General features: G+C 43.2%; 4 protein-coding genes across 5 annotated transcripts; all 4 read left to right on the plus strand.

The window, feature by feature from the left end:
* Positions 1-8,104: 8,104 nt before the first annotated feature.
* nphp1 (nephronophthisis 1) lies at positions 8,105-35,356 on the plus strand. 2 transcript variants are annotated; one of them, XM_056292044.1, is made up of 20 exons: positions 8,105-8,227; positions 9,088-9,155; positions 16,072-16,132; positions 16,452-16,585; positions 16,919-17,084; positions 18,961-19,062; positions 19,770-19,912; positions 20,495-20,540; positions 20,776-20,863; positions 21,165-21,259; positions 21,573-21,701; positions 25,575-25,649; positions 26,290-26,400; positions 26,844-26,926; positions 27,161-27,237; positions 29,829-29,922; positions 30,038-30,150; positions 31,065-31,138; positions 33,995-34,039; positions 34,386-35,356. In XM_056292044.1, exons 1-20 carry the CDS (start codon positions 8,162-8,164, stop codon positions 34,662-34,664), a joined length of 2,049 nt encoding a protein of 682 aa, XP_056148019.1. In that variant the 5' UTR covers positions 8,105-8,161; the 3' UTR covers positions 34,665-35,356. The 2 variants fall into 2 exon arrangements, with proteins under 2 accessions (XP_056148019.1, XP_056148020.1); XM_056292045.1 differs by lacking the exons at positions 33,995-34,039; positions 34,386-35,356 and adding an exon at positions 32,700-32,815.
* A 4,515-nt stretch (positions 35,357-39,871) lies between these two features.
* On the plus strand, positions 39,872-45,583 carry zgc:65997 (uncharacterized protein LOC794398 homolog). Its single transcript, XM_056292281.1, has 4 exons — positions 39,872-40,201; positions 40,825-41,002; positions 42,152-42,246; positions 44,067-45,583. Exons 1-4 carry the CDS (start codon positions 39,875-39,877, stop codon positions 44,256-44,258), a joined length of 792 nt encoding a protein of 263 aa, XP_056148256.1. The 5' UTR covers positions 39,872-39,874; the 3' UTR covers positions 44,259-45,583.
* Positions 45,584-48,086: 2,503 nt separating this feature from the next.
* pank1a (pantothenate kinase 1a) lies at positions 48,087-82,911 on the plus strand. Its single transcript, XM_056292163.1, has 8 exons — positions 48,087-48,367; positions 67,863-68,009; positions 68,314-68,519; positions 72,990-73,243; positions 76,948-77,124; positions 80,147-80,270; positions 81,663-81,788; positions 82,790-82,911. Exons 1-8 carry the CDS (start codon positions 48,109-48,111, stop codon positions 82,847-82,849), a joined length of 1,353 nt encoding a protein of 450 aa, XP_056148138.1. The 5' UTR covers positions 48,087-48,108; the 3' UTR covers positions 82,850-82,911.
* A 10,251-nt stretch (positions 82,912-93,162) lies between these two features.
* Positions 93,163-110,204, plus strand: LOC130122520 (monocarboxylate transporter 12-B-like). Its single transcript, XM_056291450.1, has 8 exons — positions 93,163-93,287; positions 99,494-99,597; positions 101,029-101,172; positions 104,957-105,052; positions 105,660-105,813; positions 106,046-106,888; positions 108,513-108,772; positions 109,643-110,204. The coding sequence occupies exons 1-8, from the start codon at positions 93,163-93,165 to the stop codon at positions 109,816-109,818; spliced, it is 1,902 nt and encodes a 633-aa protein (XP_056147425.1). The 3' UTR covers positions 109,819-110,204.
* Positions 110,205-111,965: the final 1,761 nt, after the last annotated feature.

A 111,965-nucleotide genomic window follows, 5' to 3' on the forward strand; every position in this document is an offset into this window, starting at 1 on the left:
TTCACCTGAGCAGCCACTCGACCCCTGAATATGAGTGTAGCGTCTGTGGACCCTTTGCTTTTAATTTTGTTTCTTCTACTAAGCCAAATGCTCATTTGTGCCCGACCTATCAGGAAATTAACCAAGGTGACACATCTGCACTGTGCTGCCTAGGACCAAAGACAAACAGGCTGTCTTCGAAAACCTCTCCTAAACCTCTGAGCCACCGCTGCAGTACAGAGAAAAGAGGACTCAATATGGGACAGCTGAGCCATAAGTGCTGCGGAGTTTCTTCATCATTACAGAAAGAACAGCGACTCCCTGCTCTAGGATCTAATATGTGCCACATGTCTGTTCATAGCCACAGGCCCATGTACCCCCCTCCACTGTAGATCCGCGGTGTGTCTCTCTATGGGGGGTTTGTACAGGGACCTCCAGTTGCCTTTGGGAGATGAACCTGGTGTCAACACACTCAACCACCTCGACTCCTGCACACGGGCTAGTGATGTCCTGTTGAGAACCTTTACAGTGACTGCATACAAGGCCTTCTTCAGTGTTCTTGAGAAGTCCTGTAGTTCTGGTGATTTAAAAGACAGAAGGGCCCCATTGACTTCCTCCTTCTCCTCCACTGCAGCACGGATGGACAAAGATGGAAAAACAGGCCGCATAACTGGCTGATCCTCTCCACTTTCTGCTCCTAGTGCTTCTCTGGAGAAACCAGGAAGTGCACTGATCACTTCCTCCAACAGCCTCTCCATTGAAGAGATTTAAAACCAGCCTCTTGGCTCAAAATGTCAGCCATTTTCCACTATCCTCCTGATCTGAGACACTATCTTAGTAAGTCCAGCTCTTGTGAGGGATCTCCGTACACTGATGGAGCTGAGCCTCCTGCAGTGTATCAGCAGGTTATAGAACAGTGGTCCTCCCCTACAAGTGGTTCCTGCCATAGAAGTGGTTCCTGCCATAGATCTGGGAGTAGTCTCTCTTGGTGTTTAAGACTGTTCCCCCAAGCTCAGAGGTCAGCCTAATCAGAAGGTGTCATGGTGAACTGCATGCCAGCTAGTTCCAGAAGGAACAAGTGCTTGTCATAATTCAGGGTCATAATCCTATGAAGCACTGAAGATTTGGTTAGGATGGAGCATGAATGTATGAGACTATGCCCTTTAGTTGCTGCTTTTCACCAAGCTGCTAAGCTTCACATGTTGCCTGTTTGATGATCTTAAATAACATCATAGCAAAACGTAGAACTGCTCGTTGCTCTCATAAGACAACAACCCTGCCACTGAGGATGCAAAAGCCAGTGTATGGGGAGGGTTGCATCAGGAAAACCTTTGCCAAATCAAATATGCGGATCACAAATCAGATTTGCATACTGGAGATAACCGCAGACAACAGCGACACAGTATTTCAATAAGAAAAAAATTCATGTGTGCACTATTTTTTAGTATACAACATCAGCTATGATTAGACAATTATAGCTAGGGAATACTTCTCCACAGAGAACAGTACCATTACTCGATTTGGTTTGCTTAACAATGTGTGAAGAGATAGTCAAGTGGTCACAGGTGTGTTTGTCAGGTATCGAACAACTCCTTAACACAACCTCTCTGAGCCAATGATCGACAGTCAGGTGAAGTTCAGATGAAGCTGCTGGTTGCTTTAGGTCCCGACAGCCCAGTTCCCTCCTTTATGGATATATTTGCTCCAGGCCACTCTATCTGTCTTGTTCCTTGTCTATTACCCACACTCCTGAACTTTTGGATCAGCGTGGTTCCCCAAGCTCGAGTCAAAAACACGAGAGCTATTGCAAAGCTCGTACTCAAAATTTTCCCCTCCTCGTACAGATGTGAGTCATTGTTCCCTTAAATGAACTCTATCAAGAACCAGGAAAGAAACAGATTGTCCTGTGCAAATCTTGGTCGTTGCCTCAGGCTTGCCACAACAGAATACAGGCCCGACATCAGAAGGATTGCCTCATCCCGTCGCTCTCACTTCTCTCCGTGAATGAACATCAATTTATTTTTGTCCATTTGTCCAGAATTAAATGGTTGAGTTTGGACTTGTTTTGTTTCATGAGCGCATTTTTTTTCTTGTGTGACCGTCAACACAGGCTTTAAGAATCCAAGGCCTAAATTACTACTACTACTACTACTACTACTACTCCTACTACTACTACTACTACTAATGATAATGCACATAATGCACATAAAAAAAATCTGGAGCAATAGGAAAAAAAGAGAGGATATTTTGGCCCTTGGCTTGGCATGCATGACATGATTTGGCCCTTGGGGAAAACTAATTGGGGAACCCTGACCTATACCAACCCAAAACAGTCCCATTACTCATGAGGAGTCGATTGACTGTTCCCTCCTAAACTGATATTTCAACCTCCATCAACCCATGGCTAACGTTGCTGACCATGTTAAAATTTTATTTATTTATTATTCCCCCCCTCCCTCCCTTGTTCTCCCCAGTTGTATCTGACCACTTACCCCACTCTTCCGAGCTGTCCCGGTTGTTGCTCCACCCCCTCTGCCGATCCAGGGAGGGCTACAGACTGCCACATGCCTCCTCAGATACATGTGGAGTCGCCAGCTGCTTCTTTTCACCTGACAGTGAGGAGTTTCACCTGGGGGATGTAGCGCGTGGGAGGATCACGCTATTCCCCCCAGTTCTCCCTCCCCCCCGAACAGGCGCCCTGACTTGACCAGAGGAGGCGCTAGTGCAACGACCAGGACACATACCCACATCCGGCTTCCCACCCGCGGACACGGCCAATTGTGTCTGTAGGGACACCCAACCAAGCCGGAGGTAATACGGGGTTCGAACTGGTGATCCCCATGTTGATAAGCAATGGAATAGAACGCCACACCACCCGGACGCCCAACCATGTTAAATTTTTAAAAAAAAAGGAAAAGGAAGTAGACATGTGGTGGAAAACAGTGGGGTTACCCAGATCTTTTTAATGCTCCATCTATTCTGTTATAAGTTTTTCCCTCCTAAGGTAACAAACACCTAAATTGTAGTTGTCAGAGAAAATACCATCGTCCCACCACTCCTACCTAAATGACAGAACTAGGTTCCTCCTTTCTAAGTTCCTTTTATACCTGTCTATAAAAAGCCCACCTCAGAATAATCATTAACCTTAAACACCCCTCCATTACTTATTAACTCTACTCCACACGAGTGCACACACACATACACAAACACACACACATATATGCATGTATGTGCACACAAACACGTACACACATAGGAGGGCAGAGGAATGTTTATGTATGACTGATACTGAACTCAGTGGGGGGGGGCAGTGGAGCAAGGAGGGAGGGGCAGAGAGAGAGAGAGAGAAAGAGATAACAGAAAAAGGAGTGGAGAGAAAAGAAAGTGAGATAGAAAGAAAAGAGAATTACGTTAAAACAGAGCAATGCAACGGATCAACGCGCCTTACAGTCCTCTCTGAAGTGTGCGTAGTCTCAGACCAACAGTGGTGTGTTCAGGGTTAGTGATAGTCCTGATGCTGAATTTATATCGACTGGTGTGAAAGGAACTAACGGTGGGCGAGAGAAGAACATCTGTGAGCCGATTAATACAAATTAAGAATGACATCAAGAAAGATGGGGGGGGGGAGTAGAGATTGGGTGGGCGAACCAAAAGAAGAGTTGCCACACTGTGTTCAAATCCGTGTTCATGTTACACTTCTCTGGCTTGAGAACATGTATACAGATAAGTATTCCTGTTAAACAGGATAAAAAGAAATAATTAGGCAATGCAGTGTTTCCAGTCCTGGGGGGGGGGGGACAAAAGCACCACACTGCCACCTCCTGGCAAGGCCGAAACCTTACCAGTCCCTGTATTACAGCAAAGGGAGTGCTCACAGTGGAATAAGAAGCATATTATTAATATAATAATGATATAACCAAAGAAAATAAATAAACAACATAACAACATACATTTCATGTGACCACACATATTGTGGGCGTCACATGCTCCCTGACAAAAAGAAATTGACTCCAGACATTTCCAAACTTCAAAACCCTCTACATTTTCTGAACACTAAAAGGTAAGTCTAAGGTAAGTATAAGGGCGTGTGTGTGTGTGTGTGTATGTGTGTGTATGTGTGTGTATGTATGTGTGTCTCAGCAGTAAACGGGGTAAATGGGCATGTTTGGGTGTGGGTGTATACCTATGTGTGTATGATTATCTGTATAAAATGGTGCTGCATATTGCATAGGTGAGGTATGGGATATGGTAGCACCTGGAGCGCTGTGTGGTAAGTCACTGGGTATGTCTGCATCTCCCAGAGTGGCATTGATGGTGGTACATAGGCGCCCACTGCATTGCAGGCTGTTTGGTAAGAGGGCTGGCCTAATGAATTGTATATCAGCATCCTGGTAGGCCTTCTTTCACGAGTGGATCTCCGAGCTTGTGGTTGACTAGCACAGTCATCATCAGGCTGCTCATTGATTGTTTGAGGGGCTACTGGCTCATCCTCTTGCTGCAGCACATCTTCCTGCTCACACTCCGTAGGTATTTGGTCTCCAGGTATATGTGTCCTTCTTCCATCCATTCCTCCTCATTTGTGCTGTGTCGAGTTTCTCTGTCCTCTGTTACAGGCATGCCTCCTCTTCTTTCATTGACATATATACTTCTTCTCGGTTCTCTTTCAGGTATGTGTGTCCTGGTTGGTTCAGATCTTTCAGTGGTTGTTGTTTGATGGGAGACCCTCTGAGGCTCTCGTACAGGCTGTGGTACTGTACTCTCCAGTCCTCTCCTTACTGGTATTCTCAGCCAGTATGTTGGTTCATCATCCGATGAGTCACTGCTTGGGTTCCATTCACTCTCTTTCCTTGTGTTTGGTTGACTGTTCCTTGTTCTCTGTCGGGGCTGTGGTTCTCTGGATGGAGCAGGTAGGTGTCTGGGTAAGTTCCTCTTTCTTCCAGATGTGGATGTCAGTGACTGTCGGGGTAAGTCGACTGGTAGTTCATTGACCAGGTGGAGCAGGTTGTGGTGTAGTGTTCGTACTCTGTGCCCGTCTGTTTCTGAGGCCACTTTGTAGACTGGTCCATCAGCAATCCGCTCCTTCACCACATGAACTTTGTTTTCCCAGTAGAATCTTAGCTTCCCTGGCCCTCCTCTCTCACTCAGATTACGCACTAGGACAAGGTCACCTGGTTCAAGCACAACACCCTTTGTGTGCTGGCCATAGTAGCTCTTTCCAAGAGCACTTGACCGTTGACTGTTCTCAGAGGCGAGTCTGTAAGCTTCCTTCATTCTTGAGGCCCACTTTTCTGTATAGCCTCTTGGAGAAGTGGTTTCCTCTTCAGTGGCCAATCCGAAGATCATGTCCACAGTCAGACGTGGGTGACGGCTGTACATTAGATAGAAGGGCGAGGACCCAGTTGCTTCATGCCTGGTACAGTTATAGGCGTGGATGACTTGTGGTAGGTGCTCTTTCCACCTTTCCTTTTCCTTCTCCTCCAGAGTCCTGAGCATTTGCAGCAGAGTCCAGTTGAATCTCTCAGCAGGATTTCCCTGGGGGTGGTAAGGGGTAGTCCTTGAGTGACCCACTCCACTCAACTGTTGCAGAGTTTTGAAGAGCTCATTCTCAAATTCTCTTCCTTGATCCCGGACGAGCCCCCACAAATCTGTTACACTTCTCTGGCTTGAGAACATGTATACAGATAAGTATTCCTGTTAAACAGGATAAAAAGAAATAATTAGGCAATGCAGTGTTTTCTGGTTCAGTGTTCCTCAGCATTGTAAGGAAATCGCGAAGGTCCGTCAGTCCTTGGGGGGGGGGGCAAAAGCACCACACTGCCACCTCCTGGCAAGGCTGAAACCTTACCAGTCCCTGTATTACAGCAAAGGGAGTATTATTGCCATAATGGCTCACAGTGGAATAAGAAGCATATTATTAATATAATAATGATATAACCAAAGAAAATAAATAAACAACATAACAACATACATTACATGTGACCACACATATTGTGGGCGTCACATTCACCCACCAAATCCTTGTGGCTTTAATGCACTAAACAGTGTCAGCGGTGTGCTGGTGATTGCAAAAGGTCATATGTAGGGAATAAATTGTCCATTAAGGTCCTTACAAATAATTCAACTGTGTTTGACAGACAACCAATTTATCACAAATAAACTTTCTCACTTCTTTTCCCTACAGCTCTACAGCTCACAAAGCTAAACGATTAACAAATATTACACATCACATCGAGCATATTACAGGTAGTCTTATTATATCAAATGTGCCATGATTAAATTCCCCATGGTATGATAATTCATTTGAATTATATTGATAACGATAATGAAAATGACAGCTTTAGTTTGAGTGTCCATTGACCCCTAGTGGCTGGTGTCCCTGTGTGCAGATGCTCACCAACCCAATACTAGATTTGGGCCTGCCTGTGAAAGTTTGCCATTTGTGTTTTTGTATTTTTGCAGCATGCCCACAATGCTTTCTATGGGCTGCTGGGAATGGCTCACGTGTGGGGGCAGAGTTGTATGTTCCCAGTTGATTCATGTCGGGGGATTGTCTTCATAAAACAAAATTGGTAAATTCTACAGTGAACGTATAGTGTTATTATAGTGGCAGTTGCTCACCCCTAAGTGAATCACCGATTTAAGGAAATAGCTTACCTTCCTTTTAATTTACCATAGTATCGATGAGTGAGCAAATTGACAAGACCATAGCCCTAGATCAGTGGTTCTCAACCTTCTTTGGGCTAGCACCCCCCCTCCACCATCCATTATCCAGGTCCCTTACCGCCTCTCCCCCCGTCAATTAAAATTTAGGCTAATTGTCTTCTCTGAATATTAATGTTGATTATTATTCTGTCAAATATGGATTCAGGCCAAGTCAGTCATATTCAGTGGATATGTTTTTAATTTATCTTATTATAACACCAAATCGTTAGATAGCCAGGACATACAAACCTTTTCGCATATTCGTTCCAATGTTGCTTTGTAATTAGCACCATTTTTATATAGTTGTTCCAAAAATTCCTCGTCCATATATCCAATTGTGTGTTGGCCCTGTGATGGCCTGGCGGCCTGTCCAGCGTGTCTCCCCACCTCCTGCCCAATGACTGCTAGGATAGGCTCTAGCATCCCCGTGAACCTGAGAGCAGGATAAGCAATTTGGATAATGGATGGATTATTATACTGTGTTATATTATTTAAAAAATGCAAGACAGAATATGTGAAGGAGAGGGAGGACAGCGGAATGGTGAGAATGCAAGGAGTAGAGGTGACGAAGATAAATGAGTTTAAATGCTTGGGCTCAGTTATTCAAAGTAACGAGGAGTGCGGAGGAGAGGTGAAGAAGAGATTGCAGGCAGGGTTGAGTGGGTGGAGAAGAATGTCGGGAGTGATTTACAACAGAAGAGTACCAGCAAGAGTGAAAGGGAATGTTTACAAGATTGTCGTGAGACCAGCTATATTTTTTGGTTTGGAGACAGTGGCACTGACAAAAAAGACAGGAGGCAGAGTTGAAGATGATAAGATTTTCAATGGAGTGATGAAGAAGGACAAGATTAGGAACGAATATATTAGAGGGACAGCTCAGGTTAGACGGTTTGGAGACAAAGCAAGAGAGGCAAAATTGAGATGGCTTGGAACTGTGTGGAGGAGAGATGCTGGGTATATTGGAAGGAGGATGCTGAAGATGGAGCTGCCAGGGAAGAGGAAAAGAGGAAGGCCAAAGAGGAGGTTTGTGAGGGAGGACATGCAGGCGGCTGGCGTGACAGAGGAAGATGCAGAAGACAGGTAGAGATGGAAACGGATGAGCTACTGTGGCGACCCCTAACGGGAGTAGCCGGTAGTAGTAGTAGTAGTAGTAGTAGTAGTAGTAGATCTAGTAGTGACTGCATTCCCAAAGGGTCAATGTTAAACTGACTTTTTGTGTTTTACTTTTTATCCTAAAATTCTCTATATGTGTAGCATTTTCTTTTTGTGTGATTTAGGAGTAGATGTAGATAAAAGTGGGCGTGAAACCAACGACGGGTGGCAGCAATAACTTTACTCTAAACATATGTGTGCTACATTTGTTCCGAGGAAGAAGAAGAAACAGGAAGTGGGTGCCTAGCGACCAGTTGTGGCGTCTGTCTGCCGTCATGTAAGCTAACTGTTTAGCTGAACGACTACAAGTAAAATAACGCCTGTGTAAATGCCTCCCAAAAGAAAGGGTCCTTTACAACTTGTGCAAAGAGAGACGGACGATATCAAAAGACAGGTTTGTTATTCAAATAGACGCGTTTGGGGCGTTATCTGTAGTGTAGTTAATCAAATTTAACGCTAGCAAAGGTAGCGGTTTAACGTTAGTGTAATGAGTGTTTGCGAAAATCTAGCTAACTTGGCGTAAAAACATATTTTACAGAACCACTTAAAAAGCAGTTAGCGTTAGGTTAGCTAGTTTCGTTACATTTGATGTGTTAACCAGTAGGGTAACTCGCTAACCTGATGTTATTTTCTTAAAATCCATTCTCAATAACCCAAACCCACTCCCCCCAAATTTTACGTTATGAAATCAGATGCTATATTTATGTGGAAGTCTGTAAAGACCACCGTAAAGACGCAGGCAAATGCTAAATATTTAAATGGTCAGCTCAGAAATGTCTATGTTTTATAATTAATTGCACAAAACTAAAACAAATTATTTTTAGTAAAGCAGGTTATGCAACTCAATTGAAAAGCCAAAACGAGTGGATGGTGTAAATTTCAAAGATAAGAGGATAAATATTTAGGAAGGAAATGAACTCTTGTACACACCGCTCTCGGTTTTCTAGGTTTTTATTCTTTATAACATTTAAGGATGTTATACTTTAATGTGTCCCTGACATATTTCTGCTCATCTCTTAGCAGGCATGGGCTGCACACCATCAAAAGACTCAGCCAAAGCATTTCAATTATGTATTAAGAAATGAATGGTTTTTGTGATGGACCAAAGAAAGCGTTTTTCATAATTTCTTTTAGGCATTTGAACTAAATCTTTGTATATGCATTCTTGATGAGAGTTTAAATGAAACTTACAATGGAGCCAAGTTGTCAATAGACCTCTAATATACTGTCATACCTTTCACTATCTTACAACAGGTGGACAGTCTGCTGAAGGATGTACAGAGTAGTAAAGGGATCATACGCACAGATGAGATATGCCAGAGGTAACCTGCCTCCATAACCCTTATTACAGTGTGTCCTAAATTATATGTTCAGATGTCTTTGTGAGTGTGTGCGTGTGCGTGTGCGTGTGAAAGAGAGACAGAGAGACAAGAGTGTGCCTGTGTCTAAGGTTTTTTTTTCTTTCTCGTTCTCCCTCCAAAAATGTGTTCTTATTCTGGTAGTTTCTTTTAAGAGTTGTCACTACCAATCCATCCATCCATCCATTATCCGAACTGCTTATGCTGCTCTCAGAGTTGCGGGGATGCTGGAGCCTATCCTAGCAGCCATTGGGTGGCAGGTGGGGAGACACCCTGGACAGGCCACCAAGCCATCACACAGGGCCGACATACACACACACACACACACACACACACACACACACACACACACACACACACACACACACACACACACACACACACACACACACACACACACACATACCTAGGGACAATTTAGTATGGCCGATTCACCTGACCTGCATGTCTTTGGACTGTCGAAGGAAAACGGAGCCCCCAGAGGAAACCCATGCAGACACGGAGAGAACATGCAAACTCCACACAGAGGACGACCCGGGATGACCCCTAAGGTTGGGCTACCCCGGGGCTTAAACCCAGGACCTTCTCACTGTGAGGCGACCATGCTAACCACTGCGCAACCGTCCCGCTCCACTACCAATCTGTAGAGCTATATTAATTAGTTCCTCTATTTCTTTTCCTCCAGTCAACATAACGTCTTTTTTTTAATTTTTATTTTTTTAAAGATTCTTGTTCACCCTTTGCCGGTGTGTCCAGTTGCAATGAGTGTAAATCTTCTTACGGGTTCATCTCCTTGCACCCTGAACCTGTGAGCATATACAGAAAGTATTCAATCTGCCGGTCTCATTCACGGAACTAATTTCTCCTCCCGAGATGTTCCAGAATAAAGTACCCACTGTATTTCTCCCTTTCACTGAGGTTCAAACAGCATTCACTCTACCGGCCTCATTCAGAAAACAATTTTCTCCTTCAGGGGTGTTCAGGATGAAGTGCCCTTTGTCTTCCTACTCTGTTCTTTACTACTAATTATTTCCTACTTCTCTATTATGTAATATATAATATCCTATTATAGGATATTATTTATCCTATAATATCGTTAATTAAATGCAGTAAGCTTAAAAGGAAGCTAAAGTCTCAGAGTTCTTATGGATTTATGTGACAGTCTGTTTGCACTCATGTATTCCTTTTTTTTCTATCCCAATAACTGTTAAAAGTGTAGTGCTTCTTCTCATCCACACTGAATCTGACTAACCTGTGCACAATAAAACAGAATAGACAGATTGCTGACACGGGATTCAAGTCATGGCTTCCGTTCTTTCAAATATACTACAGGTGATTTAAAAAGAGTACACTACCGTTCAAAAGTTTGGGATCACCCAAACAATTTCGTGTTTTCCATGAAAAGTCACACTTATTCACCACCATATGTTGTGAAATGAATAGAAAATAGAGTCAAGACATTGACAAGGTTAGAAATAATGATTTGTATTTGAAATAAGATTTTTTTTACATCAAACTTTGCTTTCGTCAAAGAATCCTCCATTTGCAGCAATTACAGCATTGCAGACCTTTGGCATTCTAGCTGTTAATTTGTTGAGGTAATCTGGAGAAATTGCACCCCACGCTTCCAGAAGCAGCTCCCACAAGTTGGATTGGTTGGATGGGCACTTCTTTGAGCAGATTGAGTTTCTGGAGCATCACATTTGTGGGGTCAATTAAACGCTCAAAATGGCCAGAAAAAGAGAACTTTCATCTGAAACTCGACAGTCTATTCTTGTTCTTAGAAATGAAGGCTATTCCATGCGAGAAATTGCTAAGAAATTGAAGATTTCCTACACCGGTGTGTACTACTCCCTTCAGAGGACAGCACAAACAGGCTCTAACAGGTACTATTTAATGAAGATGCCAGTTGGGGACCTGTGAGGCGTCTGTTTCTCAAACTAGAGACTCTAATGTACTTATCTTCTTGCTCAGTTGTGCAACGCGGCCTCCCACTTCTTTTTCTACTCTGGTTAGAGCCTGTTTGTGCTGTCCTCTGAAGGGAGTAGTACACACCGGTGTAGGAAATCTTCAATTTCTTAGCAATTTCTCGCATGGAATAGCCTTCATTTCTAAGAACAAGAATAGACTGTCGAGTTTCAGATGAAAGTTCTCTTTTTCTGGCCATTTTGAGTGTTTAATTGACCCCACAAATGTGATGCTCCAGAAACTCAATCTGCTCAAAGAAGTGCCCATCCAACCAATCCAACTTGTGGGAGCTGCTTCTGGAAGCGTGGGGTGCAATTTCTCCAGATTACCTCAACAAATTAACAGCTAGAATGCCAAAGGTCTGCAATGCTGTAATTGCTGCAAATGGAGGATTCTTTGACGAAAGCAAAGTTTGATGTAAAAAAAATCTTGTTTCAAATACAAATCATTATTTCTAACCTTGTCAATGTCTTGACTCTATTTTCTATTCATTTCACAACATATGGTGGTGAATAAGTGTGACTTTTCATGGAAAACACAAAATTGTTTGGGTGATCCCAAACTTTTGAACGGTAGTGTATATGGCATATAAATTGAGGGTGAGCCCAGAGTGTTATATCCAAAAAAGAAAAGTAATACATTTAGATTAAGGAACTTTGCTATGCATTATCTGAACCGCTTATCCTGCTCTCAGGGTTGTGGGGATGCTGGAGCCTATCCCAGCAGTCATTGGGCAGCAGGCGGGGAGAGTCAAGTCACTTCGTTTTTCAATTCAAATCCAAATACTGCATTGCGTTAAAAATAGGCACAAAATAAAATAAAATCAGATTAATACAAATCAAAACCAGTCAGGAGGGAACAAAAACTAAAATTCAAATAAATATTTTCAGTTTTGTCCATCACTGCAACAACTGCAGGCAGGCCCACACAGGCTATGCACTTCCAGCACCATGGAAAGCACCTGGCTGAAACACAAGAATAGCACCTTATTAAAATCTAACACCACACCGGAGGCCCACAATATTCTATTCTATATTCTAAACAAAGTTCATCTTACGTTAGACGTTCTTCTTGACTTTATAGTTTTTGTTTGAGTGTGCGGCTTCCAATAAGGCCTTGTCCTTGACTGCATAGGTATAGAACTCCTGACAACTGTATCCAAAGTTTTCTTGACTTGAATTTCACACTTGATAAGCTCCATAGTGGACCGGTTTCGTTGGTCGGTCCACGCTGCCGTCATGAGAGAAAACACTCTCTCTACAGATGCATTAGTAATGGGATTGCTGAAGAGAAAGGAAACAACAACAGTCATATTTGGTGTCTTTGTGCCTTGAAGCAAGGTTGACCACCTCTCCACAACAGGAGCTCTTCTCGCCACAATTTCCTGCTGGTGTGGTAAAGTCACACAGTATTCTTCATACAGTTCATCCATGTCCAGTTTCCCCCCTTATCTGAAGGACCTCCACCGCATCACAGTGATGGGAGAATGTGAACTTGCTCTTCAGTGCCAAGCTTGCAACATTCTTCTGGTAGACATTGTCTGAGAAGTCATACCACTTTTCAAAGTAGTTGAGTGCAGTCTTGTAGAAACTGGAAAGATCATGTTTGATTGCTGCTGCCTTTTGGTCTGGAAACTGTTGGAGGATAGCACTCTCCATTCCAAAGATGGAATCCATCTGTCATTATTGGAGCTTTGTCTTGAGAGTGAACATAAGCTTATATCACTCATAGACCCTTTCTCTACAACAGCAGCACAACATCATGAAAGATATTCAGCACATTATTGAGGATGGACAGGTAGATGTGTAGCTCAAGGGGTTGCCCCTCACCATCCTGATCCTTATTAAATAGCTGCCACAGCGACTTTGGGCACTGATCCTCTGCCAGTGACAAGAAATAGCTCTTGATAGCTGTCCAGCTGTCATGTAGCCTCTTGACAGCAAGCCATAAACTTAACCATCTTGTGGGTATGTGTCTCAGTACAACCTGATAATCTTTTTTTTTTTTCTAAATTTATTTCTGATTTTTCCCTTTTTTCTTCCAATTTAGTGGCCAATTGATCCCTATTTTAATTCAAACACCCACCCTCGTATTGCATGCGTTCGCCAACTGCATCTCTCCGGCCGGCAGTCTCGAAGGAAAGCGCCTCCCCACTTTCGTGACAAGGCGAATCCAAGCCGAACCACTGTTTTTCCGACACACACAGAGACGCATTCACATGACGAACACAAGCCGACTCCGCCCCCCTCCCGAAGACAGCGTTGCCAATGATTGCTGCTTCATCGAGTCCGGCCATAGTCGGATCTGACGAGACCGGGGCGCGAACCCCAGTCCCCAGTGGGCAACTGCATCGACACCAAGCCGATGCTTAGACCGCCAACCTGATAATCTTCCAAAAATGTGAACACTGCTTTCAATTTTACTGTACGTTTTGAGGATGCTGAAAAGTGACTTGAGTATTTTGTTAACTATGGACTCGATGTCAATGTCCAACCTGTCTCCAGCATGTTTTGCACAGTTGTGCACTATGTGGGCCATACAGTTTGCCTTTATGATGCCACTGTTGTCTGCTTTTAGCTTCTGGAAAACAGAATTTCTTTTGATGTAATGTACACTCGCATTATCATTATCAGCAGTGTATGCTGAAATCATACTGAAATGCTGAAATCATTAACTTGTTCTTAATCATGTCCAGTCGCAGGTCATTTTCTTTTAACTTGTTCGTAATCTGGCAGTGTATGTTAGCAGATGACTCATCGCTATCCTCATAAAAGTCAAGGATCTTGCTTTTCAAACCCAAGTCTGGTATCCAGTATCTAACAGACAGTGGAAAAAGTTTTGTAGTGCCATGATTAGAAGCATATGAAGCCACTGAAAAAATGGCATGTGTGTGTTTTTGTCACTTTGGAGTTGAACCATTGGTCTTTTTAATTCTCTCCAACAAGTCTCCACAGAGGCAGGTGCAAGCACATCTGTAACTATGGATGCTGCTTTTGTACGACCACATGACATTTTTTTTTGCGATGTCTGAGTCGGGAAAAATGACCAGTGCTAGCTTACTACCCCAGTCTGCTGACCTGTATGAGTGGGAGTGCTGTACAGTGTGGTAAATGCTAGTTATTTCAGCTACTGTTACTTTATCTGTCTGGTAATCATCTTTGGGTTTCAGTAGGAATGAGTCCATAGATTGGCACATCTCTTTTTGAGCCACTTGTTTCTTGTGAGATTCACATGTCCCGTGTCGCTTCACGTCGTATTCCCCTCCGTGTGAAACTGAAAAATAACTCGGGCAAATTTTGCAAAAGACTCTCTGGGACTCGCCTGGCTCTGGCTTCAACAAGTCATAAGTTGTTTCCCAGTCTTTGTTGTAGCTGCATTTCCTTTTCTTGGTGTTACTGTCCAACATATTCCACCTAAATCTGCAGTAATTTTGTGGTGATTCGCCATTTTCCCCATTGGGTGTAGCCTGTGGCAGCAAAGACAGTGACAGGTTAACCTTCACTTGACCCACGCGTGCCAAGTTTGATTGACATCAAACACAGCCCTGTGATGACAGCCTTCCTGCTTTCTTTACAGTCATAGGATAAAAGCCAGATTTTAAAAAAACGTCTGTCCTGCAGTGGTTTGACTTTTGAAAACTATAGCCAATCAAAATACAGGACATCGTCTCAATATGTGGGACACGGGATAAAAATGCTGTGCGGTCCCACATAAAGTGGGACACCTCGTCAACCTAGTCACGGCGCCTGTAGAGATGATGGTGATCCCCTCTACATGTCTGTGATATGCTTTTTGTCCATCTTAGTAATTGACTTTGCGCCATTATATTTTAGCGTTATACACTATTTTGAGTGAGTTATAGTAATTATAGCTTATGTAGTTCATACAGAGTGAGTTAATTAGTGTTACATTATGCTATTAGTTTGATAAAGGTATTTTCCATACTGCCTCCAGACTTGCCTTCCCCCTCTCCTTCTCCTTCGCCCAACAGTAGCATGGTTTCCACCGGCACCTTGCTGGACAACAGTACCAGTGACAGTCATTGGTAACCCGGGCCTCGACCGATCCAGTATGGAAATCTGATTTATGAGCCGCATATTTGATTTGGCAAAGGTTTTATGCCGGATGCACTTCCTGATGCAAACCTCCCTGTTTATCTGGGCTCGGGGCTGGCACTAAGAATGCACTGACTTGTGCATCCTCAGTGGCTGGGTTGGTTACAGTAATATGGTGATATAACTTAAATGTTGTCATTCCCTGGTCTTAAAGCCTAAAGTCATACACATTTCTGAACTTATCAGACTGGTCTAGCTGAGTGAAATGAATGATGAATTCCTCTACCTGCTTGATCATCACATCTACATTACTAATGATCATTTCTCAACATTTTCTCTTATGTAAATATCTTACAATGGCACCAGTAGTCATGGCCAAATTAATGTCATATTATCAATGTCGAGGTATTCTGTCAAATATATCTTGATATTTGATTTTGGCAGTATTGCCCTACCCTAATTATCAAGTCTTTACTGTTCTGCATTAATTGTAGTAATCATGCAGTGATCATTGCAGTTATCAGATTGTGGGAATAGCATAATTTGACATTTAGATATAAGTATTTAAAGGGTAGTTAACATTCTGATTTATGATCTTTCATTCAGAAGCAAAATTAATCTATGAAATTTAACATCAATAGTTCTTAAATACCACATTAAAAATTGTTATTTTCCGATTAGAACATTTTTGTGATCACACAGCCATATCGCCCAGCGATATACTATACATGTCATTCATTATGTGTAGCTATGTCTGGTTCGTAAAAATGTGTAGCTGTTGTTCTGGTCAGTTTTCTTGGATGCTTTTATGTAGTATATGCATGAGACAGCTCTTCTAAAACTCAGTTTTCAAACAGGTGCCAGGACGTGCAGACTTCTGTTCAGAAAGCAATGGGAACACTTCAGAAGCTGACCAAGGTCTGGACTATATTTTCAGCTAACTTCTAAACTAAGCTTAGACCCTAAATAAGGAGTTTTCAGTCACTAATCCTCAAAAACCACTCTGTACTCAATAACAACTTTTTATGGCTTCTGACTAACAGTGTCCTCTGTGAAATATAAGAAATTATTCTATTCTGTTCTATTCTATTCTGTTTTCCTCTCGTGTTGTATTGTGGTATGATATAAAATGCACTGCACTGTAATGAATGATTAAATGACTTTTGATTGAACTATGTGATTTAAATCCAAATCGGTTGTGTAAATAACTGAAATCCTCTTCCCTTCTTGCCGACAGGCTGATGAGCCAGCTCCAGTGGGTAACTATGACCAGAGAAAACAGGAAGAGGAGAGACGTCTGCAGGGCCTCATGGAGAAACTGAACATCCTTTCTCTGGAGCTTTCACCACCAGGACCAAGTAGTGCAGCAGGGTTAGTACTGTGTCTTTGGTTTAGTTTTAGTTAAGTTTAGTTGTATTCTTGGCGTTATGCTTGGGGAACAGTTGAAATGCACCTAAAGCGATTGGCCTACTTTAATTTGTCCGAGAATGTTGGAGGCAGTAAAGATGACAAAGTCTGCTGCCTGCTAAGCACCATGGTGATATAAAATAAGGAGTATCAAAAGATTTATATCTGTTATCAGCCAGTAAGCTGGGGCCTTTAGCCTTCAGTTTTTTCCTAACAGGTATCACTAGAAGTTGGAACATTTACTTTGGCTAGAGTTTGGTTTGCTTTTGTTTTCACTTGGTCTGTTTTGATCCACAGGGAAAGTAAGAAAGAGGAAGAGAGTGAGGATGAGGATGATGAAGATGACGACAGCGTTGATGAAGACGATAAAAAAAGCTTGAAGCCATCTTCTCAGTCAGACCCTCGCATCTACACAATCCTCAGTGACTTCAGGGGAGAACAAGAAGGAGATCTCTCTGTCAAGGTCAACTACCTCCCCTCTGAAATGGCATTTACTTGCCTATGGTGACAAATGTTTGGTGTTCATGACTGAGCCTTACTGAGGTTTTTCTGTGAGCAATAAATAGCTCAGACTTTCGAGCCAACAATCCCTTAGCCTGTTGCTTTTGAGACCAGAAGGTGGACTTTGATGGGCATTGGCTCTAAATTCAAGCTTACTTATCCATATCGTAAGTGCTTCTGTAGTCACTCAGTTTATTGATTACTGTTGAGTGGGACTTTTACAGGAAAAATATATGTGCATAGTGTTTTACATCTTCAACATTGGAGTCAAATGCTGAAGAGTAAAGCAGGTAGCTGTGAGTTTGAAGAGAAAGCGGTTGTGGCTATTTAGAAGATATAACCAAACTTGAACAAGACCTTTTTTGATGGTCAATCACTGCTGCTATTACCGCATATCACTGTGAGTAATAAAATACATTGATCAAAAAAGGTGATATTCAGAATTAGATTTAAAGAGCAACTAAACCCTAAACCACTTTTGTGAGTTTGCAAAACTCACAAAAGTCAGTGAAACATAACTTATTTTGGCTTTGGGAACATGCTGTTAGAGCTTATGGGTTCACAAAAACAATACTGTTCAGGAACAGATGTGTGAGTGTCTTTTATAATCCAGAAATTAGTGATGACTGTCAAGGGAGTTGAATACTTTTGCAAGGGACTGTAGCTGTGATCTGTGTAGCAAGGAGCAGTGGGCTGCTGCCTTCATGCTGCACCAGGGGACCAACTCCAGTTGTTTTCCCATTGCCTTGGTCAGGGGCACAGACCGGAGTATACACTCTAACATGCATGTTTCTTTTGATGGTGGGGGAAACTGGAGCACCTGGAGAAAACTCACCACAGACACGGGGAGAACATCCAAACTCCACACAGAAGATGACCTGGGATGACCTCCCAAGGTTGGAAAACCCTGAGGTTTGAACCCAGGACCTTCTTGCTGTGAGGCGCAGCGCTAACCGCTGGGCCACTGTGCTGCCCCTAGATGGTTAATGGTAGATGGTTTTTAACATTTATGATAGCAAACTTACCAAAGTGGCATAGGGTTCAGTTGCTCTTTAAGTTATAGAAGTTAATGGATTTTTTTCATTAATATAAAGTTATTACATACTGAACAGAACTAGACAAAATTTGGAGTAGAGGGTGTCTGGGTAGCGTAGCAGTCTATTCCTTTGCCTACCAACACGGGGATCACTGGTTCGAATCCCCGTGTTACCTCTGGCTTGGTCGGGCCAGAGGTAAGACACAATTGGCTGTGTCTGTGGGTGGGAAGCTGCATGTGGGTATGTGTCCTGGTCGTTGCACTAGCGCCTTCTCTGGTCAGTCCGGGTGCCTGTTCGTCGGGAAGGGGGAACCTGGGGGGAATAGCGCAATCCTCAAATGCGCTACTTCCCCCAAGCGAAATTCCTCACTGTCAGGTGAAAAGAAGCGGCTGGCAACTGCACATGTATCGGAGGAGACGTGGTAGTCTGCAGCCCTCCCCAGATTGGTAGAGGGGGTGGAGCAGCGACCGGGACAGCTCAGAAGAGTGGGGTAATTGGCCAAGTGCAATTGGGGAGAAAAACGGGGGGAAATTTTTTTTTTGAAGTAGAACAGTATTCTGCAAATCAAACATTGTAATACTGACGTAGAATTGATGTACAGTACATCCTTTTGACTGGCAAATGTCTACTGTTAGCTTTCTATTTAGAGCTTTCAATCATAAACAGAGCTCTAATTCGTATTTTGCTTCTCTGAAATATCAAGGGTTCCAAACTTATAAACAGTAAATCTTTGTTTTGGTGATGGACAAGTCTGATGTTACACTGTAATAATGCAGTTTCTTCCTCTTCTGTCTGCCTCAGAAGGGGGAGGTACTGAGGATTATCCAGAAGACGGCAGATGGATGGTGGCTGGTGCAAGACACTAAAGGCAACAGAGGAGTGGTCCCCAAAACATACCTGAAGGTACGATTGCCCCATGTATTGTTATACTGGCTTATCAGTGTGTCTGCATGAACATGCATCCTCTTCTCTTAGTTCATTTAGAGCCTCAGTCCAACATGGCATAATTACCATTCATGAGAGGTTCAACATAGAAAACAATGATAAATAACCCAAAAAATAGAATCACTGTATAATTCTGACAGCATTCGAGTAAATTTCACAATAATAAAGACAGCGGTAAAATGAAATACTTAATGGAATTTTAATAATTTGTTTGTGTGAAATGTCATGATGGATTTCAGTTAACGTGAATTATAACAAGGTTTAATGAATATCAAATTGATTTTTTTCTAGGTTTTTAAAAGTTTTGGAATTACACAAAATGCCTGGAAAATTCAGAGAGGGTATTGTTTAACCAGTCCTTGAGACACCCGACCACATGCTTCAAGCAGTTTCACACCTTGTTGTGAAGAATAATATCTCAGCAACAGAGCACACAACATAGATATAAGGTCTAAATGACAGTCACAATGTCCAATCCCTATTAGCTTGTATTGTACTCAGTGCTGGCCAAAATCCTACAGTTCTTTCAATAAGTTAAGGTCTGGGGAAATAAGCGAGTTTTCAAATATTAAATGGATGGGATCGAATTTCTTTCCCCTAAATGTCTAATGTCTAAATGTAACGTCCAAGTTAGAATGGCTTCTAACTGCACCAACACACTTTAGGCTGGTTCCAGATTGGAGGGTAAAGACGATAGTGGTGACGATGACAAAAAGGACAGTGATGAAGATGACGATGAGGAAGAGGAGTCGGAGGATGATGAGGAAGAGGAGGATGAAGGACTGACAGGGGCTCAGGAGAAACAGAGGTGAGGTTCCCTTTTTTTAACTACTAGGTAGGGAACTCAGAAAAACCAGTCACTCATTCAGCGGTGCTACATTCCATTCATCTGGGATTCTGGGAAGTAGAAGTAGTCGCTCCAACCCTCAGGTTCAATGCCTCCAGTTCAATCAGAAATGTAAAACAAAAAAGGACCATGGATGCCTGCAAGAAAGTGATATTGTTTATGCTGCCCTGGAAAATAAACCACACAAAATATAAGAGTATATTTTATATAGACTATACAGGTGAATCCAGGTTAAAGCTCTGATCCCTCATCAACTCACTTAAGTCATGTTTTTGATACTCTCAGGTGGGCTGTTTTTCAAACCTGGCCACACCTTCTGTAAACTTGTAGCTCTTCATTGCCAAGTAAAATTAACTGTGTTGTCACTAATTTTGTCAGACTTTAAACTGCTAGCTGTAGCGACACCAAACACACTGTAAAAGACTTTCTTAACATGCTGTGTAACACTCCACAATAGGAGGAAACTGATCCTGATGTATAAAATGGAGTAGCTCTCCCTTTAATGTACGACCCCACCAACCCCCTCCCTTCTCCTCACTGCAGGTCCTCTCATTCCAACTGGTCAATTGTCAGAAAGGCTCTCACAGAGGTAAGACTCCATTTAGAAATACACTATGAATAGATTTTAGTACACTGTTTAGCCAGTGTGTATTTTAGTGTGTTAAAATGGACTGTTAGATAGGTACTATATGTGCTGGTTACTGTCTGCAATAAGTTAGTGTCTTTTGTGGCCCTGGAGGCTTGTGTTTAGTAGCAGTAAAGGCTTTTTTTTTATTAGGTTGTGTTTGTGCGTGTGTGTGTGTGTGTGTGTGTGTCTTTGGCAGATGGATGCAACTGATGTGCTTTCTGCGATGGGGGCTATCCCTTCAGGATTCAGACCATCAACTCTCAATAAACTCCTGATGGAAGAAGGTGGACACACAAACACACAAACACACACACAAACAAAACATGATGAGGAATGCAGTTTGAGACACTTGTCTTCACAGACCTTGTGCAGAGAGTAACATTGATTAAAATGGTAGGGTTTCTCTTGTGAGAGATGTACGACCAAAATATGTTTCCTTTGTAGACCAGGGGCTATGGCGTCATCCTTGTTCCTAAACAGAAATTGTGAATCCTCCAGAATGACAAGCTCTGTTTTTGACCTTAGATTTTTGTATTTCTTTTCCCTGTGGGGAAGAGTAATTTATCTGTCCATATCTCTCGTAAGGGCTGACCTTCAAAGGAAGTCACTACATTCAGCCTGAGCTCAGCCAATCACAACTGTCCTTCAAAGACCTCTTCCTGGATCCAGACACTGGCAGGGTTAGACTTTGTGTGTGTGATTAAATAATCTATGTGCATATTAAGGCATTTCATTTCAGTTTCAATATTGATGGTAGGGAAGGTGAATAATTTTGTACATAAGAAGGAGGTGTAAGTCCTCCATTTTAAAATTAAAAACATCAATTTCTTCATAAATGTACTTTTTTTTTTTTTTTGCTTGAAGGAAGAAAAACATTTTGATGTATTAGAATTTGGAGGTGAAAGAGGAAATGTGAAAAAGGGGTGTATATATTCTGAAGGCACTGTTTATGTTACTGACTCTTGTCATTTGTCTCTTCTCTCTATGGTGTAGGTGCGTGCTCGGCAGGTTAGGACTAGTGTGTGTTTCACTCTGTGGAGCTGCAGAATGATTTCTACTCCCGGGGTCGGTGTTCAGGTTCTAAGCAGACACATCCGCCTCTGTGCTTTTGACGGAACCAAGGTGGGGTTATCTCCTGTCTGCCCCCAGGTTACCACAGTATTTTCATCACATTACAGCTTTTTTAAAGTTCCTCTTCCCTGGAGCTGCCAGGGAAGAGGAGAAGAGGAAGGCCAAAGAGGAGGTTTATGGATGTGGTGAGGGAGGACATGCAGGTGGCTGGTGTGACAGAGGAAGATACAGAAGACAGGAAGAAAAGGAACGGATGATCTGTTGTGGCGACCCCTAACGGGAGCAGGCAAAAGTAGTAGTACTAGTAGACATCTTTTTTAAAGTTTATAATAATCAACTAGAAAGTCACAGGTTCTAAATCCATTGACTTGCTGCAAAAATCCAGTGAAATACTCTTTATATACACTACCGTTCAAAAGTTTGGGATCACCCAAACAATTTTGTGTTTTCCATGAAAAGTCACACTTATTCACCACCATATGTTGTGAAATGAATAGAAAATAGAGTCAAGACATTGACAAGGTTAGAAATAATGATTTGTATTTGAAATAAGATTTTTTTTACATCAAACTTTGCTTTCGTCAAAGAATCCTCCATTTGCAGCAATTACAGCATTGCAGACCTTTGGCATACTAGCTGTTAATTTGTTGAGGTAATCTGGAGAAATTGCACCCCACGCTTCCAGAAGCAGCTCCCACAAGTTGGATTGGTTGGATGGGCACTTCTTTGAGCAGATTGAGTTTCTGGAGCATCACATTTGTGGGGTCAATTAAACGCTCAAAATGGCCAGAAAAAGAGAACTTTCATCTGAAACTCGACAGTCTATTCTTGTTCTTAGAAATGAAGGCTATTCCATGCGAGAAATTGCTAAGAAATTGAAGATTTCCTACACCGGTGTGTACTACTCCCTTCAGAGGACAGCACAAACAGGCTCTAACAGGTACTATTTAATGAAGATGCCAGTTGGGGACCTGTGAGGCGTCTGTTTCTCAAACTAGAGACTCTAATGTACTTATCTTCTTGCTCAGTTGTGCAACGCGGCCTCCCACTTCTTTTTCTACTCTGGTTAGAGCCTGTTTGTGCTGTCCTCTGAAGGGAGTAGTACACACCGGTGTAGGAAATCTTCAATTTCTTAGCAATTTCTCGCATGGAATAGCCTTCATTTCTAAGAACAAGAATAGACTGTCGAGTTTCAGATGAAAGTTCTCTTTTTCTGGCCATTTTGAGCGTTTAATTGACCCCACAAATGTGATGCTCCAGAAACTCAATCTGCTCAAAGAAGTGCCCATCCAACCAATCCAACTTGTGGGAGCTGCTTCTGGAAGCGTGGGGTGCAATTTCTCCAGATTACCTCAACAAATTAACAGCTAGAATGCCAAAGGTCTGCAATGCTGTAATTGCTGCAAATGGAGGATTCTTTGACGAAAGCAAAGTTTGATGTAAAAAAAATCTTATTTCAAATACAAATCATTATTTCTAACCTTGTCAATGTCTTGACTCTATTTTCTATTCATTTCACAACATATGGTGGTGAATAAGTGTGACTTCTCATGGAAAACACAAAATTGTTTGGGTGATCCCAAACTTTTGAACGGTAGTGTATATATATATATATATATATATATATATATATATATATATATATATATATACGCTGTATGTACAAAAGTATTGGGGCACACCTCTTAACCATTGAATTTAGGTGTTTCATTCAGAACCATTGCCACAGGTGTATAAAATCAAGCAGCTAGCCATGCAGTCTGCATTTACAAACATCTGTGAAAGAACGGGTCATTCTGAAGAGCTCAGTGAATTCAAGCGTGGTACTGTCATAGAATGCCACCTTTGCAATAAGTCAGTTCGTGAAATTTCTTCCCTGCTAGATATCCCACGGTCAACTATAAGTGGTATTATTGAAAAGACGAAGCGTTTGGGAACCACAGCAACTCAGCCACTAAGTGGCAGACCACGTAAAGTCACACAGCAGGGTCAACGAGTGCTGAGGTGTATAGTGCGTAAAAGTCACCAACACTCTGTTGACTCAATAACTGCAGAGATCTAAACCTCTGGCATTAACATCAGCACAAAAGCTGTGCGTCGGGAGCTTCATGGAATGGGTTTCCATGGCCGAGCAGCTGCATGCAAGCCTTACATCACCAAGCATAATGCCAAGCGCCGGATGGAGTGGTGTAAAGCATGCTGTCAGTGGACTCTGGAGCAGTGGAAATGTGTTCTGTGGAGTGACGAATCACGCTTCTCTCTCTAGCAATCTGATGGATGAGTCTAGGTTTGGTGGATGCCAGGAGAATGCTACCTGCCTGACTGCATTGTGCCAACTGTAAAGTTTGGTGGAGGAGGGATAATGTTATGGGGTTGTTCTTCAGGGGTTGGGCTAGGCCCCTTAGTTCCAGTGCAGGGAAATCTTAATCTTTCAGCATACCAAGACATTTTGGACAATTCTATGCTTCCAACTTTGTGGGAACAGTTTGGGGAGGGCTCTTTTCTGTTCCAGCATGACTGTGCCCCAGTACACAAAGCAAGGTCCATTAAGACATGGTTGGGTGAGTTTGGTGTGGAAGAACTTGACGGGCCCACACAGAACCATGACCTCAACCCCATCGAACACCTTTGGGATGAACTAGAACAGAGATTGTGAGCCAGGTCTTTTCGTCCAACATCAGTGCCTGACCACAAAAATGCTCTTCTGGATGAATGGGCAAAAATTCCCATAGACACACTCCAAAATCTTGTGGAAAGCCTTCCCAGAAGAGTGGAAGCTGTTATAGCTCAAAGGGGGGGACCAACTCTATATTAATGCCTATGAATTTAGAATGGGATGTCATAAAAGCTCCTGTAGGTGTAATGGCCAGGTGTCCCAATACTTTTGTACATATAGTGTGTGTATATGTGTGTGTATGTGTGTGTGTATATATATAATACTCTTCCCTACTTCAGCAAATGCTGTTGTTTAAGAAAGAGGATGCATTTTCAGTTAATCTTTAGTTTTTAAATCCTGGTTGGGAGCCAAAGATGGGCTGCTGGAAGATTCAGCTGTACTCATGTCAAATATGTTTGGTGCAATTTAAAAAAAACTCTGGTGTGATTGCCCGTTTAGTGCGGTTCATTTGGGCTGTTGTGAATTATGTCATTTGCACTCTGATGTTGACCAATTAACTCCCAAGACCACCTGAAAGGTGGTTCTTGGTCCACTTCTAAGTAAACTGAGGTGGGGTTTATTTATGGTGTGAAAGCAGAATGGCTTGCTCTGCTTTTTTTGGCACATGGAAGCCTGTATTTCTTAATTGGTAGAAAAAAACTGATTCTTTCTCAGTTACTTTAACCACTGACCCCCAGTTAATGGTTCAAGACTGCACTGTTCAGCAAAAGTGATGGATCGATACTCACTATTGGCCAATATTTAAAGCTTTTTACTTGGAATCAGTATTGACAGTGAAAAAGTGATATTAGTACATACCTAGTCTCTAATCTATTATCAGATATTTTAGTCCAGTTTTTTGCAGTAGTGCCGTCTTTTTTTAAGCTATTATCTAAGATGTTTCCCTTCGCTTACACATCTTCCTGACTTCTAATTTAGGCTGGATTAAATGCTGAAGGCCAATAGTTTTCTTGCTCAGAAATATTTATCTAGACATGACAATGGTCTCATTTTGAAAACCTGCCTATCACAGCTTGTGTTTGTTCATAATTAATTTATTGGTTTGTGTGAAAAAGTAAAGGCAAAGTCATTAAAAAACATTGATGTAAGAATATTTAAACGATTACTAAGGTGTAGGTCAGTTAAAAAAAACACAGTTGGTTACAAGTAGTTTGAAGTAGTTAGCATGGTAGGTGTTGTCTATGTCTATGTGATTGTATCCTACATTAAGGTTATTATGAACTGAATTTGCTCTTTTTTTTTTTTAGGTACTAAGTAACATCCACACAGTCAGAGCAACCTACAATGCCAGGAACCCCAAGACCTGGAACTTTTCTCCCAGGGTATGTAGATGCTCACACAGTTGAGCTACTTTACCAGTGATTCCACTGAATTAATAGTTTATGCATTAACCCCTTATGATTTCACCGCTGTGCTCCTGAGACCTGAGATGTCTGTTTTTTACACTACACACCTTTGATTGACAAGGTGACTGAAAGTCAGAAATTATGAAGGAACAAAAAATGTATACACAGCGCGCACACACACACACACACACACACGTGTATGTGCCACCCTGCCTCAGTGAGTGAGTTTACCTGAAATATCAAGTGACTTTACACAAAAATTCAGACTACTCGGTTTGAGACAGAAACTGCATTGCTATACATTTTAGGTCTAGGATTTCCAGAGCAAAGTGAATACATTCTTAATTTTTCTCATCATTCTCAATACACACATTAGAACATTAGAACTCACATTTCTTATAAAAATATATCAAGAAGAAAAATGTATTAAGAACTCACATTTCCTATAAAGATGTATTAAATATTTTGATTATTATTGATATTATTTCTATCTATCTATCTATCTATCTATCTATCTATCTATCTATCTATCTATCTATCTATCTATCTATCTATCTATCTATCTATCTATCTATCTATCTATCTATCTATCTATCTGTCTGTGTATGTGTTCTAGATGACAGGTATTCTGCCTATCCTACTAGATGGAGAATGTTTCCTGCGCTACAGTTCAGACTCTGCTGACCTTGGCATTCTTTTTGAACTGGGAGTTACCTTCATACGCAACGTAAGACACACACACACACACACACACACACACACACCAGCACGCACACACACACACACACTCATACATACGGCATCAGACAAATATATGCACATACACAAACAAAACATACACACACACACAAATGTGCAGGTGCACACAGACACATTCACAAATGCGAACACACATATTACAGAGTACATACACACTTTCAACTGAATAAAGAAATCATCAACAGGTACACTCACATTTGCTCAAAGGTAAATTAACTTCTGTCAGGTTGGTCTGTTTACTGTGTTGATGTGACATTTAAGTTGAAACTAACCTTTAATAGTGACAGAGATCATCTTGACTAACTAATTTTCAGATTCAGTGTAATGAACCCAGGTCTCTTTTGTTGAGGTGTCTCTGGCTCCTCCCACTGTTCCCAAATGGATGTTGGTGATTTGTTGTATTTGCTCCAGTCTACAGGAGAGAGAGGAGACCTGAGTTGTGGCTGGGCCTTTCTCAAACTCACTGATGACGATGGGGCTCCACTCACTGCTAAGTATAAATACACACAATAACATGCTTAAATTCATACACAGACAAATACACACAATTGCGCACGCACACACACACACACCAACTCAACACACAAACACACACACACACACACACACACACACACATCAGACATAGGTAAACACGCACACTTTCCTATACATATGCATGTTACTCACATACAAATTAATATGATCTATTTCATGTGTGTATTTCTTTATATTTGTGTGTATGACAGAACCTATGAACTTCCTGTGAATAGCGGTACTCCCTTTGAGAAAGACATAGCAATGGAAGTCTCAGCCACAAAAGCAGGTATGGACCAATCAGAGTTCGTGATCTTCTGCCATCTAATCAATATAAGACAAACTTAACAATCTCTGCAGGTAAAGTTCAGTTGTACAACAGCAAGCAGATTCAAAAGCAGTGCAACAATACAGACCTGATTTAGTTCAGCCATGTAGTTGCCCACATGGGAAATGTGGCTTCCAGCATGACCTAACAATATGTACAACCAGCTCAAATGACCATACACTCTAATAAAACACAACAAAGGTATTTAGTGTTAAAAACAACAAGATTGAATATGGAACGGAAACAAATGGAGTTCCTAATGGTAATTATGCAAAAACGCATAGTAGTAAAAGGACTCAGTACAGAGTTTTAAAGTATATTTACTGCACATGTGAGTAATGAGTAGCCCGTAGGTGCCTGAAGCTTCATCCAGAGGGAAGAGGCAAACATTTCCTAAAAAAGAAAAAACGATTTCATCAGAGTTAAAGTCCTTAAGATCATTGTTTTTGATGAAGTTATTGTTGATTCTAGTAATTACAGTGGTGTTTGAGCACTTTAAATTTCAGACATTTGTTTAAAATGAGAGATGGGGCAGGGTGCAAGCACAAACACAAGCTGAGTTTCTTAGCATCCTGCCCTTTATAACAAGAAGCTATGTGCCAAATTGAAGGATATCTGGCTAGCATTCCCTAAAGGTCTTCAAACTGGCCCACAGATATCCTGAACTATTTCCTGAAGTGAACTTGGTAGACCTTCAGTTCTTGGGTGAGACAGTGAAATTCACTATACTCACTCCCGTCCTCCACCAATTGAGTGATTGTTTATGTGGGGACAAACGATGCAGCTTGTCAGTAGTATAATCTCTTTGAACAATTCCAATCTGGCTTTCACCCCAAACGTAGCACAGAAACAGCCTTGGTTAAGATCACCAACGACCTCCTTCATGCAGCTGACTGCGGTCTACTCTCTATCCTCATTCTCCTTGACCTCAGCGCTGCCTACTATATCCCATCAGCCTCTTGTGGATCATCTAGCTAGCATTGGTTGGGGGCACTGTGTGTCAGTGGTTTACTTTGTACCTTACAGACAGGGCACATTTTATACAAATTCAGAATTACCAGTCAGAAAGTTTCATAGTTCCTCATGGAGTTTCACAGGGTTCAGTGTTGGGGCCACTCCTGTTAATTATTTACCTCCTTCCTCTTGGCAACATCTTCTGGCACTATGGTATCCATTTCCACTGTTAAGCTGATGATACACAGCTTTATGTGTCCACTAAGCCCATTTCCACTCTCCCCTCCAGTACCCTCACTGCGTGTCTCCACAATTTACAGATATGGATGACAAACAATTATCTGAAATTCAATATTAGTAAAACTGAGCTACTCCTCATTGGTGCTAAATCTACACTCTCAAAAACTAATATTTGCTTAGTCCCCATTGCTGGAGTCATCATACTTGTCGCCACACAGGCTTTTCCAGTCATAGAAACAATGTCTCCTGGACTGCCTTTTTCCATCTGCGAAACATCGCCAGACTACACCCTGCTTTAACACAACACTCCATGGACGTATAAGTCAATGCTTTGGTCACATCATACATTGACTACTGCAGTGTGATCCTGGCAGGCATCCCCAACAAACTTATTCACTGACGTCAACTCATCTTGACTTGAACTCTGAAGCACAGATCATTACACATTCAAAGTTCACTGAACATGTCTCTCCCCTGCTGATTTGATTACATTGGCTTACTGTGTCACAGCAGATTAACTTTAAAATTTTATTATTAACATTCAAAGCTCTTCATAATCTATCCCCTGCTTATCTCACAGACCTCCTTCAGACTTACACTCCATCTCGCTCCCTGTGGTCTTCACCAGCAGGTGTATTGGCACTACTGGCCATTAACCTCAGCACAATGGGTGCCAGGGCTTTCTCCTATGCTGCACCCAAATTCTGGAACTCCATTCCCCATCACATCTGCATACTGGACTCCATTACAGAATTCAAACTGCTCTTAAACCCTACCTTTTTAAACTAGCTTGCTCACTTTAACAGCTTTAACTGCATCATGTTCATCTGAATTTATCGCCTTGCTGATGTATGTTCTGTTGCATATTGTATGTTTTATTGTTCATTGTACTCATGTTGTTTACTGCTTTGTGGTTTATTGTATTTAATGTAAGGTGACCTTAAGTTTCATGAAAGGCACCATTAAATAAATAAAATGCATTACTCCCCTCTCCTTTCTAAAGCAGGGTTTACTCAATAACTTCTCTTTCTGTTTTCTAAAAGGAAAAAGGAGACCTCACGGTCACTTCTGATTGAACTTGGCACCTCCACTTCAGATCAGTGTGAAGAAAAAACAAAATAGAACACATAAAAATAAATTATTTTGTATTGCACTCGATGTGCAATGGCCTTTAACTCTCGATTCGTTTCAATAGATTATTTACAAAGGCTTTCCGTTTATAATCAGCATTACCAGGAAAGATCTGGTGACTGGCAACCCCAGACATTGAATTTTCCTGCTGTTTCGAGTTAACTTAGATGGTCTCGGGTAATTTCAATCCTCTTTGGATCTCCCCTCTTCTCCTCTTCTGGCTCCAGGTGGAGTTTTCCATCAGATTCTTAAGGCCAGGAGACAGCCCAAGCTTATCATTAAGCTGAAATCAGCCAACAGTCGAACCAGAACCCAGCTCAGGTGACCCAGCCATGGAAATGGCAACACTAGTGTGTGTGTGTGGGTGTGTGTGTGTGTGAGTGAGTGAGAGAGTGTATTGAATGTATTCTCTAATTAACAGTATGTGTTCTCTCAGTCTCCTCCCAGATACTTTGCTGTTCTGTTTGAGTTGTGTTCACCTTCTGGCGCTGCACAGACAACTGCTGGCGGACACTCTGCTGATGGACAGACCTACCATGCAGAACACAGGTCTCTCTCACACACATGCCATCGACAGGGTATAGTGAATGCTGTAAGAGACAGAAATCACATTGAATAAAAATGGCTCACAAGTGTGATACATAAAAAGAATACAACTAAAACTAAGAACAAAAGAAAAATAATTCACAATAAAACAGGAAGAAATATTATGATAAACAATAAAACGGGTAAGTGATATTTCAAACAAGGCTAAGTTAAAACCTAGAACATGGCTGGACTGCAACTACATTTATTAAACAAGTTTTTGCACAACTACGTTTAAGAAGTGGCTGTTTTGACATTGACTTGGTTCCTTGAACAGTTGATGACGTAATAGAAAACGTCGTGTTGATTCACTCTGAAAGAGCAATGGCCAATGGGGAAACTCCAACTCAGCCGTTTGACCAATGGTGAAACTCCCATCACTCACTCAGGCACTCACTCACAGACAACTGCATGTGTGTAGTAGGGCTGGTCCCGCTGTTGTGGTACAGGTCTCATCCAGGGAATGGTCATGCAGACCTGTACCCTTTAAGACATAAGGCACTCTCTAACCGTATTACACACACATAGTATACACACACAAACAAAGGGCATGTTGTGAATGTTTTTTTTTTTTCTCAGCAGCCATTGTGATAAACAAAATCTACCCGTCTTGGTGATAATTTTTTCTGCCAGTTGGTTTTTTAGAATCAGTCTAAAACCACAGATGATAGTGGATTTCCTGCTAACTCGGCTGGTAGAGAGGCCTAACCAATCAACGATATCATGAGGTGGAATGTGACTGATGGCCTCTATCATGTCATTGTCAGTTGCTGAAAATTACAATTTGAACATAAGTTGTTTTTTGGAGGGGAAAACATGCATTGACATGCTTTTGCAATTCTCTTCCTTCTTTCTCTCCCGCCCTCTCTCACACACAGATCTGATGTGCAGTCCAGTGCTGTCTACTTTCCCTATGCTGTTAGACCAGCCAGACCTAATGGATGCTCTCAGGGTCAGTGGCTGATGAGACACTTTTGTATTATATTATATTATCCATCCATCCATTATCCGAACCGCTTATCCTGCTCTCAGGGTCGCAGAGAAGCTGGAGCATATCCCAGCAGTCATTGGGCGGCAGGCGGGGAGACACCCTGGACAGGCCGCCAGGCCATCACACACACACACACTCACACACATTCATACTTAGGGGCAATTTAGCATGGCCGATTCACCTGACCTACATGTCTTTGAACTGTGCGAGGAAACCGGAGCCCCCGCAGGAAACCCACGCAGACACGGGGAGAACATGCAAACTCCTCACAGAGGATGACCCAGGACAACCCCCCCAAGGTTGGACTACCCCGGGGCTCGAACCCAGAACCTTCTTGCTGTGAGGCGACTGCGCTAACCACTGCGCCACAGTGCCGCCATATATTATATTATATTATATTATATTATATTATATTATATTATATTATATTATATTATATTATATTATATTATATTATATTAGGGTGACATGGTGGCGTAGCGGTTAGTGCAGTCACCCCAGAGCAAGAAGGTCCTGGGTTCAAGCCCCGGGGTAGTCCAACCTTGGGGGTCATTCCGGGTCATCCTCTGTGGAGTTTGCATGTTCTCCCCATGTCTGCCTGGGTTTCTTCCAGGTGCTCCGGTCTCCTTCCACAGTCCAAAAACATGCAGGTCAGGTGAATTGGCCATACTAAATTGTCCTTAGCTGTGAATGTGTGTGTGTGTGTGTGTGTGTGTGATGGCCTGGCGGCCGGTCCAGGGTGTCTCTCTCTGCTTGCCGCCAATGACTGCTGGGATAGGCTCCAGCATCCCCGCAACCCTGAGAGCAGGATAAGCGGTTTGGATAATGGATGGATGAATGGATATTATATTATGTTATACTACACAGGCAAGCAATCTGATTTGTTATTTCCCATAAAGCATGGCTTGCTGCACTTTATCAATTGCTGTGCCAATTCTTATGGTAACCAGGGAGATCATTTGTCATTTGTTTTCATATTTTTTCACTCTCATGTGTATGTCTGCTACTTCAAGAAAAACTTTTTAGGCAGTGCACAAGTTGATAAACATTGTATAAAAGAAGCGCTTAATTTGTAAATCAGGAGGTCCCGGAACACAGAGGGTGCTGTTCTGGCGGCTCAGAGGGAGAGAGAAATTCACGGAACGCATCAAAAAATCCCCAGTGGACTGGAGCACATTGGACAACGGGCTAGCTTTCAAAACTAAACAAATATTTTAATCACAAACAAAGCATTGTTTATTTGCATTTATTAATTTGAGCATTGACAGTAATCACTCAAAATTAGTGGGGGGGGTAGAAACTGCTGTTTACAGTTTGCAGCATTCTCTCTCTCTCTATCTCTCTGCTGTTGACTGTCCCTTCACTTTCCTGTCATTTCCCTTAAGTCTGTGGACTTCTACAAAGGGGAAAATGGAATTATGACCAAAAGTTCTGTTTACAACCACGAAAAGCAAGCAGGCTAAGAAACTGAACTAAGTGACATGTTCTGTCTCTCTCTCTGTCAATCTCTGCTCCGTTTCAGTACTGTCGACTGCGTCATTATCGCCACCCTGTTGATCCACTGAAACATCGTTGACCTGCTTAGTGTCTGACGTAGGGTCTGACTTAGGGTCTGACTAACCTACTAGTTTGAAGAAATTCAACAAATTTGATTGTCTTTTTTTTACCCCCTTTTTCTCCCCAATTGTATCCGGCCAATTACCCCACTCTTCCGAGCCATCCCAGTCGCTGCTACACCCCCTCTGCCAATCCGGGGAGGGCTGCAGACTACCACATGCCTCCTCCGATACATGTGGACTCACCAGCTGCTTCTCTTCACCTGACAGTGAGGAGTTTCGCCAGGGGGACGTAGCGTGTGGGAGGATCATGCTATTCCCCCCAGTTCCCCCTCCTCCCCGAACAGGTGCCCCGACTGACCAGAGGAGGCACTAGCGCAGCGACCAGGACACATACCCACGTCTGGCTTCCCACCCGCAGACACGGCCAGTTGTGTCTGTAGGGATGCCCGACCAAGCCGGAGGTAACACGGGCATTCGAACCAGTGATCCCCGTGTTGGTAGGCAATGGAATAGACCACTATGCTACCCAGATGCCAAATTTAATTGTCTTTTTGACATTTTACCAGTTTCCTCCTTGTTGCTGAGGGTATCCTAATTCAAATCGCAGTAACATTGGCTCACGTGATGTACACAAAGCTCACACGCTTCAGGCGTCACTCTGACGCCTGAAGCGTGTGATGTCTCTCTCTCTTCTGCGTCTTTTTTTATATTAGATTTGAAATGCATCCAAAATAGGCAAATAAGCGATTGACGAGTCACTTCAATGAGAAATAAAGAACGTTAAATATTACACGAAATTTATTTACAGATTATGATAGTGACAAAGAAGGTGCTGGATCCAATCATATAGGTGCCGGTCCCACTCTGGGAGGTCCTGTATCCTGTTCTGGCAGGATCCAGCACATATAAAGGCCATGATACTCTTTCTTCTGCAGGATTATGGGTAATTTGATGATGCCTTCCTTCACCATTATGTCCCAACTCAAAGTACAGAACACATCTTAAGTTATACATGTCATAATGCATTGTCTTCTGTTGTGTTGTATTGTATTGTATTTGCTATGTTGTATTTTGTTGCATTGAGTTGCCTTTATTTTTTTGTATTATTTTGCGCTGTGGTGAATTGTATGGAGTTGTGTTGTGCTGCACTTAGTGTGTTAGTATTCGTCAGACATTATAGCTGCTTTGCTGTGTGGATGACGTTTTGACTGTTATTCAGATTCTTTGATTATTCTGTTTGTTGGCTGTTTCTCTTCAGACTGTCTGGCTGAATGCTGAGAACAACATGAGCAGAGTACAGAAGGTCAGAAAGTGTTTGTGTGTTTGAACGTGTTTGTGGGTGTGTGTCTATGTGTGAAAAAGAGATACCGTATCTGCATTTCAAAGAGAGATAATGTATGTAGAGACAGAGAATATATGTGTGAGTGTGCGAGAGAGTGTTGGGAATGGACTGCATGAGAGTCAGCGCGTGTGTTTTTGGGTATGTGTGTGTGTGTGTGTGTGTGTGTGTGTGTGTGTGTGTGTGTGTGTGTGTGGGTGTGTGAGTGTGTGTGTTTATAGGATTATAAATGCAGGTAGCGTTCCCAGTCTCGTCAGGCCACTGTTTTCGTGTGTAAATTCTTTATCCCTTCCTCGCTCTTCTTCTACAGAAAGACCTACCTTATCTGAAACAGCAATTCATCAGTGTGTACATGTCCTCTGTCTACTACCTCCTGCACTCCCCGGCATTGCCATGCCACCGCTGGGCAGACCCACCTTCTGAAGAGCAGCGGGCAAGGGTCATCTATGCCACAGTGGAATCTCTTAGACACACCCAGCAGACCACCGGCCAGTCTGGAAGCCTGCAGGTCTTTGTCGACCCCACGCTTCAGCACCAGGCCTTTGATGTTGAGGAATTGACCTATGACCTTCTGCGTGTGGTGCGATAGAAACAAGATCGGAGTTTTAACAGCAAATAACATAATTTCAGTCACTGGATAATGACTAGTGCACCTCAGCTGTCACTAATCACCAACCCCATCAGGGTTGTTTCTGATGGGACATAGCCACACCAGGCTCTCTGTCACCGGATGACAAACAAACCACACCCCACTGCCACAATAAGTCAAACTTTTGTCATTTATTATTACTTGATTTGCCTCCACCAAGGATACCTTTAAAATTTTGGAGAAAAAAAAATCTTCAAAATGAAAGCCTGGCTAATCTTTTGAAAAATGAGATCTGTTAACATAGCAAAACATTTCCAGAACCTTCTTTGAATTAATATGATCAACAAAAGCTATTAGCTGTTGCTTCCTTGTAAAGAAGAATCCACATTTTATAACATTTCACATTAAAAGCCACACCGGTGCTGCTGGTGGCAGTGACAAGCATTTTACTTCAAATGGCTAGAACTCACATACACACACACACACACACACCGACACACATTGAAACAAGTAGAGGACTGAATATGTAGTATATAATATGTGTATGACTGAGTGACAAACTGTCATCGTTTTGAATATAAAAATAATATAAAGACACGTTTTGCAGTTCATAGTGACCTTATCGGCAGATTCCATTCTGTTATTTATTGCCAAATGTTTTTAGCAGAATTTTTCAATAAATTGGTTTTATAACTCTGGGTAATGGGTTGGAATTTAATTGGAGTTGGGGTGTGACAATACAAACGTTTAGGAAGACCTCTGAATGGAACAACTTTGTATTCGCTTTTGCTTTGCTGGAACTTATTTTTATGTTACAAGAGTGACCCCCCCCCCACCACCTCCCTCAAGTGAGGTGCTTTGACCTCTGCTTTACCTTCTATATTCCCCCCCTCTCTCTCTCTCTGTCTCTCTCTCTGTCTCTCTCTACCCAGCTGTGCTTCATCTACACTACCGTTCAAAAGTTTGGGATCACCCAAACAATTTTGTGTTTTCCATGAAAAGTCACACTTATTCACCACCATATGTTGTGAAATGAATAGAAAATAGAGTCAAGACATTGACAAGGTTAGAAATAATGATTTGTATTTGAAATAAGATTTTTTTTACATCAAACTTTGCTTTCGTCAAAGAATCCTCCATTTGCAGCAATTACAGCATTGCAGACCTTTGGCATTCTAGCTGCTAATTTGTTGAGGTAATCTGGAGAAATTGCACCCCACGCTTCCAGAAGCAGCTCCCACAAGTTGGATTGGTTGGATGGGCACTTCTTTGAGCAGATTGAGTTTCTGGAGCATCACATTTGTGGGGTCAATTAAACGCTCAAAATGGCCAGAAAAAGAGAACTTTCATCTGAAACTCGACAGTCTATTCTTGTTCTTAGAAATGAAGGCTATTCCATGCGAGAAATTGCTAAGAAATTGAAGATTTCCTACACCGGTGTGTACTACTCCCTTCAGAGGACAGCACAAACAGGCTCTAACCAGAGTAGAAAAAGAAGTGGGAGGCCGCGTTGCACAACTGAGCAAGAAGATAAGTACATTAGAGTCTCTAGTTTGAGAAACAGACGCCTCACAGGTCCCCAACTGGCATCTTCATTAAATAGTACCCGCAAAACACCAGTGTCAACATCTACAGTGAAGAGGCGGCTGCGGGATTCTGGGCTTCAGGGCAGAGTGGCAAAGAAAAAGCCATATCTGAGACTGACCAATAAAAGAAAAAGATTAGGATGGGCAAAAGAACACAGACATTGGACAGAGGAAGACTGGAAAAAAGTGTTGTGGACGGATGAATCCAAGTTTGAGGTGTTTGGATCACAAAGAAGAACGTTTGTGAGACGCAGAACAAATGAAAAGATGCTGGAAGAATGCCTGACGCCATCTGTTAAGCATGGTGGAGGTAATGTGATGGTCTGGGGTTGCTTTGGTGCTGGTAAGGTGGGAGATTTGTACAGGGTAAAAGGGATTCTGAATAAGGAAGGCTATCACTCCATTTTGCAACGCCATGCCATACCCAGTGGACAGCGCTTGATTGGAGCCAATTTCATCCTACAACAGGACAATGACCCTAAACACACCTCCAACTTGTGCAAGAACTATTTAGAGCAGAAGCAGGCAGCTGGTATTCTATCGGTAATGGAGTGGCCAGCGCAGTCACCAGATCTGAACCCCATTGAGCTGTTGTGGGAGCAGCTTGACCGTATGGTACGCAAGAAGTGCCCATCCAACCAATCCAACTTGTGGGAGCTGCTTCTGGAAGCGTGGGGTGCAATTTCTCCAGATTACCTCAACAAATTAACAGCTAGAATGCCAAAGGTCTGCAATGCTGTAATTGCTGCAAATGGAGGATTCTTTGACGAAAGCAAAGTTTGATGTAAAAAAAATCTTATTTCAAATACAAATCATTATTTCTAACCTTGTCAATGTCTTGACTCTATTTTCTATTCATTTCACAACATATGGTGGTGAATAAGTGTGACTTTTCATGGAAAACACAAAATTGTTTGGGTGATCCCAAACTTTTGAACGGTAGTGTACATCCCCACAGATACATGAAAAATACAGAAATAGAAATATCTTCTCTCTCTCCCGCACTCTCTCTCTCTCTCTCTCTCTCTCTCTCTCTCTCTCTCTCTCTCTCTCTCTCTCTCTCTCTCTCTCTCTCTCTCTCTCTCTCTCTCTCTCTCTCTCTCTCTCTCTCTCTCTCTCTCTCTCTCTCTCTCTCTCTCTGCCCGGCTGTGCTTTATCTAAATCCCCACACAAACATGAAAAATACAGAAATATTTTCTGTGTGTGTGTGTGTGTGTGTGTGTGTGTAAGAGTAACAAAGTATCACTCAAGTGTTCAGGATTAGTTGGTCTGACATCAGCTTAATACTGTGTAGAAAGGTATTAAAGGAAATTAAGCAGCAAGAGCGTAGAGCAGGTTTTTAAGGTGGGTTGAGAAGAAGGTATGCACTCTGATTACAAACTAGATGTTACCTTAAGAGAAAAAAAACTTAAAAAGAAGAGATTTAACACATTGTGGAGCAGTTCAGCAAGTATTTGCCCTCTGTGACATTTTTAGCATTTTGCACCTGTCACACCTCCAAATTTTAATGTAGTCAACTAAGTTTTCCTCCCTTAACATACTATTCAACAAATTCATGCAGCAAAATAAGATATTTTTACTCAGAAACATGTGTTATTACAAATGAAAGACTTCCCCCTGGGTCTTCTCAGGTTTGTGCAGGTAGATTTCTGCCCGTTCCTTCATGCAAATTTGTTCCAACCTTGGAGAGTGGTTTTCAATGGGATTTAAGCCGGGGCGTTGGCTAGGCCATCCCAGAATATTAACTGTATTTTAAGCTATTCCTTAGTACTTTTTGCTGTGTGCAGCGTTCTGCTGGAACATGAATCACCCTAAACAGATCTCTTGCTCACTGAAACTGGTTCCTCTAGCATCCATCATGTCCATTATAGCAACAAGCTGTCCAGCCGGTCTCTCCTGCTGAAAGGAGAACCCATAGCATCACGTTACCACCATCACGCCTGATGGAAGGGATGATGATGATGTTACCTGGACCTAATTTGGTTAACGCTACAATGATCAGACCGGAGCTTATCTTTAGTCTCAGCAGACCACAAAATCTTCCTCCAGAAGGTCTCACATTTTGTCACGTGGCTTTTAGCCCAACATGACTTGTTGGCTTTTCTCAGAAGTCACTTCCTTCAAGCCAATTTCCCAAAAAGGCAGAATCTGTGAAGAATGGAAGAAAATGCTGATCTGTAGACATTTGCTCATTTCAGCCAGTTGGCTTTGCAGCTTTGTATTGTAGCTAGTCTCTGGGCCAATTCTCTGGAACTTGCCCGTGTTTTCTTTTCTTTTCTTTTTTTTCCTGGTTGCTCAGTTTGGCTGGGTGGCCTGATCTTGGTAGTGTCTGCCTTATCTTTTCCACTTTGTTACAATGGACTTTACAGTTGCTCCTAGTAAGGTTCATGGCTTTGCCAATCTCTTCATAGCCCTCTCCTGCTTGTTGCCTCCCAACAACTTCATGTAGAAGTTCATGGACATTTCCTTAGTTTTGATAAGGGCAGGACTGATCGGCTGTTTCAGTTACGAGACATCACAATATATTTATTATATGATCATGCACAGTATTGTGAAATGTATTTTCTCTGGTGAGTAGATTTTGTTTTATCATGTATATGTCAGTGATTTTCAAGGTAAGGTCCGGAGACCTGCAGGAGGAGTCCACAAGCAAAGTGAGGGATGACGTGTTTTCATTGTTAATTCATTTAAATAAAACGTGGAACAATAATGGAACCGAATGATAGTCTGTCCTGATCAGAGGTTTCATTTATTCAGAGGTTTTGACCCCTATTGCATGTATGTCCATCCTGGAAGAGTCAAGTCAATTTTATTTCTATAGCCCAATATCACAAATTTGCCTCAAGGTATTTACAGCAACGCAACATCCTGTCCCTAGACCCTCGCATCGGATAAGAACAACTCCCTAAAAAAAAACCCAACACTTTAACAGGGAGAAAAAATAAGAAGAAACCTCAGGGAGAGCAACAGAGGAGAGATCTCTCCCAAGATGGACAACGTGCAATGGATGTTGTGTTTACACAATTTACAGAATACAACATTGAAAGAGGATAACAGAACCATAATGGAATTGTAAAAATTAAAAAGAATATGATGAGCAGGATGCCAAGCAGTGTCCAGACGCCCCAACAGAACAGCCCAGGGCCCAAGACACGCAACCAGCATCACCATGTTAAAAAATAAAGAAAATTCGTCACACATCTTCTGTCGCTTTTTCCTCATTCAAGTCGTGGGTCCAAGGATAGGGAGTGTAGTACTGAATGTAAAGGACTGCCTTGTGATTTTGAGCTACACAAATAAACTTCGACTTCTTTTGCTTTGCTGCTATCGCTACATCAGTAGTATGCAAAACAGAACATTCATCAATCAACATAATTCAAACAACAAATATACTGTCACTGACAGTGTTTCAAACAAAATCACAATCTGACATCGCCCTGTGTGTGGTTGTTTTGCAGGGATGCATGTCTCTGGGTTGTTTTGTCACGTGAGAAGCAGAACCACGTGTTTGGGCGAAGTTGTGTAAGTGTTCTTCCCGGCGGCCTGTAGGGGGCACTGTGTGCCGGTTGTGTGACATGATATAAGCCGGCGACCGACGTCCGCTCCTCTCGTCATTTGGCCGCCATGGCCGCTTCCATCGCGCTGATACAAGGAGCGAGCAGAGGACTCGGACTTGAGTTCTGCAGACACATCCTGAGGAGCAGGACACCCGCCGCTGTTATAGCGACGTGTCGAGACCCGGACGGCGCGGCCGGGCTGCTCGACTTGGCCGCCCGACACGCCGGACGGCTGATGGTCCTCAAACTGGACGTGAACAGAGAGGAGGAGGTTCGGGGAGCGGCAGCGCAGGTGAAGGAGAAATTCGGCAAAGTGGATCTGATGATCAACTCCTCTGCCATGCTTCACCCCTCCGGCAAGGGGGAGACCAGCCTGAGAGACGTCTCTGCGGAGGTGAGCGGAGGACAAACTGGGGGGGGGGGGGGGTGTCCAGAGGAGTTGACTTCCCATTCGGGCCAAGGGGTACGCTTTACGCTTTTCTGTCCCGCTGGCTTGGATGTTAACAATTACTAAGAGCCTCAAACACTCGGTCGACTTAACACGCGGATCTCCAATCAAGCCAAAATGCAGGAAAATTGGAGAAATGACTTGGTAATTTGTTGAAGGCACATGTATGTGAGGCGAAGTGAAGAGGGAGAACATTCATTTCTCTCATTCACATTCATTTCTCCAATTTCTTTGGTTATCTTGTCCTGGCGTCATCCTGCCTACTTTCCCCCCTTATCTTTATATTCATTCAGTCATTCATTCACTTACATGGGGCAAATGCTAGTTGGTCCCCAGACAAAAGCAATATGCAGCCAACTGGTACAAGTTCTCCGAGTAATGTCTTCAGTCTTCACTGCTGTAAAATACAGTCCATCATGATCCAGATGCCCGCTGGATCACGATGGACGTCTTAGCCCCAGGGCCCCGTGGATTTCCTACCATGCTTGTACACCTATGAAACTAACCAGATATTTTCCAAATCTGATGTTTTCCAATTGGTAATCAATGTGCTTCTTTTCCCATCGCAGGGTTTAATTTCCACCTTCACCACCAACACCGTGGGGCCCCTAGTGATGGCCAAGTACTTTGCCCCCCTCCTTCAGCAAGGTGGGGGGGCGTTTGGCCAGCAGCCCCCAGAGAAAGCCAAGCAGCACAGTGGGGTTATTGTCAGCATTACAGCTAAGGTGGGCTCCATCGGAGACAATGGTAAGATAAGTGGAATATGTACCTTCAGATAGGAGTTAAAGACCAATAAATCAAAATTATGGTGGAATGTTTTGTTTTATTATTCACCGGGTACATTTGCACCTGTAAGTTATTTGACTTGGTGGTATGTTTAAGTATAAAAACACAAAGTGTGAAGTTCTAAAAGTGGAAAAGCTATCCGTGTGAAGAATATTTAGAAAAACATCAAATAATGGGAGAGTCTCTATGTCTAGGAGTATACAAGTGGGCAAGGGAGTAAAACTCCTTAACTCTGCATTTTCTCCTGTTTGACTATTCTTTTGCTCATCAGCCAGATGACTGTAATTGATAATTAAGTCTATTTCATGTGCCATGTTAGCAAGTAGCAAACCATCCCAAAAAATCTTTGTATGAATGTTTCATGTTTTCTTAAATCGATTGTCAGCAGTTACTTAAGAAGGCTAACAACCCATTTTTACAACATGTGGCATTGCACATGAACCCTCTCCTGCTCAATGCTACAGATTTAATAATCTCTATGCAAATTGGCCATCCCATTAAAATAAAAATTCCCTGCATCAACAATGACAAATAATAAAGATGCCACAAAAATGTTGAAGACAAAGAACCAAATATTCAGTAGTTAATGAAAATCAAGTGGGAAGAAGTGTTTGTCTAACAAGGGAGACACTGCCCCAAACCAAAGGGTCCAAATACGTCTCCTCCTTAGCCAGCAGGAGTCTCGTTTGGCTGTTGCAACTTCATCCATCCATTATCCGAACCGCTTATCCTGCTCTCAGGGTCACGGGGATGCTCGAGCCTATCCCAGCAGTCGTTGGGCAGCAGGCATGAAGATACCCTGGACAGGCCGCCAGATCATCACACACACACACACACACACGCCATAGGTCTCAAGACTCACGTACTGAAACCCCATCTCTCGGTCTCACGCATGGGTTTCGAAATCTGACGCATTCCATCCAGAACTTGTTAGCTGCACACATAGCAAGGGAAAAGCTCTATAAACATGTTAATGAAACAGTTACTTTAGTTCTTTAGTTTAGCTTAAATCCCAACAATTAAACTTACATTTGGGTAAACTATTATTTTAATGACAGTTTGTATATTGCACTTCTTTTCCTATCTGATATTCTCTCGCTCTCTCTCTAGCTCTTGGTGGTTGGTACAGTTACAGAATGTCCAAAGCAGCTCTCAACATGGCCACCAGGAACCTGTCTATTGAACTGGGACGCAGTCGGCCCAAGGTATTTTTTTAATTTGTTGTTGATGTTTTTAAAAGTTGATAATGTCTGTTCTCAATAAATAAATAAAAACGTTCTTCAGGTTAGGAGAACTCCAACCAAGCCTTTTTAAAGAACCTGAAAGTTTCTAAATTGTTGAGTTTAGTTATAGTGTATATAGGCCAGAAAGAGCTGCATTGTGTCTTTGTAGATTTAGAGAAAGCATACGACAGGTTGCCGAGAGAGGAGGTTTGGTATTGTATGAGAAAGTTGGGAGTTACAGAGAAGTATGTAGGAGTGGTGCAGGATATGTATGAGGGAAGTGTGACAATGGTGAGGTGTGCGGTTGGAATGACAGATGGGTTCAAGGTGGAGGTGGGATTACATCAAGGATCGGCTCTGAGCCCTTTCTTGTTTGCAATGGAGATGGACAGGTTGACGGACAAGATCAGGCAGGCGTCTCCATAGACGATGATGTTCGCGGATGACATTGTGATTTGTAGCAAGAGTAAGGTGCAGGTTGAGGAGAGCCTGGAGAGGTGGAGGTATGCACTGGAGAGAAGAGGAATGAGAGTCAGTAGGAGCAAGACAGAATACCTATGCGTGAATGAGAGGGAGGACAGTGGAATGGTCAGGATGCAAGGAGTGGAGGTGACGAAGGCATACGAGTTTAAATACTTGGGGTCAGCTGTCCAAAGTAAAGGGGAGTGCAGTAGAGAGGTGATGAAGAGAGTGCAGGCAGGGTGGAGTGGGTGGAGAAGAGTGTCAGGAGTGATTTGCGACAGACGGGTACCAGCAAGAGTTAAAGGGAAGGTTTACAAGATGGTTATGAGACCAGCTATGTTATATGGTTTGGAGACAGTGGCACTGACGAAAAGACAGGAGGCGGAGCTGGAGGTGGCAGAGTTGAAGATGCAAAGATTTTCACTGGGAGTAACGAAGAAGGACAGGATTAGGAACGATTATATTGGAGGGACCGCTCAAATTGGAAAGTTTGGAGACAAAGCAAGAGAGGCAAGATTGAGATGGCTTGGACATGTGTGGAGGAGAGATGCTGGGTATATTGAGAGAAGGATGCTGAATATTGAGCTGCCAGGAAAGAGGAAAAGAGGAAGGCCAAAGAAGAGGTTTATGGATGTGGTGAGGGAAGACATGCAGGTGGCTGGTGTGACAGAGGAAGATGAAGAGCACAGGAACAAATGGAAATGGTGTTCCGCTGTGGCGACCCCTAACGGGAGCAGCTGAAAGTAGCAGTAGTTATAGTGTATATAAATGTACAGTTACAAACATGCCGGCAAAGAAACATAGATTTTGGCCAAGTTTAAATTGAAGAAAAAGAAAAAAATGAACATACAAGGTAAGAGATGATCTTTGGTGTTCTTCAGGACATTGTTCATGTGCTCTTCTCTTGGAAGTGACATTCTCTTGTTTACACTTGAATTGAAAATCTGTTATAGTAGTAAGTTTGCTAAGATTTCAGCTCATGATTTGAAATTTTCTAGTTGGAATCCCAGGAAATCTGAGGATCACAAGGATGTGATCAAGAAGCAGGTTTTGTACCTTTTAAAAGCTTAAAATATAAAAGGTGCTTCTGAGCAAGGTGCTGGAGTCTTGCCCTTTCTAGCGCAGCTGCTGGGTTTAATGTGGCGTAGTGGAAATCTTCCAGGTGATTTGCTGCAACCCTCCCCTGTTACCCCCCCCCCCCGACAGCAATGGGAGGATGTATTGTAAGTCCATTTGAATATGATCTTTGACCTTGAGTCCTCTTGAAAGGTCAAACTCAAGATTCAACTATAACAGCAGATAGCCAGTTAATTCCATCAACTTTCTTTTAATTTTCCTAGGTGGTGTGTGTGTCCCTACACCCGGGCACGGTGAATACTGACCTCTCCCGCCCCTACCACAAGAATGTGCCAAAGGACAAGCTCTTTAGTACTGAACACTCAGTCACCTGTCTGATGAGGATCATAGACACACTCAACATGGACAAGACCGGCAAAGCTTACAACTGGGATGGGACTGAATTGCCTTGGTAGAATTAATAGACAAATCAACAAATGGATGAATTCCCAGTGGAGACACAGACTCAGCGAATGGACATTTAAACACACACAAATGACATTTACATGTTATTACCTCCATTGGTTGTAAGTAGATGGACAGTCGGACAGATCTGCCACCTCATCAACTAAGCTCAAATAATTTTGAATATCTGCTGCTTCTCTATAAAGCCATTTTAACATTGGCAGAAGATGTAATGCCTTCATCTATCTCTGTCAATTTGCAACAATCAGCAGGAAATGCTCCCTTTTTATTTGTTACAGGATTGCTTTTTGTAAACAATAGTTTGAGGGTTTTTTTCCCCCTACAACATCTGTGGAAGAAGATGTAGTTTACCTGGGAGAGTTAAATGTTTGGGAATCTATCAATGCAAGAACTGAAACCCTGAAACAGGCTTCTCAACATAGCATATCTGGTGAACAAGCGGACACCATTTTCTAGGTCTGTTCCCTTCTGTTTCTAATTATCAGGGATGGTTCTCAGGAGGCATCTTTCTTTAAATGTTCTTTGCCTACCAGATAAGATGTTTTTGTCTTTGGGAATAACTTGCTAAAGGAATCCAAAATTAGACCTTTTTAAACTGTTTTTTTCCACCCAGAGAAGGCTTTGTGAACACCATTGAATTTTTCAGCTAAACCTCCTCCAGGTTTAGACTTCTTCACAGGGGAATTGCCTTTTTGGACCACAGTCTCCTACTGCTGACCCTGATCAGCTCCATGAGAGTAGCTGAATGTTAAATGTCTTGCTCAGAAAACACTGAAGTATTTTGAAGAAGAGAGAATGAGGTTGTTATTTCTCAATCCAGACTTTGGAGAACAGGGAGTAGAACCGGCAACCTTCTGGTCACAACCTTGTTTCTCTGGCAACTGTTGTTCTTTCTGAATTTGCAGTGTGGTGTGATATAAAAATTAATTTATCTGTGGATAATGTTAAAACTCTTTTTATTAAGTGGAGAATATTGATTACCGCCTTATCAACTGCCTTAATTATCAGTTTCTCACAGTTTGGTGATCAAAAATCACCGACTTCCTCATGGAAACGCTGAATCAATAAGTTGTCTGAGACTGTCGTCACAAATGTTTGTCCTTTCAAAAACCAGCTGTGTTTAGGAGGGAATGACTGTGCATGATTTATTAGAGAGAAGTCTTACAAATAGATTGGTGTCACACGAATGACTTCTTTGACAAACCAGTTTGTTTTTATTTTTGCAGGGATCAATAAATGTATTCGACGGATCCCCTATTGTTATCTGTCCAAGATGTCTTGGTAAACTCCATAGCCTATAATAAATAAATAATGCACCAGGTTTAATCGGTTGGCCTGAATTGTCGGGGGAGGGGGGGCTAAAATAATTTAAAATGCACATTTTCATCATTTAGAAGCCCAGAACTGTATTAGCAGTATGCTACCAGGAGGTGGCGGTGAGGTCACTCCGCAGATCCTCTTCACTTTGGCAACGTCGAGGAACGACTTGGTCGTCACAAATTTAAAGACAGTTTGAAAATCACAAACAACATTCTCTTGCCTCGGGACTACATTTCATTAGTATTGATTGGATCTATCCATTCGGTCTATGCTGTCAGTGTCATTTATTACAGGGGACGGTGACTGGAATTTCTTGTTCGGCACTGCGGCCAAGTGAGTCATCATTTGCGTAAACCCTGGTCAAGCCGGCTGCCACTTGGATTTTGAATGCTTGTCTATTTGCACTGTTACGGTACCGGTGCTTGGAGCGGCCAAAAAGTAAACTCAAACAGTATTTCCTCGCATTACTTTTATTTAACACGTTTACTGAACTATTCAATGGATCCCTGTTCAGGACGACCCTGTAGTTATTTTACTGTACAGTTTTTTGAGGAAATTAAAGAGAAAGTCTGCTCAAATAACATTAATATTTGTCTCCTGTTTCAACTGTCATAACAAAAACTCCTTTAGAGGTTTGCTGAAATTTTCGATGGAGTCCTGTTCAGGACGACCCAGACTATAACCACGTGGAATTTGGAGTTATTTTATTTTGCAGGTTTGGAGAAAATTACACATTAACACACCTGTACCTCGAAATGACTTCCTTTCTGAAATTGGAGGTGCTGGGAAAATTGACTCCAAATTCTGACAATGACTAAAATGGATAACCCTTACTACACACATTCCATAATCAGGCATTTTTGCTGTATCATTTCTGTATCAAAATTTCAAAGTTTAATTCCCACAATTTTACACTTGACGTTGACATAAAAGGCTTGATTTTGGTAGTTAGTGTTATCCTGAATACAACCATTATCAGTCATTGTCAGAATTTATGGCCCAATGGGATTTTACAGCACCTCCAGTATCATCTAATCTCCATCTAAACTTTCAGCAAACCCCCTAAAGAAAAAAGAAAAAAAGACCGAGCAAATATAAGGAAATTATAATTCTAATAATGTAATTTGAGCTGACTTTCCCTTCAATTTTTCTCATAAACTGTAAAGCAAAAATAACTCCAAATTCCAGGTGTCTATATTGTGGGCCACCCTGAACAGGATTCCATTGAAATGTTCAGCAAATCGCCTCAAGAGAAAAAAAAATGTGGCCGTTCAAATAGGACATTTATGATTCTTATAATGTAATTTGAGCTGACTTTCCCTTATATTTTCTCTAAAACAGTACAGTGAAATAACTCACCATTTCACATGGTTATAGTCAGGGTCGTCCTTAACAGGACCCTACTGAAAATTTCAGCAAAACTCTTAAGGATTTTTTTTATGACAGCTGACACATGAGACAGTTTATGTAATTTGATTGAATTTGAATTCAATGTAATTTGAGCTAACTTTACCTCTGTCTCAAAAAAAAGTACAATAAAATAACCCCAGGTTCGTCCTGAACAAGATTCCATATTGAACATTTCAGCCAACGTCTTAAAGGAAAGAAATATGACGTTTAAAATATGGGGACTGTTCTAATGTAATTTTAGCTCATTTTTTTGACCGCGCCAAGCGCCGGTACCGTAACAGCTTGAATAGACGCGCATCAAAAGCCGAGCGGTGGCTGGCTTGGCCGGGGTGTTGGCAACTGATGGCTCACTTGACCGCAGTCGGTCGGCATTGATTTATTTATTTTTTTTTCCAAGTCACCGGATATTATCTGTACACCCTTGTGACAGCGAGCCAAATATTCTTATAGTGTTGGGACGGCGCTGTGTCAGACATCATTGTCAAGCATTTTCCAAACTCGGTTCGTACCCTCGTCAACACCATTGACAGCCAGCGCTGACCGCGAGCGACTACATCGCCCAGAAGAAGACGGTCAGGCATGAGCGTGGCGGAAAAAAAGAGAACGAACACTCCGCGTTTCGCACTTGTGTATTGGTTTTAAATGAGTGAAAGTCTTGACTGACAAAAAAAAAACACTCTGCAGACTTGTAATTTTCCCGACGGTTTACGAAGCAAACCGGTTTGTGAGGGTGAACGGGTGCGAGGAGCGTTTGTGTGACGTCGCCAGCCGACACACAGTCACACACCTCGCCTGCCGGGATCTCAATGTGGGGAAATGACCTCGAAGGCGAATTTGTATTTTAACGTTTAGCTTAATGAACGAGGTTTTTTTTCTTCTTCTTCTTCTACACTCCACGCAGTGGCGTATGTTGAATTTTAGCGGAACATTTCACACGAGTCAACGTGGAAGGGCGTATTATTTTTAAATAACGAATAAGATTACTGGTAGCGTGTGTGTGGTTTAGCTGGTTGCACACGTACGCCCGAGTTCAACGAGGCTAACGTCGGCTAGCCTTCGCTGATGTTTGAAGCGCTTGCACATGCTAAGCTAGGCTAACGAGCTGCAGCCATGGACAAAGCCAAGTCAATGATGGACAAGAAGGGGTCTTCGGGACCGTTTCATATCAACGGGCAAAGCCAGAGGGGAGTCCACGGCTATGTTGTTCTAAACGGCGACTGCAAGAGTGCACTCAGTCCGAGTGAAACCAGCAACCCCCTTGAAAATGTGCATCACTTGCACCATCGCGGCGATGCAGAATGCAACGGATCCCCTGCAAAAAAATGCAGACTCCGAAAAAGGACGGAGTCGATGAAACGTAGCAGACCCCGTAAGTGTCATGCAGCAAGGAAGCGTTTAACGCTCTGGCAGAACGATTTTAATCTACTAAAATGAAATCGAGCGATAGACCGGTTTAGTGGTAAACAGGCTTTGATACGGTGGTATTTTGATTGCAAGCCCCGGCAGTGCAACGTTGAACAGCTGGGCACTTGCTTGCCTTGTACAATCGTGTCACGTTGACGTACAGTCGCGGAATCTGAATTGGAAAGCCCTTGCTCGAACTATTCTAGATTAACATCTCATCGCCACTGTTGTTGTTTCTTCCTTGCGTTATTGTTGTCTAGTGAGGTTCATAAAATATTGTAAAACAAATTAGTTTACGTCATCGCTTACTTTTTATCAGGTTAACCAGATAGCGATATCTCGTTCTGCTAGAACAAGTGTACTTGTGTCAGCGACCTCTTTGTATTTATCAAACCTTAGATTGCAGCTATTGGTGGCTATGGAGTGACGAGCGAGCTCCTGATAAGTAGGCTCGGCGTGCCTTAGCCAATCAGCTCCCGGTTTCTGTCTCCATGACGGCGTCAATCTTTCTCCCCAACTAACTTCTGCCTTAGCCATGCCCCCTTTTGTTTTCTCTAATACTATTGGACACTGTCCGATGAGGCGACACCAGTGATTGATCAGTGAAAGATAGGCTGTATCTGTCAAACATCTCGTCTGTGCCGATATTGTTTTCTTTAAATTAATACATTATGAAACTGTCTTTTCCTTTAACCTGAGGAATATTACGTTGTTAGCAGGGTTGTTAATTTCACACTTATTCAAATAGCTTAGGTGGTTAAGAAAATGAATAGCCTCTTCGAAGCTTGCTGGTCTTATTGATTTCCACTGATGACCTCCGATATCAGAGCATTTCACTGGCCCCATCTTTTTCAAAGCAATTACTGTCATGCTATTTGACACCTCATTGAGTCCACTTAAATTTGATTAATAAGACGCCAGAAATCAAAACAAAATGGCATGGTTTATGCCTTTTCTACACACGAAGGGATGCTAGATCATTATTAATGACAAAAATAGGCTTCTCGAGTCATTTGTTTCTAGTACTCTCAAAATTAAATTTCAGCCTGACCAACTAAGGTGTTTTGAAAACGTGTTTTTTGCAGTGAAAGTAGTGAAGCAGATTTATTCTCAGTATATACCAATGCTGTAAGTAGTGCTGGGAATCAGTACTGGCAGACAATAAGGGGTATCAGTGCAACCTTGCTGTTGTATCAGCATTCTTGTCTGTGTGAATGGCCACTGAGGATTATTATGTAATGAAATAGTCTTTAGTGTTCAGTGGTGCTTTAGAACAGCCTGTGGGGTGGCATTTTTTCCACCTAGATTCTGTCACAACTGTGACACTTGTTTTAAAGCACCATGGGTGTTTATCAACAATTGTTTTTGTGTGAGCTTGAATTCTGATGAACTCACTGAATGTAATATTTCATGGCCCAAGTTCTACAACATCAAGAACACCAACAGATGATAATGGTTAAAGTGAGAGGGTGTCAAACTTGCTCCACCCCAAACATTGGGGATGGATAGAATAGTGATTTGTCCTTGAGAATGAAATGGAAGCCCCGTGATTCATTGCAAGAACGGGTCTACGGGGGACAAAGCCTATATTAACTATGTATGTATACATTTTTACGTCTGTTACTTTACCTAAACATCCCCTATCTCAAAGCAGGCAATCATCAGCGAGGTACATTGAGGCACACAGGGGCGTTGTGCACAGGCCTTGCTTGACCAGTGTGTACATAAGAAATTTTTCTAGCATCACAAATGCCCTATAGAAAAAGGAACTGGACCTAAAGGAATTAGTATAGATAAAGGCTGTTCAATTAGTATCTATTATGGTAGGCTATTTATTATATATTGTGCACAGTATTGTATTTTTAACTACTGTTTCTTTTAACCCACCAACTCTTGTCATTTCCCTGTCATTTTCTTATTGGTGCAGTATGCCACCTAAAATGTAATACCATACACTGTAGAAAAGAATTACGTATTACTCTTACATTCTGTACAGAAGGTTATTACAAGATATCCTCTTACTTGGCTACAAATTAGATATTTAGGTAGATGTCCAAATAATGTCCTGTATACAGTTGGACGTTCTTTGTTGATGTTTCCTCACAGTAAAAAAAATGTTTTGTCTGTTTTGGTTATGTGTAGTCTTACTTGGTGCTCAGTAAACCGAAAACAAAACACATTTATTATCAGCAAAGCAGATAACGACACCGTGATGCAAATGAAACATAACAGTTACCAAAAAAAGAAAGAAAAGAAAAAGCGCTATCATGGTAACTGACGCTTTGCTGATTGCAAGCAGCATAAAGATAAACTCACTGAATCTTTAACACGAGTGGCATCCTCTGTGCTTGTTCTTTGTGAGTTTGTTGGTTCATTTTGTTTGTTTCTGGTATTGAAGTTAACACCCCATCACTCCATTTAACGGGGAAACGGTCATCAATCATTTGACTCAGAAGAGAGACTGATTGGACAGCAAGGACACACCGACACCTCTCTTTCACTGCAGATACAGATTCCAGGCACTTAATTTACAGCATTGGTTGATACCACGTGCCGATCTGATTTCTCAGATTTTGGAAAGGTAGCTTGGCCATGTATGAAGGGTACGGCAACAACACGGCCAGAGTCAGGAGCTGCTCTGGTGTTTGACAGAAGCTCTGCAGGGCGTGTCTTGTCGTTCACTGAGCAATCGCTGTTGTCGCCTCATTGAAACTGTGGTCCAATGGGATTATGGAAAGTGCCTCCCACACGTGGGTGACCAGTGGGGGCGTGGTTGGTTCAGCACTTAGCTGGGCCAGAAAAGGGGCCGTTAAATGAGAACGTTAAAGAGCCTGGGCCCCCTGCAGGAAATGTAAAACTTGGGAGTATATAGGAAAGATAGCGAGCCTTGCCAAGCTTCTTTTCTGCCCAGTGGATTTTGGTTTTTTTGTTGTTGTGTTTTTTTGTTGTTTTTTGCATTGCGCCTCTGATTAGACGTTTTCCGCCACTATGAAGCTTGTTACCGAGAAAAAACCCGGTAAGTTCGTTACTGTTTTTTGTCGTCTAGGCCTGCCATTGAATAACGGAGACATCTCAAACCTCTGTATTCATTTTTTTTAAGCTGGTCGCTGATTTTTGTTGACCAGCTATGAAAGCAAATAATTTTTTTTAATTGAAATAATATTGCGTGCATTCATTTAAACATGTAAAAAATAGCAATAAAAGGGAGGGGGGCAGGGTTTTCAACCATGAGTAAATACAGTTAACAACAATTGCATCGACTTAGCTGATCCGTGCCCGGGTACGGTACACAGTGTTCACACCTGTCAAACGAACTGGACTTTGGGGGTCAGGTGTACTCTGATCCGGGCCCGGGTCCCTAGTGTGAAAGCATCCTGAATGTCACGGGGAAACTTGCTCTTCCTCGGTAGAGCTGCTTGAACAGAAGTGAGTGGTCCGTCCTGAGTCCTGGTCGCCAAGCCAGCTCGTCGGCATTCCTCACATCCACCCCTCCGATTGTGTTGGGGGGGGGGGGTCAGAGGAACAGGAAAGTTGGAGAGGGTGTGAGGCCAAAAACAGAGACACAAGTCATTGTGTCTGCTTTTGAGGCAGTCATACCTGCCGCCATTCTTTTTGAATGTGCAGTTATTTCAGCATTAGTTTCTCATGCATATCCATCTCCCATTCACGTCCAATAAGAAAACAGGGTTTACCAGTGATCACTCCAATCACCTCTGCAACATGCATTTACTTTGTGCATGTTGCAAAAGTGAGTCCAGAGTAAATGTGGTGGTAGAGGGACATTTTAGGGTGGCCACGAGTGTATTTTCATAGATAACTTGCTATAAATGGGATCTGCTGGATAATTTGCTCAATATTTGAAGTTTCGCTTTAATTGGAATTTCAAGGAATGCTAATTATATCAAACTTACTACAGAAAGTTGAATCAGTTCATCTGGAAACAACGTTTATTGAGAGAGAAACGTTTCATCACTCATCTAAGTGACCTCTTCAGTCTCAGCTGATTACAGGTTTTTTTTTATCCTTATAAAAAAATACAGTGGTGTATCAACCCGAAAATAACAATCGTTTTCATATGCAAATTGCCATGAGCATTAACTAGAGTTTCAGTGGCCATGTGTACTATTCACCGAGGATTTGGGAATGGTTGCAATCACAGCATTATAAGGTGGCGACATATCTACTCTTAAAATGCTGTGATTGCAATCATTCCCAGATCCTCTGAATAGTACTGTGAGGACAATTCCTATTTGACGTTTGCTTACTTTTAATCTTTCACCATCCATGACCTTACATTGCTTAGATAGATGCTTGAAGTCCACGTATAACAGAACAAAGGTGGTCTTATAAAATGTCTTCTCCAGGTGCACAAATAAGGGCCTATTGTTAATTGTTGGCTGTATGGGAGACTCACTGAGTGTAGCAAGTCTCTATGGTAATGGCCTTGGTGGATGAGAGCTGGAAGACATGAGATAAGGAGGGGCAGAACAGACAACTGCCCTATAAGAAAGACTGTACTGTATTGATCGGGGCGCATTCAAGCACCTGGGCTTGGATGCATCTGTTCATGAACATATATTAAAATCGTGTAACAACACTGTAAGAGATTTTTGTCTTGTTCCTCATTTCTGTCAGAGTGGAGTTAAATAATTGCCACAATAGTACACATGGCATTGTAATGCTAGTTAATGCTCACGGCAATTTGCATATGAAACATCATTGGTTTCAGTCATTGTACCACTGTATTGTTTATAAGGGTGGGGATACCTGAGGTCAGTTGAGACTGAAGAGGTCAGTTAGATGAGTGATGAAACGTTTCTCTCAATAAACGTTGTATCCAGATGAACTGATTCAACTTTCTGTGATTTTCTTACCTGGATTACTGTGCATGCATAAAGACATATCAAATTTATGGACAGCACATCTATATTTTCCAAATGATATTCCTGACTGGCGGCACGGTGGCGCAGAGGTTAGTGCAGTCGCTCACAGCAAGAAGGTCCTGGGTTCGAGCCCCGGGGTAGTCCAACCTTGGGGGTCGTCCCGGGTCGTCCTCTGTGTGGAGTTTGCATGCTTTCCCCGTGTCTGCGTGGGTTTCCTCTGGGGGCTCCAGTTTCCTCCCACAGTCCAAAGACATGTAGGTCAGGTGAATCGGCCATACTAAATTGTCCCTAGGTGTGAATGTGTGTGTGTGTGTGTGTGTGTGTGTGTGCGTGTGCGTGTGTGTGTGTGTGTGTGTGTATGTCGACCCTGTGTAATGGCCTGGAGGCCTGTCCAGGGTGTCTCCCCACCTGTCACCCAATGACTGCTAGGATAGGCTCCAGCATCCCCATGACCTTGAGAGCAGAATATGCGGTTCAGATAATGGATGGATGGATGGATATTCCTGACTATGGTACACTGTGTAAATCTACATAGTTTCTTCAAAATATTGGCCAATGACATCAGTTAAGGGGACACATTAGATTGAATAATTCCTCTGAAGCCAAACATTAAAAAGGCAGCGTGACACATGGATTAACACGGATTCAGTCCTGTGCAATCTTGTGCCATGCTCCTGTTGTATATTTCAACAGCTGTTACTGGATCATGGTTGGTCTTTGCATTATACAATTTAGATTTTCTAATGCATCCACAAACACAATCTGGTGTGTATGCGAGTATAAAATAGGAGGGGGAGGAGGCCAAATGCTCTTCGACAAAGCCATAGAATAGTACACTATTGCTGAACTCAATCAGAGCTCTGTTATGTATATCAAGGAAGTTATGTGTAGTTACAATTATGCTTTAGTCTTGGTCAATAATGTAAATCTAGCTAAATATCCTCTAACATTCTACATCATTCAGTTTTCATGTTCAAAAAGCCTACCATCAAAGAAATACTGTTCCACTTAAAATGGCCATTTGTATATTATATGTCTAAACTCAACAATCTTTGCAGTCAGCCTCAGCAGACATGTACAAAGGGCAGCCCCAGTTAGTTAATGTTAACATCAGAAAATAAACACACTAACCCGAGTCAAGTATGCTAACAAAGTAATGACAAGGTCACTGACATTACTTTACAGCTGATTCACTGTCATAGTCATAACTCACTCATTTAAGCTGCACACAGGTTTCTGCATAGGCTGTAAATTACCTGGATGATAGCTGATAGGTATCCTGAGCAGACACAAGAGCATGGTGGGGGAGCGGGGAGAGGTATGCCGACCAAAGAGAGAGTAATAAAATAATAAATGCAAGCAAAAATATGAAATAAACAAATGTAATGCTCAGATCAACAATACTAGAAGTCACTTTTTTCGATTAGTCTCTACCGGTAGTGGCAGGTGAGGTGGCGCCACTCTTGTCGTCTCACTCCTGCATAATTACATCCTTATTATTGTTAAGATGGGTTGGACAACCACTAACCTGCATGCTACACCTGATTAAATACTCTGGTAACTATTGTGCTATTTTGCTGCTGCTTTCTAACAGAGAGGATAATAGACGGATGAATTGTCGTTCATTAGTAGCTTAGCATTTCATTTGGTGGGGGCTTTTTCCCCAAGTTTAAGAATTATTTGAACAATGACATTACTTACTGTTTATTATTTGATTCAAGAGTAACAAAGACAGTGACTTTTCCCTTGTGAAAAACACTTTCTAGCAAATATTTATCAGCAAGATTAATAACATTCACAGTCCAACACAATGAATAGACTGTAACTTATCTTGCATCAAAGGTTTCTGCTGACGTGCCCTTTCAGCAAGGCACTGAATCCCGATCAGCTCCTGTTCTTTAGCTGACTCTGTTCTGACTTGTATGTGAATAGGGTTAGAGGAAAAAAAAACTTCAGTTTTGATACACTAATCAAATAATCACAATTATCAATGTTGTTGTAGTTATTGCTATTATTAATTATTACTATTATTATCATCAGGGTTTTTTTAGTCTTCACTTAAACGTGCAGAGATGAGCTACATCACATGACTGGATTTGTTCTGTATTGCACAGAGGTGGACAAACAGCCCCAGGAACCAGGTGTTGTCACAACCACAGATAGCTGATAGAGCATAAATTCCTCTGCTGCGGTCTGCAGTGGTGCAACGCGGCATTAAAGACATACAGCAGCACCAGAGTTGGCCCACATTATGTAATTAAGGGGACATTGTGCTGGTAAACCTTGAAATGTCTGGCCAAAGCTCCTCTGTTTTAAGGCTGAGTAGTCCTTGGAAACCTGCCAACAGTCCTGATAAACTCTGATAACCCCTTGGGCTCCTTAATGGTTGTGTCTCATGTTGTCTCTGGATTCCTGAATTGCTGTTGCTGCAGGGATGCGATTGTTTTTTTGTTTTTGTTTTTTTTTGGGGGGGGGGCAGTGGATTGTATATCCGGCTCTGTAGTTTAGTTCGATTTTCCTACAAGATATATGTTTTGACCTTTTGTACAGAGCCTCACATACAGTAAATACATGAGCACATGCTATATGTACAACATAGAGAACAGGTACAGAACGGTTTAATAGGCAAGGAATGGCGCCAACACTGCCAAGGTTAGGGGTTCAAATCCTAGTGTGTGTAAACGAGTAGAGAATGGCACTAATGTTGCTATGGTTGTTGGTTCCATTCCAGTCATGATATTTTGAAACACATAGGGATAGTCACAGAAAGTTGAATCAGTTCATCTGGACACAACGTTTATTATATAAATGTTGTGTCCAGATGTGCTGATTCAACTTCCTGTGATCATCTTCCATGGGTTACTGAGCATGCATAAAGACACATAGGGATAATCCGTCAACGGAATGGAAAATGTGGAAACATCTCTAATGGAGAAATCCACATTTCCCTCTGTCCTAACATTTCGTTTATTGTCACGATGAGATCTGTTTAAGGAGTTGCATGGGTGGTAGTTGTTGTCATGGGGTTCGGGTGTCTGTGGCGTCAGTGTTTAAGTCATAAAACAGTCTTTATAGGCAGGGGCTGATAAAGCTCCAAAGACGCCACCATAGACTTTTAGATGGAGAGAAATATTCAGTTTTTGAAGATTTGTTTCGTTATTTAAAGAAGTGGCTGGAGTTGTTGACGAACTTTTTAGATATGTTTTACGGCATTTGACTGGTGGCTTGTGGTCATTTGTCATCCTGACTTGAACCATTTACAGGCTCCAGACTAACTGTCTCAGTTGGTTGCACCCCCACTTTTTTTGTACAGCATGGTATTAAGTGACCTTGCATTAGGGTAGGGCATCGAGAACCGGTTGGAACCGGTTCCAAAATTCCGATTCCAAAAGAATTATTAAGATTTCGATTCTGCCTATGGCTTCCTATCAAATTCACTCGCGCTCTAAGTGAGTTTCAGTTGCCGTGGCCGTGGTGGCGGCATGCAGCTTCCGTAGTTTCCGCCTCCGCAAGGTACATGTGCGCCATCATGGACCAGAGTAAGCGGGAAAAGTGTGGCTTCATTTCGCCGAAAATGAAGGGTTGGCTCAGTGCAACGCTTGTGGCAACATTATTTCGTGTAAGGGAGGATGCACAACGAATATGGCCAAACACCTTCGCCTGCACGGTGTACAAATTAGCCAGTGTACCGTGTTTGACACGTTGCGCCGGTCTCCAGCTCCTCCCTCGGCGTCCTCTTCGGCCAACCCTGAAGCAAACAGCAAGCAGCTCCTCGTCGCAGTTGGGTTAGTGAAAATTAATAACGTTTGTCTTCGCAACAACGAGACAGCAAACAATATATGCATGAGCGAGTTGCTATAAACTGTATGCAAATGCTGAAATGTGACATTTTGGTCGGCCAGTCAGCAATAAAACGCTGGGGATCCTTGTCGCTAGTTTGTGGTATCGTAGTAGATTTCAGTGACGACAGCAGGTAATGTTAAAAAAACGTTTACTTAGATCGCTAAGCATTCAACGTTACATGCGTAGCCACCATTTTATATTATCTTCTTCGTACTGTATTAACGTAGAACACACATTTCATTATCCAGCAGTGCCTCCTAGCGGCGGTACGAGATAACCCAGTACAGGACACTGAACGCTCACGTATACAGCCTAAGAGGACAGCTATGCTCATTTTTCTAAACAAGAGCTGTTTCTAATTTAAGGAGTTTAATACCTGGTAGTCCGGACCAGGGTGTGACTGTCTTTATTTCTTAAACTTCATGTATGAAGACAGTTGTTGAAAATGTAAATATAAGAACGAGACGTTCACATGAATGATCCGTTCTTAAAACAGAATGGCTTGTATAAAGTTTTTTTTAAAATAACGTTTTCTTCCGTGAAATAAGCATGTGACCTGTTTTGACCCCGCCTCTCAAAGAACCGGAATCGAGAACTGTTAAGAACCGGAATTGAAAATCGGAATCGGAATAGTTAAAATCCAAACGATGCCCAACCCTACCTTGCATGCTGATTAATTGTCTTAATTTGCATATCCTAATTTTGCAGTGATGTTGACTGACTTGAGACTTGATATTGGCAAAATATTTTAATTTGAATATTAAGTTTGAATTCGATATTAAGATTTGAGTGTTGTGAATGGGAGTTCTTCTTTCGCCATGTTTTAGGCAGTGTTGAACTTGATAATCATTTTGTTTTCTTGAGTGATTACTCTCATGCCTGGCATCCTGCGCATCATATTCTTCATACATTTTATAATTCTGTTATCCTGTTTCAGTGTTGTGTTCTGTAAATTGTGTAAACACAACATCCATTGCACGTTGTCTGTCTTGGGAGAGAGATCCCTCCGCTGTTGCTCTCCCTGAGGTTTCTTCCTATTTTTTTCTCCCTGTTAAAGGGGTTTTTTTTGTTTGTTTTTTTTGTTTAGGGAGTTGTTCTTTCTCCAATGAGAGGGTCTAAGGACAGGATGTTGTGTTGCTGTAAAGCCCACTGAGGCTTATTTGCAATTTGTGATATTGGGCTATACAAATAAAATTGACTTGACTTGACTCTTCTAACAGCTGGAAAGTAGTCGGGAGGGGCGCAGTGTTTTGAGTCATGCATAGGTCCCTGCAGGTTTTTTGTTTCTTACTGTCGTTGTGCAACTTCAAAGTTTCAAGCTTAAACTGTGTTGACCTGGTAACAAGTTTAGATTTGCCTGCAATGGACGGGCCACATCGCCTACAGTGTTTTCAAAGTGGGGGCCATGGGGGGGGGGGGGGGTCAGCAAATTGGAGGGAAGATGAGGGAGAGTGCTAAAAAGTAATTTAAAAAAATAAAATGGAATTATTGTGTATTATTATAAAATGTTATGTAAAATATAATTTATAAGACTATATAATAATACCACCTATAGACCGCTTCATTTATTTAACACAGCAACAGCTAAATGGATTGTTGACAGATTTGCCCATGTCAGTCGTGCACGTGAAGTTTTAACTTGCACACTTTCAAAAAGATGGTCCCATATGACCATTTCGGTCGCAGTCTGGAGCCCTGAGCTACATTTGCACACTTTGATGGAGCTCACTCCGAGGTTACTGGAAAAGACTGATATATTAAATGACACCTTGACTTCCAAATTACTTTAGTAGTGTTTGTTGGGACACTCAAAATCTGAATATAAAGGAACTACAGGTGCTGTTAAAATATTCTGAGTAGGGGTGTCAGGGTGGTGTGGCGGTCTACGGGGATTGCCGGTTCGAATCCCCGTGTTACCTCCAGCTTGGTCGGGCGTCCCTACAGACACAATTGGCCGTGTCTGCGGGTGGGAAGCTGGTTGTGAGTGTGTGTCCTGGTCGCTGCACTAGCGCCTCCTCTGGTCGGTCAGGGCGCCTGTTTGGGGGGGGGGACTGGGGGGGAATGGCGTGATCCTCCCATGCGCTACATCCTCCTGGCAAAACTTCTTTTCAGGTGAAAAGAAGTGGCTGGCAACTCCATGTGTAGTCTGCAGCCCTGCCTGGATCGGAAGAGGGAGTGGAGCAGCAACCGGGACAGCTTGGAAGAGTGGGGTGATTGGCCGAATGCAATTGGGGAGGAAAAAACAATGTTCTTAGTAACATATTACATACAGTATGAAGATACTTTTAAAACTGGCATGGGGTAGTAAAACATTTGCAACTAAGGACCCAAATGACAACTTATTTCCATACCGGGTGAAGAGAGGTCTTGCTACTTGGATTATATGATGACTTACATCAGCAACTTTATAAACCTGAGACTTCAGCCCTTTCTGGCCCTGAGTTGAGACAGTTGAGTGTGATTTTTACAGTTTTGCCCCCAGAGGAGTGACAAGACATTGTGATAGTACAGCTGGCGTGGGAGGTGGCGTCCATGCCTAGACAAGACTGAGACTAATACACAAGAGAGCAGAAATAACCTGGCACCCTGCCTGTTCCCCCCCCCAGTGGTTCACCAGCAGATGTTCATGAACAAAAATAGACCTCCTTTTTTTTTTATATCACACTTATAACCAGGCACAGCAGCTTTCATTTGTTTTGAAGTGCGTGGAACTGTTTTCATCAAGGGTTTTTCGAGCAAACCGAAGAAGCAGAGCCGTCTAAGTGAATTCCCAGCCCATGTTGGTTAATCTCGTACGTCTAGTTTATGTAGCAATCTGGAGTTGTGAAGTTTGCAAACCGATGTTGTGGCTGCTAGAATGATTTTTTTTCTCTCAGATCCTGGCTGATGTAAGGGGAATACAGTGATTTAGTGAAGGACCCCAGTAAAAATATTTCTTTTGTTTTTTGATATTTTTTTTTCTCCCCAATTGTATCCGGCCAATTACTCCACTCTTCCGAGCCATCCCGGTCACGGCTCCACCCCCTCTGCTGATCCGGGGGGGGGGGGGGGACTGCAGACTACCACGTCTCCTCCGATACATGTGGAGTCGCCAGCTGTTCTTTTCACCTGACAGTGAGGAGTTTCGCCAGGGATATGTAGCATGTGGGAGGATTACGCTATTCCCCCCAGCCCCCCCCCCCGAACAGACGCCCCAACCGACCAAAGGAGGCGCTAGTGCAGCGACCAGGACACATCTGGCTTCCCACCTGCAGACACGGCCAATTCAATTGTGTCTGTAGGGATGCCCGACCAAGCTGGCGGTAACATGTGGATTCGAACCGGTGATCCCCGCGTTGGTAGTAACGGAATAGACTGCCACGCCACCCGGAGCGCCCCAAAACCTTTCTCTTTACCTGGAATCGCTGAGATTTGAGATTCCCCTGTTATTTGGGATTCCTTCATTCACATTCCTGTTAAGGCTGACAGTGAGAGAGTTGTGAGAAGATTCTTAAGGAGTGTCAATAGATAATGCCCCCTGTAAAATGAAAACTGCAAAACTGAATGGTCCATCTTTCTGCACAGCCAATAAAATCGTTTTATTGCACCTTAAGTATTTCACAATGGTATCTTAACCTCTTTCAACATCAATAAAATGTTCAAATTGCTTGATATTTCATGATTATTCACTGTGGTAGTTAGTGATTTAATAGTGTATAATCACATATACTGCTCATTGACAATATTTGCTTGCAGGTTTATGAAATGTTAGTGGGACCAGTTTCTTCTATTGCTCTTATGCTTACCTGGTTATAGTGGATAGTAAATGTGTTTTTGTACTTTTTTTTTGCATTGCACAATTCTGTACAACATTTGTTATATAAATATCAGATTTTTTTTCATACAACCCCATCTCTGTCTCATGACTACTAACCTTCTGCAGAGATCAGAACAGGAAAACAATGATTTTTCTAGTCTGAGAGGTTGTTAGTCAGGTAGACAGTAGCAGCCTCCGTGTTAATGTAGTCACCAAATAACTGTCATACAGAGAGGATTCTCAGGTAAAATGGGTTTTTTTTTTTGGGGGGGTTTGTGGCAGGCCAAGTCAATGTTCGACCATTGGTTGCCATATCACCATGAATCATTAACAGAGTGTACTGATGGCTCCACAGGTTTCAGGAAGGATATAAGTGACTTTAGGTAAGACAGAGCACTTACTGCGAACAGGAGTCCAGCATGTGCAGGGTGACACCAGTGGGTTAACTCATCTGTTCCTCTCGTTCTTGGTCACGACCACGTTTTGTGTGCGTGCGTGCATGAGTGAGTGAGTGAGTGAGTGACTTATAGTTGTTTATTCATATATTGTCTACGCCTGCGACAAAGTCTGCAATTTTTCAGCCTAAGCCCAACCCGAGAACAACACCAGTATCACTCTAAGCTCTCTCTGATGCATGCTCTCTCTGAGGCACACACACACACACACACACACACACACACACACACACACACACACACACACACACACACACGGCACAGTCAACTGTCACTTGTAATGCACACCTACATGCGTATGTATGATATTTATAATATATATAATAAAACCAATACAACAATATTTCATACAGTGGCCTGCACGTATATGGGAAGTTGAATGAGCCCGAGTCCGACCCGAGCACTATCTACAAATAAAAAAATGGCCTGAGCCAGCCCGAATCGACTCAGCGTGTCGGGACCTGTTGGGACCCGACGGGCTTGCAGAGCTCTACCCTGTAGGCATTGTGTGAAAAGGCAGGGAGACACCCTGGACAGGTTACCAGTCTCCAGTTAACCTATCATGCATGTTGTTGAACTGTAGAAGAAACTCACACAGTCCCAAGGAGAACAACATCACACTGAAAGGCTGTGCTCAAATCTAGGACCCTCTCACTATGGGGCAACAGTGATATCCACTGAGCCACGATGCCTCTTCTACTAATTATTATTATAAAATTCCTAGATGGGGCGAAAGGGAGATATAGGGCCTCCATAGTGTTGCATTCCTTGATGTGCTCCACCACTTCTTGTCGTGAATGTGGGTCACAATGCAGCATTAGTAATGTACGTGTTTATTATTGTATTGGCTGTACACAGTATTGCAGCAGTTGGCGGCTGTCCTGTATTTTCCATTGTCTTATCAGTCACACGCTGTGCGAGTGCTGTTCTTGTCTTGCGCTCTGTTTATTGTTCAACTCTTCACTCTTTATGATGCATAAACGGACACGGTGCTTCCAACACATCAGATAGAGGGCAACAGGAAGTGCTGCCCCGTCCACCCTTCTGAGAACTCACATTTGATAAGAGAGTAAACGCTAATTTACATCTCATCTCATCGTCTAACGCTAATTAAGCAATTAATTTTAAACAGTTTAATTAGGGATCGTTAGAAATGTCACAGTTTGGGGCATCCGGGTAGCATAGCAGTCTATTCCGTTGCCTACCGACATGGGGATCGCCGGTTTGAATCCCCGTGTTACCTCCGGCTTGGTCAGGCGTCCCTACAAACACAATTGGCTGTGTCTGTGGGTGGGAAGCCGGATGTGGGTGTGTGTCCTGGTCATAACACTAATGCTGTTCGGGGGGGAGGGGGAATTGGGGGGAATAGTGTGATCTTCCCACGCGCTACATCACCCCTGGTGAAACTCCTCACTGTCAGGTGAAAAGAACCGGCTGGCGACTCCACATGTATCAGAGGAGGCATGTGGTAGTCTGCAGCCCTTCCCGGATCAGCAGAGGGGGTGGAGCAGCGACCGGGACGGCTCAGAGAGCAGGGTGATTGGCCAGGTACAACTGGGGAGAAAAGGGAGGGTGGAAATAAAAAAAAAAAATCACAGTTTTAAATTTAATGACTACCGCTGGAAATCAGGTCATCCATCCATCTGTCCGTTATCCGGACTGCTGGGATGCTGAAATCAGGTCAGAGATCTGAAAAATAAACCTGATGGATAATGTAATGTACGTATGTGAGGACTTTGAAACCTAAGTCTTGAAGGCGGTCAGAGATGTTATTGGGGGGGGGGGGAAGCATAACGTATCAAATATATCAGGTCACACCAGAAATCGCAATGTGGCACAGAAATTGCAACTGTCCTACTAGCGGTGATGACTTCTGCCATGTAGGTTAAACAACACAAACACACCTTAATGGAGGGCGAGTGCCAAGGGCTGTGTTGTGCCAACAACCTTTCACCTAGATGGACTGCTGCCTCCCACCCCCACCATCATCCCGTCACACTGACTTTTGCCTTGACATGGAGTGGGATCCATGTGATTTGTGTGTACGCACGTGTGCAATGTGTGTGGTCATTTAATGCCCTTGCAGCCATAGAAACTCCAGGTAAGAGGTCACTCGCTGGGATTGTTGCACAGTCTATGTTAGGAACAGGGTCAATTCCATAGGGCTGGGGATTTCTAAAAGGGCTGTGGCCGAAACCACATACTAACATTACACACTACCTTAGGAGTGTGTACTGCATACTGTATACTCAAATGGTAATTCAGCATACTGTTATCAAAAAACTGCAGTACACTTAAAAAAACAAACAGACTGCAATATATTCAGATGGTACGTCACACCTGAATAACCATTTCACCCCCTGCACAAATCCCCCTTGTTTCTGACTATAGGCTTTGCAAAACTGTGTCAACTCAAGTTGGCGGACACGCGGGGAAGGCAGTGTTCTTTTTGGTTTAGATTTGCCTCAGAGATCAACTTTAGCAATTCAAGAGGAGGCTCACTCTTTCACCCAGATCCTTCCACGGCTATACAGGCAGCCCAGTGGCTGGACGCATTAGTACTCCCTGTGAAGACAAGCTAGAGACAACACAGGTTCAAACTGTGGACCTCAGCATTGTGAATTTCAAAATTCATTCCAAATTATTATTTTACATTCTTATAGACATTTTTATTTACAATAAGATGCAACTTTTTCAGTTTTAAGAAAAGTGTGTGTGTGTGTGTGTGTGTGTGTGTGTGTGTGTGTGTGTGTGTGTGTGTGTGTGTGTGTGTGTGTGTGTGTGTGTTTGCACATTCCTACATGTGTATTTCTCCCTCATCAAGCCAGCAGAAATCTGGCTGAGTCAGTGGAAGAAAATGTGATTGTTGCTGAAGACCGCAATATGTCATGTGTCTTATTTGCCCCCTGATAGGATTCCTGCCCTCTGAAGTGTCCTAATACTTATCAAGGGGAAAGAAGAGGTATCTAGTTTCTTGGTCCCTAAAGCTCATCAGCTGTTGTTCTGTACTACAGTGTGGCCCCTTTTTCCATGTTGGGAACAGACAATGATTTTCTATCACTGAGTAGTTCTCCACCAGATCACAAACAAACCAGAATAAAAAACAACCTGAGGAGGGGATAGGCCAAAGTCCACTCAGTTCATGGTCATAGCTATTAGAAGTGATCAGTATGTGATTAGCGACTATGAACAAGGGGTCATCTGGCAGTGTTTACTGCAGTAGTAGTAGTGGTGGTGGTGGTGGTGGTAGTAGTGGTGGTGATGGTAGTTGTAGTAGTGGTGGTAGTTGTAGTAGTGGTGGTGGTAGTAGTAGTAGTAGTTGTAGTAGCAATTAGTGTAGCAGTAGTTGCAGCTGTGTTACCAGTCAAAGCAGTTGTAGTTGTGATGTGACTTTTCAGCAAAGAGTTAAGGGTACATTTGAGCTCTTCGTCAGAGTCAGAATCAATGCCCACAAAGTATGCCTGAAACATGGGTGTTATGGTTGATGACCAACTAACTTTTAAGGTTCACGTGGCCTCGATTGGTCGGTCGTGTCGATTTGCCCTCTACAACATCAGGAAAATTAGACCCTAGCTGTCTGAGCATGCAGCACAACTCCTGGTACAGGCTCATGCATTGACTACTGCAACTCCGTACTGGCAGGTCTCCCTGCATGCACTTTCAAACCTCTGTAAATAATCCAGAACGCGACGGTGCATCTGGTCTTCAACCAACCAAAAACAGTACATGTCACCCCACTGTTCATATGCCTCCACTGGCTCCCAGTTGAACAACCAAGGCGGTCATTATGACCGTTTTGGATTTTCAAAGTTCAATAACTTTGTGGGGGGGGGGGGGAAGATACAGACCTGCCACTCCCTATATTCTCCTAAAACTGCATTTATTTGCATTAAAACGAGTTTCAGACCAATTGCACAAAAAACAAAACAAAATTTATGATAAGATCTACCTAAAACAACCATGAGCGGTCAAATTGACCGTTCGTAATTTGTGCGTGATCGTGCGCGTCATGTCACTATTTATGATGTGTTTTGGTCGCACTGTTTCCTTTGCGAACTTCATTGCTCTGTCCTAGAAAAATAAACAACTAGCGTTCTCCAGTGCAGAGTAATAGTCTAAACTTGATATTTGATTATTGCCAACATGTCTGGGTACAGATGCCATTTCTGACGCACCATGACCACGACCAAGGCATTGCAGTATTCACAGGCATTGGACACTGGCCATTTTAAATTGTTTGAAAAATAGTATTAAAGTTGTTAAAATTTTAATTTCTGGTGTCAGTTTCTTAACAGACATACTAACATATGTAATGCATTAATATCTCAGTTGGGTGTTTATCTTGACAGAATGTAGAGTTTAAAAACCAGCGGTCATTTTGACCGCCTGTAGTCATTTTAGGTAGGAGTGAAATCCCGGTCGTTGCTCTCTTACAAAACGGCAACTAAAACAGCTCCCGCCTACCCGAACTCCCTCATTCAGGTCTACACTCAGTCCCGCTCACTATGCTCTGGCAACGAAGGGTGCCTGGCACTTCCGCCACAACGGGGCCCTAAGTCACTAGCCAGACTCTCCTGTAGTTCCCTGGTAGTGGAACAAGTTACCAAACTCCATTCGATCCGCTGAGTCCCTCTCCATCTTTAAGAAGACACTGAAGACCCAGCTCTTTCTCAAACACCTCAACACCTCATGGTATTTTAAAAAAAAAGAAGGGGGGGTCGCTTCTATGCACCCTATGCATTGCCTTTGTGCACTGCCTGTTGACACTGACGTCCTATCGGACTTGAACCTAGTTTTTTGGCACTTACTTGCATTGCCGCCTCCTGACTAGGTCCTTGCTTGTGTTGTATTACCTCTCAGATGTACGTTGCTTTGGATAAAAGTGTGCTAAATGAAATTGTAACAGTATAACTGCTTGGCTGAGAGGTTTCCTGACATTTCCCTAAAAAAAACCTCTACCAGTCTCTATGGCAAGACCAAATCACAGCTCTGCTCGGCAAACACTGTCATGAGATGTGGGTTGAGGAGAGGAGAGAAGAGAAAGAGGAGTTGGAGAGAGTAAGAAAGTAAAGTAAGAGGAATAAATGGGGAAGGTGAGAAGCAGAGAAATAGAGAGACTGCAAGTCTGTTTCAAAGCACCCCCCCCTTATGTTATCACAAGGGGCTGCGATAGATTTTATCTTGTTTGAAGCTCTTATTTCATCGCACTGCTCCTCTCCACCTCACTCAGCCCTGCAGCAGTGGCGCAAAACAGAAAAGTCAGACCTACTCCACATGCATTAGCCCACTTCTAAAACATGGAGTAAACTTGTAGAAACCCTTCAATGTCAAGGCGGGATGGGTCATTCCGGGTTGCACTGGTGATGGTTTTCAAATCGCAAAGGATTCCTTTTGAAGTTTGACTACTCAAGGTACAGTCTCTGCTCTTGGGCTTTGCTGGGCACCTGTGTCCCTTGTTTTTAAACCTCTGCATATGGTGAAAACAACATGTGCAGGAATGTATAAATTTCATGAAATTGAATTGAACACATCAGAACATTCTGATTTCCCCTTTCATCAGACCGTTTTCTAAAGAAAACGGTCTGATGAAAGACTTCTGCCTTTTCATAAGACCGTTTTCTAAAGAAAATGGTCTTATGAAAAGGCAGAAGTCAGACACGGTGTACATATGATGTAGGTCCTGGTGTGCTAATGCATGCACCACACCATTGTGACTGTTTGCCCTCTCTAATTTTCTTTATTTTTGATTCTCTTTTTCTTAAATCTTCATCACGGGAAGGTTTAAACCTTTATGAACACCATCATGGCACACATTCATTCATATACTTTTACAGCGGGTCAGCACAGCCACCGTCTTCCACTGTCCACCGTTGAACAGGCAGATGTTGAGAGCATGTTGGCAGTCGATGAGAGAGGAGAGAATTATTCTTTGACCATTGCTCGGAATTTCCTGGTCGATAATGTTTTATGCAATAGGCCATTTCACACAAAGTAATTGGGTCAGTACTGTGTTCCAGCTGTGCTTATAATTGCCTTAAAATGGACAACTCTACCGGTAGCCAGGGAGCTGGTCGGCAGTTTCTATTTATTTACTACATGTGAACTTAGCTGAACAAAAATTTTGTAAAAAAAATAAATAAAAAATGCTGTTTTGTTGGAAGGTGTGCAAAAATGTCTGGGAAATCCCACCACACCTTCAGCCAACATTCATTCAAAAATGTATTTTGTGTTTCTTTTTTAGTTTGTATTCCTATTTGTGTGTGGTTTAATAGACTACTTTTGTGTGACTTGTTTTCCAGCGAAAACCAATTCCCAAGAATTACCATCTCTCTCTTGCGTTCACCCTCTTCTCCCTGGTCGTATGGTTTATACTATGGAGGGTTTGATGACGGTAGCTAGTAGTATAACCTTCTTTTTTTTTAACCTGTTACAACTGAAATAAGTTTAAAAGAATATAACATTTCCCTATGTCGCTCTTTTCAGCCTTCCCTTGGTTTGGTATGGACATTGGAGGAACTCTGGTGAAGCTGGTTTACTTCGAGCCCGTTGACATAACTGCAGAGGAAGAACAGGAGGAAGTAGAGAACCTCAAGTCCATTCGCCGCTACCTCACCTCCAATGTGGCCTATGGTACACACGCATAAACACACACAGCCACACATGCACGATTGAAAGACTATTGGAAAAGGAAGTTTTAAAAGTTATTAGAGGCAAAGGAATTCTCATCCACCTTTGTGTCCTTCTCTTGAATGTTTTTATCCACATCATCTCTCCATATCCTGTGCTTAAACAAAAAGAAAATCAAAAGGAAACACCACTGGTGCATATTTGAATTTTTTTCAACTATTCACAAGTTCACTTGAAATTCACTTGACATCCAGCTGGAAGCATGGCTAATTTCTTTCCTCATTAAATCCACTCTGAAACATCCCAGGGAAAACGGGTGTCCGTGATGTCCACTTGGAGCTGAGGAACCTGACCATGTGCGGACGGACGGGGAACCTCCACTTCATCAGATTCCCCACGCAGGCCATGCACCGCTTCATCCAGATGGGGCGCGACAAGAACTTCTCCAGCCTGCACACGATGCTCAGCGCTACTGGAGGCGGAGCTTACAAGTTTGAGAACGACTTTCGCACGGTGAGGGGCCGAGGGTCGGGTTTGTGTTGATGTAAATAAGACGGAGAAGCAGGGAGAGAAAGCCTTTCATTTTATGAGTGTGTGTGTGTGTGTGTGTGTGTGTGTGTGTGTGTGAGTGTGTGAGTGAGTGTGTGTGTCAGCTTTTGCTTTATCAGATAGAATCAGAATCATGTTTATTGACCATGTAGGTTTGCACACGTGGAATTTGGCTCTGGTTTCGTGGCTGTCTCAGTGTACTTAACATAGATCTTCATTAAACACAAGAATTTACGATATACAGGCGAAATAAGAGGCAATAAAGTGCAGCGGTGCAGAGAATATATCAGAGATGCTGAAATGAATGTTAGCAGGTTACTTACATTAGTCTATACCCTCCTACTTTATTATCTTGTACATTGTGTGCACATCGTTGTTTGATTTGAAACATAACATCCTAAGGACAGGATGTTCGTGTTGCTGTAAAGCCCCTTGAGGCAAATTTGTCATTTGTGATATTAGGCTGTACAAATAAAGTTGACTTGACTTACATACATGCCTGAGGTAGATGGACATGACAGAGCGTACCAGTACCATGTACAATGTACAGTACAGTATATGCAAAATGTTGGATTTATTTGACAATGTTAAGTGTTAATTTGAATTACAGCCCGCGGAAACTGTTTTTATATCTGGTTGTTTCGGTTTACATTGCTCTGTAGCGCCTACCAGAGGGGAGGAGTTGGAACAGGTTGTGACCAGGGTGTGATGGGTCTGCAGTGATGTTGCCTGCCCGTTTCCTGAGTCTGGAGGTGTATAAGTCCTGACTGGGGGGCAGGTTGGCACCAATGATTTTCTCTGCAGACTTAACTGTCCGTTGTAGTCTGTCCCTGTCCTGTTTGGTGGCCGATCCAAACCAGACAGTGGTGGATGTGCAGAGGACAGACTGGATTATTGCAGTGTAGAACTGAATCAACAGTTCCTGAGGCAGGTTGAACTTCCTGAGCTGGTGGAGAAAGTACATCCTCTGCTGGGCCTTTTTGATGATTGTGTCTATGTTGGATGCCCACCTTAGGTCCTGGGAGATTGTGGAACCCAGAAATCTGTAGGTTTTCACTGTAGACACCGTGCTGTTGAGTATGGTGAGGGGGGGCAGTGTTAGGGGGGTCCTCCTGAAGTCCACTGTCATCTCCACAGTTTTGAGCATGTTCAGCTCCAGGTTGTTATGGCCACACAAGAGGGCCAGCTGTTCAACCTCCCGTCTATTTGCAGACTCGTCATCGTCCCGGATAAGGCCAATGATGGTTGTATTGTCCACAAACTTCGGGGATTTAACGGACAGGTCTCCTTAGGTGCAGTCATTTGTGTAGAGGGTTTTTTAATCCACTGGCAGGTGAGGGCTGGTACAGTGAGCTGGGTGAGTTTGGAGTAGAGGATATCTGGGATGATGGTGTTGAACGCTGCGCTGAAGTCCACAAACGGGACCCTTGTGCGTGTCCCTGGGGAGTCAAGGTGTTAGAAGATGTAGTGCAAATCCCATGTTGACTGCATCCTCCACTGACCTGTTTGCTCAGTAGGCAAACTGCAGGGGGGTTGAGCACGGAGCCTGTGAGTTCCTTCAGATGGGTCAACACCAGTCTCTCAAAGGATTTCATGACCACAGACGTTAGGGCAGTGGGCCTGTAGTTATTTAATCCTGTGATACGGGGTTTCTTGGGGACCGGGATGATAGTGGAGCTCTTGAAGCAGGAGGGGACTTCGCACAGCTCCCGTGATCTGTTTAAGATCAGTGTGAAAATGGGGGCCAGCCGGTCAGCACAGACTTAGAGACAGGGGGGTGACACGCCATCCGGACCAACTGCTTTACTGGTCCTTCTGTCTCTGGAAAAGCTGGCGCACGTCCTCAACACAGATCCTGAGTATGGGTGGGGGTTCGATGAGGAGGGGAGAGGGGCTGGTCGAGGATGCGATTTCTTGTGTGTTGTGGCCGTAGAGGGTGAGGGGTGTGAAAGTACGCTTATCAAACCTGCAGTAAAACCCGTTTAGATCATCAGCCAGTTGATGGTTCCATGCAGTGTGTGTGTGTGTGTGTGTGTGGGGGGGGGGGTCTGCTGTAGTTGGTAATGTCTTTCAAACCACTCCAGACTGATGCTGGGCCGTCGGCAGAAAACCTGTTTTTCAACTTTTCACAGTAGCACCTTTTGGCACTCTGATCTCTTTTGTTGAGTGTATTTCTAGCTTGGTTGTGCCAGATCCTATTTCCACTCCAGTAGGCTTCCTCTTTAGCCTGACGAAGCTGCCTGAGTTTTGCTGTGAACCAGTGCTTATTGTTGTTGAAGGTACAGAAAGTTTTGTTGGGCACACACATGTCCTCACAAAAAGCTGATGTAAGATGTCACAGTGTCAGTAAGTTCATCCAGGTCTGTAGATGCAGCCTCAAAAACACTCCAGTCAGTGCAGTCAAGGCAGGCCTGGAGCTCCTCACAGTTTTAACCATGGGCTTTGCAGAGTTTAGTTTCTGCTTGTAGGTTGGGATAAGATGACTCAGACAATGATCAGAGTCCCAGGGCTGCATGGGGGACAGAGCAATAGGCATCCTTTAATATTGTGTAGCAATGATCCAAAGTGTTTTAGTCTCTGGTGGGACATTTATCATGCTGTCTGTATTTTGGCAGTTTGTGGCTGAGGTTTGCTGTGTTAAAATCCCCAAGGATAACAGGATTGTGGATTGTAGGGTTGTGAAGAAAGACAAGAGAAAAGATGGAATGAGTTTGTGCTAAATGTGCTGAAGTTATCAGAGTCCATCTGTTTGCCAAACTTCTTGTGAACCTGTTTGACAATCTTTCTGCTTGCATGATGGTTAGTCTCTTTCTCTGTCTGTCTGGCAGGCTGTCTTGCCCACATTATGTGGCTGCTCATAACTTCTGTCTGCTGTCATCCTCTCTCAGTTTTTCTTCTCATTCCCTCTCTGCTATAACTACTACTACTACTTCCGGCTGCTCCCGTTAGGGGTCCCCACAGCGGCTCATCTGTTTCCATCTCTTCCTGTCCTCTGCATCTTCCTCTGTCACACCAGCCACCTGCATGTCCTCTCTCACCACATCCATAAACTTCTTTGGCCTCCCTCTTTTCCTCTTCCCTGGCAGCTCCATATTCAGCATCCTTCTCCCAATATACCCAGCATCTCTCCTCCACACATGTCCAAGCCATCTCAATCTTGCCTCTTGCTTTGTCTCCAAACCGTCCAACCTGAGCTGACCCTCTAACATACTCGTTCCTAATCCTGTCTTTTGCTTCTTTGTCACTCCCAATGAAAATCTTAGCATCCCTCTCTGATATATAAAACTGATAGAAAAGCACAGAACCATTCAGAATATTTAATTTAGTAATAGAGCGGAAGAAGGAGGAGAACTAACCGACTAACTGGCACAACCGCCGAGGTGCCGTTGTCTGCTTGCCTGCATGTCTGTCTGTTGATCTATGTCTGCCTGCTTGCCTCTATATATGCTGGTCTGTCTCTCTGTCTGCCTGTCTGTCTTCCTTCCTACTGTGTCTTGAGGCATGCTCAATAATCCAGGTAAGAAAACCAAAGAAGGTTGAAACAGTTCATCTGGATACAACTTTTATTGACAGATACGTTGACTGCAGGTATCCCCACCCCTTATAAACAATACTGTATTGTTTGTGTTATAAGGGGTGGGGATACCTGCAGTCAGTTTAGACTGAAGATGTTACTTAGTTGAGAGGCGAAACGTATCTGTCAATAAACACTGTGTCCAGATGAACTGATGCAACCTTCTTTGATACTTCCTACTGTCTTTCTTTGATAGAATGAATTGTTCTGTTCCTTGGCTTAAAGTCTGGTGGCACAGTGAACGAGTCCATTCAGTTGTCATAATTTTACACACACACACACACACACACACACACACACACACACACACACACACACACACACACACGGTAACATGAACTCTGTATGTCTTTCTCTGACTGTCCGTCTGTGTCTCTGTCCAGCTATCCGTTTGTCTGTTAATTGAGCTTTTTTCTTGCTCAATCTACACAGCCAGCTCCCCCAGATCATTACACTATAAACCAAGCTGACATTACAAAAAGAGCCAAGTCAAGGGTTTATTAAAACACTGACCATTTTAACTGTTTTCAGACCATGCACTTCTCATACACTGTCAAACCTGTGCCTCGGAGGACTGAGAAAACACTTAAACTAAACAACCTTGCCTGTTTTTTCAAACTTTTTGGAAATTGTTGATAGATTTTAGCTACTCATGTGGCAGAAAATGGTTATTCATTTTTTCGTGGATGTCTACCTGGCTGTGTGGGTATGTCTGAGTGTCTAATGGTGTGTATGTGTATATGTATATGTGTGTGTGTGTATGCGTACCTACCTGTCTGTTTATTCTTGGTGTGCATGCATCCATGCAAGGGTACACATGCCTTTTCCTGAACACCTCTCCCTCTTCTCTTTGCTGTAAGATGGCTGACCTGGAACTGCTGAAGCTGGATGAGCTGGACTGCCTGATCCGTGGGCTGCTGTTCGTCGACCGCGCAGGTTTCAACGGCCACCCTGAGTGCTACTACTTCCAGAACCCCTCAGACACCCAGAGCTGTGTCAAGGCACCCTGCAGCCTGGACAACCCCTTCCCCATGCTGCTGGTCAACATAGGGTCCGGGGTCTCCATACTGGCTGTGTACTCGCAGGACAACTACAAACGCGTCACTGGGACGAGGTGAGGGAGGAGAGTAGGGAGTAATGAAGGAAGGAAGGAAGGAGGGGATAAGGAAGAGAAGAAAGCAAGATATTATTAGAATCTGACTTAATTTGCCAAGTGATTTTGCACAAACAAGGAATCTGTCTTGTGGATGAGTCATGGACAAATAAGCCAACATTAAAACAGAATTTAAGGAGTTGTAGGTCTCGTTTGTGCGGACAGTAGAAATTAAAGTTCTCAAATAGGAAAAATTCGACAGACTGTGGATCTGTACTTTCCACTATTCACAACAGAATACTAATGATAAATAATAAATATAATAATGAATAATATATATAATATAAATATAATACAAATAATATAAATAAAGAATAGAACAGAATACTGGTCAGAAACATTAACGGAAATATATATAAATCCGGTGAATAATGACCCAAATATACGGTTTTGAATACAGTATAACTACTGATAACTGTAAAGGTTTGTTACTATCAAGACTACACTAACTATACAGCCCGTAGCTATTGCTTTGCTCATTGTGGTATAGCAAGCTCAATAGGATATCGTTTTTGTTAGGGGTGTCATCAATGGGCATAGATCAAAATGACATTGCTGCTGATTCGATCAGCTTTTAATGAGTCAGAGTCACAGCAGTTAAATCTGTACGTGATTCTTGCCATCTTTGTAAATGACTTTCACAAAACTAATTCCATAGCAGCATTGAGGCTGACCTCTCCTTGTGCAGCCATTGTTGTCATTTTCAAACGATGGCAATGCGCTGCACGTTGTTGTCATCCTTTAAACCATTCTGTGTATAGTTTGCTGATCCAGCTTTTGAGCGGCTGGGCACAATCAAATCTCAGTGTATCCTTTCCAGAGGTATATCTCATAGCGAACTGAATGTGAGATTTATGCTTTCTTCGTGAGGCTTTGCAGCTATAATAAACGTTACAAATTGCACAGTGCGTTATATACTAAACTATACTTACTGCACAGCCTGTTACTCTGCTTCATTTGATTTAAAATGCAGTTATTTCTTTACAAAACTATACAGGCTAGTATTATACTGAGCTATATTAATTATATTGCCTTATTTTGTATTAAAGTATATTAAGCAAGAAGCCTACAAACCAAACAGCTGGAGATAGGAGAGACAGCGACCCCTGCAAGCCATTGGTGTTGGGAAATAGAAAGATGGTTGTATGTTTAATACATTCTCTGAATTTATCTTATGATGAAGTGGTGGATAGACTGCATTTATATGGCGATAGACTGCATTTATATGGTGCTTTTCTACCCAATAGAGCATTCACAGCGCTTTACAGTTTATGCCTCACATTCACCAGACTACTGAACTATGCAGCACCACATGGCAATGGCAGATGCTGTTATTTACAAGTTATTCAGTCTGTTGATCTGTAGCCATATCAGATAATCTGTATTTTTGTCCATCTATCAAATTTGTCATTCTTTCTATTATGCTACCCTCCATGACTCTCTGTCACAGCTTGCACGGTGATTCAGCCCAACCAAGTATTACATAATATCACACACACACACACACACACACACACACACACACACACACACACACACACACACACACACACACACACACACACACACACACACACACACACACAGACATTCTTTGTGTCTGTCTCTGTGGGAAATGTCAGGTACTTTCTGAATAGATGTCAGTTATTTTATTCTATCTCAATACCAGAGGTCATAGGGAAAAAAGAGAATTTTTTTTTTTTTTACTGTCACTCATTTGGCCATGCAAAAGGCGGTGGGTTGAAGGAAGCTTCCCTGTTCTTCAGCTGGGGAATCTGGTTTATCCAACCTGCTGAATTTTCGTGAGCAAGACATTGACTTGTTACCCACCCCAGAGGTGCTGACCTGTAGCTTGACCTTACGTGCCGACCTCTACCTGGAGTTTGGAAACCTGAATTTGTGGTCCCCTTTGAGGACCACAAATGAAGCAGCTTACCATTATGTCAGCCAGTCAACAATCCTCTAACAAGTGACATATAGGACACGATAGGCTGCTGTTTTCATGTCTGAGACCAGTCAGCCAAACCAGTCAGTCAATACTATGGCTTTACTGCCACCTATTATCATTTTACCATTAGACGAGCTGTTTGTTACACTGAGTATTTTTGGTTCTCTATGGAAAGGCTGAAACAATTTCAGTTTTGTGGACCCAATTTCAGCATCACACAACTTATCGATGTCACTTTTAGATCCAACAACCAATAAGGATGAAGGAGGGGAGGGACCAGAGAGGAAGTGGCACTGCAAGCAACTTTGAGGGTAGAGAGAATAAACTAAAACAAACAAGTCCCCCAAACTAAACCCAGCTCGTTGAAGTCCTTGAAGCATTAAGGGCAGCATCAGTAATGGGATATTATCTTTTTTTTTTAATCTGATTTTTACTTAATGCAAATTTGAATAAACATCTTAACCATCATGTTTTAAAGTGGTAATGTATACTTGCATGAAAAGTCATCATTTCAATATCGCAGATTCACTGCCATCTGAAAAATCCATAACGTTGCATTCAATTCAGACAGGCAGACAGACAGACAGAGAGGCAGGCAGACAGACAAACAGAGAGGCAGGCAGGCAGACAGACAGAGAGGCAGACAGAGGCAGGCAGGCAGACAGACAAGAGACAGACAGACAGTCAGAGAGGCAAGCAGAGAGACAGACAGACAGACAGGTTCAGGAAGGGTGAGTTCACACAGATACAGCCCTCAGGACAAAGCTATGTTATGGAGTCTGCTCCATGTTCTGAAAGGGTGATACCCCCCGAGGCACAGGGACTAAATCATCACATTGTTGGCAGTATTTGGGTGGGGTGGCAGAGTTCATTGTCGTTGTCTGTGTGTATGTGTGTGCATGCGTGTGTGTGTGTGTATGTGCACACGCGCATGCACGTGTGTGTGTGTGTGCATGTGTGTGTGTGTGTGTGTGTGTGTGTGTGTGTGTGTGTGTATTTAACAAGGAGGGTGTGATGATGGATCCTTTTAAGTGTTTGGTATTGTTTGAGAGAGGCTGTGTGTGTTAAGGGTACAGCACCGTTCACCTTTTACCTCTTCTGTATGGAAAGCAGGGGGGTTAAAGTTCACCAGATTGCTAATCTTATTTTGCCTTTATAATCATTACACTGCATCTTCTCAGCATAACCCAGAAGACTCAGTAAGACCCTTAATTACCAACAGAATAACACCCGTCCTCGGTCCTTTAGCGTAGCACATCCCTCCTCTTATCTCTTACCCTACCACTACCAACAAATGCTTCAGCTTTCTGCAATTTCTTTTACAAAATATACCATTTTTTAGTCATTTAGCGAAAACTTGACCCCCTTTCCAGGGTAGAATATACATAGCTTCCCAGATCATGAAAAGTACAAGTAACCAGTATCAAGGAGAATAAGGTCTTAGCCCCGGTACACCACGCATCCCTTGAACTCACAGAACGAGGACAAAGGAATAGAGAAATGTTGGAAAAATAAGAGTCAAGAAGAGAGATGGGATTTTGGTTTGTAAAACAAGTTTGATAAATCCTCACAGGAAATTGAAGCGCCACTTCTGTGTCTCTTTTGAGTTAAAACAAAATCAAAAGTCATCGAAGCTTGCTTTTCTGACACTCTTTATGCTTGCTTGCTCTATCTTTCTCCCGCTGTCCCTCTTGCTCTCTCTTTTTGTCTCCATTAGTTTGGGTGGCGGTACATTCCTTGGGCTTTGCTGCCTCCTGACAGGATGTGAAACGTTCGAGGAGGCATTGGAGATGGCCAGCAAGGGCGACTCCACCAACGTTGACAAGCTGGTTAAGGACATCTATGGCGGGGACTATGAGCGGTTTGGCCTGCAGGGCTCTGCGGTGGCATCCAGGTTGGTGTGCATACACATAAAACCACAGGCATACATACGTTTGAGCACATGCACATGTAGAGAAGGCTGTGTCCAGTCATTGCATATATTTTTTGGCGGCACGGTGGCCCAGTGGTTAGCACTGTTGCCTCACAGCAAGAAGGTCCTGGGTTCGAACCCCAGGCCATCCCGGGTCCTTTTTGTGTGGAGTTTGCATGTTCTCCCCGTGTCTGCATGAGTTTCCTCCGGATGCTCTGGTTTCCTCCCACCATCGTCAGGGTTAGTACTCCTGCCTGTGCCGCTGACCAAGGCAATGGAAAGAACTGGTGTTGGTCCCTGGGCGCTGCAGCTGCCCACTGCTCCTATACAATAGGATGAGTTAAATGCAGACGACAAATTTCAGTGTAACAATACAGTTCGTTGTAAGAATACAACAAAATATTCGGTTTGGTCGGGCGTCTCTACAGACACAATCGGCCGTGTCTGCGGGTGGGAAGCCGGATGTGGGTATGTGTCGTGGCAATTATTAATTCCACTCTGACAGAAATGAGGAACAAGACAAAAATCTCTTACAGTATTGCCACACGATTTTAATATATGTTCATGAACAGACACATCCAAGCCCATGTGCTTGAATGCGCACCGAGCATAAAGGGCAGTTGTCTGTTCTTCCCCTCCTTATCTCATGTCTTCCAGCTCTCATCCACCCAGGCCATTTCTGAAATTAGTGTGTACAGACTTGCTACACTCAGTGAGTCTCCCATACAGCCAACAATTAACAATAGGCCTTTATTTGTACACCTGGAGAAGACACTTTATAAGACCACCTTTGTTCTGTTACATGTGGACTTCAAGCATCTATCTTAGCAATGTAAGGTCATGGTGAAAGATTAAAAGTAAGCGAACATCAAATATGAATTGCCCTCACAGTATGTGTCCTGGTCGCTGCTCTAGCACCACCTCTGATCATTCGGGGCGCCTGTTCGAAGGGGGGGGGGGGACTGCGGGGATTAGCGTGATCCTCCCACGCGCTACGTCCCCCTGGCGAAACTCCTCACTGTCAGTCGAAAAGAAGCAGCTGGCGACTCCACATGTACCAGAGGAGGCATGTGGTAGTCTGCAGCCCTCCCCGGATCGGGGGGGGGGGGGCAGGGGCCGGGACGGCTCAGAAGGGTACAATAATTGGCCGGATACAATTGGGGAGGAAAAGGGGGGTAAATTTTAGAATTAGTTTTCTGTTCTTTTTCAAATCCATTCTTCCATTCTTACTCAGTAAATCCTCCCTGCCAAGAACAAGTAATTTGATTTACAAAACATTGCTACACCCTTTGTTCAACAATCCATGTCTCAGTTACCTCAACGCTTCAGAATCTTCCCCTCTCGGTCTTCCTCTCCTCTTAATGACCGATTCTCGTAGCTCGAGAGCTCCAAGTAGATACGCTGTCCTGAGGAAAAGAGTGTTAACAAATACACGTGAAGAAACTGTGTCGCCCTGTTCGGTCTGTGTCCCGAGTACGGTAAGCAGCAGTACTATGGGGTGATAAGGTAGTGAGGCAGATTAGGGAACCAGAAAGACCTGTTCAACCTAATAAGAAGGCCACAAGCATGCAAATGACAATAGCATTTCAGTTCAAGACCCTTGCAGTCATGTTTTGAGACATCAAATCCTCTGTTTGATATAATAAATTGTCTGTTTTTTTTTTTTGCAAAATGAGTTCAGTTATCTTGTTAAAATCCTTAAAATCACATCTACTCATCCTCATTAAGAAAAAAATCCAGACTATGAATATGCAAATTCTCCCCGCCCTTAATTCACATCTCCCCACCCCCCAACTGCAACTACTGGCCGTTAGGATGAACACCATAGAAAGTCTCTGTCACGCCCTCCATGTCTCTCTCTCTCTCACACACACACACATGCACACACACATCTGCTGGTTAACGTGGTCACCTCACAGCAAGAAGGTCCTGGGTTCGAACCCCGAGGTTGTTCAATCTTGGGGGTCATCCTTGGTTGTCCTCTGTGTGGAGTTTGCATGTTCTCCCTGTGTCTGCATGGGTTTCTTCCAGGTGCTCCGGTTTCCTCCCACAGTCCAAAGACATATAGGTCAGGTGGCCATACTAAATTGTCCCTAGGTGTGAGTGTGTCAACCCTGTGATGGCCTGGCAGAGCCTGTCCAGGATGTCTCCCCGCCTGCTGCCCAATGACTGCTGGGATAGGCTCCAGCATCCCTCGACCCTGACTAGGATAAGCGGTTTGGATAATAGATGGATGGATGGATGTTTTGTAACATTACCCTAAACACCACATGTTAACAAGGTTAGAAACTTGATTTTCATCGGAGGGAGACTTTAAGGCATGCTGATGATAGTGTAAGAAATTATGGATATATCAGTCTATTGTTCCATCCTGCTCGGTGTCAAAGGTACCAGCTGATGGTATTGTTTTGGTAGTGTGAGAAATATTTTATTTGCACACAATAGGCACTTTCATACTGACTATCATTTGAATGCAAGAGAATATCACAGCATTGTTGCTGATCAGCTGCATCCCTTCATGGCCAGTGAAAAAGTTGACCTATTTTCGTTCAGACACACTTCCACCAGGACAGCGTGGCATGTCAGAAGCCCACATCTTCTCAGCGGGGTAACCAGAAACACGTCAATAAATTTCAGTTTTTACCACCGGCCAGCAGAGTCCCTGGATCTCTACCCAATTAAGCATTTTTGGGATGTGGTGGATCAGGAGGTTTGCAGGATAAATGTGCGTGGCCAAAATGTCTGTTGAAACTGCATGATGGTCTTAAACCATCATGGACCAATAACCCTGTGGAGCATTTCCAGCACCTTGTTGAATCCACGTCGTAAACAATTCAGAGAATGGTAGTTATAATGAGAACTAATCTGTTGTATCATTTAAAAATCCTTGATGAGTAACATTTGATGTATTTCAATTCTGCAGTATGTGTGTTATGCAGTTTTACATTTTCTTATTTTAACATCTGGTTCATTGTTTTTTGGGTGTTTTTTTTTTGGTATACAGCTTTGGTCACATGATGAGCAAGGAGAAGAGAGACAGCATCAGCAAGGAGGACCTGGCAAGAGCCATGCTGGTCACCATTACGAATAACATAGGATCCATAGCACGCATGTGTGCTGTCAATGAGGTATTGTCACACATGCAAAAATGTCACACACACACAAACACACACAGATTCCTTCCTATATTATTTTCTGCCTATATTTTTTTTCTTTTTTTCTTATGGGAACAAGCAATAAGTGCAGTTGATGAAGAAAACAACTGTTGTCAAATGAAAAGTTTGTGTGTGTGTATATATATATATATATATATACGTATATATAATGAGTTGAAAACATGTTTATTTTACTTCACTGCCTTTTTGTGCCTATGCAACTTTAAAGGGGAAATCTTGAAGATTCTAGTTCTTTTTTGACTTCCCAGGAGTCATTTCAAAACCGCTCACTAGTTTGTCCACCACAAAATAGAAACACAGGATCGTTCGTTCCACCTACGCTCTTTGGTGGACCAATCAATGTGTGATGATGGAAAACACATCACTACCTTTGGGACACTTGGGATTTTGGGCGGAAATATTACCACAGACAAATGTTCTTATTTCTCCATACTAATGCAAATGCAACGGTTTTCATTTTAATTTCATTTTCATTGGCAAATGAATGACCTGATGAATAACTTGAAAGATTTCAACAGCTGGACTGAAAGCCAGGCATCTGCCTCAGCATCATTAAATGAGTGATGTCATAACTCTCTTGTCCCAGAGGAAGTGGAACTCTGTTGTCGCTACCAAGGCCTGCCAGCCTTGGCGTGGAGCCGCTGGACTGTTGCTGTCTGCTGTCAGCTTCTTTACAGTGTTGCCTTGTGGCATTGCAATCAAGCAGCATTGTACAGGGCTATCACAGCACACAGCGCCACGGCCAAGTCAAGTGCATGAATAAGTCTGTAAACACGTTCAGCCATTCAACTTTCTTAGGCTATTTTTCCTCTTTCTCTTTTTCTCCTGCACACTTTCTCTTCTTTCTCCGTTTCCCTCACTTACATATTTTTCCTCTCTCTTACACTTACACACACGCGCGCGCGCGCACACACACACACACACACACACACACACACACACACACACACAGTGCTATATTGTTTTATGGGAAGTGCACAGTTAAAGCCAGAGGTGACGCTGTCAAGATGAACTGTACAACATCGTCCTCTTCTGGCCACAAGTGTTACTACATTGTCAAACATCCTGCCCACTGCTGAGCGAGGTTACATTCCCAGAAATCACCAGCCACTGTCACCGCTTTCATGATACTGCCCAAAGCCACATTACAGTTCTTTATGCTGTGATGGGAATATTGCCATGCATCTTTGAAAACGTCTTTTTCCTATATTGTATTGCTTTTTTAAGCATATAAAAACAATTTAGTTGTGTGCTGCACAAAGCCCCTCTTGTGTTTACTTGTTAGTAAAGAAATTAAGCATGATTGATTTGCTAAGTATGTTCATTTCCATCCGACTCCATCAGAAAATTGAGCGTGTGGTCTTTGTTGGGAACTTCCTGCGGATCAACACGGTGTCCACCAAGCTGCTTGCCTATGCAATGGACTACTGGTCCAAAGGACAACTGCGGGCCCTCTTCCTGGAACATGAGGTTAGTGCCCGAACAGAATATAATCAGCTTTGAACCAGATTCAATACACAATTGGTACTAGACCCAAACTATTGCAACAAGAAACATAACTGGAGCTGAAACAAGAGGTTAGTACTGAAGTCAATTTTATTTGTAGATTTGTATATTTTTATTTTATTTGTTTGTTTGTTTTATTTGTATTCATTTTGTTTTGTTTTGTTTTTTTGTATTTTTTTGTATTATATATTTTTTTATGATATATTTGTATATGTATTTGCCCAATATCACAAATTACAAATTTGCCTCAGGGGGCTTTACAGCAATACTACATCCTCACAGTGGATAAGGAACAACTCCCTCAAAAAGCTATAATAGTCTATCAACAAAACTGTAATTATCTGCCATAAATTGTATTGAGTATATGGACCTCCAGCTCTAGAAATGAATCAACTTCTTCAACTTTACTCTGCACCTCTTAAATCAGAATTTTTTAAAACCATGTACTGGGCAGAGACCAGCTGAGATTGTGCACTGCATTGCACTTTAAGGATAATGTTATCTGAGCTAAACTGAGCTGTTTAGCTCAGTAGGTATGAATGCCGGCTTTCCCGCTGGAGATCGGGGGTTCAAACCCCTGGCTTAGACTCCTGATGCTATACAAGCTAACTACCCCTCAGCTGTACATCGCTTTGGATAAAAGCGTCTGCCTGTCTGTCTGATAAGAGTGTGAATGTAATTTACATGTAATACATGTCCATAGGACCGTTCCGAGCCTTGTTTCTAGAACACGCCATTTGCTATCTGAACCGTGTGCAAGCACATACACATTCAGTTATTAATGTCCAATTTTGAATTTAAAACTATTTTTTGCATTAGGCTCCACTATAAATAATGCACTGCAAGTTATTTTCTCTCCTATCAATGTTGTGGAATAGTTAAAAAAAATCATCTAGATTTTGAAGTGCATGTGTGTGTGTGTGTGTGTGTGTGTGTGTGTGTGTGTGTGTGTGTGTTCTCTCCAGGGTTATTTTGGAGCCGTGGGGGCACTGATGGAGCTGCTAAAGACAACGGAGGAGCCATGAAGGAAAATGCCTGGTTGTGACATCTGCAGTCCTGGATGCTGTGATGTAATTAGCCCTTGAAGTCATCATGTCTTCAGACCTCGACGCTGCTGAGAGGTCCCTCGGACAGCTGCTAGACAAATATTAGGGGGACAAGCAAAAGAGACACAAAAACCTTGGAAAAGCCATTTTAAATAATCTAACAGTTGTAAATAATTATATTATCTATTGTTTGTTCAGCTGGCCCTAAGAAGTTTTTAGATATTGTAATAATAATTTATGGTATCCTGTAATTACTGTTGTACTGTAATCTGCTTTGTGTCAGGAGGCACAGAGCGTTCTATTTTGGCACTGTCCTTGTATGAAAAAGCTGCTGTAGCATCTAGTCCTTATGGCTGTGGCACACCGGGCAACTCTTTGTACACCAAACCCAGGCAGCATTTCCATAGTACAGCGTGTCAGCAGCAATTGGATAAACCAATCAACAGCAGTTCTTCCATTTCTCCTTCCAGAGGACATTCAACAATCTGACCAGGGTTGCCATGGAAATAGTTGTCTGGGTGACATCATCACTCACCAGCACCTAATCAGATGCTGGTGTTACATATTTGCACCACCTGTTGCATCAACTGCATTAGCACCATAGCTAGCTCAGATCGCCAGGTTGTAGCCCTGCAGAGTGGCTGCGAGCAGTCTGGACTCAGTTAAGTGTCGTCAGACGACGGCCTGATAAATGTAGCTTGTCTGCGTTGCACAAAAAGTTGCTTGCTGTGCCCAAGACTTTTAAGGAGTGCACTGAAGCCAAATCCTCTTGAGATTTTACAATGTTTGCCTCTGCTACTGCTCCATCAGAAAGAGTTTGCAAAAAGCTCCCTTTCTGTTCCTTCTTCTGAGAATGGCCTTCATTTGTTACGTCACCGCTGTGCTCCCCAGCGTCCGGCGCTAGGTATGTTATGAAAACAATGGGACCAAGAAGTTGCCTTCCAACATATGGTGCTCTGAAAGTGCTGCTCTCTCTTTTCCCCAGAGGCATCTTTCTCAGTTTAGGCATCCACGTGTCGACTCTGGTGATAACACCTTGTTAATACCAACGCAGGGGGTCCTCTCTTCTTCTGACCCCTTTCAAGTCCAGAGGTCAGTCAGTGACAGAGCGGTGCCGAAAGGGGTTCTGTGAGTTGCTTAAGAAAACTTCCAACGGGGCTTGAGCTCAGGTCCTCAATTTGAATGGTTGTTTCATCACCCAGCTGCCCCTGTTGGCCCAAAGCCAGGTCCCAGGGCAGGATTACGTTTTCTCAATGAAGGTTAATTGCTGAGAAATGTGTTGCTGTGGGAACTGACACAGCAAAAATGGCACCACCTGTTGGAAGACAATGAGGGCCACAAGGGTTTTTGTCAACATTACACCCCTTGCAAAGGACGATGGCGTTAACCAGCTCGCAGTAGGATTAGTGTAACTGGACTAGTGGTTTATATTGCAGTGGGGGTGATTTGTTTTAATTTAAAAAAGTCAGACATAGGGGAGGCTAAATTTCATGTTCCTCACTTTTCCCTCACAATGTATTGACAACAGGAGTGACAGGCATTCACCGTGTCTAATAGGTGTTCACTGTTTCCTCCCTCAACTTCCCCAAATTACCTTCAGGTCATCCATCCTGTTGTCCATCCACCCTGCAGTCGCAATGTAAAAGTTGCTACTTTTTGCATCTTTATCCACTGTGGAGTGATGGAAAATGTTGACCCCATCATCAGAAGTGTTCTCTCAAGCACATGCCGTAGCCACGATCCCATCACCCCCCACCTCCGGCCTTGACTTTTACAGCAGTTTTTTTTTTCCCAAAGCGGCTCAACTATAAAGCTGGACGCTAAGGGGCCTTACAAAGTGCCCACTGCAGTCTCCAGTTTATACTGTCTGTTTGCCTTTATTCATTTCATGAGAGAAAACATGTGCCCTACCTTTTCAGAACTGTAGTTATCATTAGTTTAATAGCCCCTTCCTTTATTTTTTATTTTTTCCAGAAAACGTGTTCATGTTGAATGTTCATTGTATCTGTTCAATACCTCGCTACTATCACCACCTCCTTTAATTTGTGGGTTCTTTGAGTGATTTTATACCCGCTGGTTTGTTTACTCCTTAGTCTGAGATAATGTTTGCCTTTGACAGAGGTGCAGCACCTAGCAGACATGGTTTAGTTTAATGGGCTACTGGGAATATTGTCAACTGGACCATGGGGCTTTTTCCATCCCCACAAATGTCTGTCGTGTATCTAAATAACAAGGATTCAATTTCTGATTTGTTAGCCTTATGTAATACCGGTACCAGATATGCTCTTTAGACGTAATTGGGCATCTGCTGCAATCTTCCCTTTACGGCATACTGGAAACTTTGAACCCATGTTAATAGGCCAACCAGTTTCCCCGGGCCTTTTTCTCGGGGTCATCAGTTAAAAGCTGTGCAGTGTAAATGGTACAAAGACCTAAATGTGACCGAAGCGTTTACATTTAACTTGTGAAGATGACACTCTGATGCAGAACAGCCAACAGTACCTTCACATTTGAAGAGCCGACCTCCCAAAATAAGACTACTCTCACCAGATGAACGAACGCACCAAGCAAAACAGACGTGAAAAAAACAATCATGGCCATTTTAAAATAATGCATTGCATGATTCCTTGTTACTCTGATGGATTGCATATTTAGTAGCAAATATGTTATTATTCATCAAGTCCCAGTGCCAATAATTACTCCTAGCTATTGTGCCACTTGAAAAAAGTAGATGTTTTTTTCTCTCCGTGGGAAAAAAAAAAGTCATTTTGCAATCTTTCCCCTGACACGTGTCGGTCATCAGAGTGTTTCTTCATGCTTGTTTGTAGCTGTGATGACGTCACATAATCTGTTATTTGTCCAGTTTCTTGTTTGTCTCTTCACTTGGATGACAAACTTGTTTGTTTTTTTTGTTTTTTTGTTTGCCTTCCTTTGTGTAACGCTAGACTGATAAACAGTCTTGACCAATCAGGTGCCACTCATCTTTAAAACCAGGCTGGTTGTACGTCTCCCGTTTTACCCTGTCATCATAATATGAAGAAATCCTTTAGTTGCCTTTTGACGAGGCTAGACCTGCGAATTTCGGTGTAATTCAATCTTCTGTATCCTTAATGTGCTTGTTGTGAATCGCTGTCAGTACTTGCTTACATTTTCAGGCTCAGGCGTCATTGTTTGTTTCCCTCTTTCTTTTGGAAAGGTTTTTTTTGCTTTGTAACGGTAGGGACGGCCTCGTCTGCGGGTCATATTTAAGATTATTTATTCAGGAGGGTTCGAGCTTCGCCACAGATACGGTTCAGACCAACCTGTATCCACACCAAGTGTACAAAATATCAGCAATGGCTGTTTTTATGTAAGGAACCAAGTAGGTTGTAACCCATGTTTTACCAAGTGGACCCACAACACGTATACAGCAGCGCGTCTGGGCAGTTAGCATGTGGTTAGCATCCACCCGTGAGTCGGACATCACAGCATATTTACATTGTAAAGTGAGATGGTGCTGGTTTTTCCATAAGTTGTGTCAGTGATGGTGTAGCTTCTGAACATATTACCTCCACTACAGCTGAAATCATGGGAGTTTCAGGGGTTTTATTTGGAAAGCCAAACCCCATCTTTAGATAGAGCTTGGAGATTTACCCTTTTTTCAAACTTCTGTCCCCCCCTATTATTCTTGTACTTGTACTGTACTTTATTTGAGTCACTCATCTCAGTCATTGCCCCAAATTTGTAAGGCGGCCTACCTGGGTCAAAAATCCTCTATTTTTTTGGTGCTTGTTTGGGTTTTGTTAATCTTGAATGGAGGACCTGAACCAATCTGATCATGTCCAAATGCCCAAGCCGTACCCGTTGTCCACTCCAGACAGACTAAAGCAGTCAATTCAGACGGGACCCAGTTTGCTGCACTGATGGAAGACTACCAGAACTGTTCTGCAGATTACAAACTTTCAAATACCTGTATATTGTCAGTGCCCTGTTGAACCCTGTATCCCTGAAGAATTCAGTTTAAGAGGTAGAAAAACACTGTTTACCCCTTTCTTTCTCAATTTTTTACTCTAAGGCACCAATATTAACAGTTTGTGATGCACCGTTGATCATTTAAATCCTGACGTCAAGACGTGATTTTAAACACCTAGGAAATTCAGTCTTCTACTCTCCTCTGTGAAAGTCGGTGCAAGAAAACACGAACAACAAAAGTTGATGATAGACAGTTTCTGCTGGGTGCTAACATTATCTTTAAAATTGCATCTGAAACTGTATATTCCCATTGATGTGATTGTTTTTGAGTATTGCGTTGCAGATCTTTGGTGTGTTGAAGGTAAACTTGTCGGCCGGTTTATCTTACGTAATTTTCAGCCCAGCCCACATTAGGGCCCCGTTGGCCAACCGAGGCTAATAACAATATCTTCCCCTCCTTTCATTATATGGAGTGTTTTGATACAAAGCCATTTAAATGAAGTAGGTAAGCATAGGATTCAATAGCGTCTGTGTTGTGAGTAGGCGATACTACAGACCTTGATTGATTATGGATTTGTCATGGATTTGAAGTTGTTGTGATTGTTTTGGATGTACTTTTGATTTGTACTTTGGACTTGTACTATTGGACTTGTACTATTCTTGACATGGAAATACTTTGGCCTCAAATGTGGGTTATAACCCTTTATTACCAAGTAGTGTCACCGCTCTCAGCACAAACGACATGAACCGATGTTTGTCCCCGTCTGAAGAGCCCATTTCAAATGATGTTATAGTAGTATAGTTAGTGTAGTATAGTTTTGTGTACCAAAAAAAAACCCAAGTTGAGTCATTTGAGAATCAAGTGTAGTCCAATGTGAAGACCAGCCAAGTCCTTCACATATTTTGGTGGTTACAGTCTGAGTTTTAATTTGGCCTGCCAGCTTACTTTCTTTAATATATTCCCCATACAATCTGGAGTAAAAGCCGTCAAGGGACTTTAGAGAAGAAGAGATTTGAGTCCCGCCAACAGTCAGCTGTATATATGGTTCTGTGTAGCTCGCGGAGGGAGTAGAGGATTGTCGGGGTTGGGGTTTTTTATTTTCCACTGATTCATCTGTAATGAAAAGGTTTGGTCAGGGTACATTAAGGCCCTATGGGTACAAGTGTCCAGCCAATGGAAAACTCTTATGTCACCAATAGAGAACACAGAGGAACATGCAGTATCTTCTCCATTGGTGTCACCAGTAATGTTTCATTGCTTCAACATATGTGCCCCTCCCAAAACTAACAGAGATGATTTTGGTGAATCTCCTTAAATGTAATGTGCAACCCTGTTGGTCAATGCCATTGAGAAGTCCTTTTCAGATCTTGTACAGTCATTCCTCCTGAACTTTCTGTCCTGCTGATAGATATAATCACTAAGGCTGGGTGCCCACGACAGCATTTAGGCCATTTTTTCACTAATAAGACCCCAAGAGTGAGCGTTTCAGACATGAGTCCGGGGTAACAGGCTAACTGCTTCATAGCTCATGCAGGTATTTCATGCAAAGCTTTATGGGTAGGGTGTGCCTATGAACTGCCAGGGTTAGTTGGTGTGATCTTGGTGAAGCTACCAAGGGTGTTGCTGGGATCTCCGGGCCCCCAACAGGGAGGCATCTAGCAAAGTACACTTCATGTGGCCTATCTAAAGGGACCCTTTATAGCTTGGGGCTTTGTGAAACCACCCCCAGCACAGCCCCACCTCCCCCCAGACGGGACCCCCAAATGCCCCTCATGTAAATATGTGCAATGACATTCTATAGTCAATATGGCCTACTTCACACTTTGTAAATGTTGTTAAGGCTTTAAGGATATACTGGAGACAATATTTTCTCTCTGAATTTCTAATATTTTTGTGGGATTTTCTCATTGGTGTTCTACTGGGTCAAGATCATATAGTGTGCATACATTCAAGGTGACGGACAGAGTTTCCTTGTCAACATGTATTTGATTGTACAGAGATTTTGTAAATAAGATTGCTATGATTTTATTCTACACCAGCAACCTGTTTGTTCATGAAGCCTGCTAACTGCTCAGAGCTGGGTTTCCCCAAAGATCATGTACACCGCAAAAAATTTTGGGCTACAGGACGATATCCAAATCTGAACAGAAAAGCAATGCATCTGGTGGACTTCCACATGGGTGCACCATCCACGCCATGCCTGAGTGAGATTAATACGTGTGAATGGTGTGATCCATCTCGAGCACCAGACAAGGTTGAAAACCCTTTTACTCCTGCTTGTATGTATTGTAGATGTTTTTATGAAGTTTTATGATCATGTTAGCACCTCCGCCTCATTGTTCAGCAAAGGTTCAGACTTCAAAATCGGTGATGTGGTTCTGACGGGAAGCCCAGGCCCGGTTGGTGGGTCAGTGCTGCTGTTTAACTTTCTGGTTCGGAAAGAAGGGACTAATAAAGAGACAAGCTTCCTGTCTAGTGTTACGTATTATGTTCTGAAGTGAAGATTGTTTTTTTTTTGTTTTTTTTAATAGGATTAAACTTTTAAGATGGACAGTAAGTGTGTGGTTTTTGTTCGGAAAGATGGATGAGGCATATTTGAATGTCATATCTGATGCTTTTTGAAATTTGGTTAGTAATGCATTTATATTACATTTTAGATGGTAGCCCTTTGCCATTCTTAGTTGGAGAGACATCTTAAATGCAGCAGTAAAATAGGCCTCATTTCCTGACCGACGAACTGGCAGCCACCAGACAGCCACCAGGACGGATGAGCTTGGAGGGAGCATCTCAGATGTGCCTGGGAGGGAAAAGTAGAAGGATCTGGTTTTGAATAAGTCTGCAGGTCCATCTCATTCATCCAGGTGATGAGATCTGGTGTGTTTAAGGAACCGATTTAACAGAGCTTTCATTTTATGGAGCCTAACGGTTTCAGCTCGAGTAACAGAGAGAGGAAGGAATAGCTGGGTAGGAGGAATTTTACTTCTCAGTTACACAACATATAGGCCTACATATGTACACAGCAAGACAAGTGTAGGGCGCAGAGTATAAGATTTAAATGATCAAAACCGATAAGTACTAAAAAGCAGGAATGTGAGTACAAAACTACATGTGAGCAATACTACAGGTGTACCAGAACAAGATGAGACCATTCAGTAAAGAGTGTAATAAAGCATGGGTCCAACTCCCAAACAAACATGACCTGAGAGAGGACTCGTGATCTGCACCTTTGCAGAGTGTGTGTGTGGGGTGGGGGGGGCTGCTGTGTTGTGAAGGGGGACGCTTACCAAATCGTATGTTAATGCAGACTATTGAACGCACAAAAAGTGTGAGAAGTTAAGAAATGCTGCCACAGGAGGGACTGGCATCCCCCTTTCTCATTTACACACACACACACTCACACTCGTTTCACTATCCTTATGAGGACCCCTCATCGACTACATTCATTTCCTAGCCCTTAACCCTAACCTTAACCACGCAAACTACATGCCTAACCCTAACCCTAATTCTACCCTTAACCCTAAAACCAAGTCCGAACCCTAAAATAGACCCTTTTACTTGTGAGGACCTCTAAAATGTCCACACAAGGTAGGTGGTTTCTGTTTTTTCTATCCCAATGAGGACATTTGGTCCATATTAGGATAGTTAAACATGTACACACACACACACACACACTCTTTCTCTCTCGCTCTCTCTCTCTCTCCCTCCCTCCATCTGTGTCTCTCCCTCCTCTTTCCCTTTGTCTCCCTCTGTCTGTCTCTCTCCTCCCCCTCTCTCCCCGTCTGTCTCTCTCCCTCTCCCTCTCTGTCTGCCCCCCCCCCCCCCAGCCACCCCTCTCTCTCTCGTCATCTCTCCACTCCTCCTTGTTTGCGGGTTGTGGAGAGACACATCACGGTAAATTGGAGGACTGCGAGGACAAAAAACAAAACAAAAACGTAAATTGAAAACAATGGCCAACTTCTATTTGACAGCTCGGTGCTGCTGAGCATTCAGTCAAAATGGGAGGGTGGGACGAAGGAAGAGCCACGGCAAGTAAGACAATGTTGCTTATTCTCATTTAGCCAATAAGCGCTTGAGTGTCAGATTTTTTTTATTTTTTTACACATTTGTTTGACATTTACCCACGCCGATTTCTTTAACCCTTTATGATCTATATTTTGTCCTTCATGTTTGCTGTCTCCATCGCTCTTCCCGTTATCTTTCGGGGTTTTGGGGGGAAGTAATAAGTTCTGAAGACATCCAGCCAAGACTTTTTTCTTTCTTTTTTTTAATCCTTGTTGAGAAGAAAAAACAAACGACTCACCATTTTCGAGTCAGACTTTATGTGGAATAAAGCTTGATTTGGTGATAACGATTCGCCTACCATCAAATTCTAATCATGTAGATAATACAATGCGCGCGCGCGCGCGCGCACACGCACGCACACACATACGTCGGCTATTGTACAACTTGACAGACGGAAAGACAACAAAGGCAGTGATTGTCTTCGAGAGGATTCGTTACTAGTGAGAAATGTGTTGTTCCCCGCCATGTGCAGGGCTTCGCTGCAGGGCTGCAGGGCAGCCGATGATGTGCCGGCGTGTCCCTGCTGCGCGGTGCACAGCGTTCATGTAGGTAGGCTGCACACGCAACTTTGCAAAACTTTGCAACTCGTTTTCTCGGCTGGTTGCAAACTCCACAAATGTACAATCGGAAAGGTTTCGTGTCGCGCATGCGTGGTTTCTGCACCGCACAAGTCCACATGTACATTTACTCCATTCAGCAGACGGACGCTTGTGTCCGAGGCGACTGGCAGTCAGATGCACCGGCTCTTGCATCACAGCGCGCTGCACAGATACGGAGGTGGCATATTACATCTGCTATTAGCCATATCAGCGGTATTCTGCTTTATGAAGCATTAATAGCAGCGTATTGATTAAATGTGGGGATCAAAGAGTGCGTGAGCGTTTATATAAACGCTTTTTGGATCACAAGGAGGTGGAGAATGGGGGGAATCAAAGTGCAAAGTGTCAGTATAACAGCTATAAGATGGCTCATAAGAGCACAACATGTGTAGTGCAGGTGGAAGGAGGACGCGACGGCAGACACCGGTGATAGGGCGGAGGATGGGTGGTCATTCATATTAGCTGCCAAGTGCCACTGTGCAAATCTCGTTTCCGGGCCGTTGAAGGATTAAAGGTAAACAAGGATGAGTACATTTTAAAAAAAATCTAATCGTCTTCAAATCTACCCTTAACGGCTTTTTAAAACTTCTTGTATGGGGGGGGGGGGTTATTTTGATTTCTTTAAAAATGTGTTCTTTGGGTCTATGGTTGCCTTTTACAAATCTCTGATCAAGTTGAAACGGTTTCATGGCTGCAAAGAGCGGCGACAGGCTTGAGTCCGGCTTGGTAACATGGATTACTGAAGTCAAGGCCTGACCTGCTTTAAAACATGCAAAAAAAAAAATTTAGTTATCGGGTGTTTTGTTAAACAAAACTCTACCTGTGAGAGGATGGGCCCGCTGTATGATTCTGCAGTAGAAAAACATGAAAATTTCTATTTTTAAACAATACACTTTGCATACCGGGATACTGTCTGTGTGCTACATGTCACCTGAATCATGAGAGCAACCCCGAGTTACTATCTGGTGTCTCGACGGGAAGGAAATTCCCCTCCAAGGATCAATAAAGATAGCATCAGCTGTGGTAATCCCCACACAGGGAACGGTATCAGAAAATTACTTTACTTTACTTTACTTTACACTATTGAAAGCATGACTTGTACTCGGGGGAAACCTTCCTCACGCTGAGTTTAAGTTTAAGCATCTCAGCGTGCAAAGGACCCTGCAGCAGAGCTGGAAAACTGCTGCTCTCACTGGCTCTGTCGCACAAAGGTAACCTCATTTTCTGTACTGTACCGTACTGTACTGGACTGACTGTACTGGACTGGACTGGACTGGACTGGACTGGACTGGACTGTACTGGACTGGACTGTACTCTAACATGAATGTCTCGCTGTTGTGTCCACGCTGTTTCCACAGTGACGGCACAGTGAGCCCAAACGGGAGGAGGAAGAAGAAGAGGAAGAAAACGAAGAGAGAAGGGAAGAGAGCAGAAAAAGAATAAGAAAAGGTTAAAAAACGGTGTCTCCAGATGACAAAGTCAAGTTTACATACAATGTACTTATTATAACACAGGTCTGTCAAAAAGCCGCTTTACACTGAGGGAGGGAGGGAGGGAGGGAGGGAGGGAAGTGAAACATAAAACAAGAGGCAGCTGAAAGAGCATCTCTGTATCTGGAGGAGGGGTCACTGGTGCTGATCTGGCTGGTGATTGGTTTGGTTGACAGTATGGCGGTTACCATGACGACGAAGAGCAAGGCAGCGAGAGGGCCACTGGTGGTTGCGACCCCGCCGGACGGAGGCTGGGGCTGGATGATCGTTGCTGGGTGCTTCCTTACCACCATCTGCACACGTGCTGTCACCAGGTATGAGGGAAGTGTGTGTGTGTGTGTGTGTGTGTGTGTGTGTGTGTGTGTGTGTGTGTTAATGTGTGAGACGAGGTAATCATGTGTATTTGTGTGTGAGACAGATGTGTTCTCAATAAAGAGTGTTAACGATGGCTTCTGCATTGAGCAGAGGACGATGGGGGGGGGGGTTAGGGTTGGGCGTCATTCTGAAACAGCTTGGCAGTATAGTCTTGATTAATCTCTATTTATTATCTCGAGACGCTCCTTCCAGAGGTGTAAAATGTGCGTAGAGGGAGGGAGAGGCTGTAATTTACCATTCTGCAACCTTTACTGAAAATTAGTCATATTGTATTTTCGGAAAACTTAAGAGCCAGAGTCCCTTTATAAAGGGCGTCCGGGTGGCCTGGCGGGCTATTCCGTTGCCTACCAACACGGGGAACGTTGGTTCAAATCCCCGTGCTACCTCCGGCTTGGTCGGCCGTCCCTACGGACGCAATTGGCCGTGTCTGCAGGTGGGATGTGGGTATGTGTCCTGGTTGCTGCACTAACGCCTCCTCTGGTCGGTCAGGGCGCCTGTTCAGGGGGGAGGGGGGACTGGGGGGAATAGCGTGATCCTCCCACGCGCTACGTCCCCCTGGCGAAACTCCTCACTGTCAGCCAGAAGCGGCTGGTGACTCCACATGTATCAGAGGAGGCATGTGGTGGTCTGCAGCCCCCCCCCCACCTGGATTGGCAGAGGGGGTGGAGCAGCAGCTCAGAAGAGTGGGGTAATTGGCCAAGTGCAGTTGGGAAGAAAAAGGGGGGAAAATCCCCCCCCCCCAAAAAGGGATCTAAAAAAGCAAGGAACACACACACACACACACACACACACACTCTCACTCTCGGCAGTAATGCTGCTGTCCTCTCAATGCGTCCTGCTGTTGACGTTACACCGCTTGTTGTTATCGTGAGTCCTGCCGAAACAGCTCCACAGAGGCGTATCCCTGCCATAGATCAGCATCAGGAAACGAGCGTCATCCCCCTCAGGGAGAGCTGCCCTGCTTCGCTTGCAGGCAGGAAGTTCTCCTGTACTTCCTTCTTCATCCTAACAAATGGGGCTTCACGCTGTCAAACAGCAGCTCTTGCAGGAAAAGCTCAACAGAGTATTTGGACATTGAGATGACTTGAGGCTGTTGAACTGATTTTTATTGATTGATTGATTGATTGATTGATGATAGATAGACAAATAGATTGACTGGTTGGTTGGTTGGTTTTGATCGCTTGGTAATTAATCGCTTAATGAATTGACATGACTATTAATTACTGTTAATTGTTTGGTTGATACATTGCTTAAGTGGTTGAGTTTCAGTTCCATGCTCATGTCAGTTTACAAGTCACCTCCAAACTTATCCTTTAAGGGAAGGGACCCTGTCTTGCTAAGTCTACTTCTAATCTGATCATTAAAAAGGCTGACTTAAAAAAGTACATTATTTGTTGATTTTAAATCACATAAAAGAGAGACTCTATCTTCCATTGATTTGCTTTTAAACTTTCCAAACAGCTAATGGCCATTTGTTCATACACCTTGATACTTACTGTTGACCTACATCACCAAAACTGCTATATGAATACCTAAAGAGTACCTACGGCTCTTCATAGGCACTCTTGATGTGTTCTTGATGTTCTTGGAAACCCTCATTCTTTCCACCTGAAAATCCTTCTCGCTACACGTGCTGTTTTTTTCTATGAGCACCCAACCGAGCCAGACTATTTGTCATACATTAAACCATTTCCAGTCACTAAAGCCAGAGTCTGGAATTAAAATTTAGCTGTGCACCACACACACACACACACACACACACACACACACACACACACACGCACACACACACACACACACGCACACATGCACACAAGCACACACATGCACACAAGCACACACATGCACACAAGCACACACATGCACACACACACATACGCACATGCACACATGTACACACATATAGACACACGCACACATGCACACACATGCATGCATGCACACACATGCACATGCATGCACACACATGCACACATATGTACACACATGCATGCATGCACACACACGCACATGCACATGCATGCAGGAGACATGTAACAGGATTCCTTTGCTGTTCTGTCCAAATGGGGCTGCTCTTAATAAAGCAACACGCTCTTGGTTTGGTTTCATACCAAAAATACCTTCATTATATGGATTATGTGGCAACTTTCCATTTACGCCCAGTTCAAAGATGTAATCCAGTGTAAATTGTGTCACCTTGAGCTATGTGCTCTCTTAAGGTCCTGCTGTGCTGTTGCCTTGGTGACGTAAATCATGGACCCCAGCAAAACGAATCCCTGGTTCAACCGCGTTGTGTCCAAGTAACCCGACTCAGCAGACGCTGGCCGTGCCTAGGTAGCTTTAACCACTTCTGGGAGAGCTGCCAGGGATTACTATAGTCTACAAGTACTAATATTACTACCACTACTATTTACTCTACTACTTACCACTGCTGTTATTATCATCACTACCTCGACCACTACTGTTGGTATTATGCCACCATAGAACAAATGAAAGCGTCACACCTTCTAGATGCAGTTATATTTACTAGGCCCAAGCACTGAGCTATAGTGTGTGACTCTTTCCTTCCTTCCTATAGTTGTTCCCCCAGAATCTGCTCCTCACAACAACACATTTGATGTGCGTTGCATTTTCTCTAATTTAAGTATTTCACTACTACTTACTGACAACAGAGCAACACTGCCGGGGCTATGGCGGGGGATAAAACTCCGCCATAGGAGCAGCTGGGGTTTAAAGAACATTACATTACACACATTTTATTGTGTGTGTGTGTGTGTGTGTGTGTGTGTGTGTGTGTGTGTGTGTGTGTCAGTGTGACAATGTGAGTGATGGAAAAGCCACTGATGCACATCAGCCCACCCTGCCTCCACAGTTTGCAGTTGCAATGGACGAGTAAATGTGTCGCTCTGCAAACGTACCAGTACACACATCTGTTAGTAGTCAGTAACCGAGGTCCCTCTTCAGCCAGGACAGCTCAGTACCACTGGAAAGGACTGAGGCAGAGTGGGATGTTGGACCAACGCTGTCTCAAGTCAGGCTTCTTTTCTCAGCAGGGGACGCGGACCTGAGCACGCAGAGCTCTCTGGCCCCCACAAAAGACTTTTAAGTGGATGTCTATTTAAAAGTCTTGTCCGGGTCCCTCCAGCTCTCTCTCTGGCTCTGTGGCGTCCTGGTTTGGCGTGTGGAACCAGTTTATCTGTCCTGAGTTAATTAGACTAACTCAGGACAGTGCTGGTCCACACCCAAATCTGCCACAAAAGACTGTGGCTGTGTTTGAAATCACCCCCTATTTTTCTGTATACTGCACCTCAACTACCTTCCTCCGTTTTTGGTTTTGTTTTGTTTTGTTTGTTTTGCGTGTCCAATCCCCCCCCCCTCTTTTTCTCCCCAATTGTATCCGGCCAATTACCCCTCTCTTCCGAGTCGTCCTGGTCGCTGCTCCACCCCCTCTGCTGATCCGGGTAGAGCTGCAGACTACCACATGCCTCCTCCAATACATGTGGAGTCGCCAGCCGCTTCTTTTCACCTGACAGTGAGGAGTCTCACCAGGAGGACGTAGCGCGTGGGAGGATCACGCTATTCCCCCGCGCCCCCTGAACAGGTGCCCCGATCGACCAGAGGAGGCGCTAGTGCAGCGACCAGGACATTAACCCACATCCGGCTTCCCACCTACAGACACGGCCAATTGTGTCTGTAGGGACGCCCGACCAAGCCGGAGGTAACACGGGGATTCAAACCAGCGATCCCCATGTTGGTAGGCAACGGAATAGACCGCCACGCCACCCAGACGCCCCCCTGCGTGTCCAAATTCTAAGAGTAAAATTAAAAATGTCGTGTCCAACACATGTACACTGCTTTGCTCTAAAAACGCCACAATGCGAAGTGCATGATGGGATGGGAAGAAGCTGCGAAATGCGGGGAAGCGTTTCCTTTGCAGTGAATGAGAGCGCGAGGGAACGATTCAGGACACGGCTTTGCGTCTTTAATCTTATCTGTGTTCTATTGTTTACAGCTGCAACTATCCCATTTCCATTTCGAGGTCAATAAAGTTGATTATTAATGTATTTGTTTTAAGGATCAATTAATCATTGATAAAAGTGACGCCAATGCTTTCGTGGTGGGGTGGGTCCCGTTTCGTCCCGTTAGAGAGCTCCAGGCGGACTTGGGATGTTTGATAGACTAGCAAACATGGTGGTAGGTTTTGCAGGGCCGATCCATAACTGGTTCCTGCTGGCCTCAGCGTTTCATGGCCCCTGCCTCTCTCTGGCCCTCCGAACAAGGAGAGCGAACATTCTTGGCCTCTCGGCTGGGCTTAAATGCCACTGTATGGGGACGTGTGTGTTTATGTTCGCACGACAGAGTCAATGGGTCTGAGCGACTGAATGTGTGTGTGTGTGTGTGTGTGTGTGTGTGTGTGTGTGTGTGTGTGTGTGCGCGCGCGTGTGTCTGTGCGCGTGTGTGTGTTTTAGACACTGCTTGTGTGTGATTGTGCATCATCCATGTGTGTGTGTGTGTGTGTGTGTGTGTGTGTGTGTGTGTGTGAGTGAGTGAGAGTGTTGGTGTGTGTCTGTTGTGAGTGTGCATATTCGCGCTTGTGCACAAACTCAATTACAAGCATAAGTGACAGCATGTGTGTGTATTTGTGTATATGTGCGTGTGTGCGTGTGTGTGAAAGAGAAAGAGAGAAAGAGGGAAAGAGAGCAACAACATTAGGGCTTAGTTTGCATGGCAGTGATGACAGATGAAAGACAGACACTAAAGACGGAGACAATGGAGGCTAAAATGAGTTGTGTAAAAACAGATGGGTGGTGTGTCAAGTGACTGGGTAAGTCAGTGCAACCACAAGTATCACAAAGGCTGCCTGTGCTCTGGTCAAATGCAATAAGCCTCGGCAGTTCTAATTCTCCTTTTGGGGGGCGGGGCGGGGGGGATGTGTGTGTTATATAATGGGTAATTAAACACTTTGAAAAGGAATAATCACCATGCTGCTTTGGGGTTAAAGAGTACAGCGCAGCCACTCTGATGTGGACTAGCTTCTGAGTTTAAGGTTTCTTTCTGCGTGTGCTGGAAACTTGTGATGGCGGTCAGCTCTAAGCTGAAACCAGAAAGAACCGCAAACTGGACGCTGAGTCTTCAGCGTAACGACCATTAACAGTTTGACGAATAGTTTCAGGATCCCTGATTCAATAATCGAGATTCGATCGTTTGTTCTCTGTTTCGACATGGCTGCAACGTGAGCCATTGCAGTGGGGCTCGTTAAAACACAATGACAAGGACGATCACACATGAACTAATGAATAAATAATGGGAATAATACAAATACAATGGAATATATTCCACCAATGAAAGAAAGCAGAACAACATTCTCAGCTTCATAAAACAGCTTAATAAAAGATTAATTGAACAGTGAAAATATGATTATGAATAATGATTGTCTTGGTAAGATGGGCTGGTTGAGTCATTCTGACCAATAGATACAGTGGGTTAGAAAGACAGAGAGGACAGACAGGCAGATGAGAAGCTATACATATAAGCCTGCTGACAAAAGAAATAGAAAAAAATAGATGGATGGACAGCCAGAGGGAAGGATACATACACACATACATGCATACATGCATAAATGCATATATACACACATGCATACATGCATACATACATACATACATACATACATACATACATACATACATACATACATACATACATACATACATACATACATACATACATACATACATACATACATAGAGACAATGCACAACTTTTTTTCATTGTTTTCTGTTGAGAAAACACAGTTAATATTCACTGGTCAGTACTCAGAAATTACTCTCCCTCCTTTTCTCTTTGTCTCTGTGACCCCTCCTCCATTTCTCTTTTTCTCTCTCTCTCACTCTCTTTGTCTCTCTTTTTCTGCTACTTTCTCTCTCTCTCTCTCTCTCTCTCTCTCTCTCTCTCTCTCTCTCTCTCTCTCTCTCTCTCTCTCTCTCTCTCTCTCTCTCTCTCTCTCTCTCTCTCTCTCTCTCTCTCTCTCTGTCTCTCAGTTCAATTCAATATTTGCTTTATTGGCATGACATACGTTTTTGTACATATTGCCAAAGCATGTAAATACTCTCTACTCTCTCTCTCTCTCCGTCTTTGTTTCCAGATGTGTCTCCATCTTCTTTGTAGAGTTCCAGTTGCACTTTGAAAGGGCCTACGCTACCACAGCCTGGATCAACAGTCTGATGGACTGTACTACTATGCTCTGCGGTAAGCCCAATGATAGCATGTTCAATGTCCGTCTTCTTTTGGCAACGGAGACGCTCCACCAGAGCAGTTGGTGGTGAAGTGCCTTGGGTAAAGGCACATCAGGAGCTGGGAGAGTGTTGCTCACTTAGTTTCCCTGCCCAAATATCCAACATATTCCCATTGGCAGGAACTAGAGTTTACTGCTAACTAGAAAGCCTTACCTAACCTTGTACTGAGACCGAGAAACTCCCAGGGAGGAAGGAGGTAATGAGGTGAGCCAACTGACTCATAGGTAACCGCTACTCAAATGATGGTGAAAATTACCAGGATTTTAGTTTAGATTTGAAGGAAACTACAGAATCAGCCTCTCTGATGTTAGCAGAAGACTAGTTCAGAGAAAAGGTATGTGGTCAGAAAATGCTCTGCAACCTGCTGAGTCCTTTTTAGGTCTGGGAACAGAGAAGAGACCTGTGCCTTGGGATCGGAGGGTGCAGAACAGTACATAAGGCTCTATAACATCTACATTCACTCGCTTAGCAGATACTTATATCCAAGGCGACTTAAAAGATAGGCAGCAGGTATCAGATAAATACATATATGTCTCCAACATGAGCACCAAGTAGTGATCAACGCATAGCCAAGGGTGCATATCATGTCAAGTGCAGGTAAAAGGGCACAACTGTTGACACCAGTAATGGTGGTAATTGCAGAACAACACCAAAAGTCAGTTTAAAAGTCATGCTTCGAGACCATTTAAGATAGGTTCCTTGAACTGCCCAGATAGTCAACAGCAAGGTTTTAAAATGCTGGCCCAGAGAGTGAGGGACAGACACCTTAACGGGATAAACTGAACAGAGAGCTGCTGCCAGAGGGAGCTATAATAGATGATTTTAGCTGACATTCGCCACTCATGAAAACAAGTGAGCGACAGTTAAGTTAGTTATGTTGAGTCAGTAAACAGGGTATGTGTTAGTATAGCGTACTGAGTTGGAGAAAAAGACAAAAAGCTATCAATGAGCGGTCACACAAAGGTTTGCTAAAGTCTGGAGTGACTTGTGCTTTACACATTTGGAATTGAGTGTCTAAGTGAATACTGTTACAGTCTAGATGTTTTTGTTATGGCAATTTTACTCTTTCATGTAGTTTTCATGAAATTTCATCCTGCTTTGATAGAACAGACTGCTTAGCATCGACTTCAGACCAAAAAAAAAAATCCAATTATACATTTATTTTGATCCAATTTTACAGCACAAAAAAAAATGTTAAAGTTGATGACGGTGAAAACTTTGTTTTAACCTTTGGTAGCTTAACTACCAACAAATTCCAACTTAATGTAACTCACTTAAACCTCACCAGTCACACTGCTGTGTCTTTCGTTTCATTTCATTTCTCTTTTGTGGATATGAAGTCAGTAAAAAGAAATTGATTTAAATCTACAAATTGTGTCTCCAGCTCCTCTGGGCAGCTTCATTGGGAACCGTCTCTCCTGCAAAGTTACAGTTCTCCTGGGAGGCCTGCTGTCCTCCACCGGCCTGGTACTCAGCTCTTTTGCAACCAGCCTCGAGTTTCTCTACATCTCTCTGGGGCTCCTCACAGGTACACCGGCACCTTACTAGGCACCTACTGTTAAAACACATATTCAAGAGGACGTCTTGCATTTGTATCAGAGGGGTCCAAAGCTCTTTTGATACCAGCCTCGGGTATCCCTACATCTTGCTGGGTACTCAGGTATTCACCAGAAAGCTACAAAATGTTTGTATAAATATGTATTTGTATACCGGCACTTAACAGGGTGCCTAGTATTGGTCCAGAGAGTGTCCTCAATTTCTCAATTAGACTAATACCGGGGTCAAACCAGCTAAAAACACACACAGGTTAGGGAGTGTGTCCATATAGTGTTTTTCTCTGGCAGAAAAGCACTGGCAGGTCTTAAACAGTGAGCATGGGTTTTGTTTCTATGACAACATATCACAACTCTAACTGCCATTGTACGATACACTAGCATCTCCCCTTTGCTTATTATCTATTTGTTATTCTTACTATTTGTTTGATATTGTTTTTTCATCATGAGCACCAACCGGAGGATGCTTGCCCTCATACTTATGGATGAGCTTAACAATGGTGATGTCCCCGCTGTCACCGCTCAATCTGACAGCCCTAGAGCAAGGAGGATGTGGGCGCATGACACGACCCACTGGAGACAACAATACGGTGAACATTATCACCTCATCTAACAGCTGTGTGCACACCAAATCCGTCGACGTATGTCAAGTTGACAGATTCTATTCATCTTCTATGGAATATGAGAAAGTTTTTGACCGGGCCATCATATTTTCCTGCTTGAAAATGGACGTGCACACCAAATCCGGTTTAGGACACATCTGGACGCATTGGATGAGAAGGGTCCAGCTGCAGGACGCATTGGATGAGAAGGGTCCAGCTGCAGTGTTGCAGTACTACAAGACACACCCACTTTACCACATGACACAACTACTTCATTACATGACACCCCCCCCCCCCCCACGATGTTACCCTAACGGCATGTTACATGACACACCCCCTGACCCCTAACCCCTAACCTAACCATCTCCCTCCGCATGCCTAAACCTAACCAAGTGGGTGTGTCATGTAGTAAAGTGGGTGTGTCGTGTAGTTTGTGCTACGGATGCAGCTGGACATACTTGCACCGGACCACTAAACGCTCCGACTGGTGGGCGGTGCTTGGTTTTGGCTTGTTCATTGTCAAGCAGGAAAAAACAGTGGCCTGGTCAAAAACTTTCTCATATTACAGCTAAACAGTGCACTAAAATATGTTTCTGAAAATATTTGAGATTAGATAATGCAGTAACAGAATCTTGATCCCCACTGCCTGGTTTGACAATTGAGTTTCATGAGCCTGGTGCATTGGCTGGACGGACTCATTTGCATAAAGTTGAGGTCGAGTCGTGTTTCTGTCAACTCACCGCACAGTATCCATCAAGCACCGCGCGGTCGGATCTCCTACTTCCCATTGAAAATGAAAAGAATCAATCGACCTGACATATATCATCGTATCCAGTGTGCGAGCACCATTAAGGTGCAGTGTAACTGAAAAGGGTCCAGCTGAAGCCAGCAGTACTAGTACAAGACACGCCCACCCCATCACTGGACCTAACCTTAACTGCCTAACCTTAACCCCAGCCGGGAAGGTGTTTCTTGTACTAACAAGTGGACGTTTGTTGGTCTGGCTTGGGCATTTGTGGGCGTGTTACACTGTGGGGGGGTGTTTGCACTAGCTGCAGGCTGCCGATAGATGAACTTGGTGTAACTGTCCATTCGTACCAGAAACTCGAATTGTTCTACACATGTACCAGGTTGTTCCACGCATGTGCCATGTTGTTATTGTTGGCTTGTGCAGGCGCAAGATAAGTGTGGTTAAGGTTAGGGTTGGGTTGAGGTTAGAACAGTTTCCGGTACGGATCGGGTAGTGACAAACAGACACAGGATACATCTGGACGCACCGGATCAAATGCTCCGACTTGTGTCCAAGTAGCGCATTATGCCACGTATCATCCCTCTTCACCCAGAGCCAATGGGAAGCCTTTTCAGCAGCTTCCAAGATGTTCCTAGTGGCTCTTCTTCTTTGCAGCTCACATATTCCCAGGAGTCCTAGGACCCAGTGTAGCGACTGGCCTGCAAAGTCCCTGCAGCCCATTTCAACTGGCTCACAGTGGGCCTTCCACCATTCCTCCGACACTCAGCAACCAGATCTGCATACCTGACTCTCTTCCTTTCTTGCGCCTCCTCCATCCAATCTTCCCAGGGGGCAGTTAGCTCTATAAAAACCACTTGCTTGGATGCCGCAGTCATCAAGACCATGTCTGGTCTGAGAGTGGTAGCTGCGATGGTGTCCGGAAACCTCAGTTGTCTCGCTAGGTCGACCAGAAACCGCTGGTCCCTTGCTATTGCAAGCAGTCCACCCTGGGCCTTTGGCTGGGCCTGGGGCTTCTCCCCTGCTCGAACAAAGGTGATGGTGTATTTTGATGCTAGGGCTCAGAAGAAAACGCTATATGGACACAAGCCCTACAGGTTTTGACAGGTTTGCCGTCACTCATCTCCCTGTTTACTGTTACTGTTAGATTGACCGGTATCTGGTTGAGGATGCATGCTAGCTCTGCATGTAATATATACTGATGTTAACATAAACTGGCACAGCTTGCATCAGTGGTGACTACATCGTATTTGGACAAAACAAAACAAAATAGAAATTCTCAACAAAAGTACCCAAGACGCACTGAAGAGCTAGACACCCAAACCACCGCTAGAGGGCACCCATATGGCCACAGGCACAAGACAATGTTGTGCATGAAAATTACATAACTGGAAATAAACTTTATAATCTAACCAGGGACCCTTGCAAGTAAAAAAAAAAAGTGTCTGGCACTTTTTGATTTTTTTTGTGTGTGATAGAAACAGACCATTGGGACACATAAGATGAGATGTTTATTGTTAATTTTATAGGAAATAAATGTTAATAGACAAGTTATGTGCACAACAGTCTGTTTGACATTGTAGAGGGAAGTTTACTGTTGACAGAGGGAGATCCATTTTATGGGGACACATGGGTGAAGTTTGGAAATTAATCCATCTCAGTCAAATCTTATTTAGATATCAGACCCTTTATATACGCCAGGTATATAAAGGGGAATATGGTCACATTTCACAAAAAAACACATTACAATAAATATTGCTATGGTTTGTTTTTTTGTATTCTATTTGAGTTAATCAATCAATCATATGCAAGAGTGTTGCCACGAGGAGAATGACTAAAACCTTGAATGGTGTAAGGGCCAAACACAAGTATTGTGCACGTAGAGAGTTCTCAGCCTTAAGGAGGTCTTCTCAGTGAAACAATCTTTTTTTCCCCCCGTGGGTAAAACTTATCTTTTCGGATACTTCCAGTTTGTTTTGTTGCCAAACCATGTTAAAAATTGGTGAACTTGCTTTTTGCTTCGGCTACTCCAGTACTCTGCAAAGGTCTTCTTCAGTGCAGCAGATCACCTGAATTTAATCTTCATGCTCATCTCAAAACCCGTTTACATTCACTGGCCTTTCATTGTGTGTGATTTATTTTTATTTTATTGCTTTTGAGGTTGGGTCTAAGGACAGGATGTTGTGTTGCTGTAAAGCCTCTTGGGGCACATTTGTAATTTGTGATATTGGGCTATACAAATAAAGTTGACTTGACTTTCTATTCTAAGTGCTTTTATGCACGTTCTTACTTTGTTTTCTTGCCTTTCTTTTTGTTCCTCTTGTTTTGTGAAGCACATTGGTACAGACCTGGATTGTCTTTTAATGTGCTTTAAAACTAAATCTGACTTGACTTATGTATGATGCCCAGGTCTTGGCTTCGCCCTCAGCTACACGCCAGCTATAGCCATGGTGGGGACGTACTTCAGTGAGAGGAAAGCTTTGGCCTATGGCATCGCCATGTCAGGTAGTCCATCATACCAGCAAAATAACCATCCACACCCCATTTTCTGGCAAAACACCACCAAGCAGTTTTTGTTAAGTCTAACTATACATGGAGGGAGAAACTGTGTAAAGACATACAAACCACAAATAAAATTATATTAAAATAACATAATCAATTGGGCGTCCGGGTTGTGTGGCGGTCTATTCCGTTGCCTACCAACACGGGGAATACCGGTTCAAATCCCTGTGTTACCTCCAGCTTGGTCGGGTGTCCGGAAGCCGGATGTAGGCATGTGTCCTGGTCGCTGCACTAATGCCTCCTCTGGTTGGTCGGGCGCCTGTTCGGGAGGGGAGGGGGAACTGGGGTGAATAGAGTGATCCTCCCACACGCTACATCCCCCTGGTGAAACTCCTCACTGTCAGGTGAAAAGAAGCAGCTGGCGACTCCACATGTATTGGAAGAGGCATGTGGTAGTCTGCAGCCCTACCCGGATCGGCAGAGGGGATGGAGCAGCACCCGGGACAGCTCGGAAAGTAGGGAAATTGGCCAAGTATAATTGGGGAGAAAAAGGGAAAAAAGCCAATAATAATAATAATAATAACATAATCAAATCTCCTCTCCTGTCTAGGTAGTGGCATTGGGACCTTCGTTCTGGCTCCTGCGGTCCAGCTGCTGACAGAGCAGTACTCCTGGAGAGGAGCTCTGCTCATCTTGGGAGGTTTCGTCTCCAACCTGTGTGTCTGTGGGGCTTTAATGAGGCCCCTGGAGCCCAAAGCTGACAGGTAAAACCCAACACAAATTAAGAGCACAGTATTAAATGTATCAGAAACAGTGGTGACGGCATCAGCTGTAGTAATACTAGTTGTACAGTACTGATCCCATACAGGTAATTTCCTCGGTCATTGAAAAGATGTAAACAGAAACAGCATGTAAGACTTGATGGACTGAACACATGAAGGAAGCTAAAATGTCATAGAGTTCTTCTCTTCATTTCTCTTCTCTTCCACTTTACAGGAATTGGGTGGACACTGTGGGAGACTTAGAGAACGGGAATTACATGGTGGTGAATTCCAGTGCTGTTGAAAAAGTAGCGGGTGATTGCAAGCAGCTGGATGCCATCAACTCAGGGGACTCAAGGCTGCACAATGTTGACAAAAAGCTCAGAAACTATCAGCTTGAAAACGACAAATTTGCCCAGGCGCAGCTAGCAAATGTCTTGCTATCAAATAAAAAGCTGTCTGACACGATGATAACAGAATTGAAACTAGCAGGGCCCGTGGTGATTACCAACAACAAGCTAACAGAGAAAATGCTAGCAGAGATCAAACTTGCAGACCCCAAGATAGCCAGTGGCAGTACACTCGAGGACTTAAAGATGTTGGAGAACATGAATTGGAACATCAAGCAGGCTCACATCATGGATTCTCAACTATCTGCAGCTGTGATAGCCAACACCATAGACCCTAACTTTGTGGGCATCATAGATAATAAACAAGTTTCAAGTCTCACTGAAACAAAACAAGCAGATTTGAAACATTTCACTGCTGATGAGAACACTAAAATTGCAAGCTCTCTCTCTCAGCCAGCGCCTCTAGTGGACATCAAATCTTTCTCCAGGGTCAAATGTTCATGTCTAAAATCTCTGGAAGAGTATGGGTTCCTCTTGGAGCCCGACTTCCTGGTTCTGTCAGTGTCCTTCCTGTTTTTGGCATATGGCTGCAGCGTTCCCATCATCTACCTGGTTCCTTATGCCCTCAGTGTTGGGGTGGAGCACCAGCAAGCTGCCTTCCTTATGTCCATACTTGGAGTCAGTGGTATTGTGGGAAATATCACCTTCGGATGGATTACCGATAGAAAGTAAGTGCTAAGAGGGGCACACAGTGAATGTGTGTGTGTGTGTGAGAGAGAGAGAGAGAGAGAGAGAGAGAGAGAGAGAGAGAGAGAGAGAGAGAGAGAGAGAGAGAGAGAGAGAGAGAGAGAGAGAGAGAGAGAGAGAGAGAGAGAGAGAGAGAGAGAGAGAGAGAGAGAGAGAGACTATGTTTTATCAACAATAACAGAGTCGAGGCAGATGCCCATTTAAATAATACATCTTGGAAAAGACACACTCAAGCGGACAACACATGATCACCACCAAACCACTTAGTGCCGAGGGGATTGATTGTTTTCCTGTGGCTCATTCATTCAAACCAGTGTGGCTTTTTAGCAGGGATGAACTGTCTTCAGCTAACTATAGTTTAAAAAGTTTAAGTTGTGAACTTTACTGCTGATAATATACTTGGTTGTAGTATATTAAAAATAGGAATTACGCTTATTCCACAGCTGTACTCATTGCCAGCTGCATTGGGTACCAGTGACTCTTAAAAGTCCAATATGAAAACATAAAAAATGAATATTCTAGATAAATCAGATCCCACTTTAGCTGCCATTTTAGGTTTGGGCAGACCAAGCACAGTTTGGCAAATAAGGAAGAGAGAACGTGACTGGAGGAGTCTCCATGGACTATGATGTTTGCGTATGACATTGTGATCTGTAGTGAGAGTACGGTGCAGGTTGAGGAGAGCCTGCAGAGGTGGAGGTATGCACTGGAGAGAAGAGGAATGAAAGTCAGTAGGAGCAAGATGGAATACTTATGCGTGAATGAGAGGGAGAACAGTGGGATGGTGAGGATGCAAGGAGTGGAGGTGATGGAAGACGTATGAGTTTAAATACTTGGGGTCAACTGCCCAAAGTAACGGGGAGTGCAGAAGAGAGGTGAAGAAGAGAGTGCAGGCAGGGTGGAGTGGGTGGAGAAGAGTGTCAGGAGTAATTTGTGACAGAAGGGTACCAGCAAGAGTTGAAGGGAAGGTTTACAAGATGGTTGTGAGACCAGCTATATTATATGGTTTGGAGATAGTGGCACTGATGAAAAGACAGGAGGCGGAGCTGGAGGTGGCAGAGTTGAAGATGCTAAGATTTTCATTTGGAGTGATGAAGAAGGGCAGGATTAGGAACGAGTGTATCAGAGGGACAGCCCAGGTTGGACGGTTTGGAGACAAAGCAAGAGAGGCAAGATTGAGATGGGTTGGACATGTGTGGAGGAGAGATGCTGGGTATATTGGGAGAAGGATGCTGACTATGGAGCTGCCAGGGAAGAGGAAAAGAGGAGGGTCAAAGAGGATGTTTATGGATGTAGTGAGGGAGGACGTGCAGGTGGCTGGTGTGACAGAGGAAGATGCAGAGGACAGGAAGAAATGGAAACAGATGATCCACTGTGGCGACCCCTAGCGGGAGCAGCCAGAAGTAGTAGTAGTAGTAGTAGTAGTAGTAGTAGTAGTAGAAAGTGACATTGGAGGACTGTGTACATGCACTTTTCATTCCAGCCAAACACTGCAACAGCGTATTTCACAAACAAACATTCAACACGTGGCACGCTATGGTTAAGTAAGCTATGTGCCTCTTTACATCTCTGACCAGCCTTCTCCTCTTTGTAATCCATCCCCAGGTGTCTAAGGAGGTATCGCAAATTGAGCTATATGGTGGCAGTCGGCATGGAGGGCGTCTGCTGCATGTTCATTCCTCTCCTCGGCTCCTTCTCTCACCTGGTCCCTTTCGCCTTGCTCTACGGCTACTTCGATGGGGCATATGTCGCTCTCATCCCCGTGGTGACCTCAGACATCGTAGGCCCCGCTTACCTGTCCTCAGCTCTGGGTGTGGTCTACTTTCTACATGCCATCCCCTACCTGGTCAGCCCACCAATAGGAGGTGAGTGTTCAGCTCGTCAGTTGAACTGATACAATGTCATTATTAAAAGCTACACCAAGGAGTTTTACAGAGGGCGGTTCAAACCTCTGAAATGTCTGAAAAGTTTTCTGCAATAGTGTCAGGGGGAATGAACAAAACAGGCCAACAAGAAATATGTGTCTATAGGAGGCTCTTTGCAGTTTTGTGGAATAAATCGGTTTTATGGTGGTGGTCCTCCCTTGTATCATGTGTTTTTTTGGGGGGCGTTTGTGTTTTTTTTTTGATGCAGAAATCTGGGGAATGGGGGTTAAGAGTGACTTATTTACCTTGTTTAAATTAATATGAGTCATCAACCTCTGCTGATATTTGTCATATTGTGCTTCAGGAAATCTTAAATATTCCACATAGCCCCTCTAAAGCTATCTTACATTTCAGCTGTGGCATATTAAACTCTGTTCAAATAGACAGACTAATGCAACAGAATATGAAGTAAAAAAAAAGGTTTCAATCACTCCCTCCCCATTCTCTCTCTTTCCTTTCTTCATTTAGTCTCTTTCTCTCTCACCCTTAATCTATCCTTATCTTTTTCTCTTGTCTGTCTGTCTGTCTGTCTGTCTGTCTGTCTGTCTCCTCAGTCATTTGCTCTCACCCTCTGTTTTACAGTCTTTCCCTAAATTCACTTCATTTCAGCAGAGGTAATTTCAGTTCAGGCCAGTTCACTTTGTTTATTGGCACGAATGTTAAATTAACAATATTGCCACAGTGTCTGAATATGTCAGAAATGAATCGATAACAAGAAATAGTAACAAGAAAGATTTTCTATGAAAAAAATCATAAAAGAAAAGACATTCAAATAACCACTCCCTCAACCATCTCTCTCTTTCCATCCAGGTTTGTTAGTGGACAGGACAGGAGACTACACTGCATCCTTCTTCCTCAGCGGGGTCGCCCTCATGTCCAGCCCCCTCTTCCTCTCCATCGTTATGTTAGTCAGACGCTGCTGGAGAGCCAAGTCTGACTCAAAAGACCCTTTAGACTCCAAGATCCTGTCGGTGAAGAGCGGATAATTGACCAGAACCAAAGCTAGAAAGAAACTGTGCCTTTGTCAGAGCAAGGTTGTCCCCATGAGAAGCCTCTGACAACACGGGAAGGAATTTATAGAGTCGCCCTCGGGTGGTAGTGTTCCTACCTCAGTGTGAAATGGCTTCAAGTCTCCATAGTTTATAAAAAAAAGAAAGAAATTGATTTCCTAGGCTAGATTGCAATATTAAGACAGGGCCCCTTAGTGGGATTTGAGTCCACCTTTATAGATCTGGTTATCTTTGTACAGTTTCAGAATGATTTTTGCAATATGAATATTTTTTCAAGATTTCGTATTTGATTGCTGTGCATATTCAAAAAGAGCGCTTGATTTCAGCAGCTGTGCTGGTGATGGAACTGTTGTCATTTTTTGAAAATTGGTCAATGGAGAAACGAATGGGGATTCTTCTCTGGGGGAACGCGGCCACTAGAGGGCGCAGGTTTTCCCTTTCCCGCTCACATGTTTTTGAAAGAAAAAAAAGAAATTCACAGAGTAAATACTGTTTGTTTTGGTATAATGTGCACTCTTAAAACAGACGTATCATTCCAACTCCTGTGTTTGGGAGAAGCCCGTGTTTTGTTAGTCCTCAACACAACATAAAACATCATAACAAGCTTGACAGTTGTATTGAATATTACACTATATTTATAGCCTTTTCAGGTGTTTATTTTTGTGTTCTACCAAAGTGCCTTCATTTGTGTTTTTAACTTGCTAGCTCAGGTTAGCTTGAATGCCGCGAGCTCTGAGAGACTTCTGCATTCAGCGAGACAGAGGACCCTGCTGAAATAAGATTGAAAATAGATCTTGTGCTTTTCACCTCTTTTATTTCCATCATTTCTTGTAATGATTTTAAAATGTTAATTTACTGTCTGTGAAAATGAAAAGAAAAAAAAGCTCGAATCTGTGATGTCGCCAAGAAAGAACCGAGAGCTCCTCTTGTGGCAGCGAATGAAAGGCTGAGGTTTGCGTTTCAGGTCTGTGTAGACGGGCATGCTCAGCCTGCATCGTTCACACAGACCGAGTGGCGGATCTGAGCACAGACACTACATACACCCTGTTCCTCAAAGGGACGCAGCTATTGGACCGGAAGCCTTAATGTGACGAAAGGGTCTTTGTTCCTCCTGACGAAGAAGACACCGCACGTCTTAAACCGTCCGCGAGCGCTACGCCGCGAGGGCTAAAGTTCTCTGCTATGCTTTAAGTTTAAACATGTTTGCGGTACAAAGGCAACACAACTGAAACACCAAATTTTCCAGTAAGAAGGAGTCACTTTATTCTTGTGATTTTTTTTTCAAAGTTAGGTTTTATTGAAGTATATGTTCACCTGTCTGCTGTACCTGCTCGGCTGTTGCCTATCTAAAAAAGAAACGGATTCTTCTTTTCCGTGCAAACTGACATGCGCCAACATTAGCTTCCAACAACGGTTAAATACATATGCATATTTTTGTCCATGATATAAGTTTTGACATCTGTGCCATCTAAATACGGTTAAAGCGATGAAATAAAAAGTAACGGTTATGATTATCAGATGACTTTAACTTTCCCAATCTATATACGTTTTATAGACAAACTTTTCCCATCTATATACATACACCACCCATACACCCAATCATGTTGTTATGCTAATGAGAGCCACTCCACTTGAAATAAGCCTACATCCAAAATATGTAAAGGAAACTTAATGATTTCAGACTAAAGCAGCGACTACAATGTAACAAATTACAAAGTGTAAACTGCAAAATCTACTTCTACAATTTCGGCTGCTCCCGTTAGGGGTCGCCACAGCGGATCATCCGTTTCCATTTCTTCCTGTCTTCTGCATCTTCTTTTGTCACACCAGCTGTAGTATCAGGTCTTATAGGGCTAGGAACCTTAATGTATGGGAAGGGTCCCCGGGGGGTGGCAATAAAGGTCGGACCCGACCAGTAAAGTCACCGGTGTTGTGAGTTCTTCTTTATAAATTAATGTTTAGTTTCATAAGACACACTAACTGAACATGGTGTCAGAATCGGGATGAATAGCCAACTTTGTTTAAGTATATTTACCAGCGCAGTATATAGAGAAAAAAATAGCCCACAGAGCAAACGTAATTGGAAGCTAGCTACGCTAGAGTTAGCCGTTAAACTATCTAGC

Source organism: Lampris incognitus, chromosome 13 (genome assembly GCF_029633865.1).
Source record: "Lampris incognitus isolate fLamInc1 chromosome 13, fLamInc1.hap2, whole genome shotgun sequence".
NCBI lineage: Eukaryota > Metazoa > Chordata > Actinopteri > Lampriformes > Lampridae > Lampris > Lampris incognitus.

Coding starts and splice junctions, on each gene's coding strand:
- zgc:65997 (XM_056292281.1), top strand. CDS start 39,875: ATGGCCGCTTCCATCGCGCTGATACAAGGAGCGAGCAGAGGACTCGGA. Junction 40,202..40,824: donor TGAGAGACGTCTCTGCGGAG/GTGAGCGGAGGA, acceptor TTCCCATCGCAG/GGTTTAATTTCCACCTTCAC. Junction 42,247..44,066: donor TGGGACGCAGTCGGCCCAAG/GTATTTTTTTAA, acceptor TAATTTTCCTAG/GTGGTGTGTGTGTCCCTACA.
- LOC130122520 (XM_056291450.1), top strand. CDS start 93,163: ATGACGACGAAGAGCAAGGCAGCGAGAGGGCCACTGGTGGTTGCGACC. Junction 101,173..104,956: donor CTCTCTGGGGCTCCTCACAG/GTACACCGGCAC, acceptor TATGATGCCCAG/GTCTTGGCTTCGCCCTCAGC. Junction 106,889..108,512: donor GGATGGATTACCGATAGAAA/GTAAGTGCTAAG, acceptor ATCCATCCCCAG/GTGTCTAAGGAGGTATCGCA.
- nphp1 (XM_056292044.1), top strand. CDS start 8,162: ATGCCTCCCAAAAGAAAGGGTCCTTTACAACTTGTGCAAAGAGAGACG. Junction 19,063..19,769: donor TCCCCAAAACATACCTGAAG/GTACGATTGCCC, acceptor AACACACTTTAG/GCTGGTTCCAGATTGGAGGG. Junction 34,040..34,385: donor ACATGAGCAGAGTACAGAAG/GTCAGAAAGTGT, acceptor CTTCTTCTACAG/AAAGACCTACCTTATCTGAA.
- pank1a (XM_056292163.1), top strand. CDS start 48,109: ATGGACAAAGCCAAGTCAATGATGGACAAGAAGGGGTCTTCGGGACCG. Junction 73,244..76,947: donor AAACGCGTCACTGGGACGAG/GTGAGGGAGGAG, acceptor TGTCTCCATTAG/TTTGGGTGGCGGTACATTCC. Junction 77,125..80,146: donor GGCTCTGCGGTGGCATCCAG/GTTGGTGTGCAT, acceptor TTTGGTATACAG/CTTTGGTCACATGATGAGCA.